At 41.4% G+C, this 120,897-nt stretch overlaps 1 protein-coding gene across 1 annotated transcript; it reads right to left on the bottom strand.

Moving 5' to 3' along the window:
• Nucleotides 1-17,203: 17,203 nt before the first annotated feature.
• On the bottom strand, nucleotides 17,204-107,042 carry LOC117490670 (protocadherin-16-like). The gene is made up of 28 exons (XM_034140445.1): nucleotides 106,567-107,042; nucleotides 92,591-93,430; nucleotides 92,276-92,473; nucleotides 91,363-92,136; nucleotides 39,643-39,831; nucleotides 37,834-38,065; nucleotides 37,476-37,712; nucleotides 35,076-36,134; nucleotides 34,672-34,859; nucleotides 34,371-34,467; nucleotides 34,106-34,263; nucleotides 31,229-31,669; nucleotides 30,561-30,856; nucleotides 30,306-30,421; nucleotides 28,112-28,351; nucleotides 27,664-27,789; nucleotides 27,307-27,516; nucleotides 26,527-26,783; nucleotides 25,975-26,181; nucleotides 25,471-25,867; nucleotides 25,230-25,343; nucleotides 24,721-25,084; nucleotides 24,205-24,335; nucleotides 22,882-23,168; nucleotides 22,183-22,324; nucleotides 21,875-22,046; nucleotides 21,379-21,788; nucleotides 17,204-21,269 (listed from the first exon to the last, which is right to left on the bottom strand). Exons 2-28 carry the CDS (start codon nucleotides 93,410-93,412, stop codon nucleotides 19,222-19,224), a joined length of 9,912 nt encoding a protein of 3,303 aa, XP_033996336.1. The 5' UTR covers nucleotides 93,413-93,430; nucleotides 106,567-107,042; the 3' UTR covers nucleotides 17,204-19,221.
• Between the last annotated feature and the right edge of the window lie 13,855 nt (nucleotides 107,043-120,897).

The following is a 120,897-nucleotide window of genomic DNA, read 5'->3' as shown; positions in this document are numbered from 1 at the left end:
CTAACGTTCATATCGTGTTAGCTACCAAGGTAAACAAAGCTAGGTTAGCATATTAGCAGGCAAGCTGTTCATTACACAACTACTACTAACGAATCTAAAACAACTAAGTTTCTCTAATATTTTGTGATTTGCATTTGATTTCGTCCAGCCAGATCCTGGCGGACAATCCATGACGTGCTAAAAGGCACTTCTACTACTACTGAGGCGTCGTGCTAAAAGGCACCGCACCGGCTGTGCGCAGGCAAGATGCAAGGAGGAGGAATGGATGATATACCGTGTATATATGTATATTTATGTTCATTTTGTACATTTCTAAAAATAAAGTTTAATGGAAATACTTAGTAGGCCTATCCTTTCTTCCCTGAATTCATATATAGCAAACCATGATTTGATTTCTCATCAAACAGTAGTAGTTTATAACGGGTAAAAATAACTTACTCTTTGTTATGAGCGGCTCGTAGGCCACAAAGACAAGGAGACATACACGAGTTTACAAAACCACGGCACATTTATTGTGGTAAATGCAGAGATAGGTGGTTGAGAGGATCGCAGAGTTAGTCTTCCTGCAGCCGCTTTGGAGAGAGACTGGGGCCGTAGTGTCCGGAGGTGTCCGTGATCGTGCTGATTAGCCTCTTCAGCTCCACCCCATCGTAAGACAAAGGCCCTGGGGCCGTCACACTCTTCTATAACAACAGTTAAAAATATATATGTATATAAAATATACGGCTGTGCCGACGCCATGATAAGACTGATGTTACGCTGAGAGCAGCCGGGAAAAGCACTGTTAGACATGGGCGCAGCCTCTCTGGTGGTTGACTAATCAGAACGAGTGGCCGAGCTGACCAATCGGAGCACACTAGGCTCACAGGGAGGGGGGGGCAAGAGCTCCAACGAGTCGTTTAGTGGAGAAAGTGAATACTGCTGAATACACATGCTTGACAGAGATGCTGTATGCGAAACCAATGTGAGTTTGGAAAATTGCACAGTATAAATCTATTTTAGTATACCTCAACAATGTAATTATGATCAGTGGAAATGGCCATGACATGGGCCCTTTAACACATAATTAGCATTAGCATTTTTTTCACCTTTTGACACTAGTGTTGGATACCCCCAGTTTGAGTTAGAGCTTTGGGCAATGTCTTAATCCATCCAACAATCCACTTCCACCTGCCAACATTTTTTCACTATACCCCGAATTGTGGTTACACAGTGGTGGTACACTTTTCTGTGGATGTCTTTTAATAAATGAGTTCATTGTTTTTTTCATCATCTTCCTTGCTTTTTTCTGCAAATTCCTCCCTCTTTTGAAACCCCTCGAAGACGGTATGTTCACTGGATCAGCTGTACAGATTAAACCAATCAAAACTAGCCATAAAACCAGAGTGATCCCCACATTCTCTCCCAAATCCTTATGCTACTGAAGGAAAGAGAAAGTTTAAGAAAACAGCCTCAACTTTATTCTGGGCGAGTGCAGCTTATAACGCTGCGCATCGTGGCGTCTCCAAACCTTTCATTGTGGCTTACTGTAAAAGTAAGCCACTGATAATACTGAGACAACTGTCGCTCACAGTGATATATTCAGCTCAGTGTTTATTGTTCCCCAAGTCACATCCACTTCATCTAAAAGTATAGCTATCTAGGGTAGAGCACAAACGGGTCTTACCATACTGTATATCCATCTGTGGAAGCTTAAGAGCCATTTTAATACCTCTGGCTGCTTTAAGCTCAGCTAGGTTTATACTGCCAGATACAGCAAAGAGGCTCTTTAAATCCTGAATTATAACCAGGAAGTGAAAAGTAAACTTTAATGTCCTCTTTTCAAACCCCCTCTATGAACTCCTTCTCTCTAATTTACTATCACTTATGTTTACAGAAATGGGTCAAATGGCAAATAGGACATATCTTTAACTGACTTTAAATAGGAACAATCTGCATGAGTTGTATCAGTTGACAAGCTTGTTGAATTTGAATGGAGCCATGTTTCTTGGTAGATCAAACGATGCATCATCCATCAGTTTATATTTGTGAGTTGGAAACTTTGAAATCATACATTTTCCTTTTTTTTCGATATCCTGTTTTGGAGTTTGATACACACATCATGAGAGCCCAGGCGGAGAATGACGTATTTGTTAGTGATAGAGACAGCATTTGTGATGAACAAATAACAGCCAGTGCAAATGTTCCTTTCCCAGCTGCCTATCATAAATATGAAAAACAGACTGTGTTTTGAGTCACACTTGGCAAAACATGCACCCAAAATAGATGCACCAGATTCAAACTCCACGTTTTACTATAACCCTGATTTATTACCTCCTGTCTGTGTGATTGTATATTTCATTTCTGTCTCTCCCTGCAAAGCCTCTTGCTTGCTCTAAAATTCTTTTTCTGAAATTGTGTTTTGCTGCTTGTTGGTATACACATAGTTTGTCACTTGTCAAACATAAAGGAAGAAGGTATAATGGGATCAAAGTAAAAATGCAGGATAAATAAATACAATCCTTTTTTCCCCTCGATATTGTGGATCAGGCGTTGACAATGTAACAGCTAATACTATAATATGTCACATGACACAAGAAGGACAATTGCTGTTTTCTTGCATGTGGGTTCTATGTTTGACAAAATGGCTTTAAAGATATCACAGACATGTAAAAGCCAACATTTGAATAACAAACTCTTCGTTGTTCAACCTTTTGCTAGTTGGATAACAAATAAACGGTATAATCCTGCTTTATTTGTGATGGGAAAAGTCAGGTGTGTGAGGCCATTTCTGGTTTGTGCCGTGAAAATCACAGAGGCAGTATTTCTTCTTTTCAGTCATGCTGCATTCTGACCTTCTGCACATTTTATGCATACATTAGTTCCAAGTAGCATCAGGTTACCATTAGTTTGTTTTCTTTTCCCTCATAGTCAAAATCATAACCATCCTTCAAGCCTTTCTCACCCCTCTTAACCCCTTTGTATTTTGACCTTTGACCTCTCTACCCACATCATGCAGATCTTGTTCCCAGAGGGTTGGTCACAATCTGTATTGGAAAAAAACTGAATAGAATTGAACAATTCAACGAGACAGCAAATTTAATAAACAAAAGGACAAAAATGGACAAGTGATGTGATTTGATATTCTTAGCTTGCTCTATTGATGCACATTCATCATTTTTCACTTTGATCGTACTGGGTTGGCCAAATCCAGCCTCACTGTAGCCCACCGACATAGAGCCCACAGTGAAAGGCTCTTCCTCACATGGGATTTACATGTAAACAAGTAAATCAATAGATGAATAAATTGTACTCTTCACCACAAGAGGACCCAAAGGACACATTGAGTAGATGGAAGAAGGGCCAGTTAGCATTTCGTACAAAAAAACGTCCCCCACTAAAGATGTCAAAGGTTAGTTTTTCTTTATTATAAATAGATAATGGATATCTTTCTGAATTTAAGTAAGCCAGAAGCAGAGAGAAAGAAAGGGATAGCAATGAGAAAAAGGAGCGTCACCTCAGATGAAAAGACGTCTGTACTTCATGATTAATTCATACTCCCAGTGTGGCCGGTGAGAGTCCCAAGGGAAGAATTAGATGGGTCCTGTCAATGTCTCCAACACCAGGAGGTCACATGTGACCCAGCCAGTAGGCAGAAGCACTCTGAGCCAAGACTGCCCTCCATGACCTGTAATACCAAGCCTCAGACAGCCTGTTAGACTGCACATCAGCAAACAGAATTACCTCACCATAAATATACAGTAAATGTCTCTTTGGGATATGCGGTCAGCCACACATTCATCATCATCTCTTTGTTCAGCAGATGTCTCTCCAGATCTGTGTGGACTTACATAGCATTTCATTCATTTATGAATTATTTGTATGGATGAAGAAGTCTTTGTTCAATGCCCAACATCTCCAGTCCCTCCTTTCGTTGTCTGTTATTTGAAACTCAAACATGCCCCACGTAAAAAATGGACTGAGTTTTTTTCGACAAACAAAAACATGGCCTCTGTCGGCTAGGGGTTAGCCGGGAGTTAGCCGAGTGATTGCATTGGCTGCAGTGTGACAATCCAAAACATACCATGCAAGGGGAAGCTAGGCAGCATGCTGGAATGACATTAGCAGATGAATGTAATTCACTGTGTAGGAGCTCCCTTGGTTGACGTTGAAAACACAGACACTTAAACATGTATTTAGACAGACCTCGGTCTACCTCCAGCAGCACCAAGGCTGTAGTACTTTTAAGCCCAGTGAGAGATTAATGGGACTTTCAATTGTGGTGTAGACTCAATCGCATTGTCTTGGTTTAGCGTGGTAACTATTCATTATGGTAGGGCCCTGTGAGGGCAGACTGCACTCAGCAATTCTGTTTGTTGAATTGATTGGAATATTTAATGCTGTGGTTGTTTGCACTGCTGGGAAGAGCATTGACTTAAAACATGTCTTTGATAAATGTCTTCTTGGCCTCAGACACAAGCATTTATGTGATGTAACCTCTGTAAAAGTGAAGAGAATCGTAGTTTACTATATCAAATGATGATCTTCCAGCCACTTAAAAAAAGGGACGATAAATCATGCCTTTGTCCCACAAAACATGTTCTCTTTTTTCCATGGGTCTCAAACATCATAAACAAAAAAACTTTAGGCACATCACTTTATTGTCCCCGTTCTTTTCCCATATCACAGTTTTGAAAGAAAGAGCAAGTGGCCATGACCACTGATGTAAAACACACATGCACAAATGCTCACTGTGTAAACACATGAAAATATGCAATAAATAAAAATGTGAGCCACTAATCTTTTAATAAGCAGCAAGCCCCTTCTTTTGGACAGATAAAAATGGCAGCAAGATGAAAGGGTAAAAATATAAATGTGCTGAAAAGCGAATAACACAGGACATCTTTTATAGTTCTTTCTTTGACCTGCCAAGATCCAGTTTCCTCTCAAGTTGTTTTATTTGAACTATTTGTACCTCGTAATTTCTTTCCTCAAAAGTGGAACATTCAATTCCAATTGGAGTTGCAACAATCGAGTTATATAACATTTTTAGGAACAGACACCGGTTATCAGATATGCACCATTACCAACAAGAAGACCTTTTTAGATGCGAAGAAGGTCAACGTTATTTCTGTACACATCGGAACAAAATAAACTCAATTGTTGAAGAGAAGGATGAGGTCTGGCCTTTATTTGGGAAATTTTGACTCATATTGTAACACCATGGAACAGCTTTTATTTGCTACCAGAGGGAGAGATAGGGGAATACATACTGTATAGTCTGCTCACATTCAACACTCCGAATTGGACGAGAGAGAAAGATGGACAGAAAGAAAGAAAAAGGCAATAAAAGTGTTCAGGAGGGATCTTTATTTAGTTTAGGATTCAGACTCTGAAGTAAAAGCAGATGGTTCTATAGTCTGGAATAGTTTCCACTTGAAGTCTTGGACTCGTTTGTTCTGCTCCCTGATCTTGAGCCCATTCCAGTTTTCTTCAACCTGTGTTTCTGGGCCTTCAACAAGAGACTTTGAATCACAGCTAGGAACACAAACCCTGCCTGCACAAGAATAAAGAAATGCGCACTCATTTGAGCAATCCCTGCCATGTGTACAAAGATGTTCAGGGAGTATAATGCTTCATAACAAAGCCAGAGTTCGTTGTGTGAGGTCAGCCGGTTTGTGGAAAGACCCTCCACAGGGTGAGCGTGAGAGAAACCCCAAAAGCCAAAACAATAAGATGCCTGGCTCGATGCTGCGGCTAAACAATGCCGAGCTGGGTTCAAGGGAGGTCAGTTGACAGTGTTGCTGAACTGGCACACAATAATTTACAGTAACAGCTTACAATACTGAGACAGTTTATTTTGTTCCCCCTTCAGATGACAAGAATGATGTACATGCAACATGCACGTCTGTAATGTGACCCTGAGAAGCAAAGTCAGGCAAATAACCAACCATTGTATTTATTTGTGCGTAAATGCACAAGACACTTCAAGTACATCAAGCGCTACAAAGCGTGCGTGATTTCAGCTCAGAGTAGAGAAAACAAGTATCTAGGATGTGTCCTCCGCCTGTATCCTCCATTTGACCGACAAGCCGCACTCCCATCCATTAACAGACCTGAGAGTGAACAGTCTGCGTGTCTCTTTCCTTCAGTTTTGAATTAAATGTAAAAAGAACTGTATATTGAATTTATAGCCATCTATAAATACGTACAATCTGCGCCATCTTGGGTTTTCCTATAACACACACAGGTCTGGCCATGAGTGATTGTTTTGCTTAGCAATTTAAAACACATTTACTGTGTGCACGTTGTATAGCAGCATGTACACACTGGCAGACAAACACATACATTGTAGGGAATGATTAAGCTGTTTTCTACATCTCCAGCTGTACTCTCAAGAGAGACACAATTTCGGAGTGTAAGTTTTATTTTTAGCTAATGATTAATGGCACGAGCTATTCTTTTGTGACCAGTCTACCATATGACCATTTTTCATTGGAAAACAACAGCACGGGAATCAAGTAATTCTGCTGCTGTGGGTCTGAATTCAACTCTTTTCACACACTATACCATTCACGAGGTAGACAACTTGGATCTAGTTCAAGCATCAATCTCATTATATGCATTTTTCACAAATCGCAGGGTCTGCTGCCCCGAGGATTACATTGTTTTCCCTCAATCTTGAAAGCTCACAAAGAATTTGTGTAATGCCAACCTAAGTCCTACCAAAAAGTAATTAAGAAGAAAATAGGGATTGTTAGCAAAGGGAAGCAAAACATAAAAAATACTTATATATTATAATTTGTAACCAAGTAGTTCAAACGTCCTACATTATAACTATAAGTATAGCCCTTATGTATTGAATAAACAAATATTATGGTGCATTTATTCCATTTATACTACTACTACTACCACTTGTACTTTTATCTTCATTTTCCTGAATACAGTACATCTCAGTGGCAGTAGTTTTAAACTCTGGAATTGCCTGGTATTGCAACATAGCCACTCATTTTGACATTCAACATCCTGCAGATGTGGAAAAGAATTCAAAGTAAGCAGAAAATACTTGATGTCCAAACAGTAGAACAACTTTTTTGTCCGTCTCCTATAATGAAATGGAATTCTCACCTCATCCATCTTATTCCAAGACACAATCTCATGGGCTTTTCCCCCACTCTCTCTTTCTCCCTCCTTCATTCATAGCTTGTTGGCCTTGACATCTTACTGTTCCTCGGAGTGATATGCCACGCTGCCAGGAATTCAGTTCATCTGAACTATGTACAACCACAACCTGTATCCCATACAACCTGAACGGCTCACACAGCAGGAGCAAAGAGAAAAAGGCAGACTGAGGTTCGGAGAGTGGAAGAGCTGTGGCAAAACTCACCTCCTGTCAGAATCCCCCCCTGTAGTTCTTGTGAAATGTGAGGGACAGTGTTTTGTGTATACTGGTATGTCTACAAATAGCAACCGCAGTGCTGAGTGCTGGTTTTCTGACTGCTGCTCAACAGAGAGCTGGATGAAATGCCACAAGGCTGGATGTTCCTCTGTGGTATGAGGCAGGTCAACATTGAGGGTCAGTGAATGTCATGCTGTAATTCACATTCAAATCAATGAACAAATCAGAACATGAACCAGGTCTCACCTACTGTAGTTAACAACCAATTTCTGACATTTTTCAAAGGTTATTGTTGTATTTACAAATCTTTTCAATGTCCATCAGTATTTTAACATACCAAGTCCTACTTCAATCTGTCAACACAAGACTGCAGGACTGTGACTATAAATCAATACCATAAATAAGCCTTTAAACAACTGGAAGGTCTCTTAAAGAGTGCAGACAGAAGTCATGCTCCCTATATTTTGGAATATTTATGAGAGTGAAAAATTATTTGTGTATCTTTCCCGTGACACCCACTCCAAATGTTATCCGCCTATTGGATGTGTAGTGGTTATCAGCCACATAAATATGGGTTTGGGTTAGAAGGAGCCTGTTCCTTCTTCTAAAAGACTTGTTTTAAGAGACATTACACACTTACTTAATAACACAATATATTATCTGTTTTTCAATGTTGTCCCATCTGAACTTTGGAATGGTATTGATAAAAACTAATACAATTATTTTTATTGGATTTGAAACAGGTGCCTGGGATTAGGATCCACTTTTAAATGTATTGGGTCCTTTCTTGGCCCATCATGCTACACCATTCAACATCTTGTAAAAATTGGGCCAAAACTTTTTGTGTAATGCATCAAATTTAAACGCCAAAATAACCCTATTCGAGCTATAGGATGGAAGTATGGAAATCAGTACAAAGTATGAAAATAATTGTTGACAGGAGTGATGTTTCTTGTATGAGAATTGTGTTTGTCAACCTGACCTACAGTTCTGTTTAATCAATAGATACTGTTCTCTGTGTTTCCACTCCCCTGGGACTGAAGCCATTTGTCTACCTTACTATTAAAGATTAAGCCAACCAAACATCGTCCAAATATTTCCTGTATTTGCAGGGGTAAGAGTTGCAGAGCAGCCATCCTTCACACTGCTGGAATACAAACTTTGATGGACTGACAATGTTTTACTGTGTTTAGACTTAACAATATGGGTGAAAAGAAACAAGCCAGAATCAAAAGACTGCGGTGAATCAGAAGCACATAAAAGCGGATCCAAATGTCAGCAGCAATGTAACAGCAACAGTGACTGGCATAAACATCTACATTTTTCTTTGCAATATTGTTTTCCTGTCCTTTCCTTACACCAGACACAGCCTAATCCTGTTCCTCATCAGTCAGCAAAGGTTTAAGGTTACATTTGTCCACATTAGATATAATTCAAAATGACAGTGCATTGTATAAGTATGAAAGAAAAGGTGCAGTAACCTGATGCATCTATCTACATTTCTAAAAGAGTTATGGAAAGGGGAGGTAAAGGGGGTGCGCAGCAGAGGACCCGGTAGGCGGAGGTGGCGCTGATGAGAATGAACTCGCATGCTGAGGTTATGGAGGGAGTCTTTTTCCTGGACATGACAGGAAACGTGGGAGCCATGGGGGACACATCGAAGATATCCACTACGCCCCTATAAATCTTCATCATTCACAGCTCACCATGCCTGATATCTGTGGTCTGTGGCTGTCATCAGTTAAGAAGCCATACCAATTATTCCAGAGTTCAACCATATATTATGAGAGCAAACAATGTTGTTTAAATGCGACTCATTTAATCTGCAGCTACACCACCCACTTCGACTGGGACAATTCCGTTTCCGATCTTTGACCTTTCAAGCACATAAGTGGCTGCGGAATGAGTATCACGCGAAGCTTAACTCTGTAATGAATCAGTGAAAGTAATCCAGGTTTCTATCAGCCAAAAAGCAACATTTTTGGAAGCAGAAAACCCAAAGCCGTCCATTTTTATGATTTTAAGTCCCTGCAGTGCCGCAATCTCTGTCTCTCTTGCTACTTTCCGTGCAAGAGGGAAGAAATGTGGTTTCATTACTCATGCGGGCCAAAACACGTTGTTCTTTTTCACTTATTTTCTTCACAAAAAAACAGCCTGTGAGAGACACCCTGGGAGACTTGAGAAGCCTTGAGACTCTGGGCAATAATCAAACACAGGAGCCTTTTCTGAATCAGCTACTACTACTACTGGCAGCTGCAGTGACTCAGACCTTTCAAAGGAACACTTAGCTTCCATTTACAGTAATGATTTATTATGTAATGAGCAACTTGGACCACTGACTTTTCCTGCTGATTTTTTTAAAGGTGGTGTCAGCTTTCCGTGGGTCATCAGTCTTACCTGCATCAATAAAGCAGTCACTTAAAAACACCACGTTCACAGATCTTTCTGCTTTAATAAAAGTCAGCAGATCAAGCCTGGGTTCAATACACATCATGAGCACACACACTGGATGTGGATCAGACATTCAGATATCAACAATCAAGTTGCCAACGATGATAAGAAGAAGTCCACAAATGCAAGCAACAATACAATTATGTGATTTTACTCAATTATGAGTATTTAGCCAGATTTAACATGTTTGTTAACGTTTAAGGATGTGTTTCAATGTTAAGGAGGACTTTGCTAAGTGTCACTCACTGTCATTATGACCTATGGACTTTTCAATAGTGCAATATCGCTCACTAAAGTATAATTTTGCTCATAAATAGCTGTTCATTTATTGTAGTGCTAGTCTTAGTTTCCTTAGATGTCATCTCAGTCATTCTGCAACAAGCATGATGCTGCTGCTTGTATAGTCAGTGTTTCCCACCTCGGAGTAAATGTATTTAAGTGCAAATATCATGGACATAAGCCATTCTGCTTAGCAACACTTTTCACCAAAACTTAATCTAAACAAGTGTTGAGCAAATTTCTCAGTGCCTATAGTACTTAGACAGTCCAAGGCTTTAAGCTGAAGCGACAAGAAGTTGGCTTGTCTCAGTGATAAGCCTGATCCACGTCTCTTCTCGGCCAAAAAGCTCCGTACAACGGATCTCCCTCTTACTGTAATACTCCCTAATTCCCCGTTTTACATCTCCACTTTGGGCAGGCTCATCAGAAGCTATGTAGAACAGCGTGAGAAGGTGAGAAAGTTAGGAAACACATTCTGTAAAGTGTGTCAAAGCAGCAAATATTCATTCTGTTAAATAAAATATGTGCTAAGTTTCTACACATTGCACACAGGTTTCAGTTGTTGTTATGATGTTAAATGGGACACTTGGGAGCAGTATATAACCTGTTATTGAAAAAAAAAAAAAAGGACATTATGTCTTTGTATTGTAAACCAATTTCAAATGACCCAGGTTTCCTTTTTGTATAACCACAAAGAAATCAGAATGTGTGAATTTTACCTGAACCTTGGTTAAAGTATATTTGGCTTATGGTAAGACAACTTAAACCACCCTGATTTCTTTACTGTGGTACTTTACTCCTCCAAATCATAAAATGTCATCCGAGCTTACTAACCTTCTCACTCTTGCTTTACATATATCACACTATATTCTGCACTAACAATAAAAGCTGCCATTAAATGTAAATTAGTGCTGGAGAAAAGTTTTTATTGGACACAGTTCGGAGGAAGACAGAATCCGGGGAAGAAATCCTGAATAAAGTGCCAGAAACATCAGCTGTAGCAAAGACCTAGAGAAAATCATCAACATGCAAACACCCACTGCCCGAGCTTCAATCACTGTCCTCTTCCTGTTTGGGTTGGATAACGGCTATCACACTTTCTTTGGGCCAAAAATACGAGTTATCAGTTTCACAGGAGATCATACCCGATGGCAAACAGATAACATAGTGGAAGCTGGATGGTGCCATTATTCTAGAGCCATCACATTTGTGCAATCAACATTGACTTCACAATGATAAACAACAATCAGGTCTGTTTCCACTTTAATTAACTGTGCCTTTGGAAAGCAGCTATACTTCCTGCTGGTGTTTTTATTGTGTATTGCCAAGTGAATGCTCTGAGATCAGACGTCTCCACCGATTTGTTCTGCTCTTATTGAATCCATTAGAACGGTTTATATGCATGGGTTGCTTGGGAATGAGCAGCAGAAGAATAGTCAAGAAGGAATCCTGCTTGTAACCCCACAGGTACGGCTTGCCATCATTGCTTTTATCTGAAAAACCTGTAGAGGATATAATGCCTGAAGTTTCCTTGACAGTGAGGGGTCAGTGACCTTTTGGAGCTTTGGGATATGCTCCACATATGGTGGAAAACATCAGATGTGCAGAGCCATTGGGAAACGGTGGTGTTTTTAAATGCTGAAAAAGCAAATGTGCGGCATTATTGATAACATGTTTCCATCTGAGAAAAAGCTTCACTTGCAGTTTAGCCATCTATCATCCATGAATCACCATAATGGCTTCTAATGTGAAACATGTCTCGCCTCCTCCATAATCAATGTGTCCTTCTAAAAGCACCATGTAGCACAATTTTCTGTTTGCAGTACAAAAAAGAGGGTGTTTTGTTGTCCTGTTGCTTTTCCTCACATCCTTTGGGGTTGGTGTAGCCTCCTTTAGGGTCAAAAGTGTTTTCTTAAATGTATTATCTCAATCAGACCTTTGGCTCACATCTTGAATACAAACAAAGACGGCAACGAAGAACTCAGACTGGGAGTATAGGAAGATGGTGTGGCAGTGAATAGAGGGGAACTAGATGTAAAAATAGTACGGTTTCATAACACACAGAGACAAAGAAGGACACATTAAATAAATACAAATGGCAAGTCAGGACTTTTTTGTGAACTCAGACTAAGCTGCTGCTGACATTTTGACAATTCTCACATTCTCACAGTCTGACAGGCAGTCGGACCACGAACAGCTCTCCTGCCGCAGTGGCCTACACCGAGCGAGGGAGAGAGAAAAACAGAAGAGAGTTAACAGAGAGAGGAATGGAGTCCATTAGGACTTCTGCAGAGCACAGGGAAGATTAAATAATACTGGCAAACGCTCCCTTAGCTTCCCTCCCTTTCCTGTGTACTTTCCAACTGGGTGCCATCCACATGACCTCTGAACACCGTCTTAGTTACCGTGGCCCATCATTTATAAAAATAAAGAAATACTAACTAGAAAGGGACCCCACCCTTAAATGTGTTGGCTAGCAGCTCGCAATCTGTGCAGGGTTGAATGGCCCATTCAGGCTCTGAAAATGAGATCATGGATAAATGGGTGACTGCTCTTCATTCTTCACAATCAGTCAAAGTGATGGACGGCTTCAACACAGGATTGTGTTGTCAGAAGGCTGATCTATTTGGAGTTCAGCTGTCTGAATTTTTGTTTTCCAGTGGCTAGTCAATATTTATCACACACAAAGGGAAAAACCTCTGTCAGTAAAAAGCTAGTAATCAACAACCTTGTCAGATTGTCAGCTAAACATGGATGCTGGAAACGACTGTGACAGATAGAAATATATGTACGTAATATATTTCAAGATCACCATGATACAGTAAATCTTGTCATCTTATGTGGTAGGGCCGTTGGAATCATAATGTCTTTTATCAAAGTGTGTTACCTACAAGAGTTTATTGAGCATTAGATGGCTTGGTTGTGTACAATTTCCAAACACAAATGTCCAAAATGTTAGGAGATTTGTCATTGTTGATAAGTTTATTAGATATTCTCGATATTAAAACACCAACATTATTATGCTGTTCTGAAAGCTAACGTCAATGCTATAGAGTTTTAGCATTTGTACAATTTTAAAGAGTTCCTGGAAAAATGTAGTTTATATTTCATGCCTAGCCGGAGGTACTTCCAGCCTTCTTAACGCCAACAGATTGATTGACTGACCATACACTGAGATGTTTTTGCTCTCACAAAAGTATTTGACACCTGCACACATTTGGGAGCTGTGGGGAAATGAGATTTTTTTTAAAGCACATTATATTTTTCATGCATTTATATATTGCTTTTCTGACTGATTGCGCTGCACTTTTAGCATTTAAATATTTGATTAATTATGCGATTGTTTAAATAACATACAAACAATGTGGAGTCAAAATTGCAATTAGACAGGGTTAAACCGCCCAAAACTCTCATTGGAATGTTTTGCTCCAATTCTTGTAATTACTCACTAATAAACATCGAGCAGAGGTCAAACACTAGCATGTTGTTTGGGCTCGGTAACACACTTTGATTACATCCCAACAAGTACTGTGGTAATTAGAGTTTTGTTTTTCCTTTTCACATCTCCACTCCCCTCCCCTCCAGCTCACCCTGCTCCTCCTGCAGAGTGAAGTGTGAGTGACACTAGTGAGGGATTCCTGTAAAGCAAGGTCAGCACAAATGAGAACCAGGCTCACACTGAGTCAGCTGGCTCCTTTCTCCTGTCACTTTTTTCTAAGCTTGACGCCACAGAAAAAAAAGTGAAAACTCACTAAAAATAGCAAACCAGAGGCCAGGAGCCAAAGAGCCTCGGCAACTGTTTTTCCTCTATGAATCATGTTGGTCACGCAAGTGGAAGAGAACAAAAGGTAGGCAGAAATTAAACTCGCTTTTTGTGAATTCACAGTTTACCTTCGCACTGTGGTTTTAGAGAGTTCTGCAACTTTAAACACATTGTAAGTTTTGAAGTCATAATTCAAGGCTTATTTGTGGAGGTTTACTACATGCCAGTATGAACATAAAAACACACCAAAAACAAGAAAGCATACAACTTGTGCGAAAACATGAAACCATCCTAACACACATGCGTACTGGACAAGCGTGCACACACTCCCTAGGGACTCAGCAAGGGGAAGGAGCAAGAAGATTTTCCTTTGCCAGCAGAGATAACAACTGACAAACAGCGAGAAACTGGATCTTGGCACCAGAGGGACGGCTGAGAGCCGTTGAGTGTCAGTGTGTAGGGATGTATGTGTTCATGGTAATTTCCTTGGGGGGGGATACCAGATTCCAGATTCACTGCAGGGGCCAGCCTGACCTTGGAGCATAAGTTACCTTAGCCAACTTCCACAGGACCTGTTTGTAGCCCTGGGAATTTGTTCAAAGGGATTTCTAAGTAGAGAGCACATAATGAATACCTTATTGAGACTCTTATCTTACCTCACATGGAATTTTTACATTTGATTCAAATGAAGTTAAATGCAACATTTCATTAACAATCACCTGACTAACAATTGAAACTTGTGATTTCATGAACGTATTAGTACATTTTATGTGGGAAAGACTGACTATTTCATACTGCACTTCAATAAATGTGTAAAAATTAATACAGATAAAATGTGTCAGCTTTTGTCCTATTATGGGAGTCCCGTACCTTCAGTTTTAATATAGTCTTCAGTCTCACAGTGCACGAAAAATACATTAAACAACTATTTTCACAGACACACGACTCCTTGTGACAAGTAAACTGAAACATTGGTAGCATGCCCTGCTAAATATTTAGTTACCAAATAAGTTGTGTGAACGCTATGAGGAGATAAGAAAAGATTATGTTAGTGCAACCATGTCTTCAAGCATGCCAGATTTAGTCAGTTTCTACTGAGGTATGTGAAAAACAACGTTTGAAGGTAAGATAAAGAAAGCACTTGGCTGTGCATGAAAAGATGGGATCAGTTTGACTTACTAACATAAATCATTTATATACATTTTCCATTCACTTTATGAATTTACATGGCTAAGGTCACGAAAGGCTACAACAGAATATTGAACAAACACTCATCTTGGGGCTTATCTTATCTTAAGCTTTTCTTAAAATAAACACCTACTGTATAAACCAACTACAAAACATGTCTTCTTTCATCAGTATTTAATAAGAATTACTTCAATTGAACTACAACAACTAATGCAGTGCATCAACATTTGTCTCGAACATACACCAATGTTACTTTGTACTTAAGAGCTGCATGCTTGGTGTTTAGGAAGCTGCATATTAATGTGAGTGTAGTGATTCATTATTATTAAAGTAGAACTGATCAAAGTCAGAATGAAAGAGCAGCTGGATACTAACTACAGCGAAGGCCACGTCTAACATGATGTTTACAGGCTTGGTTCCCAGAGAGCGCAGCTGCAGGTTACACAGAAAGAAAACAAGGTCTTTAGCAGATGGAAAGTAAAAAAAAAAAAAGGGACATTTGTTGAAAAAATATATTCATTAAATTACATAATTCAGTTTCTTAATAGCCTTCCTTCCCCTTCTCCAAAACACGACTTTTGTGGCTTTTGATATTTTTTGCATAATCTAAAACAGTCAAACAGATGCCTCTAACAAATTGAAGGTTACATTGCTTTTGTAATAAAATCCAATCTGTTGTACAGTATGTCTTCAGGAGAAAATAGTGAATAGCTAAATGGGATACATGACACTCAATTGGGTATTGCAGTTGGTTACCATTGTCTCACAGATTAACATGAAACTACTTCATAATAACACACAAATACTATAGCGTACCTACAATTTTCATATTTGTCTTCAGCATCTCCAGGGGACAGACGTCTGCTCCAGAGAGATTTCTCACAGATTTACCTAAATAACCTACCAAGTATGTGCCTGTAGCAGCTGGAAATGGGCCAATATCAGCTGGGGAAATTGTTATGGGCCATGTGTGTCACTAGTCGCCTCTAGTTTTGTGTGTGTGTGTGTGATTATTACAAAATGTGAGGAGTTAGTGAAGGAGTACGGTGCAAAAGTAGTCTTGAGACAGCAGGCTGTAAACACAGCTGTGTGTTGAGGTGGATGCGCAAGTGAGGGCGTTCTTCTTCTCTCTTTTTTCTAGCAGAATCAACATTCAAATGTGTAATTAATCATCACCTTTCATTTCACATGACGTCCTGTGCCTTTCTCACTGGTTCCGCAGGAGCTTCTGGATCTGGCTCCTTCTCCACCATCTTGTCAAAAATCCATGTCCAGCTCCTTCTGTACATAACAATAACACAGAAACACTGCACGGCTGTGTGTGATGACCAAATGAGGCAGAAATCCCCAGCAGCTATGCAAACATGTCTGTGCTCCATATGAAATAAACAATTTGCAATTATTCAGCTACGTCAACATCATATGCCTTTATATGAGCTGGGAGAACTGAATCCACTGCTGACTGGATCTTGGCTGGACCTCAGTTTTCTCCAATACCTCTAAAGGCTAACTTTGAATGTATCTTATGATAGAAAATTAATAGATGCCTTTGTAAGGAACAAATGTAAGAAATTGTTTGTGGTTTGCAATTTTCAAGATGTACACATTTTGTCAATTTAGGGTTTACATGTGCAGATAATCTCAGTCAATTTGATGTCATTTAATGTGCATCATGATTGATCAAAAACATACTTTTAAGATACACTTAAATGTTATGTTGTAACAAGTAACATGTAATGTTTTTTTTTGTCAGTATTGGTTGTTAACATCTTGGAACAATGTAGGAAATCAGTCCTTTAAATGTAATTCCTTGGATTGAATTTAAACAAATAAAACCAAATTCAATATCATAATGATAATAAACTAGATTAGTTTATTGAACATGTAGTACTTTTCCAGAAGCCAGATGGTGACCATACTGGATGTATGTCTCTTGTCTGTTGCTGCTGTCATCATTTGGGCTGTGATTCTGCCCAAAGCCAAGTCTTCCCTTCATTTTAGTAAAAGCTCTCACAGTTAAATACAGCGCTTCAAAGTTACCATTCCCAGCTAAGATAAGACTTTTAAACTTAAATTAATTTTCAGTTCTTCCCTGAAAGCCTTGATATGAGTTCTGAAAAAGATGAGGCTGACTCTAGTTTGTCAAAAGAGATCAGTAGGAATTTATTATTTGCTTTAAATACATGTACAGCTTTTTTTTTTCTGCCATTGCTTCACTGATCAGTCCCCGACAGTCTTCTCAAACTGAAGTCCAAATGGAGGTCCTCCAATACAGAAAATGTCCTTACAGCATGATTATGAGTTGGATAGATGATGTGCTAGAGTTAGGCTTTTTGGATGTGAAGTTTTTGATTAAACCAATGCCAAATTTGCATGAGGGGTTTTGCAGCGTTTTGTTGAACACAGAACAGAGGTAGAAGAAACCAAAAGTCTTCCCATCTCTGCAAATACCCAAAAATATTAAATAGGATAAATACGCATGAGATAATGAAAAGACACATTTGAAGCCTGTTGCCTCGTGCTCGGCAATCAGATCTGTAAAACTCGATCTGAACAATGAGAGCAGAAGAAAGGGTGCAGATGATGAGTTAAACACATGGAACCAGAAAACACCTCATCATGTTGGTGACAATACAGAAGAGTGAATCATACCAATAAAAATGCACAGAACTGAGAGTTAACATGGAAAATAAATACTGCACTGGTTGCTTAATCTTTGTACATTCATCAGGGCTAATGAGTTCAGGGATTTGCTTCCCACTTGTCTGTATCACGTGCTACTCCGTAATCACGTATTTCTCCAAGTTATTCCACTTTCCTATGAAAAGCCCAGCCCATGCATTGCATGTTATTTATGTTGTGCTGAGATGAACAACTTCACAGTAAAATGCATTTAAGTTAATGACTGGTGTACATTTCAGGAAGCACTTTTTCTGTCAAAGACACAGAGGTGAACAGCAAGTTGAGTTGCCCTTGAATAACAAAGGGAATGTGCCGCCGTGCAAAACTGCACACCACAATAGAGTGCTGAACTACTGGAGAAGCAGGCATTAAGATCAATCACAGGTTTCCATACAGTTTCTGTTTTGGATTTTGGATGATCTACAATTTTGACAAAAAAAGAAAAATTCTTAAGGTAACAACACAGCATAGTGTGAGCTGTGCTTAGTTTCCTACTGTCAAAATGTGGCAGCAAGTCCTGTTTTTATATAAATAATGCTAAAAACACAACATCCCCCTCTCACTCACATCAGAACCATCACAAGAGTCTCTAAAACCTAGGAGACACATACAGTACATAGGGTAGCCTGCATACATACAAATATACACATATGCAAATACACAATAACAATAACCTCCCATGTGGAATAATGGCATTTCTGGATCTGAAATAATAATTTTATATAAAAATATATAAAAATAAAAGTAAAATCAAAACAACTGTCATCTGAATTGGTGTGAAAAACCATAATCACCAGTGCTGCTCCACTGTGTAATGCATTGTCAGTTCAATGAATCAGTGTTTTTGTGAACACACATTGTTTGTATGTCCATGGGATTCACACACACTTGTCCAGAGGCCATTTTAAAAGCAGCCACTAGATGAGATTAATACTGGAGTGTAAAAATGTCCACAGACACAAAGAGAGGAGCAAGGTCCTTAGCTCCCTGGCCAGCCAGCGAGGGACATGAAAACTACACATGTATCTATCTACACACTAAGGGATCTCTGACTGCAGGGCATAGTAAGAGCACATTCCCATGAAGAGGTCAGTTTAGCCCTTAACCCCGATCAGTTCATGGAGACCTGCGTCACTGTTGTGAGGGTGGGCCATCCTGTCAACCCAGGCACATGTTCCCATTTTGTATATTCCTGTGACACTGCGGATCAATGGAAATACTTCAAAGTATGCACATATTCTACCATGAGAAGGTTAAGTATGTTTTTGTGGATGTGTTTATTGTCCAAAATTCATTTTGGTCAGACACTTGAAACATACCTCAAAATCTAGAACAATTTTTAAGCTCCTTTCTCAGGCTGAAACTTTGTTTCTGAGAATGAGAGTACAACTGCCCCCTCCATTGGCTTTTTTTCATTCCATCAAAAGAACAGCCAAAAGGATTCAGTTTGTCTGACTTAAATATTTCTTTAGTTTCTAGATCATATTCTCATCTCACGATCTGGACTCTGGTCCAGCGAGGGCTCCCTGGTGCTGATCATGGATGCTGACGGCCCCTGGTTGACTCCAAAGGGAGAAACAGCAGGAGATCGAGCTGCCAGAGGGGACAGCGAAGGGGAGAAGCTCGGGGACATCGCTGCTGATGAAATGGATCCCTCATGACTGATAGGGGACCTGCGGAGTGAGGCCAAGTGGGGGAATGTCCGTCCAATCCCAGGGACCTTGGGGGGAACTGACATGGCCCCTGGATGAGCCACTGATGTGATGAGTGGCGGAGGATCAATTCTAGGTTTGGGATCCATTTTGTGCTTTGGCTGGAAAGGTTGACGAGGATTCTGGGTCTGCTGTGCAGTTTCATCTTTCAGCCTGGCGATCTCTGTGAAGACATTAGCCAGAGGCTGGAACTGAGGGCACCAGTTGAGTAGGTAATCCCAGTTATAGCTACCACGTAGCTCCTCATCACTGGCAACAATAGCCGTGAGGGAACCATCCACTCTAGGTTTACCATCCTCTGGGAAGGCGTAATCCTTGGGGAGTGTAATATTGAGGCCTCGTCCTGCTCCTAGGTACCCACCTCCCTCATCCCTATAGACTGGTAGTTGACCAGAGAGCAGGGTCCCACTGATACTGCCTCCCAGTTTCTTTCCTTTGAACCAAGTGCTGCCCTCCAAAGCTGCCGGCTCACAGGAGATATCAGAGAGCTGATCGGCGTCCTGCTGAATTCCAGAGTCTGGTCCTCTGGCAGAGATGTGCTCCTGCATGGACGAGGTGATGGAGGCAACGCGGGGATACTCGTTTATCATCCTGATCTCATCGTCCTCCGCTGCCTCTGCTGATCCTCTTCCACTGGAGTGAGAGGGATCCAGGGAGCCCCCTCTAGTGTAGGGTCCACCTCCAGCCCCACCCTGATCTCCAGCATAGCCCGGCAAGGCTTGGTGGTAAATCCTCTCCCCTCCTGACCTCGAGTTGCAATCATCTAGTTTCTGCAGAGCTGTTCCTGATGCAACAGTCCTGTTTCCTGCATCTTGGGCTTTTTTCTTTCTGCGTGACTTGACAAGGAAGATCACCACAGCCATGATCACAAGCAATACGATAAAACCGAGGGACACAGCAATGATGCAAATCAGCAGGATGTTGACATCTTGGGCCAGGCCGAAGTTGGTGTTTGAGACGTCGATGGAGACGTGGGCTGTAGTGGTGCGAGATGCATCTAGAGGACTGTGAGCTTTCACATCTACGGTCATCAGCCTGGTTTCCCGTTTGCCCCGACCTGAGCCGCTGCTACCACTGCTGCCTGAACCGTCCAACTTTAAGAAAAGGACCCCAGTGGTTTTGTTTACATCAAAGTACTGAGAGCTGGTGGGAAGAGAATAGAGAACAATACCATCCACCCCCTCATCCTCATCATTTGCCTGGATCTGCCCAATGCTTTGGCCTTTCTGAGCTCCTTCTGGGACTTCAAAGGAGAATTCAGAGGATGTGAAGAGTGGGTCATACTCATCTTCACCTGTGACAAACACTTGTACAGTAACAGTGGCCGAGTGGTTTCCTGAATCTACTGCCACTGCTACAAAGTTATAGGAGTTGACCTTCTCAAAGTCAAAGGGAATTTTGCTTTTGATTTCTCCGGTGTTCTGGTCCACAGTGAAACTGTCTCTTCCCGCCGCAGACCGCTCCACAATGTGGTACTTCAGTTGACCGAAAACACCTGTGTCGTGGTCAATGGCATGAAGAACAGTCACAGCTGAGTTTGCTGGCCGGTTTTCTTTGATACTGGCTGTGAGGACTTCCACAGGGAAGAACGGATGATTGTCATTCACATCTTTGACCTCAACAATGACTGGAACGAGCGCAAAGTGACCCTGTCCATCTGTGGCCTGGATGATGACAACATGTGTGGGTTGGTGCTCACGATCGAGTGCTCGCTGAAGTCGCAAGGCTCCAGTCCACTGGTCAATGGTAAATAAGTTCACTTCATCTCCAGAACTGATAGTATACTGGACCTCAGCATTGGGAGTTGAGTCCGGGTCTGGCAAAAACACAACAACAGAGTATGATTAATTAACTGGAGGACAAAGTAAGCGGGGATTATTGAAAATACGAGATTATTGGGTATATAATAGTAGACGTTTGCCCACCTGTAGCGGTCAGTCGTATGATCTCAGTCCCAGCGGCAGCTCCCTCACTCAGAGACACAGTATATTCTGCTCGGCTAAACACGGGAGGGTTATCATTCACATCACCAATGGTTATCACCGCAGCAACATTAGAGCTCCTCTGGGGCACACCACGGTCCGACACCACCACAGTGAGGTTGTAAAGGGGCTTGGTTTCAAAGTCGAGCCCCTCGGCCAACAGCAGAGTCCCGACGGTCTGAAAGCCCCGCCCCTCCAGGAACCGCACGCTGCTTTCAATCTGGAATGCATTTCCCTCATTGCCATTGGCTATAGCAAAATCAAAGCCGCAGTTTTCTCGGGAAAGGTCACTGTCAAAGGCTTCGAAAGTCAGAACTGTTGACCCTGGGATGGTATCCTCGGAAACTGTAGCCCTGCAGGCAGAGAAAAACATTTATTTGTAAAAAGCTGTTGAGGTTACATCATAACACATCCAGAATGTAAAAGAGAGTACACTGACCTGTACTCTGATTGGTGAAACACAGGAGCATTGTCATTGACGTCAGATATTTGGACCTGTACAGTGGTGAGGGAGGACAGTGAAGGAGAGCCTCCATCACTAGCTTCAATAACAATACTGACTGACGGACGTTCAGGGTCGAACTCCGCTCTGTGATTGATGAACAGTGTTCCTGGATACAGAGGATGACAGAAAGTAAGATTTTGTGCTGGGGAAGTTATCTTTAAAATGTAATGAATAACATATGACCTTTTTAAAAACCTATTTATGGTGCTAAATGATATCATTGAGGAAGCAAGGTTGTATACCGTTATTAGGGTCAATGTAGAATCCCTCCTGGGTTGATGACGTCACTCTGTATGTGATCTTTCCGTTTTCTCCAGAGTCCCTGTCAGTTGCTGTTACTGTGATAACGACACTACCTGGTGGTGTGTGCTCAGGAAGAGTTACCTGTGGTGCAAAGATATTAATAACAACATATGAACATCAGAGAAAATGACCTAAATAAATAAACAAATAACTTAAAAGTGGACCGCATAGGCACATAAAATTCCCGAAGGGCAATAAACTCACAGAGGGAAAAATTGAATTTGATAATGTAATTCCTGTTTTTTCTGATTGTGTGGTAATGTTGAGGTCATTTCATTAGACAAAGAAGGAACAAGCTGATCTCTGCAACGTTTCCCTAGGCAACATTCTGCAGTTAACTTTTATCACCATCACTGTGTGCACCTTGGGAATGTGCATGAGGGATTTTTACCGTGTGTGTAAAATTGCAGTTTTCTTCTTTAAGATAACAAAAAAAAAAGATTTCTTTGGGAGTTTAATTGCCTATCAAACTTTATAAGGTGTGAAGAAATCAGAAATATAAACACAATTATTCTGGGCATTTCCTCAGTTTCCTCAGGCAGCAAGTAGTAAACAATGGAAACTAATCTAATTTTGTACCATGAATACATGTACCGGGGCAAAAACAGAACATCGTCTTGATTTAAAAGCCTTCCTACCTGATAAAGATCGTTGGTGAATGCAGGTGCATTGTCATTAATATCCTCCACCAGTATTGTTATGTTGGCCTCAGTTTGGTGCTGGCTATCCGTGGCTCTGACAGTCAGGGTGTACCATGTCTTCTCCTCGAAGTCCAGAGGGGCAGTGAGTGACACGCCTCCACTGTAGCGGTGAATCCCAAACTTGCCTAATGCTGTCGGGTCCAGCTGTAAGGAGTAGGAGAGGGCAGGACTGGAGTCGACGTCGTTACCCGTCACAAGAGTGATCTCTGTGCCAATCAACATATCTGGTAGAGAAAGGGATTGAACAAAAACATGTAAGTTGTATTTTACCAACTGTGGCTTAAAGTATGCTCTTCCTTGTTTTTGAACCAATGCACAGTTGTGATGCACAAGTACAGATTCTCGCACAGGGCTTGTCTGTTTTTAAAATGGTAAGATTTTGCTGTAAACTGACCTACATAAAATGGACTACAAATTAAAGGTCCCATGACATGGCCATTTCTACTGATCATAATTCCATTGTTGAGGTCTACTAGAATAGATTTACATTGTTCAATGTTCCAAAATCACATTGGTTTCTCATACAGCATCTCTGTATAGTATGTGTATTCACTCTCTGTCCTACACGCCTTGTTGGAGCTCCTGCCCCCCCCCCTCCCTATGAGCCCACTGTGCTCTGATTGGTCAGCTCGTCCACTCTGTTCTGATTAGTCAACCACCGTTACAGCTGGACATCAGTGTTTATGTGTTACAATGGCGTTTGTTAGCAACCAGAAAATGACACCAGTAATGACAAACAGATGAGAATGCTGCGTGGGCTCTGGGTGCCGTGTTGGCGGGACGTTGCGGGGCTCGCTGCTCCGCCCTTTGAGGCTCGAGGAGCGGACAGTGTGAGCTGGATTACTGGTGTCGTTTCCTGGTTGCTGCGTGGGGTCTGCGAGACAGCGAGACACTGCGGAGCTCAGCCTGAGCACACACACACACACTCACAGCCTGAGCTCCAAGTGTGTGTGTGTACGGAGCTCCGCGCAGCACCACGGCTGAGAAAAGATAAGGTTGAGTGAGTGTGTGTGTGCGGAGCTCCGCAGCGTTACGTCACTAACTGACCAGGAAGAAAAAATTGGAAAAATAAAAATCTCCAACGAGGCGTTCTGGGGCAGCATAGACAGGTATTTTCTGTGTTAGAGTTGTACTCGCTACAGGGTGTACTTTGAGGGTTTGTGACTTTGCAGAACGTTTACATGCATAAAAAGCTACATAATACACAAGGGGACGGGTAATAACCGGAAAAGCATGTCATGGGACCTTTAAAGCACTTACTCTCTGGGATGCGGACTTCCTTGGGCAGAGGGATAGTGGGACTGTTGTCATTCTGGTCAACAATTATCACTGTCAATGTGGCCGAACCAGCCAACCCTGGACTTCCTCTATCAGTTGCTGTAACTACAAGCCTGTGGAGGGGGGTGAAAAAAAGGTTGTCCAAAATTATGTTATGTCTCTTACAAGTTTAATTCAAATGATGGTGATTTACAGTTAGAAATTGCAGCTTTGATCCATATGGCATGAAAATATAGCTTGTACTGACTCTCTTTCTAAACACAAGACACCAGAGCGATTATGATGTGATATGAAATGTCTTCTTTTTTTTTCTTCAGTACATATTTAGCTCTGTGTATAGATACTTTTATTGTAATAATAATAATAATAATTCATTTATTTGATATAGGCGCCTTTCAAGGCTTTCAAGGTCGCCGTACACTCAAGCAGCAGCTCAAACATTGGTTACAGATATATATCCATCAACAAAATGTGCAAAGAGAGTGGATCTGTACTCACTTGGTCTGGGTAAAGATCTCACGATCCATGATGGCTGCTGTGGTGATGCTTCCCGTCATCGGGTCAATCTTGAACAGGCCGCTCACGCCTGAAGACTGGATGGAGTAGGTCACCTGACCATTTTGGCCCTGATCTACATCCTCAGCCATCACCTGTATGATGGGCATTTCATATCCCTGTGCTTCTCTCATGTAGGCCACGTAATTCTGCAGCTGAAAGCGAGGAAGGTTGTCATTGACATCCTGCAGGATCAGGTTTATAGCCATGAAAGACGTGGAGGACAAGGTTTCGGCCTTCACAACTAGACGGAGCCTGGGGGTATCTTCAAAGTCCAGCCCATTGGGACTTTTCACCATGATTTCACCTGAAGATTCGAGTGCAAAATGAGGATCAGAAAACCATCAAAAGATATAACAAACTAATATGTTTTGTCTTTTAAATCTACACTTTATTAAAATGTAAAAGGACATAACACTTTGAATAATGATTGTGTTTTATGTGAGTTGTACCTGTTGCAGAGGTGATGCTGAAGGCCTGCCTTCTGTTTCCACTGAAAAGGGTGTAGCTGATATCATTACCTGTGCCATCTGGGTGTTGAGCCTGAGCTTGAGCCACAGTTGTGCCTGAATTTATGAAGTACAGCAGAGAAAAAGTTAGTGAAATGTGATCGCAGAGAGTTTTTCTCAGTATAAAGGAGGACATATTAACCTAGATGATGAATTTATCTTTAATGATACATTAATTTCAGACCTTTCACAGCGTTTTCCTGTAGGCTGACGTCTCTGGCATTCCTAGAGAAGCGAATTCCGTTGTATTCCACCTCCTTCACGTAAATCACCACCACTCCCTGTGCAGACTGAGCTGGACTGCCCTGGTCCATGGCCTCCACTATCAGGGTCCTCTGAGCCTGGGTCAGATCCCCCAGTGGCTCAGTGGCCTGGATCTCCCCAGTCAGGGAGTTGATGCTGAAGCCTTTGACTGGCATGGCGAAACGGTAAAACACAGAACCGTTGGCTCCAAAGTCTTTATCCTCGGCCTTCATGGTGGCAAGCACTCGCTGGGAAGGCCTGCTGGACACCTCGATGACCAGCGGATCCTGGAGGAAGAAGGGAGTGTTGTCGTTGACATCTAGGATGGTGACTGTTACCTACAAGGAAGAAATCACATCTGGGTTAAGTTTATTGAAAATGTAATTAACATAAATAAATACTCACAAATCACACATTTGTAAAAAAATTCCACCCCTTTATTTACCTGAGCAGAGGTGTTTCTGGGTTCAGCGGGTGAAAGGTCAACTGCAAACACCTGGAAGCTGTATGACGCCCTCTTTTCACGGTCCAGAGGTGCTGCCGTGGTGATAACACCGGTGCTTTCATCCACACTGAATGCTCCGTGCGCCTCTGGGCTAAGGAAGTACAAAACCTTCCCATTGAGGTTATCGTCTGCATCTGTGGCTGACACCTGGAGATAGAAGAATACATTTTTAGGATTAAATGAGTACTATTAAGATTATGCACATATTTAGTTTTGGCATGTCCACGATATAAAAGTATAGACCATAACTGTGATATTTAAAAATGTTAAATAAATATTGTGTTAGTAAAATACTAAGTTTAATGAGCCGGTTTTCTCCAAATGTTCTTTTAAAAACACAATAATATGGTTATTATGGATTATTTTGGCCATGTTAACCTTGTAGTGAAATATGATACCGTAACGGCCCTACTTTTGTAAGCACAGTGAGATATCCAGTTTGTTTGTGCAATGTTTGGACATAGTATTATCTAAATTCCCCTTTCCACTTACCTCCAGAACTTTGAACCCCTCTGCAGCGTCCTCTGACACTTCAACAGAGTAGCTACTTCTGCTGAAGACAGGGTTGTTGTCATTGACATCCATCACTTTCACTTCCACTGTGACAGTAGCGCTGAGAGCAGGGCTGCCTCGGTCCGTGGCCATCACCTCCAGAATATATTCAGTCTTGGTTTCCCTGTCTAGGCCGCGTGACGTGGACAGGGCTCCAGTGCTTGTTTCGAGGTGGAAATCTCCATCAGGGTCCCCAGCTGGATGGAGAATTTTTTGGGAAAAGAAAGAAAAACTTTCAGAATCCAAGAATTTCTGTGGTCATAATGTTAAAAACATCTGTGCCAACACTGCACTTAAGTTTGAATGTGCTCCAAACCGTATATATGAAACATACTTTGTTTGAAATAAGACAAAAGAAAGTCATGAGCAAGATCGGATTTTGGATATGGGAGGGACAGAGAACTGTCAAAATCAAAACATTAGTTTGAATGCTCCATGTATAGCCTCTCAATCGAATCCTGCACACTCAGTATAACTATATCACCAACAACACACAGGGCCAACTGTAATAATCTGTCAACAATCTCTTAATTTAAACTCCACAGTTTTAAGACTGTAAACACCAAAAATGACAGAAATGGACTGACTATCCCAGGATATTGTTATTTCCCCATCCGACACACCCTCAAACAGCAATTACAGCAATTATGGTGAACTAAATTGCCCTTTAAATCAATTATAATAAAATACTCTGGTTACACACACAACGCTGTTCCTCACCAGTGATCCTGTACTCCAGCTCTCCTCCAGGACCTGAGTCAGGGTCTGTGGCCTTGAGGAAGCAAAGCTCAACGGGCGCCTGGTTCTCTGGCACCTCCAGTCCGTACCATGACTTTGCAAAGACTGGAGTGTTGTCGTTTACATCCTGCACCGCCACACGGACTACAGCCTTGGCAAAGTTAGAAGGCAGACCTCCATCCCTGGCATAAACTGAAAAGAGATGCACATTGTTTAGCTGATGAGAAGTTGGAACCAATACAACATTTTAATATAAGGTACTTTAATGAGCTTGAACTCTATTAGTACAGTATATAACTGGTTGAATGTATTTGTTTGAGACGATAAATATAATAATACCAGTGAGTGTGTAGTGATCCTGGAGCTCTGCATCTAGTTCCCTCGTAGTGGTGATGACTCCTGTCATAGGGTTGATGATGAAGCCTTCCTCTGTCACACCTCCATACGTCACTTGGCCATTAGAACCTGCATTGAAACACAAATCAGACAAAAATGAGAAAAAAAGGCAGGGCAAACTTGAAGCAAATTCCAATGCAGAAATATGAGGCTGTGAACGTGTGTGACCACACATTTTCATTAGCATGAGCATGTGGTTTGGTTTAAAGTCATTATGTTCACAGAACCATTTATGTGCCTCTATTGTTTCATTCTGTGGCCTTCTGGGCAAACTGGAGGCATATGTAGATCATATGAATCAGCTGTAACGTTTTAATCATTCAATGCTACAGTGAATTTTAGTAGTAAGTGAACAGAGCCTGGTTCTTTCTTTTTTCCTTTGCAAACCAACCTTGGTCCCGGTCAGTGGCAGTAACTTTCAGCACGGTTGTTCCTGGTCCTTGGTTTTCCATCACCTGGGCCTCAAACTCTGCCCGCTGGAATATTGGAGCTTCATCGTTCACATCGATCACCTGCACACTCAGCACCTGAGCTGTGGAAAGCTGAGGCATCCCATGATCCTCTGCTACAATGGTCAGATTAAACACCTCCTGCTCTTCTCGGTCTAGTGCTTTAAGGATGGAGAGAGAACCTACAAAAGAGAAAAGAGGATTTATTTTAAACCCCATTTCCTGGATTACTTCACTTTAAATACATATTCTCAAGTGGAATGCCTTGGTCTTGAATTGTGTGTGTAGGTGTGTTCGGGTCTGAATGTGTGTCCGATTATTTTTGTGAACGTGAAATTGTGTGTACCTGAGAGAGGCCGTTTTTGTATGCCTGGAAGGACTAGTAAAAACAAAACCTTTACAGCTTTACTTTATGAGAGTTTCCACAGTAAGTGAGAGACCACAGCCAAGCTTATAAATTCTTGAACTTTGAAAATGCATACAAATGTGAATCAGAGCTTTTTATCCGTGAACATGTAGGATTATTGTGTGTGCAGGCACTCAGGCAACCACACGCAGAGTCCAGACTACAACCTGAAAGTACATAGTAGCCAACTATAATCAACCTTTGACCTCTATTAAAATGTACTTCTTTTGTTTTGCTCTGTACTAAATGACAGTATCTGTTAGCCCTTCAAACTGTTAGGCATTACTAATGTAACTCGTTCACATAGATTATTGAGAAAGACCACCACTACTCAGACTCTGGCTTCAGTTACTCCCCTGCCTTTAATGCCAACAGCTCACAACTGTCACCCCCCCTGCATACAATGAGGGTCAGTCAAAGTGAAAGGAAATATAAAAGTGTGTGTACAATACACAACATTGTATAATGTAGCTGAAAAGATGTGTGTATTTTATTAATGCTGCAGCATGCCAAACCTATTCATTGTGTGTTTACTGGTGTGTTAAGCTGAGGCTCTGATGTTCCTGTGAGGCTTTGCTAGCTCCATTGGTTTTTAGCCAAATGCAAACAGATGTAAAACATTTACGGTTTCATTCTCTTCTGTAGCCAATTCTTTGTTACTGATACAGCATTCACCACACGATAAAGGTGTTATTACTCTCTGGAGTAAATATGCTCAATCTCACACAAAACCCTTATTTAGTCCTGCAGTAGTTCTCAAGGTTTTCTAGAGATACTAATTATATCAGACTGAATTTCACAGAAATACAGACATATTATTTCAATCTAATGCAGTCCTGCACACATGTCGTGTCTGTCCATGCAGGTCTGACGTGGCTTCAATGATGGAACAAACTGATTTAGAATCAAATATAGAGCAAACACACAATTTATAGGCAGTATTCATACTATTGATCCTCTCATATAAGCCAAGAAGTTTGGTAAATGTCTGTGCAAGACAATGCTAATCCGCTATTATTAACAATAAGCTTAAGAACACACAGCCTGAGAAACAAACCAGAGGTGAAATCAACCCGCTAATGCAGCAGACACTTGACAGTAATGAACTAAAGACTTTCTTCCATCTGGAAGTTGCATTAAGTGTCTGTCTCATGGTTCTTAATCCCATCTCAGCCTGTGCTTAGTACGCCTCCATCAGCTCTGATGATGAAGAGATTGCACATACACATATATAACATATCAAAGGGTGTCCACATCCACAGCCCAAATTAAGATCAGTTCCCATGAAGAAACCTGTCAAGTAAAAAACCCTGAAGTATTACTCAAGTGAAATATTGCTCTCAGGCCTTGACAGATCATTTAGTAAAGAGTGTTAAAGGGGTTATGAGTGTTTTAACAGTTGAAAACCTGTAGAAACAGCACTTCATTGGGTAATTACGATCTTGTGGAAAGTTTTGTTCATCCAGGGGGCTTCCACGGGTGGGATGCTGATTATCTATCAATCATAAAACCCTTACAGCAGAGGGCCACATACTACTCCCATTGTGTTCAATCATTCAAAGCAGGATTGTTAATGCACAAAATGATGTGGTGAATTTTACCCTAATCATCGCTTGATGGAGTGTAAATTGGGTATTTATGAAAGATCCACAGTTTCCACAGACCTTTATATATTATTGGAACATTATGATATTTTTAAATGTCAACTCTCACGCTAAAAATAAGCTTACCAGTGTTGGGGTTCAGACTAAAGCGGCCAGCGCTGTTCCCTGTCTGGATTCTGTATGATATTCGGCCATTTTCTCCTTCATCTTTGTCTCGAGCCATCACGTACAATATCACAAACCTGGCAGTAGAAATACCAACGTTAGATTAACACGACCACTTTTAGCTCGGGGCCATAAAAGTGGAGACTTTTCAGCACAATTATTGGGTGTTCTTGTCCTTGAATGACAGATGAAGAATCAGTTAGACATGTCTCTCACCCTACAGGCTGATCCTCCATGACGCTGACCGCAGACGGAGAGCTGAAGATCGGAGCGTTGTCGTTTTCGTCCGTCACAAACACTCGAGCAGTGACTGAACCCCAGCGCCTCTGAGAAGGATCCACTGCCTGATCTGTGGCACGCACCACCAGGTAGAGGGAGGGTGTTGACTCACGATCTACCTTCTGCCCCAGGGTCAGGACCCCGCTGGAGGGGTCGAGGGTCAAGAGGTCTGGAGTGTCAGGCCAGTGGTGCTCAATTGAGTAATGCAACTCACTATTGGGTCCACTACCATCCTGTAAAAAAGAAAACTAATTAATCAGACAGTGAGAGGAAATGTTGATACAGCAAAGAAATTGACTTAAAATCTCAAGTGATAAATGTGTTTTTGGTCTTGAAGAAAATATTTTCCTTTTCTATTTTGTCCCTAAAATACTCCATCCTTATCTCAGAATTTGATCAAATCAAATCAAACTTTATTTGTATAGCCCAATATCACAAAACACGATAATTGTATATGATTTTGAGTTACAGCAAAATGATGAATCAGTGGAAGAACATGATGACATCTAAGAAAATTCCTTCCGAATAACTTGTAAGTAGAGTTTAAACTATAAATCCATGGTTATCACACTTCTTCTTTAACATGTAACATATTTGGTTCCCACCTGATCCAAAGCCTGGAATGTATATATGGAAGCCCCTGTGTCTAAGTTCTCTGGGATCACAATGGTAACGGGGTCCTCTGTGAACTGGGGGGAATGGTCATTGCTGTCCTGCACGATGATGTCCAGCTGCACCAGGTGGCTGCTGGGAAACGCCTTGGAGAAGTCAGACACCTCGATGTGCAGCGTGTACCTCGAACCCTTCTCGTAGTCCAGCTCCCGCACCAGATACACATCGCCCTTTAATCGGTCCACCATGAAAGTCCCATCTTGGTCTGTCCCCCCCACAACCAGGTAGGTCACCTGACCTTCCAACACATTAGATTCATGGTGGTCATGAGGGCGGACCGAGCCAATGATGGAGCCCGGAGCAGTTCCTTCCACTGTGTTCAGGGTCATGGAGAGCATGTTGTGCTTTGTGTTGGACCGAGAGGAGCTAAGAACCTGAACAAAAGAAAACAACTACAATCAACACATTTGATTTAAAGGTCTCCTATTATGCTATTTTTAGGCATATACTGTATTATGGGTCTCAGATATATACAAATATATAAAAAACATGTCTATGATCTGTTTTGCTCAAAATACCAAACAGATCATGCATTTTAGACATCCCTCATATCCCTCTATTCCAGCCCTGTTAGAGAAACGCTGATTTTGGGTCCTTAGCTTAAAGCTTAGCTTGTGCCTGCTCAGAATACTACGAGATACAGCTAAATTCTGCCGTGATTAAACGCCATATCATGTTCCAAACCACATCACAGATTATTTCTGAAACAGTATGGAGCTCAAATGCTTTTTCTTTCGCAGGTTTACCACAAGGTGAGTTCCTTTTTTTATTTCCTGCTTTTTTACACATACTCTCTCCAGTACAGGTTAGCTCTGAGTGTTAGCGATGCTTGCTAATATAAACACAGTCCATATTACTTCCAGTAAATGTCCGGTATTGTTTCTGATACAACTCATAAAAAAGTGCATTTTGCATGATAGGTCCCCCTTTAATATCCATACATGTAGTAGAGAGAGCTGTACTGGATCTGGTTTCCTTTGGTATTCTGCAGACAATGTAGCATATACAGTATGGCTCTCACCCAAGCCCATCCCTAAACATAGCCTTGGGCTGTAATCTGTTTCTGTTTTGTTGCTTATTACTATAATAATCCTCACAGGCATTCTCATTGTGCATGAAGACATTATCTTCAATTTTTCCAGTAAATATCCTGACACTGTGGCATTCTGGCTGCAAGATGAGAGTCAGGGTTTGTGACCTGTGACAACATAATGAAGGGTGCTCCAGTTCAAATGGTACAGAGCAAATAAGTGCAGCCTCCATAAGGCACCGTCCGGTCAGATGGGAAACAAGTACGTGCCAGAGGGCTTTCGGCACTCTGAGCAACAGCCTCAGGGTTTGAAATAGTTCTGGGACAGATCAAAGAGCCCTGGAGACAGCAAAAATAAGCTGATTTTAACAGGCTCTCGTTTCATCATCTTTCACCACCAGGATCTGTTGCAATTAAAGGCATCTTTCTGGAGTCATGGTTCAAGGTTTTTTATTTGTCATGCGAACATAGCTACAGTGTAGTTATGACGATGAAAATCTTAGGTCACAGGCTCCTCCAACAGTGCAACACAATAAAACAGATAAACAGAACAATATAGTGCAAGTAAATAGTAAATACAAAAAGAAAAATAGTTTAATAGTGAAATATAAGAGTCTATATGCAAGTTATTGGTCTTCATCAAACATAAAATGCAAGGAGGGGGGGAAGTGACGGGGATATGAAAAAAAGACTGACTATATTTGAGACATTATCATCTAAAATGCCCTATAAACCGCTTGCCAAAGGGCTAACATAATTTCAAATTAGATGATTTACTAGACAGTGTCAGAAACTGCATTGTACTATTTGCACATCTTTTGATTTTACGTATATAGTACAAGTACGCTAGCTAGTGTGTGTTCTGTAGTACCTGTGGTATACAACAACATCCCAGTGGCTGCTTTACCCACAGCTATGTGAAATGTTATCTCAAAATCATTACCTGGAAATGTTACCTCATGAGAGTGTTTGAATGTATCGTTACAGCTATAGTGGGCCTGAGTGCATGTACGTATCACTGCCTGCTACCGTACAATGGAGTATTCCCTTTCTCTCTCAGTGTGTGATTTGATGCAGCTGGCTCTCATCAAATCTCATCTGGGAGCATTTGATTCCAAGGTGCCTGTTTCCCCTCTGTCTAATCTCAGTGTCGCACAAGCACGGAGCAGGAACAATCTAAGGCAAGCTCTCCCGCTGTAATTAGCATCCTTTTCCTTTCTGAAATCACATCACATGAAAACACTGAGCTCAAAGCAAACCACCACCCTTTTCTGGCTAAATGCCTCACTGGCAGGCCATTCTTTCCCCGCTGCTGTAGAATTCCTGATATTGAAGGCTGATATGCAGGATTGACCCTCATACAGAAAGTTCAGAACAATAACTCAGACCAGAACAGCTCCCTCCTGCAGCTCAGGGTTTCTCACCTTGGGTTTTGGTTACCCCGCTAACCTTTGCAGCAGGAAGCACACACTAGATTGAATAGATGATTCTGTTTGTATAGGCACAGCTTCAGCTTCTCTCCTTCTCCTATTTATCTCCTTTTAAAATTCCTTTGACAGTTATACTGTTCACATTGTGCACAGTTTGAGGAAATTACTCGCAGCAAGGAATGCAAAATGACTGAGGTAATGTAAGGAAGAGAATTTTTTTTGTTTTGGCCACCAGATTGACCATTGTTTCTGATAGCCCAATGCCTTAGAAATGAAAAGACACTTACAATGTTTTGTTCTTGCAGCTGTAGGGTGGATGAAGATATTTTACATTTACAGATTATATGTACCTGTATTCTAAGCTGGCAGGTGGAGCTGAGGCCGGGGGTGCCGTGGTCAGCAGCGGTCACAGTAAACTCGTACTCGGCTCGCTCGGCCCATCTCAGAGGGGAAGCGCTTTTAAGCTCGCCACTATTCGGGTTGAGGGAGAACCGCTCTGCTCTGGAGCCTGCAGAGGATGCAACAGGTATGGATTTCAGCTCACGGTTAAAGTCATAATGATGAAACACTGTGAACGTACAGAGGGAAGTGATTGAAGAGGATTAAGACACTCACCTGATAAAGAGTAATATATGGTCCCATTCTCTCCCTCGTCTGGGTCTTTAGCCGTCACTGTCCCAATGAAAGTCCCGGATGGAAGCCCCTCCTTCACCTACAATGAGAAAGGATTGTTATTCACAGGAATGTCTCTCTCCAACGCCTTCTACGTATCAACGTAATAGGAAGATAGTGCTCATAGGAGCACTATCTTCCTATTACGTTGATCCGTATTTCTAATCTAGTTTATGATTGTGATAGGAAAGGTAGACACATAGAATAGGTTAATTTCTCTTATCAAATCTCCCTTTCTTCTCACCTGATGGAGCAGCTCCCTGTCTGGCCTTGCGTGATTGAAACTGGGGGCGTGGTCGTTTTCGTCCAGCACAGAGATGTGAGCGGTGCCGGTGGCACTGCGAGGCGGAGTTCCTCCGTCCTGTACGACTACAATGAGCTGGTAGCTGGACTGCTGTTCTCTGTCCAGGGCGAGGCGGGTGCTTATCTCACCTAAAGAAGAGAGGGAAGGAGACAGAGCCCTTAGCTTGCATTGAGTTAGGCCTGATTACTATTTTCATGAAAAGACAAACAGCAAAGTAATTAGTTCCTTAAGGGAAATCACGCAATGTTGTAACTACATTGCAGCCGGTGTGACACAATTACTACAAACTGAGTTAAGTGAACTATTAGCATTCTTCCATTTCAATGATTAGGATTTATCTTCACCTGTTTGTGAATTGATCTGAAAGTGCCTGTCGGTGTGCAGCAGCCTGTAGGTGAGTCGAGCGTTTAGTCCTGCATCTCTGTCCGTTGCAGACACCCTGCCAAAGCCGGTCCCTGCGAGCAGGTTCTCTCTGACAGCCAGGAACACCCTCTCCTGGCTCAGTCTTGGTGAATTGTCGTTCTCGTCTGTTACAGACACCCTGACTGTTGCACTGCCGGTTCTCCCCACTCCTCCGGGGCCTGACGTGGCCAGGACAGTCAACAGGTACATGTCTTTGACCTCTCTGTCCAGAGAGCTGCGAACAAACAGCCACCCACTGTCTGGCATGATGCCAAAACCGGCAGCATCACCGTCAGGCCTCAGACGGTAGGAAATAGAGGAGGAAGAAGATGAAGAGGAGCTTTTACCATTCCCAGATGCCTCTCTGTTGAGCGCTCGAACCTGGAGGAAGCGTGTGTTGAGAGCTGTGTTTTCCCTTAACTCCACACGGTATGTCAGCGTGTCGAAATTTGGGCCTTGTGCATCCTGCGCTTGGATGTGGACCACGAGGGTGAAGGTGGAGCTAAGCTGAGGCGCTCCGCCATCCTTGGCAACCACCTGAAGGTCATAGCGTGGCACACTTTCGTATGACAGACTACCAATCAGACGCACCTCTCCGCTGCCTCGGTCAATACCGAACGTCCTCTGTCCGCTGCTGCCTGCAGACCCAGCAGAGACCAGGTCGAAGCTCAGCTGACCGTTATGACCCGAGTCCTTGTCGGTGGCCTGAATGCTGTAGATAACAGTTCCCATTTTGGTGATCTCAGGTAAACTCAGGGACTCTGATGAGGAGGGGAGGAAGGTCGGGGCGTTGTCATTGACGTCTGAAATGGTTATTCGTACCCGACTGGTTCCATACGCTGGAGGAGAGCCGGAGCGGGCCTGGATCTCCAGGTCGAGGCTGGAGCAGGTCTCATGGTCCAGAGGAAGAGCAGAGCGGATGGTACCAGAGGCACGGTCCACTGTGAAGTAACCATCAGGGTCCCCAGAGGAGATGGAGTAGAAGATATCCTTTGAAACACCTGCATGGAGGACAAAGGGAGACAGCAAGAGAAACAAAAAACTGTGAGAAAATGAAAATGACAAAGAGACAAGAACTGTAATCATAGATAAGTGAACAAGCATGTCATAATGTTAAAAAAACTCTAGCAGAAGAATATTCTTTTTGACAAACTGAAAGCAGCAAATACTACTATTTCATTACTAGAAGGGAGGACAGCATTTCAAAAATAATGTATAGGGCTGTTGATATGCACTGTCTTTAGCTTAATGAAAACATACACGGCACATTTAAAATTCATATGACAGATCCATATCCGCTTTAAGAAGACATGGAAGTGGTGTGTTTATTATTTTTCCAAGTCTTCACAAAGTGCTGGATTCACTCCGAGTGGGTGAGAGGATAGAATCATGGAAAGCTTTGTACATTTACACAGACAGAGACAAGTGTTTCTCTGTCTGCTGCAGCACGGAGAACACTTCATTATGACTCCCACTCACAATTACACCCCCATCCAAATTCATTTCTCCATCAATAATACTGAGAGAAAATAAAAGTCTGGCCGGAGTAAAAAATAATCCTCAGTAAAGCCCACACTCTGTGATGGATGTGATTTGTTAATGGAGTGTATGCTCTTGTTGCTTGCGTATTTGCACAACTGCTGGACTGAGAGGTTAGACATCATGCACTCTGCAGCCCATTAGAGCATTTTTGTCCTGGTATTCATCAGGAAGATGGAACCAGGAACAGAAAAGCACATACAATAACTTCCCTATGGCATTCGGGGTAAATTGATAAAAACAAGCCTGGTATACAGACATAGGTAACACTTTATATTAAGGTACACATATTCACTATCAACTAGTTGTTAATTAACATGCATATTAGCAGTATATTGGCTCTTTATTAGTCAGTATTAAACACTTATTAATGCTTTATTCTATATGACCATATTCTACAAGTACTAGGGCATTAGTTAAGAGTTTTTCCTCAATAACCGTCTAATTAGTGCTTATTTAAGTATGCTCAATATGGGCCTAATAAGGCAGCAGTACCACAAGAATAGTAATTCTCCCATAATAACACCAAACAAATATGGTCTATTCTTATGTAACAAGACATGAGACAAGGGTTAATTGTTAATTGTTAATTGTGTCAAAATAACAAAAAATGTGGTATAACTCAGAATTCCCTATTTTAAAGTGAAGTCTTGTTCATAACAAATAAGCTAGTAGTTTGACTCGAATATGTTAATTAACAACTAGTTGATGGTGAATAAGTGTACCTTAATATAAAGTGTTACACAGACATATATTGACATAGAGCGAAGGGGAAAATGATCGTCCAACACAAGCGTCCTCACCTGTCTTTGTTGCAGCTCGGACCACTCCCACCGCTGTCCCCCTGAGAACGTCCTCTGACACGGTGAAGAAATACTGGGCCTGGTCAAACACGGGAGACGCCACGGAGCCTCCCACCACACTCACGTTCACCCTGGCATTTACCGGTGCCGTCAAACCACCGCCGTCCTCAGCTGATATCACCAGGGAGATCACCGTGTTGGCTTTACCGTGGAGCGAGCGTGAAAGAGAAATCACACCTGTAGAAGAAAAGAGAATCAAAGATTGATGGTTGTGGTTTTTAAAAACTCCAAAGGAAGTTTCACAATAGGTCATTCCTGTTTGCTATCATGTGTTGTTGATAGTATCACACACACATACCTGTATCCTTGTTGAGAGTGAAGAAATTAGAGCCTCCTCCAGGTACCGTGCGATAGGTCACCCGGCCATTTTCCCTAGCATCTGGGTCATTTGCTGTCACCTTGACGACAGATGTTCCAGGGGCGCTATGGGTGCTGAGACTGACCGTGTAGAGGACTGGATAGAAAGTGGGCCGGTTGTCATTGATGTCCAACACCGTGACCTGCACACGTGCAACCGAGCTCAACCCACCCTGAAAAATAAATGCTTCAGATTAGATTTAAGATGTTTGCATTAAAATAAGATCCAAGCAGAGCACACAAGGTCAGACTAGACAAAGGGAGGCTAAACAATAAGAATAGCTATTTGGTTAAACAACATTCCTCCCTCCCTCCCTTCCTGGACTATATATCCCTGAAGACAACATTCAATTTGTTTTTATCCCTCGGTGAAAAGCGACAATCCAGGACATTCATGTTTTGAAACTTCCACAATAGATTTATGTCCAAGTGTAAAGATGAAGCAGCTGTATAGGGAAACAGAAATATTAGTCCTCTGTTGAAAATCCCTGAAATATGGAGCCAATTAACCATTGTGTGCATTTGTCAGCGAGGAGAAGAGTTTGCAGTCATTACACTATATCTGCTGGCTTGGTTTTTATGAGAGCATTAAAAAACAGGGATAGTGGAGTCAGAGCGAACAGACAGAGGAACGGGGAATGTGCCGGGCGGGGGGGAAAGATGCATTCTGGGGGTTGGTAAATTATAGACCCGATATTTACCCGAGCCAAATAAAGGGAATTCAAAGAACGAACACTGCCTCCTCTATGACTAATGAAGATACATTTAAAACAATGGTAGTGCATTATATTCTTCATGTAACCTTAACACACACAATTTATTATTCTTAACGAAAGTTTTAATGGCTATGTAAGGGCGCCCAGGGTGATTCATTGATACTTCAAATGTGTCCTTTAGAAAGAGGCTATTGAAAAGACTGTGTAATCGTGGTGAAATGAGGCATCATATTTATCTTAAATTGTATATCGTACATAAGGTTAATTTAAGTTGTGTGTGTAAATGGATCTGTTTGACTTCTTTACCTTTTCCATCCCCACACTCCCTCTCTGTTTGCTCTGATTGCTTTGCCATGCTGTTGTGGTTCCCCTTGATTGTTTTTGAAGACACACAGTTAGAGTCAGGATGCTGTCTTCTTCAAACATGTCCCCAATGTCTCTTTGATCAGATTTATTCGAGAGCTGCGCTACACATCTTTAATTTGCCTTCTGCTTGCAGCTTTGATCAGAAGGAGCATTACACACTGCGTTTGGTCATGGAGCAACACAAAGAAAAGTGCTTTGTCTGTAGTTTATTTTGATGTTATGGTCTTTTCCATAGTTTATGTAATCAAAGTAAATTAGGCTTTGATTGTACAGAAGACTTCAAAAGTCAAATTACTTGTTGGTGGGGTATGCTTATTTGAATTGGGTGATACAATTGATCTATGAAGCTGCCACGTAGTTCAGTTTAGCACAACGACTTGAAACAGGGTCCCCCTTAGCTGGATCTGTAAAAAAAATACACTTACCAGAAACTCTAAAGATCACCAATTACCAATCTATAATTCTTCTGGTTTTAACGGGTGTTTTGTTCCTTTACTTGACTTTTTTTTCTCACCTCCAGTCGTTGTGCTAAACTAAGCTTATCTGCCCTGTTGGTGAGTTATAACAATATAATTTCCCAAATGACAAACTATTCCTTAAAAGGTTTTTAGAGATTACGTCTACTTGTTACTATTCCTTATAGTTTCAAAAGGTAAGAATGGTCTTACTCCATCCGTTGCAGTGACGGTCAGGTCAAACTTTTCCAGTCCCTCATCACGATCCAGAGCTGTGCTGGTGCAAATCTGGCCAGTCTCCTTGTTGATGGTAAAGTGGGTTGGTGTTGCACTTCCAGAGCCAGAACCCAGGACGTAAGATATCGCGCCAAAGGAACCACGGTCCTCATCTGTGGCCGACACCTGAGGGAAAAGACACGCAAGGTTAAGACATGGACGGTCTACCGGTGCCAAACTGCCCGTGAGACATAAAGATTTCAAAACGCGTCGCATCAACACACACAGCAGGTTCTGAAATCTGCATGAAAGAACCCTACATGCGTCATCATTATTATATACGAGCTAAGGGCCTTTCTGTTATCACAATAATGTCCAATAATGCAGCCACCTCACAGGCTCCCATACATCTGCAGTTGTCAAAATATCACACACCATAGCACTACTTGTTATGATTTCCAGAGTACTATAAAAACCAAGCATCTGTGAGAGTGATTCACCTTTATAAATCACTGATGTGATGTATGTGAAAAACGGACAGTTGGTGTGGTTACCATGGATACAGATAAAGGGAACTGACAGCGAGGAAGAGAGTTTAGTTCAGGGGTCAAAAGAGGCCCTAAAAAAGGCATTTAAATAAGATACAGACTGCCACTTAAATGTACACCTCAAACATACATTCTTTCTCCGTTCTTTCTCCTACAAAAGGGCTTTAACATGTTAACACCAGACATGTAACAGACACAGGTCTTGACATAACCTTTGACTTTTTTGTCTCATTTACTTAAAATCCTTCTTTCTACTGCACACACTTGTATGCTCCAATAAAACATCGAAAAATCCCATAATACAAGAAAGGTTTCCTTGCAAAACACAAAAAGGAAATGCCCTCTGTGCTCCATGGGGTCCTGCCTCTGACTGAAGTTTTACACAGGTCCATAACATTGTTTGGTGGCGTTTATGGCGCTTGTTAAAGAAGCATTCTCCCTCTGATCTAGAAGTCTTGAAGGCGAGCCAAGATCCAGGAGGCCTCATGACATCACTTCCTCTCTGTTATTGACATCTATAATACAGCAACAGTAAGATATGTTTAGTGATGTCCCAGAAACCTTTAGTTTCCATCATTTTAAGGGGCAAAGACAGGTTAGTTATCTGAAGGAAAAGGATAATATACTTGGTCTAAAAAATGATGAAAATTATATACTGTAAGAATAGAAAAATAGAATATTGAAAGATTATTACAATTACAAAGAAAGACAAAAATAAAGACAACAAAGTATCTTGTATCTTATGAATAAACGTTATATTTCATGAATTAGTGAGTATAAGAAAACTAGTCTTAAAGGTGGGGTAGGTAAGTTTGAGAAACCGGCTCGAGATACACTTTTTGTTATATTCCATGGAATGCTCTTAACATCCCGATAACAATGAATATCTTAAGTACTTTGACAAAAAATCCATACAAAAATGTCATCTGTGGAAGCCGTAGTACTGTAAAAAGCACGACCAATCATTTTAGCCGGCCCGGCTAAAATAACTGGATGGCCTACCTGCCTGTCAGCCTTCCATCTGTGCACAAACTTATCTCGTGCCCTCATTGGTCATGTGCGCGTTCGTGTGTGTTGGAGGAGGGGCTCTTTAAGGAAGTGGCAGATTTTTTCCGGCTGTGTATTTTCAAATTCTAGCGCACTCGAGCTGGTTTAATGTGAGGAGAATAAGTTGAGAAAAATATTTGTTTTCTTATATATCGATATTCTCAACCACCATTTTGTTTTCTATTCCAATACTGGCCCAAATATAGTGTTGTTATATATTTAAACAGTTTAAAGTTCATATAAGTCTACTTGTCGTTCAATAGTGTTTTCCAACCGAATCTAATTTACAAAAAGGGCTAAATTGGAAAAAGACAGACGTAAAGAAGTCAGATCTCTTTTGCCTGTGCTTTTTGTTATATGATTTTATCAAACGTCTGTATCCTATGTGTGAACTTGCCCTGGGCCTGAACCCCACCGAACACAGGACCACCGCAGCAGACATCCGGCAATGACCTTTCTTCCCCCCCCCCCCCAACACATGTCTTCACCATTACACCTACCTACTACTGGCTATAGACAGATGGCAGAAACACAACCACCTTGACTCATGCTGTTGATCCTATAGGATATTAAAAGACGGGAATATTAGAAAAGCTCCTCCAGAGTTTTAGGTCATAGTGTTACCGCGGCTAGACGTGTTTTGTTTCCGAGGGGTCATACTGTACCTCTGCCTTTGGTCAGTGTTTACAGCTGGGGATTTTAGATCATTGCTGGGACTTCCTTCAGAGTACAGTGTTGAGACTAATACAATCTTTTGGGATCTATGCACATGTCTGGGTGTTCGTCATATCTTTCTGACGGTCTGTGATGGATTAGCCACCTGTGGTGATGAGAACTGGACAATCGTGTACATGCTCACACACACATACACATGCTTGCATACTGTGTGATGACCCCATCTTTTCACTTAATCTAATTAAAGAGCCTTTAAGCCCCATGACCGCCCACCTGGTCGTAGAGTGACTTCATCGACACCTCTATCTTTACCCCACAAAGTCTGTTGTAGATCACAAACAAAGACGAAGTTATTGGTGTTCTAGCTTGGAGCAAAGGAGACATGACTGTAATTTATAGGTTTATATGAAAATAAATGGGTTGGGTACATGAATTTTCTTGGATGTAGTTTTTATATAGATGCTTGGACTGGTGAACCCATATATGCTGCGAACAAGAAGGAGAGCACGACATTGATTCTCCACACACTCTAAAATGTTGAAAGCCACAGCAGTATGGTATGGATTCTTCATGCTGGAAAAAATATGGAAGACAAATAAAGGTTGCACATTTTCATGGAAACCTTGGGAGCTATAAAATAAAAATATATAAGGATTTGGGGTTTTTCTGCTCCAACATACAACTAGAGGTTTCATACTTTGTGACTGTTGAAGCAGAACACAAAAAGAACAACGAACGCAGAGGGACAGAAAAAGACACGGAGAAATCCCCCAAAGCTGGAATACATGACTGTTTTTGTCACAGCACAACATTTTGAAAATGTATAGCAGGAGAAAGTCCTGTCAGCCCTCTTTGTAAGAAGTCAGTCATCGGTACATTTCCTTCCTGTCAATCCATCTGACATGACATGCCGATCCATTACTAAAAAACTCCTTTCCCAAGGTTTAGTATCCTGCATTTACAGCACTTATCTCAAATAAAAAAGTAGCCGAGTGTTGAGCCAATAAGATTATCTAGTAAACACACACTGCAACATGTCTTCTTAAATCAAGCGATCTGGTGAGCCAGACGACGGTGTTTGCCAAGGAGGAACTACTCCCACGCCAGAGCCTGCTCTCAGAGGCATGAGCAGCCAGCCAGTCTCCACTCTGTACACCTATTCCTCATCGTACTCTCCAGAGGTTTCCTGCTGTGATAAACACACAACTTCATCGCAATACATACAGACAGCCGCTCATGCCTTTCAACATCTAAATCTCCCCTGCCCTTAAGTATCCATGCTTACTTGTCTGCTTGATATTTGTGGGATCTTCTGCATTTACACAGATTTTTGGATGCGAACGTCAATGGCAGGGTGGTCTAGTCGTTAAAAAGGCCCGGTTTAAACTGCAAGGTCAAAAGTTTGGTCCCAGCATGCCACTGAACCTCTAAAGTTATTTCTGGCTGTGTTTTATTTTGGATGATGCAGGATTTACTTATATGTAGTCAAGAAAAAAATAACATTCACATCCTATGGTGGTCATTATTATATTAAAGGGTCATGATGGTGGTTTTGCAAGTTGACTTTCATACATTATTGGCCTTAACTGAAACTGATGGTTGCCTGGAAGGTGGTGAATGCCTGGAGTGTGGTTTCACTTTGGAAAATGGTCTACAGTAATGCTAAGTATACACAATTTGAAGTTAATGGGCTTAGACGTGCAATACTGCGAATGTGGTTCTTTTCTGTGGAGGCTCTGATATCACACCTGATGTTAAAAAATGTTATAAATATCCTATGACAGGAACATGGCTTAAACATGTCTCTTAACAATAGCTGACCTACGACAAAATTATAATTTAAAGTTTAAAATCACTTCTAACATGCATTATATGACGCACCAGATGTGGAGTTCACTTTGAGGTATTGGCCTTTCAAAACATTTATCAATGGAAAAATCATGGAAACTCAAACCATTTCAAGAAAATACTTCTGTTAAGCATCTGCCAACCATCTGAACTTGTAATACATGAAACATAAATTCAACCAGCGTGCTTTCAGTTTAAGATTTTTCAGCTGTACTTTGATTTACCTATCGTGTAGTTCATTGAGCGACCACTCTGTTAAAAGCCACACTCTAGCTCTGCACAAGTCATCCGCTATGTGAAAAACAGTCAGGAAGAGCGTGCCGAGTATCGGATTCTGCCAGGACTCCTGACTGAAGGCTTTTGTCCTAAGAGAGCCATTCATCTCCAGCTGGGACCCGAGATAGAGGAGCAATCACTCACTGGAGCATTAGCAAAGATCCCTTCCTCATCATTCATTTGCCCCAGTCGGCTTTACAAGCATTCTTTCTTTCCCTTTCTTTGTCTCTCTACCGTTCCACTTAGCCTTCGTATAGTCTCCGCTCCACAGTCACAATCATTCTCTTTCTGCAGAAACACGGACAGGCTTCTATACGAGAGAACACTCAAATCTGAGATACACATCTCAACCTCTTAACGCTCATACACATCCCCCAAAGTCAGTGTCAGTCACTCGAAGTATTTCATCCTGAAGAGAAGTGGTTTTCTGTCTGAGATGTGGTGCGGATTAGCAGGTAGCGTCTAATGCCATATTTCCTTATACAACAGTTGGCATGATATATTACAAAAAGGTTATTATTTTCCAACTAATGTCCAGGAATCTTAAGGAACAATGCTACTTGTTTAGGTCTGGGAAAAACTACAATTAAAATAAAACAACTACATACGTTGCATTACTTACATACAGTTATGTTACAAATAAGTCAACATTGTCGTTGCTGCTACTTGTGGCTTGTATGCTGCTCATGCTCTTTCTGCATATCATGTATTTCTGTTTGCCATGTATATAAATGTTATGTTCATAAATGTTGTATGTGACGGGACTATGGATGGAAACTAGCTCAAAGCTAAAATCCGGCTCAATTACATTTGGAAACATTATTTTGTTTAAAATGTTCATTAATGTGCACTGTCCCGGTTCAAATAAAGAATTAAATGAAAATGATTTCTAGTTTTAGAAGAGACAAGAAAAGCAGCCTCTATGGGTAAAAGTCAGTTGTTTTCGGACAAAAATATACCCCTGGTTTCCTCTAAAATCCGCCTGAAACCAGTCGGCATCCGACCCAAACCTTCTAAACTGTAACGTCCACATCTTATCAAACGTCAGTGAATGACAGACTGAATTGTTCCAGGTTTTATTTGGCTTTTACTTCTATACTGGATTATGTTTTTCCTCCTTCACATCCATGACTTTATCCATTTTGCTGTGTTGCACCTCCTCTCTCCCTTCCTCTCCTCTATTCCCAGCTTCTCCAGATGTGGGCGCTGGTCCAGGTGGATCCCTGCTGTTCTCCGCAGTTTGTCTCTGTAAAACATCAGTTAATGTCGGAGGGAGTCTGCGCGCGGCTCCTTGGACGCAGCTGTGGCTCTGGACTTTTATAGCTTCTCATGATAGAGAGGGGGAGAGTGAGAGGGCTTCTATAGGCTTTAATAGTAAAACCTGTAAAACACAGACAGTCGTCCCAATCTAAACTACTCTTCCACTGACTGGTGCCAGGCCCGCATGTTTATGAAGCAATCATCATCTAAGAGGTCCAATAGGCCAAGACGAAGCCTTTTATTAATACAAATGTTTTTCCATGAAGCAGAATTAAAGGATAATTCAATTTTATTGCAGCTTGTGTCTTACTTATTAGTATTGGCAATCATTTCTATCGTTTATGCAGCTATGGGCCCTCCTACTATAATATACTCTGGCTTCAGATATTTCCCATTTAAATAATAATGTTTTAAGTTGTTTGTCATTTGTCTTAATTTTATGTTTCAAGTTTGGTTCCTAGCTGTTCGTTTACCATGACTGCTCACTTTTCCTACCTATCTGAATTCATATTAGGGGATGTCACTGCATTACCAGATCTTGGAAGTTAAAGGTAGGGTAGGTAAGTTTGAGAAACCGGCTCGAGATACACTTTTTGTTATATTCCATGGAATGCTCTTAACATCCCGATAGCAATGAATATCTTAAGTGCTTTGACAAAAAATCCATAAAAAAATGTCATCTGTGGAAGCCGTAATACTGTAAAAAGTACGACCAATCATTTTAGCCGGCCCTGTTAAAATAACTTACCTACCCTACCTTTAACTTGATGATCCCAATATTTTTTATTACTGATGAGAAATGGCAGAAACCATGAAAATTAGTCCCGAATTTGTTTTTCTAATAAACTTGAATAATCCTTTAAAGCAGCAGCAATGACCATACAAGAGCATGATAGACTGGAATGCATCATTGTTAGATAATTGCACACAAGCTGAAGTTATTAACAACAAACTGTAATAGGAGTCTGAGTTTGAAGGCAATAATGTGTGTGAGAGACATAAAGCAAACTTCTTACTCTTTTTGCTGACACATTCCTTTGCTCTCCAGTGAGCTGCATTCCTTATATTAGACATTCTTAAGTCTTCAAATCAATTTCTGCCTTTCTGTGGCCAATGAGTTGAGACTCTACGGGTACAATTAAGATATATGGTAGGGAAGAAAAGAAGGGAGGGGAAGGTCGGAGAGAGGGGGAAATAGTTTGGCAAAGGAACAAAAGGCAAGGCTAATGATAACATAAGACCTTGAAATGGGAACGAGGAGGACCGGGGCTTCATCTCCCTTCTCATTCAATCTCCATTCCTCCCTTGACCTCCCCTTTCTCTTCTAGCTTCTCCCCTCTTCTCTGTCCTCTCCCTCGCTCGTTCTTTCACCACCCTATTACGGCAAGTGCTTGTTGTCTTTCATGTGGAGTTCACGGCTGGAAATGATTAGGAACATCAAACCACCGAAGGGTAGAGAAGGGGAGGGAGGCGAAAAAGACAGGGCAAGAGAGAATGATTTCTATATTTGGAAGAAGGAATGCTAATAATATTAATGAACATAACAAAGCATGATGACCGCTAAAAAGTCTCTCTCTTCAAATACTTTCTCTTTCTGTCTCCATACATTTCTCGCGTACACACCGACAGAGCAGGACATATTTGATGTTCAACACTCAAAGTAGTAAACAGTCAACTATACCATTACAGCTTCAGGCAATGGAGTCAAACACGCAGACATGTGGTGTGTGTTAGGACGTTGTTTTCATGTTAAAGGACACAGGAGCTGTTGTTCAGAAATATACAAACAAGTCGAGTCATCTCACATTCATGTTTGAAGATTGTTTCTCATCCCTGTATCTAGAATGGTTCTAGTATTATTTTCGACTTATAAGATTTACCACACAGGCAAAACCTACTGGATAAACATGTGTAACTGGAAAAGGGAATTATCAGAGGTGCAAACCATTTTTATCTAGACAATCCCAAGCCCTGCTTACCCATTGATTTGACCAAGGTTGTCTTTATAACATCTATAGATCAACAACAAGCAGTCATTTCTTTTGTGAAAACAGGTAGATGAATAAAAAGAGAGCGAGTCGATGGTGAATGGAGGTTTAAAGTGATGTCTGAGGGAGATAAAAAGCTAGTTACAGGGCTGGACAGAGGGCTAGAGGGAACACAATGAGGGATGACATCACCAAACTGGACTCTGGAGGAGTGATAAGAGACGCAGGGGGGATTTAGATGGTAGCGATCATATCTTGTGCAAAGCCCTGCAATGTGGCAACCCTTAACCTGAGTGTAACACTGTGTGTGTGCTGTCCACTATGTGTGTGTGTCCGGGCACCCACCCTTTATAGATTGTTTTCAAAGTAAATCCCCTGGGCCCTGAGTGACAGCTGGCCTTATCAGCGCAGAAATCAACCCTATTTTTTTACTTACTGTTAATATTTATAGCCGTTTAAACCCTGTCGCTGTCTGTGTCCATGGCCTCAGCGAGACTCACTCTGGTTGGTGCAGCAGCTGCCAGCATCAGACGTGCATATGTGTGAAATACCATACATTTTATTGTCGCTATCCGCTAACAGAGAAGCTAATGAGGAGCTTGAGGTCAGATGTCGAAGTCGATGGGTAAATGTGCCTGCTGCCCACCCATGGAGAGAAATCAAAGAAATTGTAACTGCATATTCATGGTTGTGGTCATTAAATGGTCTGCACGCGATAGAGGCAATACAGCTCGCAATTATTAAGACTCTTGTTTTCATAAAGCATAATTAGGTAAGTCAACATTGCACCGTTGTAACTGAACATGCATCAGCAATCAAATTCAGACATCTGTGTGCTTAATGAGGCTCAACCATGTTCAATGTTTGACGATCAGCACAACCGTTCTGTTTTATGTATTCAGAAATATCAAAATGCTGCAAAAGTGAAGCAAAAGCACAAACGTTTTCTCTCCGCCATCAACTTTGATTTACAAAGTGAGGTCTGTGATATAAAGTGAGCGATGATTACCACTTATTGTCTTCCAGTTGCAATTTAGCTCCAGAGGTGAAGAGAAAACAGTAATTAAGGAGTGAGAGAAAGCACACAGGCTGACTCGCCTTGGACCTCAGACAGCTGTGTGACACTGTCTGAGCTATTGGGCGTTTCGGATGAATGAGAGCAGTGATGATTGACAGCCCACCGTTGCCTCTGGGACACCGCTCGGGGTAATTTTGAATCCTCTAACTAGCTAAAATAGCAGTATGTGTTTAGGAGGATGCATCTGTGTTTCTGCTGCAGCATTTCTTCCAGAATGGGAGCAGCTATGTTTTATATATAAATGTCGGGCATTTCAGTGGTTTAACTTTAGCCAATAAAAACATGACAAAGAGACTGAGAGTGTGGAATCTGTTCCTCTACTGGGACACCACAGGATTTTATTTACGCTTTGACAAGTGTGTGGGACTCTCAGACCACTTAAGAATATATCATTGGGAGCAGGCACTTGGAATTTGGGGCTGAGCGTCCCGTTGATGATTATTGTTACCAATTTGTGTTTCTTCAAAAGATGTCAAGGGAAAAGGATAAAAGACTAGAAGATGGTTTGTTCTAAAGCACATGATCCATCTGTCGGCCATTATTCAGTTTGTGGGCTTTGTAAATTGGAAAATGTGTGTGTGTGTGTGTGTGTGTGTGCGTGTGCGTGTGTGTGCGTGTGTGTGTGTGTGTTTCGTGGGCAGTCACAGTGAGCAGTTATGGGTATTGATTAGTCCATCTGTTAGAGCAAAAAACTCAAATCAATAGGTGTGATTTTAACAATCTATCATGAACACAGCTGCTGAAGCCAATGTCATAAATCATGTCACAAGTACGTTTCTGTCATCGGCAAATATTATAAAAATAAAAAACAAAATCTTACAAAATCTTTGAACTAGTAGCATAGCAGGGGTTTTATGTTATCTTTCATGTTTACATTTAGTTGGTGAGCATTTTCTGATGAAGCTGATATTTTACAGTCTCAAATAAACACGATTACCCACTTTGCAATAATAGCTGGAGATGATTAAACAAAGTGTTTTAATCTGTGGCCAACAGCAAAACTCCTTCCTGCTCAACAACCAGGTGAAAGTTGATTAGCAAATAGAGATACCCATAAGACCTTCTAAACATGCTGCACAAAGGTTCATGCTTATCCCTGTTGATTGCACGGCTGCGCTCCACTAAAACAAAATCATGTCTCTAAGCCTTTGCAACCCTCCGCCCATTTAGGCATGCTTCCTGGATGTGGGCCCTGAGGCCATGGGACAGTTTCATCATAGTCCCGTCAGTCCCCATGTCAACAGTGATCTGTAACACTAGGACAATGGGTGTAAGTTAATTAACACCAGAAGCCAGCCAAATAATGCAGAGTTACGAGTATACAGTAGCTACATTTTTCTAAAAGCCAACCATTATGCATTTCCATCTGTATACTAATTTGGGCTGGGGAACAACACAAAGTGAGGTTTAGCTTACATATTTGAAAATTGTTTTCCTATGTTAAAACATTTTTTTTCTTGAATGTGCTATTTTGAAAATGTAATTTGCTAGTATAACCTCAAGAAACTTGGGGATTTTTGGATCTATCAATTGACTGTAGCTACTAGGCATTTTTCTTCTGAGGTTCAGACTTGTTTGAGCAGAGAACCTAAACACAACTCACTAAAAAGCCACAAATGTCTCTCTACCTCTCCCCACTCTCCACCAAAAACTCAAAACATGGCAGAAAAAAATGGCTAAGCTCATACAAACACAGAGGTAAACTCCCAAAATAATTTGTCACCACCGCAACGACTCCTTGTACTCTACGCCTACGGCACTCCATGGTTAGGGCATTGTCATGCGTTGCCAGATGGAAGCCTTTAACTCAAAGACTTATTACATTATTTATCTATTACTTTCACTGCCTAGGGGCTCAGAATATAAAACATCTAGCCAAACTTGAGTTAAAGGATTCTACACTGACATGTTTCCAATTCAAACTAAATCATAGCTTTATAAAGTGAGTCTGATTGAAACCCCCTCTGTGGAGCAGCGGGCTTCTTTTCAAGATGCATACAAGCTTCCACGCTAGTTGAAGGCTGACTTTCTCCATATAAACATTTACGTTTCAGTGTAATTTTATTGCTCTATCTGTAAACCAACACGCAGATATGTGGGAGGTTCACACTAATAAGGTAGAGTGTGTTTATCATTATGAGTTAGCTAGGCTTTATTGGGGACAGACTAAACCACCTTTCTGTCTTCCAGATATGATACAAAGAGACACAACTCATCTGTCAAGATTAGGTACAAGGATACCAACTGCAAGTCTGTGCCCATGAGTGTGACATCTGTATGATCAAATCAATGTGGGTCTAAAGGGTCAAAGGTGAACCGAACTTACAGCTGTGCCTTTCTCTTCTTGACCCCTAGAGTGTGTGTGTGTTTGTGTGTGTGTAGCATGTCACAATGAATGGTGCACGAATGTGTGACTGAAACAAATTGGAGAAAGCAACACCCCGTTACTTTGTACACAAAGGGAAAGTGTGGCAGCCTGGAGTACAATGAGTCAAATCCTGCATGATGTGGCACACTTCAGCAGGGTTCATCTAATTTATTTCTAAGTTTTGTAGAAAGGCACACCAGCACACAGAACACACTTATGTAGCTCTGTCTTCTCTCATCTTGGTGTATTTCTGATTTTCACACATAAATAACTTGACTATTTATGTTGTTTTTCCATGTCTCTCCCTCCTTCCCTTGTTTTGCCTGAGGTCAGGCAGTTAGTGACCCCCGCCTCAGTGAAGTGACAATAGTAAAGGATAGCAGGAGCACCCCCTCTAAGCTTTGAGCTGACATCTGGAGTTGGGTTTCTCTGGTAGTTCTTGACTGCAGAGAGGCACAGCAGCTCCAAATCAATCAGCGGTCCATGTGATTTATACTGAATTGGCACAATTCAAACGTTAAAATAAAACATAAGAGTTTATCAGTGATCCACTTCAGTAAGAATATATAGAGAACATAGCATTATTAAAGAAACTTAAACAAGGGTGAAACTCAGGTCAGGATAAAGATAAACCCTTAACAGGCCTGTGTGTGATAATACAATCCATTTCCATGTGACATTATTAGTCAAACTCTTCTTTGCACAATACAAGCATTGTCGGCAAGGTGTTCTTGCCTGATGCGTTTTATGCCTCAGTATCTTTGCTTATCTGTTATTCTGAATGAATGCAGACATCTGTTAAGATCTTCCCCAGCTCACAGTAATGTTGTGTAACCAAAACTCATGTGCATTCATGCATATCTGATCCTTTCTGTTCAGGCTGTATGTAACTGTACGTGACTCTGAACTTGTGCATTTTCCGCGGTCATGTGCACGACAAGGGTCAAACAACAAGCAGCAAAGCTTAACGGCAGCTAACACCGGACCTTAGACTGACAATGGAGTTAAGTTGATTGTGCAGTTAGGAGTAACAGGCAGCTATGAATGATAACTGGATTAGCCTCTCATTGACCCAGGCCTGAACCACAGCCAGAGTCAAAGATGGGTCACCTGCTCGATGGCCGTTGAGAGAAACAAATAGAGGATCCTCTGTCTGCGTTAATGCTCCTTACCGTGAGGGTCGAAGGCAAGATGAAACTAAACACAGTTAGCACATGTAATGTTGAGTCCCATGAAAGGTCACAAACTCTAGCTGCTATACGCTTTAGAGATTCAAAGGCCACTAGGTACTTTTAAAGCAGATAAATGTCATTATCCCACACACGCAAAGACACACTCGTGCAAAGTATGCACTCATACTGAGCCACAAACTGCCGCTACTTGCAGTCAAAGCAATTACATCTTAATGAATTCTATTGATTCACTTTATTCTGCTGAAGGTCCACTATCCAAACCCTTGTGACACACACACACACACACACACACACACACACACACACACACACACACACACACACACACACACACACACACACACACACACACACACACACACACACACACACACACACACACACACACACACACACACACACACACACACACACACACACACACACACACACACACACACACACACACACACACACACACACACACACACACACACACACACACAAATAAATTGACCCACAGAGACTTAAAAAGCCTCCATGTGTATTTGTGGGGGGAGATATTAGACATTTCCTTTTCATACACAGCCTGAGGGGGTGAAAAACTAGCTTATCCTTATTAAATAAATGTCCTGACTCTGCATATGTAAGGAGAATATGAGGAAGTGGCGGGAAACACAGTCCTGATTCTTAAAGCACCTGTTAAATCAAAGTTTCTGTGGGCCAAAAGCCTGATACCCAGCATTTTGACAGTGCTTATTTAGCCAGCCAAGTTATTCTCTGGATAAACTGTTCTGTCTGAAGCTACTTTAGTTACTTTTTTGTTTTTCCTTTATTAGGTCCTCACACTTCTCGTATCTCGTCTCAACAATTTTGCTGCGGGAGAATTGAAGTGAATTGTTCCTTTGGGTCTGCGATTTTCATTCGCTTTTGTTTCTCCGTCCCTCTGATTTCAGCACAAAGAAAAGACAGGCATTTTGGACAGTGATGGCTCGGCAAAATAGCAGGGAATCTATCAGATTAAAGCAAGCACCGTGATAGCTTAAAACCCTAAAACACACTTGGTAAACCAGGTTGTCAGTGATGGAGAACACCCATTAAAAGGGACATCGATGAGTGATAGAAGTACAGCACATGTGCACAGTCTGCCTCCACATTATCATCCCATCCTCCACAGCTAGCTCAGCCAACTGGAATTTCCAAGAAAAACAGGTTGGCTAGGCATGATGCAGCCCTGGGGTCAGAAACACAGCCAACTCCTGCCGTGAGCGAATCAGGCGGGATGAAGAAAAGGGGAAAGAGACAGAATGTGAAAGAAAAAAAAAAGAAGGGGGTTAGTGTTGCACACCTACAGACGTGTGGAAAGAAGCCCTAAATCAGCTGCACGTCCGCACTTCATCAGTCAGCTCCCTGGGAAATGACTTCTCAGCACAAAGACCCTCTAAGCACTGTACAGCACAGTAGTACCCCCGAATACAAACATGCAGACATGAACTGTGCAGACAAGGCCTGAGCCACAGATTGCTCCATTGTCTCCAATAAAAAACTTGAAAAGCACACCACAGGTATTCAAAGGAATGTTGAATGCTTAGACAGTTGCTTTGTCCGAGTGTTGGGAAACTGGAAATCTTAATTGCTTTAACAGAGGGGAAGAAGCAGAAGATAAGCTGGAATGAAGATTCATTTAACGCTGAATGGTCTCCACATAGAGAGACTTTATAGTTTCAAAGAAATAAATAATGAGACTCCAGTGACTCTGATTAATTGGGGGACTTTTCTATCTTCATCAGTCCATCTTTCATGTTATCTGTGTCTCTGATGCGTTCATTTGCTGTGCTGAATTATTACCACAGCGTCTATGACATCATTTCAGCAAAGAAAACAATTAAAGCTCTAAACTGATTACCTCATGCTGAACGTTTCTGCCAATTTGTCTTCTTAGAACATACGAAAAACATGTTTCTAGAAATGTTTAGAAAAGATTAGGTCAGATTTACTTTATTGAACCCAAATTGGAAAATGTAATGTCAATGGTACTTGTTAAAAGGTGCAAATGTGTTTTGAAGAGTACAAATCTAAGAAAAAGGGGAGACCAGTGGCAACACAGATGCTATTTCCACTTTCCAATGCATGCAGTCCACATCTCAGTGGACAGGTTCAGCTGCACTCTGCTGTGTAAATCACGATGCACCTGTCATTGCCTTTCCAGAGAGCCAAAAAGAAGGAGGTGTAAACAGAAGTCATGACTGTAAGGGATGATAGAAAGATTCCACTAATGGGTTTGATACTGAAAGATGAGGTGAACATGTCGGGTACAATATGCGTCGGGGAGGGAGTGGAAATTGTTAGGATAAGAAGTGTGCGTGAGGAAAGGTGGATAGCAAGGGAGGGAGAAAGTGAGCTGAACTAATGTGCTGTTTAGGAGATGTGTATAGGAAGTTACAGCATAGGGGATAGACAGAAAGTCAAAGAGAATACAGATGAATTAGCAATAAACCAAAAGAAAGTTGATGACGGAATGTGATTTATCGTGTGCACTGTAGAAAATAGGAATTGTATTTGTTTGACTAAGATGTTAGTGGTTAATTTAGCATAGTTTTCATTCATAAAAGATCTAAGGACAGGCGATGGAGGTTGAGGGGTTTAGCTGTGAGTTAGAGGCGAGATTATCTAGAAGTCACGGGGTATACAGACCTCCAACACAGTAAGCCAAGGGGGTCAAGGTAGGAGGCTCTGACTAAGATGCACTAAGCCACACGGTAATGGGAAATGATGGGGTCCCAGATATCACATGGCTGGTCACACCAAGGCTGCCTGGGAGACGGGTGAAAGGGGGCGGTGGACTGGGGTTGGCGCAGATTATTACCCAGATCAAAGCAACGTTTGAGTGGATTTGGATTTCAGAAGTGGGAGGAGAGCAGGGGCAGAGTGTAAGATGAAGGGAGGGCGGAGATCTAAAGATTCAGTAAACAGTGTTTCAAAGAAGTCATTGGGCACCTCCAACACATATTATTAAGTCAAAATAAGCTTGGATGGAATACTTTGCCTCTGTAATTAAACCCCTAATATAGCTTTCACCATTTCTTTCAACATGCACCTGCTATGACAGATTTGCATCCCGTAGCCCCCCCCCCCTCCCTTTTTTTACCCCAACCCCCACTTTAATGCACTGCTGCCAAAAACAGCTTCTGTCCATGCTTCCTCTCCATTTGCTTACCCTTTAATGTATTTAGTTGACCTCCAAGAGGCATCCACAGGATGGTGTTTTTCTCACCCCCAAACCCCCCCCCTCAGCTTAGATAGCAGCTTCGTACCTTAGCCAGCAGGCAGAGCTCCCCATCACCAGGGTCACATTTAGCTCAGCTCAGCACTTACAAAGGAGAATGAGAGAGGGACAACTGATACAACTGCAACAACAAAAGAGGGATAAGACACAATGGCAGAAAGAGAAAGATAGGGATGGAGGGATGAAAATAAGGGAGGGTAAGAAGGAAAACCAAGCTTGGGGGAAGGAGAGGAAGAGGAGGTCCCTCTTGTCTTTAAAATCGTATTGGTTTTGTCTTTCATTACAGATACTGTGTTGACTCTGCACACTGCTTTCCCCCTGTGGATTAACTACACTGCCTTGACACGTGCATACACCCCCAATGAAGTGCTCATTTTGACTGAATACATACAGGAACATGCACTGTATATGCTTCTGTCGTGGCATCTCATTCAGCAGCGATTTAGCTTTCTTTAATTCATAATTAAGAAAAAACGTCCATGGACCGACTTGATGTCACACTTGGTAGCAAACCCCCAGCAAGCAAACATTTGCACTCTCTGGGATAAAAAGATAAATATCCCTCCTGCGTCTCTCCTGAGTGAAGCATGAAAAGCGATTGCACTGAAGGAAAAGACAGCAACTTCTTGGATGATGTAGAAACAAAATGCCACTGTATTTCTATCTCAAACACATTGTTCCCCCAGGGGCAAGTAAAAACAAGCCTGTCAAACCCAGTTAGCAAGCCACTATAGACGTACAATGGTGCCTTGTATGTGGGGGCCAACTAAAACTTTACCAAGGTTCCTCCATGTTGGCCCATCTCTGCACTGAAAGGGTATTTTCCTTTAAAAGTGTTTCCTTATTTTAGCCACTCATTTCCCTTAACACTTCCTCAACTCTTCCTTGAGTCTCTTTATTGATCCTTGTCCATTCAATCTCATCTCCTTGGCCTCTCTGTCTGCTCCCATCCAGTCTCCTGACTCAGTTTTTATTGACATGTGTTCCCACTGGTTTAAACTCCTAATGCCACATGTGCAATTCTCCTTGCAAAGAGTTAAAGTTTAGTTTAACTGCAATGATTTGTTTTCCCTTTCCCCTTTTCTCTTTTATTAAATTCATTGCAATTCATTTGCTCTTTAAACTTTATACTTCTGCATTATAAGTATGTACATTTTAAATTTGCATTTGTTTCCTTTTTCAGTTTTGGTTACAGTTTGCTGTCCATTTCTTCAAAGATGGGGTGTGTCACATTCATTTCTGAAGGTTTTTTGGTACGGTCAACTCTCATTTTGGTTTTGACCAAGGAATAGAACCTAACAAATATTTTAATTTTATTTGAGTTACTTTAGGATGCCTTGCGTTTCCTCGGCTACATCCATTTAGCAGTGGTGGAACCGCCCAGCTGGGAAATAACCGAACCACAGCTTCATTGGCCTCCCAGGAACACACGCAAAAACACTGTTTTGTTAACTTGTGTGTGTATCTTAATCTTAATCCAAGCATTTAAGAGTGTTAGGTTTTTGAACTGCACCCAGCTCTGAGAGACGGGATGGTGATGTGGTTTGCAAATTAACCACAAACCAAAATTGTCTTCAGCTCCTGTTGTTGCAAAAAGAGAAAACACATATGCAGCACGCATACTGTAATTGATGAACAGCTGGAAATGATCAGCTTTGTTCAAGATTTTCCACAAAATCCAGCTTTGTTTTGATATCTTCTTCACATAATTCTGGTTAGACACACATTCAGCAGTAGCTAGCCCCAGTATCAAAGTTGCTACAACTGTTGTTCCTCCGGGCTAAAGATTGAAAGTGTTGAAACATTTGAGCCTTTTATTTCATTTGAATGGTGACATTGACCTTTTACTTCAATCTATATGACATTAACAAGGCTGTGAAATGTCTTGAATCTACCTTTCTAAAGCACACTACCCAACACTGGGGCAGCGTATGCCGTTACTAATATGAACGTTTACGAGTGACATCATCTGGCTCTAGCGGACAAAAGAACAGCCAAAAATCCCTTTCAAAGCAGGAAAAACCCTGTAATAAGTCTTCATTTCGTTCTCACTCCTATCCCTGCCAGGTCTTTTTTATCCCAAGTGTTTTCAATCTTTTGTCTTTTGCTTCCCACTCTCCTCCCTCGTTTCTCCATACTCCAGTCAGTGCCAGCCTCCGCTCCCTTTGTTCTCCACTAGGTGTGGCCGATGACAGAAGGCTAGGGGGCAGTACACTCAGCCATTGCTCTGACACTGCTTCACTGATTTGCGCTTTGATGCTCTTGCTAATCTTCAGCACTCACTGTGGCACATACTGGCACAGAGCTACACAAGCTGTGACTATGCACATGCACACAGGACTGCACACACACAACTGTTAGGAACAAAGGAGAAGAATACAAACAGATCCAGGCTTCAGTGTGTACAGTATAAGATTATAACAATCACAACAAAATACATATAGTTCTAAAATGACACAGGCAAACTTACACAAGTCAGAACAATTTAGGGACAAAACAATAAGGCAAAATCTGATCCTTCCATCAGCATAATGCATATGGGCAACTCATATTAAGGCTTACACCAGCAGATCGCCAGCTGCAATGCGCCTCCCATTAAAGAACTGGCTCCATCAGTGGGTACTGTGTTTCCCCTCGCTCAGTCTTTCGCCAGAAAAGCCAACTGAGCAGTGTCAGGTTCAGAAAAAGAAGAATGAAGAAAGGCTGAGTGGAGCTAGACACACACACCCAGACGAAGTTGATTACTTTGCTTAAAGTTCGTCATCGCCATTGTCTCTGATTGCACACAATTATACAAGACTGAAAGAGTTGATGTTGTCTCCTTTTACACCTCCTGCACTGACAGTAAACAAATGCCAAAGAATTAAACGTACTTAAAGATTTCTTTTGCAAGAATATTATCCACCACTCTCACAAATGTATGACAATTATTTGAATGAATGGAATAATTGCAATGGTGCTACAGTATGACTGCACAGGTTTTAATGGGTTATGAGGAAATGCATTTTTCTGAAACTTGAACTATGAACACACTATGAGTCACTAATTCGGTGCCAATGGGCGCAAACAGTTTTACCTAATGACATCCTCAATAAAAGTCTCTACGCTCTAATTTAGCCTTTCATAGACAGGCTGTTGTAGGTTTTGAATTCTCTGCCCAAAATCATTGCAACAGCAGAATGTAATTCCTATCAGGTGGATTTTGATTTTAAATTGAGTCATTGTAAAAGTCAAGACAGTTTAAAAGCCCAGCTAACAAAAATGTCCTATTCTATAGATATACACAAACAGCTCTATTCCATCTCCTTTTTGGCGTACAGTATAATCCATGTTGGTATCAAGCCCTTCACTTGATGCTGATGAGCCCATACATGGCCAAACCAAATGTTCTAAGATTTTCTACATTTACTTTATGCCAAACTTGATATGATTACATATGATGGAAGCTGAAATCAGCCAGGAAGATTACAAACAATCAGTGAATCATTGCTACATGGCACTATAAGAAGGTTTTCATTAGACGGGGTCCCCAGGCAAGATGTAATGTATGAGAGAGTTTAAAGGCAACAATAAGCCACATGTAAGTCTTTGTCATCACCCTTGGGTTCAGTTTTCTCCACATCACTGGCATGGGCGCGAGTGTTGGATGAAGAGCAGAGACTAGATTAACTTGTCAGCAGTGTGTTAGCTCGGCCTGTCCCATTCTGACTTGCCTGCATCATGTCCCGAAGCACACAGCTAGTCCTCGCAGCCTTCATCACACTCGGCAGCTGCTGTAAACAAGGCTCTGGGCCAGGTGTATCAGCAACTTCCCAGTCCAGACCCTACGGAGGGATTCAGCCCTGCTGGCATGACTCTATTCAACAATGAAGAAACACAACTAAGTAGAGCGCCATAGTTTTGTCATTGTTGAGTTTTTTTGAATGCACGCCTAACATGGGATTTGAAATAAAACCATAGATGAGAGAGAGAGGAGCAAGCTGTTAAAAGTTGGACTAGAAGATTCATTTGTTCTTCTGGACGCGCTAGACCACCCAAGCCTTTGATCCGCAAAAACATGAAGATGGCAGATAATCCCTGTGAAAGCCCTTCTTGAGATCCTTCCTTTGTGCACAATAACACAAACACACACACCCCCATACACACCCACATACACATGTAAGCAAGCACATCAATATTGATTGTACAGCTTGCATATGTTAGTGTAAATTAAAATGTTATTATTTTATTCCAATCTACACATCCTAAAATCCTGTCAAGTCACATATTAAATATATGATAGCCCACTCACTTGGCAACTCTAAATGTGTCTCTATGAAAGAAAAGATCATTACATCCTTCCTATCAAACCATTTTCCATAAATAGCTGACCTAGACCACTGAATGGAAACACAATTTGACATTGCTGCATGGCATTTAAATGTGAGAAAAATGGGAAATTGCTGTTGTATAAATGTAGCATTTGAGTTTATTATGAAATGACGATGACAAGATATGATCCTCGGGCTAAATGCAATGTAAAGGACAAGAGTTCACGTGTTTTTCAGTTATAGGGTAAAAAACACTGAAATCACAGCGTTAATTTCATGAAATCAGATTAGCTTTGCCGGATCCTTCAACTTTTACCCTGTCCTTGATTTCTTTGTGGGTCATGGGTGGATTTCCCAGTCTCTCTTCCAGCGGACACAGTGGTGTGAGACGGTATTAGAACTGAGACAGGAAATGATGCGATAAACCAGGAAGTTGCCTCTATTGTTAAGAATGGAAACGGAAGTTCTGCTTAGAACGATATGCTCAGGAACTGGACTTCTATGCAGAAATCACACAAGAAAGCAAATGGGGACACAAACACTAACTTTCACACACTATCTCAACATAACCCTAAGCTTTAGGTAGTATATACTCCAAAAAATGCCTACTCCAAGAACTTCAACATGTTATTTTGAATGTGAATATCCATCTACAAATTCTATAGTTGCTTTTTTGTAGAAGTTGAGTGATGGAGAAATGACTATTAACTGACCTACACCCACTTTGCACAAGGTGGAAACACTGAGGTCATAACTTAACAAACAAGACCACCATGAGTTCATCACCACAATGCAGAGGTGGGGACTCGAGTCACATGACTTGACTCGAGTCAGACTCGAGTCGCGTATTTTTGGACTTGAGACTTGCTTGACTAACATTGATAAAAGACTTGACTTGACTTTGACTTGGTATTCATGACTTGAGACTTGACTTAAGCTTGAGACGGATGACTTGAAAGGACTTGTCTGTTTAAAATTAAATATTTGCGTTTGTTTTTGTAGTGAGATATTACGTTTAGTTTTTTCGAAAAATGTGATTGGGTGATTATAGCGCCGTGCGCGCAAACCTGGCAACCCACTAGACGGCAGGAGCGTCAGTTAATTTGGCAGCGGCAAGCGTTACTCCAAAAATAGTGAAGTTTGGATTCAAGGATTATGTTGTTGATTACGCTAATAAGAAGAGAACAGCGGTATGCAGGGTCTGCAGCATAAAGATCAGTGACACGACCACCACAACATCCAACTTCATTCGTCACTACAAAAAAACCCACAGAGAAAGGTGCGTGAATGTGTTGTGTTAGCTAGAAAGCTAACGTTAAGTTTAAGCTACGTTAGACTTGGTTTCAAATCGATTAAGCATTGCAAAGAGAAGACAAAACGGTAAATGAACACTAGAACCGCCAAGGGATTCATTTGTACTAACCCCGATACTGACGGGCTGTCAGGAGAGGGAGAGAGAGAGAGAGAGGAAAAGAGATGCCTCGTTTATTTCCCCTGTGTTATTATCAGAAGTTACTGTAAACTGGTGAATAATGTAGTTCATCTACTTTTAGTAGTTTGTTTAAATGTTTTAATTATGTTGTTTTTGTTTGTAGAAGTGCATCATTCCTTGATTTATTGTAAAATGAATCTGAACTTTTTGATCTGTTTTGATGATAAACTGAAGCAATTTCTAAATTAACCCAACTAACTGAGTTTTAAATCGTCCTACTTAGTTTATAAGGAAATTATGAAGAGGAACAAATTAAATGATTTGAAAATGATATCTATGTAGGTGCTGACGCTGTTGGCGGTTCTAGTGTTAACAGAAATTTAAATTAAATATGTGTAATGGCAAATGCCATATATGATTTTCTTACCTGGAATTCTGCCTTTTTGAACAGACTTTTTGACTGAGTCCTAGCTATATTGTCTGCAGTTCTAGGGTTAATATTAATCTAATATGATTGTCATCGGTCTAAATTAGATTTCAAATGATTAACTGTGTATGTAATGAAGATCATAGTGTGGGTTGAATCCATTTTCATAACCACTGTCTTTTAACTGATTTAAATGCGTTAACTGGGCTTATTCATCAGAATTTCGTATGACTTGACTTGACTTGACTTGACCTGAGCAATGACTTGACTTGACTTGCTTGACTCTCACCACAGTGACTTGAGACTTGCTTGATACTTGTAGGTCAAGACTTGAGACTTGCTCATGACTTGCACATGTAGGACTTACTCCCACCTCTGCTGTATATAATGGAATTGAATGTGTACAGTGAGACAAATATAAAAACACAATTTTATATTTCATACCATAGGTTGTTTTATTTATGAAAGTGTTGAATAAACATACAATGAATAAATAGAAGTACTTTAGTAACCAAAATGTGATACAGTAAATAATGTATACTGTATATGTTTACACAGTGAGGCACACACGTAAAAAGATAGATTTGAATTTATATTTTATTTTTAAATCAAATCTAATCCAAATTTTAATCCTAATTGTATTAGGAAAATTTGGAGTTTGGGGTGGAGTGAGGGTACAGTGGCCCTGAAGTGCAAATCAAAACAACATTCACAAAACACTACTACTATTTCACAAAACACTTCAACATTTCATAAAACACAACGACATTTAAAAAAACACTACAGCATTTCAGAAAACGCCGCTACAGCATTTCACAAAACACTTCAACATTTCACATTTTACGGAAAGGGTATTCCTTTAGGGTGAACAATTCTTGTTTGTGATTGGACAGAGCCAGCCAGAGAAGCACTGCTGTGATTGGTTGTTTTTGCTGCCAGTCAAGAAATTACGCTTCGTGATTGGTCAGCACCCGGCCGACAGCACCACGTATTTCCTGTTTGGTACTGTTCAGCTGTTTCTTCACACATTCTAAACTGAGTTGGAAAGAATGGAAGAAGAGATTGAAATCTTAAGGGAATATTCTACCGAAGGATATACATACGATGTTATCCTCGACATGCTGTCAACCCATCACGACATCAACATGTCCCTTAGAACCAGGGGTGTAGTGCAGCTGTGACTACCCGATTTGCATCTCTGCCCAATTTGCATTGCGCAAGCGCGAAATGTTCCGCCATATTGGACAGCTACATACGGCAACCCAAATAGGACACTTGACGTCTAAACGTCTGCCCGATTTGCATTGCGTGTCATAAACGTCTCAAATATCTATACAAAGATCTTTTATGTAATTGTATTTAATTTGAAATAAAATGAAAGACATTAACAGTTAATGTAATTATATATGAATTAGTAGTAGGGTGGGTAGAACCAGGGGTGTAGTGCTGCCGGAGCGCCACTCCGGTTGTTAGCATCTGCTAACTATGCTAACGTACATTAGGAGTTGTTTCTACAACAAGGTGGAGGAGAGTCCTCTCCTGTCAGACTGAGAGGATCTTATAACTACAGCTCAGTAATAATAATAATAATAATACATTTGATTTATATAGCACACTTTAAACATAAAAGGTTAAAATAAAATAAATAAATAAAGTGAGTCAGTGAGGTCTCCTCAGTCTAACTCTTTAAACCGCGCTTTCAGGGTTCTAAGCAGGGGTGTAGTGCTATTTTTATAAATGCAGGAGCGCACCTATGACCAACAAAACAGCAACATATGGTCATAAGTTACTATATCAAAAGTGTGCAAATGTATTTCGAATCCTATCCATGTGACCCTTTTTTTTTGTGGGTGGTGGACCTAACATCCTCTAGGGGGGTCCGGGGGCATGCTCCCCCGGGAAGATGATTTTTAAAAAAAGCGGCGCTCCGGCAGCTGTGACTACCCGATTTGCATCTCTGCCCAATTTGCATTGTGCAAGCGCGAGATGGTCCGCCATATTGGACAGCTACAACATTAATCTGAACGAGAGAGATGAGTTATTGTTATTACAACTTGACTTCACTATTAACTAACAAATCCTTTTATTGGGTTAAGTACATTCTCAGAATAAGTGAGAAATAGATTTTACTTCTGTTAGACAGCTATCATACTGAAGAAATATTTACTGTGAATTAGGGCTGTGCAATTAATCGTATTTTAATCTCGATTACGATTTTGGCTTGCAACGATTATGAAAACAACGTATTTTTTTTTTGCTGCATTCCCTTTCGCAATGATGCTCTCAATTTGTCTTGCGTTATACATCCTGCCCGTGCGTGCGCTGCCCCCCCCCCTCCCTAAAAGCCCTCTCGGCCAGGTTGTGTTGTGACTTGCAGTTGCAGTCTGTTTAATAAATCCATATAAACACGTTACAAGGGAAGCTTTAGTTGCCGTGTCTTTATTCTCCGTCAACTTTTACTAACTCGTCAAGCCGGGTTTTTTTATTGCTTTTTCAGTTGAATTAAACTTAAAGTTCAGGGTATTCAACTGTTAAAAACATACTGTTCAAATTATTATTTTACAACATTTTAAAGTTCAATAAATGGATGTTTTCAAAGTCAATGAATAATCGTATTTAATAATTGTGATATCAATATTGACCAAAAATAATCGTGATTATGATTTTTTCCCATAATCGAGCAGCCCTACTACTAATTCATATATAATTACATTAACTGTTAATGTCTTTCATTTTATTTCAAATTAAATACAATTACATAAAAGATCTTTGTATAGATATTTGAGACGTTTATGACACGCAATGCAAATCGGGCAGACGTTTAGACGTCAAGTGTCCTATTTGGGTTGCCGTATGTAGCTGTCCAATATGGCGGAACATTTCGCGCTTGCGCAATGCAAATCGGGCAGAGATGCAAATCGGGTAGTCACAGCTGCACTACACCCCTGGTTCTAAGGGACATGTTGATGTCGTGATGGGTTGACAGCATGTCAAAGATAACATCGTATGTATATCCTTCGTTAAAATATTCCCTTAAGATTTCCATCTCTTCTTCCATTCTTTCCAACTCAGTTTAAAATGTGTGAAGAAACAGCTGAACAGTACCAAACAGGAAATACGTGGTGCTGTCGGCCGGGTGCTGACCAATCACGAAGCGTAATTTCTTGACTGGCAGCAAAAACAACCAATCACAGCAGTGCTTCTCTGGCTGGCTCTGTCCAATCACAAACAAGAAGTGTTCTCCCTAAAAGAATACCCTTTCCATAAAATGTGAAATGCTGTGGCGTTTTCTGAAATGCTGTAGCAGCGTTTTGTGAAATGCTGTAGTGTTTTTTTAAATGTCGTTGTGTTTTATGAAATGTTGAAGTGTTTTGTGAAATGCTGTAGTGTTTTGTGAAATGCTGTTTTGACTTGCCACCGTATGGGCCACCGTATGAGGGGGAAGATACAGCAATGGAGGGGTGGAGTGAGGTGAGGTAAATGGAGGAAGGACTTAGTGTTGATGTTTTTTTGAATCCTTATTCATATGGATTTCTGGAAAACCTGAGCTCCAGGAGAAAACCTTATCTGAGCAAAAAGTGAAGGAGGGAGGGGGTGAGGTAGGAGGAAGGAGGTGAGGGAAATGGAGGAGGGACTTAGTGTTGGTGTTTTTTTTAATCCTTATTCATATGGATTTCTGGAAAACCTGAGCTCCAGGAGAAAACCTTATCTGAGCAAAAAGTGAAGGAGGGAGGGGGTGAGGTAGGAGGAAGGAGGTGAGGGAAATGGAGGGAGAGAGTTACTGTTGTCCAGCTGGAGCTGAATCATCAGAAGCTTCCTCCATCTTCTCCATCTTCTCTGAGGAGGTGTTTCTCGCGTCTTTGGCTTTCTTCCTCATCTCCTTCTCTTGCATCTTGCTTATCATTTTCTGCAAGGCAACGTCTCTATCCTCAGTCTCCCCCCTCCTGCGAGAGAAGAAACCTCTGCTCTTATTCTTCATGTGAAGACAGAGGTCTTCCAGAAGTTTATTTTCCTCCTCCATCTTTTTCTCAGTCGTTGCCCAGCTCAATCTTCTCTGAGCCATGTCGTCCCTCTGCTCCTCCACCTGTTTCAGTTGTGTCTCCGTCAGGTGAAGCTTGGTCTCCATACTCTGGTGTTTCTGGTCCAGGTCGTCCTTCTCCTGAGTTACCTCGTTTAATTTGGTCTCCACCAAATTAGCCTTAGACTCCCAGCTCTCTTGGTTCTGGGCCAGGTCTTTGGAGAACTTCTTCTTCTGCTCTTCCAAATGGTTTTCCAACTGCTTGACATCCGTCTCCTTGCGTTGGACAAACTGCTCCCAGTTCAGCTGTTTTTCAGCCAGGTCTTTGGAGAACATCTTCTTCTGCTCTTCCAAATGGTTTTCCAACTGCTTGACATCCGTCTCCTTGCATTGGACAAACTGCTCCCAGTTCAGCTGTTTTTCAGCCAGGTCTTTGGAGAACATCTTCTTCTGCTCTACCAAATCGTTCTCCAACTGCTTGACTAGCTTCTTCTTCAGTTTGAGATCCAACTCCATGCTCTGGTTCTTCTTGGCTGAGTCCTTTTTCTCATCCCTAACCATTTTTATCTTTGCCTGTACCTCTTTCATTTCACTCTGGTGTTTCTTGGCGAGGTCGTCCTTCTTCTGAGTTACCTCCTTTAATTTGGTCTCCACCAAATTAACCCTGGACTCCCAGCTCTCCTGGTTCTGGGCCAGGTCTTTGGAGAACTTCTCCTCCTGCTCTCTCATCTGTTCTTTCAGCTGATTGACGTCCGTCTCACAGCTCAGATTATTCTCGGCCAGGAGATCTTTCTCCTCTTCCACCTGCTTTAATTTAGCCTCCACCTGTTTGAACTCAGTCTCCAAGGTCAGGGTGTCCTTGGTCATGTCGTTCTTTTCCTGAGTCACCTCATTTAGTGTTGTCTCCATCTTTTGCTTCTCACTCTCCCAGGTGAGAGTATTTTCGGCCAGGCTCTTGGTGAACTTTTCCTCGCATTGAAGGAGTTGTTCCTCTCTTCTCTGCAGTAGGTTTAAAGTCACCAGGTTGGCCTCGTTGTGTTGGTCTGAGAGCTTCTGTTGCTGTGTCTCAAAGCATGCCACTGTGTCTTCCAGCTGCTCTTTGTGTTGAAGCTCTGCAGCTTCCATCTTCTCCTCCAGATCGCTGTTTCTATCCTCCAAGATTGTCACACACTCAAGGAGTTCTTCCCCTTTTCTTATCAGCTCTTTCATGGTCTCCCCTTTTCTCATCCTCAGTTTGATGATCTCTGGGTCACACTGCAGGGGAACATCATTGTTCTCACTGTCAGATGTCGCCTGGTCCTTCTCGTCTGAGACATTTCCTTTCTCTGCCTCATGCCTTGCCACAATTTGGTCCATCTGCCTCTTGTGTTGGCATTCTGCATCTTCAATATTCCCATTCAGACGGGAGATTTCTGCCTCATGCTCCATGATGGTGTCAACCAGCCTTTTGTTCTCTTTGTGGAGCCCTGAGTCCCTGTAGTTCAGGAGCTCCTCAAGACGTTTGACCTTGTCTTTTTGTTTGCGCATACTGTGGCAAAAGTTCGTCCTCTCCTCCTGAAATGCCCCACGATACTCATCCAGGCCATTTATCTGGCCATTTCTGCAGTGGACCTGCCTGTAAGCTCGATCTGCTTCTGCTCCATGGTCGAATGGCCTGGGGTTTCCCCTGTTGTTCTGGGGGCTTCTTCTATCCATGGCACCGTCTGTAGACTTGTGTTGTGCGTAGGTAGAATAATCTATTTCTCTTTGGAAGAAGGGTTCTGTCTGAAGACTGTGAAGGTTGTGAAGGTTGTCTGAATGCGTCTCAGCTCTGGAGTGAAGGGTGACGAGTGAATGCACATGAATGCCCTTGCAAACTTCCTACAGACTCCTGTGACATCATTATGGCATCACAGATGTCTTTGATGTTCTATGACGGAACACTCATCAAAGCCAATGATCTCATCGCTTCAGTGTGTGAGGATGTCATAAGTAATGTCACTGAAATAGTTTGGTTTAGACTTTTGCTGTTGCCATGGAAACACAAACTCGCAATAATAATTTAAAAAAAAATACATTTAATTTTTATGGCGCTTTTTCTAGTGCTGTTGCCATGGAAACACGAACTCGTCATAAAACACGATGTCAACGTAACTCAATGGTAAATGGTCGAAAAATCACCAAACTTCAGATGACCGTTAATGGTAGAGCCCTCAACTCGTCGCTGATAACGAGGTAGCCCTCAAGACTTCTGAGCCTATTGTGAGTCTTCACCGCACGCCGTAGTCGTGATGTGGCGCCCATTTGGAGGCTCGCTTGATGGCTATGTGATGAAACTGGACTGTGTGTTGTTTTGTGTACAGTACATTATTTTCCTTTAGGTTGCCAGATGTGTCGCATGCTTGAACATGTTTCTCATACCTTATAGGTAGTTGTTTTCTGCCTTAAAGGAAATGAGATGGACTCGATAACAGTGCAATGAGGAACAGTAGAGTATTCACTTTGGTGTCTATCTTGTTCTCTATTATTTTCCTCCTTCAACTTGTTACCAGTAACCAGAGGTGGGGACTCGAGTCACATGACTTGACTCGAGTCAGACTCGAGTTGCATATTTTTTGACTTGAGACTTGCTTGACTAACATTGATAAAAGACTTGACTTGACTTTGACTTGGTATTCATGACTTGAGACTTGACTTAAGCTTGAGACAGATGACTTGAAAGGACTTGACTGTTTAAAATTAAATATTTGCGTTTGTTTTTGTAGTGAGATATTACGTTTAGTTTTTTCGAAAAACGTGATTGGGTGATTATAGCGCCGTGCGCGCAAACCTGGCAACCCACTAGACGGCAGGAGCGTCAGTTAACGTGGCAGCGGCTAGCGTTACTCCACAAATAGTGAAGTTTGGATTCAAGGATTATGTTGTTGATTACGCTAATAAGAAGAGAACAGCGGTATGCAGGGTCTGCAGCATAAAGATCAGTGACACGACCACCACAACATCCAACTTCATTCGTCACTACACAAAAACCCACAGAGAAAGGTGCGTGAATGTGTTGTGTTAGCTAGAAAGCTAACGTTACGTTTAAGCTACGTTAGACTTGGTTTCAAATCGATTAAGCATTGCAAAGAGAAGACAAAACGGTAAATGAACACTAGAACCGCCAAGGGATTCATTTGTACTAACCCCGATACTGACGGGCTGTCAGGAGAGGGAGAGAGAGAGAGAGGAAAAGAGATGCCTCGTTTATTTCCCCTGTGTTATTATCAGAAGTTACTGTAAACTTTTGAATAATGTAGTTCATCTACTTTTAGTAGTTTGTTTAAATGTTTTAATTATGTTGTTTTTGTTTGTAGAAGTGCATCATTCCTTGATTTATTGTAAAATGAATCTGAACTTTTTGATCTGTTTTGATGATAAACTGAAGCCATTTCAAAATTAACCCAATTAAGTGAGTTTTAAATCGTCCTACTTAGTTTATAAGGAAATGATGAAGAGGAACAAATTAAATGATTTGAAAATGATATCTATGTAGGTGCTGACGCTGTTGGCGGTTCTAGTGTTAACAGAAATTTAAATTAAATATGTGTAATGGCAAATGCCATATATGATTTTCTTACCTGGAATTCTGCCTCTTTGAACAGACTGTTTGAGTCCTAGCTATATTGAGTCCTAGCTATATTGAGTCCTAGCTATATTGTCTGCAGTTCTGGGGTTAATATTGATCTAATATGATTGTCATCGGTCTAAATTAGATTTCAAATGATTAACTGTGTATGTAATGAAGATCATAGTGTGGGTTAAATCCATGTTCATAACCACTGTCTTTTAACTGATTTAAATGCGGAAACTGGGCTTATTCATCAGAATTTTGTATGACTTGACTTGACTTGACTTGACCTGAGCAATGACTTGACTTGACTTGCTTGACTCTCACCACAGTGACTTGGGACTTGCTTGATACTTGTAGGTCAAGACTTGAGACTTGCTCATGACTTGCACATGTAGGACTTACTCCCACCTCTGCCACAATGACAACGTTTAAAGAACAATGAATGTATTAATCACATAAAAAGTACAAAAAGCATAAACAAATACTTACATTACTGGCTAAGGAATTACATTACGTCTTTTAAATGTTATGGTAATAAACATTATTTAACAGTGATAGTAAAGCAAACTGTTGCTGCGGATGGTAGACTTTTGTTTTGTTAATAATGAAGGGCTCCTTGTCGTGAGCAGGTATATTGACAAATTGGATTTCTCATTTTCTCACACCATATGTTAATTCTAAAAGCACACATGCAGACAAACAATAATGTCCTTGTTCACATTTTTTAAACCTCCACATTCAGGATGACAACCCGGCAGTTATTCTGGTCTGATTCAACAACTGCTACAGCTTGCTGACATGCATTTGACACCTCTTCTCCGCAGATTCAATTAGACCTTTTTACAATATCGCCCCAGGAGTAACACACGCACACACACACACCCTACTCTGCTTTTCAACACACCCCTCCTCTTCTCTTCCCACACATGAAACGATCGGTGACAGAAATGTTTTTTTCTCTTACATTCAAGTCTGTGTTGCACATCATTGATTTACACATCTGAGCCATGCTTAAAATCTAGAAATCCTCCACACAGGCAGACTAGTAGAAAAAATGGCTTCGAGCTAGCCAATGTTTAGCTGCGTAGAGCATGTTCCCTTTGTGTGTCGTTCGCTTTGGTTTTCTTTTGCTCCAACTGTTCTGCCATTTCTATTCACCAGGCAAACCTCATTATGAACAAGGACAAAAAGGATGCTCATCAATGAGAACATGATTAAATGGAATTTTAGCATGCTACCCACAGAGACAAATTGTGTGTGTGTGTGTGTGTGTGTGTGCGTGCGTGCGTGCGTGCGTGCGTGCGTGCGTGCGTGCGTGCGTGCGTGCGTGCGTGCGTGCGTGCGTGCGTGCGTGCGTGCGTGCGTGCGTGCGTGCGTGCGTGCGTGCGTGCGTGCGTGCGTGCGTGCGTGCGTGCGTGCGTGTATGAGTATGTGTGAGCGCCCGGCAGTGACAGCCAGACTGTACAAGGCGTCAGGGATTAGGATGGAAAACTGATCTCAACCAGCCATGACCAAAGCTGGGTGAAATAATAAAGAAGAAAAGCTTTGCAGACAGAGGCTGAGTCGAAATAGGTTTCATTTGTTCATTATGGGAGCCGAGTCACTTGAGAACACATCTGGATTCCTCATTCAGCGTTAATCAGACAGCTGGCCACTCGGAGAGGTTCAGAGGAGAATTCAAGGTTAATGTGTGTCCGCTTGTATCTGCATCTTGTTTACAGTTACTTTCATAATGTAATGAGGCTAACTGTATGAAAACGGTTGCTTCAATGATGGTGAAAGTCAATCCGCTGTCTCCTTGTTTGTTACTAAGGCAACATGAGGTCACACAGAGAGAGGTCTGACTCACAAAAGCCACAGGAGAGAACTGGATCAGATATTATTGGTAAATATATGTCCTTTGGTTGTTTGTCTTACGTCCCTTAGGTGCCTCATGGTTTAAAACACTAATTGGAAATGTGGGTGTATGATTCATTCAGAAAAAATAAAGGTGAAAATGAAATTTGACACAATTTAAAAAGTGTTATTGTAACAAACCTAGCTGGTGTTTGAATGGAGCTCTTGTTCCTGATCAATACAGATTTGTTCTACCCCCTTTTTACCCCTTTGTGTTGTTATTCATGTACACAGTTGAGGAAGTGGGTAATATAAATCAAACCTTGTATAATTACCTCTCTATGCTCCACCTCCCCTTGGGGAAATGCTTCGATTGCTCTGTTGATAATGCATAGCACAATATATACAACATCTTGTCACTGCTTGGAGTATTCTCGAACTCATCAGCCGTTTATTCGGAGGAACTACAATGTTCCCACAGTTTTTTAAACTTTCAAATCAAAGGGCCTCTCTCAGCATGGGTCCAACAAGAGAAGGAATAAGATACAAAGCAGAAACACAACTTTCATCGCATCAGCAGATTTTAACTTTGGAATAAACAACACTTCCCGGAGTTAAATATTTAGCTCTGTTTTTCCTGCTATTGAATTTTCAGGGCAAAACAAATGCTTAACTTTCCTGACAGAAAACACTCTCCACAAACACAAAAAGTCTACGGCCTTCTATCAGCCCAGGCCACGGGGAGCTGAACGGGTGGATTTATCATCAGAGTTTAGGAGTGAGAAATGTCTTTGAAGCAAAAGCAATTCCAGGTAATGATTTCCAGAGTGGTTAAGTTCAGAGAGATGGGGAATAATCCCGGTGCTTGACTCGCCAAGGTTACAGCTACACACGCGTTGCAGATGCACTGTATTACACAGACAGATGCTACAGCAAGTGGAGACATAAACATTCAGGGGCGGTGCTTTCATGACTTGTGTCTGGTTTTGGTAAGGTGGTCTCCTAAACTGCCCCCTTCATTCCTGCATGATCAATAGGCCTGTAAATGTTTTAGCACTGGCGCTACAAGGGGTATAAAATATTGAAGCGACAGGCTGAAACACAATCTTGTGCAATGAGGGAGGGATCGTGTGTGTGTGTGTGTGTGTGTGTGTGTGTGTGTGTGTGGGGGTAGCACTAGAGAGCCAGTCAGCATTATAAACTACCCTATCAGTCACTCTACACCAGTGTTTGTAAGAAGAGAGAAAGAGAAACAAGGAAGAGAGATTGTAAATGTCAAAGCAATTTAGCCTAAAACTCTTTTACGATTAGTTTACATGGATCTTTTTAAGATGGCAAGTGATTAGTATTTTTGATAAGCTGACAAACTGCACTTCATTTTCACCATCTCATTAATAATACTTTCCTTTGTCATAGGCAATACAATAAAAACATGCTATCCGTCCGCACAGGCTATACAGAAATACACACAAACAGAAGAGATTTTGTATTATTTGGTTACATATAAACCATTACATTGCTCAAACTCTGGCTTCCCTTTCAACAACTGCTGACATGAGAGATTACCTTTAACCACTGTTTCACCTCCCACACACAAACACTCCACTCAGCCCAGGCTCCACATGATTTACTTGAATGTATATACACAAGATGAACTCAAACCCAAACATGGCGGTGCTCATTCACTGACTGTTTGCCCTGCACACACACACACACACACACACACACACACACACACACACACACACGTTTACATCAGGTAACTTCAAATGCAACCATTTGTGCGGAAGTAGAGCTGACCTGAGGTTACTATGGGTGTTAAATGACAACTGGGCACTGGGCGTTGGGTCTGGATGTGAGTCAAACTTTATGACTGGAGTAACATGATAGGATGTGTTTATGACTACGTAAACTGATCTATGTTCAATAGGAAGTTTAGCATAGGGTGACTTGAAGAGTTTAAATGTTTATGATAGCATTTCACTAAAGCAGTAGCTCAGAAATGCCAACAGCTGACATCACTAGAAATATAATACCAAGTTGTAATCAACCAGATTTAGAGGAAGTAGGAGAAACCCCTCTCACTGCTCATGTCCAAGTCCACATTCCACAATTCCCAATCTCTGCCCCAACCCTCTTAACCTACATGACCCTGTGTCGCCCTCCAGCAGGGACACAGAAACACAAGCACATGTTCATCTTCTCAAAGCATGCGAGTACTTCATCTTAGGTGTCAAAATCCCAGTCCTAATTGTGAATTTCCTCCATCTCCATCTTTTTAATTGTTGTTATTCCTCTGTTAACACCAGAGGAGCCCTAAATGTGATGCATGTTCACCTCAAGCCTGCTGACCAATGAAAGCCAACATCTTTACTACTTGAGAGGGTTAGATTTCATCAGTGCCGATGCATGACATCCTCGACAAAATGGGTTTACACAGGCCTTATGGCCATGAAACCTAATCAGCACACACATTACTGTCAAATGTTGCAATCCAAGAAAAAGACCAAACGGAAGTTTAACCTTTTCCAGTGAATGGCTGCATTATTGTCTCGCAGTTCAGAGTCAACCTCAGTCGTATGTGTACATTATGTGTGATCGACGGGGCTGACAGATGGCTTAGGGTCCCAAATCACCACCTCGCGTGAGTAGTGGGCCTCAGACCCAACTCTCACCCCAGTCTTTGACCTGGACACAGGCCTTAACCCAATCAGAGCGATGGATAAACCAGACACACATATGTGGATATTTACATACATCTGGTAAATCTATCCCTAAGGGTTGAGAGGATTTAGAGGTTTGAAACCGACGGAGAACAAGATTGACATGAGTAGTGGGACAAAGCTTGACCTAAGAAACTGGGAACATCTTAATTCATAAGAACACGTTTTCTACCGTCTCTAAACCAGATCAAAGTCCTCTCAACCCCTCTTCGTATCCCCTCCTCAATCTCCATGTCCCTGCAGCAGTTACTTGCAGCAAACTCAGACCAGTAATTAGACTAATTTCCTCGTAGATGACTCACCCTAGAGGTGGTCAGTATTAAACCATATGCCAGATGGAGAATACACTGCAAAAGCACTGAGATCATTGTTGATAATTCACTTTTTCCCACCATTCAATACACGAACACACTGAGTGATGGAACATGTGGGAGTGTTCGCGTGGCTATGTGATTGCTTCCAAGTGTGCGATTGAAAAAGCAAAAAAGAGAAAATGGGACAAAGATGACCAAAATATTCAGCTACTTATCGCAAATTAGTTTCTTCACTTGAAAGGGAATTGTTCCCATTAACAAATACCACTAGTGACTAATTTAAAACTTAAAGATATGTGCCAAAATGGATGTCATGTATTGAAATGATTAGCAGAACAGTGATGTACCAACAATACAAATAACAGTGCCAATCCAGATATGCAGCACTCTCAGTTGATATGCAGCCAACATTCATGCTTCACTTCCCCAAGACCAAAATGATCTGAGGGGATAGAGTGAGAAGGGAAAGTGGTGGGGGTGAGGAAGGGGGGGGGGTTCCTCAAGTGATTATCGAGGCTGTAATTGATCAGGACATCGAAGTGAGGTCGAGGGGGTCACTGAAGTTAAAAACAGGGAGGGGTGGGTTACATGAGACCTAACCTCAGAGACCCTGCTGGGAAATACAACACAGACTCAAGTGTGTACACAGAGTCTCTGAGGTTTACTGCATGTATAAACACACCACATACTGTACTGTAAATGGTGGTTTCATTATCAAACTGAATGCATGTGTGTGTCAGGGCTCATAGGAACGGTACGATAAGACAGACTAAGTAAGGGTGGTGAGGAAAAAGAACAGAGACTATTTGAGAAATGACCACAGTAAATCACAGTTATAGCTCCCTTTGAAATGTCCAATAAGAGGACCAGAAGAGACGCCACTGGCCAGCTTAATAGCACAGATTAAATCGCTATAGCTGGACTATAAACGGACGTCTCTCTCTTTCCATAGGTCTGCTATAGTCTGCATCTCACATTACCTCTGCGCTGGCTCTGTGGTCTGTTGGCTAACCAAACCTGACTTCTACCTCTTATGTCTCAAAGGTGGCGTTCAACCTAAAGCAGTCGTTCCCAAACTGGGGTGCGGACACCAAATAGAGGGGCCACCACCATTAGAGGAGAAAAATGGTGTCACTTGTATTGAAGTCCATAGAGGTTAGAACAATTACATAATGTGCTGGGGCCTCAGTTGAAAAGGTTTAAGTAGTTGCTGTTATCTCCTCATCTGATCCCATAGAGAATTTACTCTTTGTACTTTTCAAATTTGAGCTATTAGGTTCAAGAACAACGAAAGTTCTAATTATATAACAGTCATTCATGTGCAAATATTAAATCCGCTCACTTTTAAAAGACTTATGCGCATGTGCTTTGATCCAAAATGGGCAAAAGCCTGAAAAACATTTTATGCACCAAAAAGCCACTTTCATTGGTATGACTATGGCGCCATAGTGGGCACTGTATCACAATCTCTTAGTACTCTATAAAGGACCAAGCCAAGGACCAAAACAAAGAATGGGAAAACATTACAACATAATTAGTCAACTTCCACGAGGAGTTCAGTTCAGTTTCACTAATTATTCATAGTGAAATCAGTTCCATGTGTGATTACAAGGATTTAAAAGCTACTGTGTAACAATGAATCTATCCAAATGTCGAGGTCTGCTTAATGCATTTACCTCGCCAATTTGTGCATAGTCTTCCATTTTCCATAGCATTCCATTAATGCAAACTGCAATGTCTGAGAGATGTCAAGAAGACTATCTGATATCAGCCTGGCATCGTATTCCCTACATCCTATGTCATAACCAATACAAGATTTAAGTTGACACTAAACCTGGCAACTCCTGCATGTCAGTCAAACCTTTGCCCTGCTGCATTCTTTCAATTATACTGTAGGGTGTCCCTGTTTGGCGAACATGAATATGAATTTGTGGGGAATGTTGCGGGTAAGCCTCGAGGATGGAGCTGTCAGCTGTAATTCTGTCACAGGTGTTGGGATGTAAATGTACCTTTGTCTCTCACACCTGAGAAAACGGCAGTACATTTGACACAGTCATCCTGTTTTGCCCAGCTAGGCCCAATCCCTCGCTTAGTGCGGGACACAGGGAGGAACCCCAACCCTCGTCTTATAGGTTTCCAAAAGTGGGAGAGACTGATGGCTAAAACAGGCTATATGTTTACGCCCCTGATCCAGGTCTCACATACATCGCTCCACCCAACAATGGAATCCAAAGGAGCCTGTCTCGGTCTCGGTTCAACCCTCCAACAAACGAAAGTAGTGTCCACTGTGGCATTCTTGGAACCACAGTCAAGTCAATTCATAATCCAGCTGTCAGCTATGAAATATTTGTTTTTTTTGTGTGTGTAAAATGAACAAAATCCTGCCAAGATGACCTCCGGATGAATGTTATTATAAAATTCTCTATTTGTGAGCCTGCATGCATATGAGTTTCTATATGTGTATGAACATGTGTATGTGTAAAGGTCAGCAGTGTCTAGAAACAAATAGGCACTCATCCAAAACTGAGTGAATGACTGATTTATTAGGTGTATAATTGCCACAGCTCTCTTCTATCTTGGCCAAAGATCTCTGCTGTGCGTTGTGTGTGTGTGCTTGTGAGTGTGTTGCAGTAGGCAACGTGAAACACAGCAGGATTAATGGAACACTCAGCACGCTAACTCAATGCAGACCACCAGCATTGCGATTACCTCGTATACTGGGACACTGAGACAGAAAGACCATGAAATCGTGCACATAGCTGAATATGAGCCTGTTAGCAGGTCCACCTGCACGCCTGTCCATCTCATTTTCGTCTCTCAATCCTCTTCTCTTTCTCTCTTTCTGTGTGTATGCTTTTTTTTTTAGATCTTGGTTGTATATTTTAAACACTCAAAGTAAGAATAAAAAAAAACTCAGGCATCATTTGATCTGTTTCCCTGGCGACTCAATGTATCTCATTTAGGATTTCAGCCAAATGCTCTCTGGTGTACATCATGCCGTGGTGATGTAAGTCGAGGCACACACACACACACAACACAACACACACACAACACACACACACACACACACACACACAACACACACACACACACACAACACACACACACACACACACACACACACACACACACACACACACACACACACACACACACACACACACACACACACACACACACACACACACACACACACACACACACACACACACCACACACACACACACACACACACACACACACACACACACACACACACACACACACACACACACACACACACACACACACACACACACACACACACACACACACACACACACACACACACACACACACACACACACACACACACACACAATCTCTCAGACGCCCAGAGAGCTGTGCCAGAAGAAGTCTTATTCATCAAAACTAACCTTTTGAAAATGTGGACCTGACTACAGTCCTTTAAATCACCGGGATGAATTGGCAGGGGAAAGAAGAAGCCAAATCGCTTTATTACACAGTGCACAGGGTGAGTGGCATTGGAGCCAACCAAAAAAGATGATGTGACAAAAGGTGGTTAGGAAAGTAAAAAGCTTTCCTTCAAAAATCTGAGAAACTGTTTTTTTTTTCCTGGGGATAAATGTAAATCTAACTGAAGGATATGGATTAAAATGTTACATATTACCTTTGCAGCAATTCTATGATTTATAAGTCTTTTTTTTTTTAATAAGATTTTCTTTAACTCCCTGAAAAACCGTTCCCATGGAGAACCTACACCTGTTTCAGAAATACTAAATGAGCCACTGATTGCACACAAAGCCAAGGTTCAAGTCCCCGCTCTATTGAATCCTAAACCAATAAAGACGGCTCTGAATTCGAAGCCTTAATTATGTGTCTTCGGGGGCCGTGCAGCAGGAGGACATTAATTAAGCTAAATGATCCTTCCTATACAAAACATCTCGCAGCATTCATCAGGGAAAAACCAGGAGTATTGGTCTCGCAGTGTGAAATATAGGTGAACATTGTATGGAGCTGCGGGCAGCCTGGACAGCACTACAGGGTCCACTTTATTTCACTATGAGCGAGAGGCAGCTGGAGGAAAGGCCAGACTAATGTGCAAAATGGAGGATGTCTGATTGGACTGTGAACAGAATATCCACTGAGCAAAGTAATATAAAAGCATAATCACCCACATAAGAAGGAAACATATATAGAAGAAACTAAGAAAGTGCCTGTTCTATTACATGTTGTGAGTTTTCCGTTTTGAAAGCTGACCCCTCGTTTCTCCTTCTTCATATTTAACAGACAGGAGTAGGATAGATGGGGCTTTCGAGTGGCACTGTGGGATTAGAAACCCACACATAAACACACACATATACTTGAATGCATGCTCATGGGCACTACACAAGCTGAAATACACACACACACAAGCAACAGACTGAGGCTGAGGCGGCCTGTGAGGTGATTGTTACCAGATGAGGGGGTCGTCCATCCTGCCTCACTCTGTGACAGACAAAAGATTGCACCGCATTCTCCCCATACTCTCCTCATTGTGTGTGTGTGTGTGAATGCATATATGTGTATGTGAAAGAAAGATATTTCAAGGATGTACAAGTAGTTTTTCTTTTTTTGAGGGGGAAGGGGATTGAGCCTTAATTGAATACGGGCCAAACCCCCCATTTCTCCATTTGGTGAGCTGGCAGCTGGCGTATGTGTGTCCTATTCAAATAGTGACATGTTTAATTTGACAATTAGGAAAACAAAGGATTCCATTTAGAGCCACGGTTGGAGGCTGAGTAAACTGTGTGCGTAAGTGTGTGCGCTTGTCAACATTCTCTGCTGAATTGAAAGAGACAGAAGGGGAAGTATTGTGGATGGAGGAGACAAAAAAGCTGGAGCAAACCTGAACCGTCAGTTTAGATAAGCAAGAAAGAAAAGACGCAGCGAGAAAAAGCAGAGAATGAACTTAATCAAGAATGTACTTTTCTGCTAATTCAAACCACTATGTCTAACCTACTGCTGTGCCAGTGGAGCTGGCTCATGCATGGAGTATTTACAGTTGAGGACAAAGCATTACCTCAGTTTACCTCAAAGCAGCGGCGGACCGCAGGGATTTAAAGGTGTTGCAAATAAAACCCGCACATGGTGTCTCTTTTCAGCTGGCTGAGAATTGTTAACCTCACATTAAGTCACACTTTAGGCTTTGGAATAGCAGGCTGAGCGCTTACGCACATACACACACACACACACCCACACACACACTTATCTGTCCGCGCAGTATTGGGGTCTGTTTCCTTAGAGGTATATAAAGAAGTTTATATGTTTTTTGGCCTCAAGAATTCACTTCTTACCCAAAGGGGACTATGGGAGCTGTTATAAAAGGTAAAGTTGCATATAATTCTGTAGCACACATATTTGTACAACTTGAATGTGGAGTTATTGCCTTATTTTTATGTATCTTACATATAACCTGGGCAGCATCAATTTCGGGCTGTATATTTTGTTTTCATTGTGTATTTCTGACACCTTTTATGTAATTCGGTATACATTTTAAATGTGACTATATTTTGTGATGTGGCTAGATAAACTGCATTCCATTTTTGCTCTATGGAGGTGCAGATTTACATCATCGCTTATCATAAGATTCAGACAGACGCTGACACAACTCCCCATTATTCACTCTGTCTCCCCGTCTTCCCCCCCTTTCTTCCCTCCATGTGGTCCTGAGAGTCCTGTTACCATGGCTACGGCTGAACGATGGCTCCAACCCTTTGAAAAACCATCAAGCTTCCCCCACCACACACATGCACGCATACACATGCTATCTGTATGAAGTAATGGCGATCATCCTTCACAAAGGTGAGTGTTCATATGAAGACTGTATGCCTGCTCCTCTCTGTGCCCAGTTACAATAACATGACCCCGCTCTCCCCCTAACAGCAATGCAAAATACCTCAAGATGGAAGATTCCTCCCCTGAACACACACACATGCACACACAGAGTCCAATCTGCACTCATCTGCCCGTTTTAATTTGCAAAGACAAAAAGGGACCCTACATTGCAGCCATTATCATCTAATCAGTAGCACTTTGGCCTTTTGTGATACCACTCTCACTGTGTATGTCCTTAAAGATAATGTGTTTTAAACAATGTAGTGAATGGCCGGCTGTTTAAAAGGACCGAAGACTGAAAGGAATAATTTGTCTTCTTTTACTCTCCCTGGAAAATACTGTAGTAGACTTCCTGCTTGGCTGGTCTGCCCTCTACCTCTCTGCTTCCCATTCAATTCTCCACTGCACTGCTCTACTTTTTTCATTACTGAATGTGTAAACGTGTGTGCAAGCAAGGTATGAGAGCGAGAAATAGCCTGTTTCAAGGGCGTACCCAGACGGATAGAGGTGAAGCCACACAACACACACACAAGAGTAAACGGTGATGAATTGGCTCGGCCCCACCTCCTCTGACCCCCCTTCTACTCATCTCATTGTCATGGTAACCATCAGCACCTCCGCTGCATCCTGCATTCATGCTTTCACACCACATGCAGCCAGGCTTTTCATCACTCTCTTCTATTTCATGTTTGTACCCTCACTTGCTGACTGAAATCTGTCCTTCTCTTCATGTCTGAATCATCCATATATTCAGCTCATCATAATGAAATATGTATGTTCATGCTTAAAACATTAGACATTATTTTGTATATAATTATGAGTATACATATTTTGTGACTGTGACTGGCTTGTGTGTGTCAGAGCGTGAGCAAAGAAACTACCGAGCAACCTCTGTAAGCAGGCTGCATTTAAATGTATGTTTTCCCATTTATTTATAATTTCTATGCATCTTACTTTCTGATCAGTTGAGTAGATAAAAGAAAAAGGAAGAATTGTTTGTGAAAAAATGTTTAGTCTGCTATATAGAAAAAGATAACGGTTAAAAGCTGAATATATTTGATGAAAATATCCTTTTGACATTTCAATAAATGATTTTGATCATCCAAGATCAGACTTTGGCACTTCCTTATAGCCAATGCAAGCCTCATTACAACATGGGTGTATTGTTGTGCACATGGCATTACACATCATTCACAAACTAAGCAGTATCATCTGTTCTGCACTTACTGTGATCTCAGTTTATCCGTGTGCATGACTACTTGAAAGAACAAGTCTTTAGATAAGAAACAAACCCTTCAGAGGAGAAAATACCCTTCTATGGATTCACATTAGCCCTTGTATCCGGTATTAGAGCGGCAGATCCGGCACTCCAAGATTCTTGCAATCAAGCAGATCTTGTTTAATCGTCCCCTGGAGCGACGCACGAAACTCTCAACAGCCCGCCAGTGTTGTGAGTGTTTAACAATGTGCACGTGTCTGAGTGTCTGTGTGGAACATGGTATGTGTGTGTGTGTGTTTGGGTATATTTCCTGGGTGTGTGAACAAGAGAGGCTGTATTGCCTTAATGTCTGCCTCTACTACAGCTACACTGAGTCTGTGCATCACCAATAGAACAGGGTTTCTCCATTTACAATCCAGGCTGACAGTCCTGAGAGGATGGTTTGTACAATCATTAGCAGACACTGTTTACACTCTCTTCCACACACCTTACAAAACATACAGCCCTTCATTTTCCTGTGGGCATGAAGCTACCACAACTACCATTTAAAACAATGACTAACCTAGTAAGATGATTCACATAAAGTCTAAAAGGTGTTGTGTATGTTTGCATGCATACTGTTTAAAGCAAGAGCTATTTTATTGATCTTCTTTGAGATGTATTTCTTGTGATTTGTGGCTGAATGTATTTCTTTTTATGAAGTTGAGTTGGCATTGAGAAGAATATTTCATATCCCCGTCTTCAAAACATTCTTTGTCAAGACATGGAAAAGACCCAAAAGATGTATTTCTTCCCGTTGTGTGAAAATGAATGAATACTACATCAGATTCAATGAAAAATGTATCTCTTTTCATCTTCCAACCAACCATCTGCTGTCACTTTCCGCAACAGTCCCGCTCTGCTGAGCCATGATGTGAAAACATTAAGCTGTGGTGAGTGACAGCAGCTAGGGCACCAGACGTTGACATTTAAAGATGGCTGGTGTACTCCCTGCTGTATTCAGTTCCTCTGATGCCTGCAGTAGGAGTACAGCAACATCTTCAAGCAAATGGAGCTGAGTGTGTCCAAAAAAATCCTGAATTTGCGACAGCAGTTTCCAGTAAAGTAGATGTCGTCTGCCTTTTTGACGTCTTTGCACTTTGATTTGAGAACATCTTCTAGTAGCACTTGGACTGCGACATTATGCGGGATGGATATGTTATTAAAAACTAAGAGATTTATTCCAAGGAGTATAAAGAACTTCCTAAACAGCATACTGCACTCTCAGGTGTGTAGGCCGCTGTAAATCTGGTCCAAAACCACGGAGCTGAATTTGGGCCACATGCACCAGAAATGTTGCTTCTCCTAAATTGACATTAAATCTGACACATCCTTAGTCTAAAAGTTAAATCACTTGCAACAGCGACACAGGACACAGGCCAAATCAGATGATTTACCCAACCTCAGGCAACACCTATTGCTCAGGCCAAATGCCTGCAAATGTACTCAGTGTGAGGTTGAAAAAATACAAAGCGAGTACTGTTTCATGTCAGATAGATTCATCTTAGAGTCCTGACACAACTCCAACATAAACATTGTGTGCATGATCTGACTGCAAGACATGATCCTATGAAAGTTTTTTTTTTAAACGTCCTTATAAGAGCGGTGTCCTAATTGTAGGGTGGGAATACTGAAAGGCACGGTAAGGGAAAGATGGAGAGTCCCTTTTCTTACTAAAGAGTTACAGTATGGTTGGACAGAAGAAGATAGACCACCCTGAAAGCAACATTTTCAATGACCAGAGTACAGTATGAAAGCCACACGCCTTGTCAAGAATGTTTAAACTCAAGATCTTAGAGAAATAAACAAAGCCTTTATTGATGAATAGCAAACTCAGAGGCATGTATTTATAGTTATATTAATGGTGTTAATGTCATTGGACCTTACACATATTACAGCGAGTGGATATTAGGAAATATGACAGCTTTTTGTGCTGAATTGATTGACCTTGGCCCAATACATTGAAAGAATGTCGAAGACTCGATAAACAGAGTATACTTTTCTAAGAACTCCAAGCCACACTTAGGTTTATTACTCATCTTAAAGCTTCTTATTAAATTCATATTCTGCTCATCCTGCATGGGTTCATTGAGTCCAGAAGGCTGCAGTTCAGAGGAACCTCCAGAGGGATTAAGAGAAGGTTAATAATCAAGCTCTAATCAATGTTTCTTGTGTGTATTGATTTTCTCTTCCAACATTTTCCTTCTCTTTCTGATCACCTCTCCATTTACTGTCATCACTCTTTCATACATCGTCGTGCGGTCGCCCTTACAGCAGTTGCCCATGCACACAGTAAAGTTATTTCCACTTCTTTAGGTCTTCCAACCCTGTCGGACACACCGCAGCCAGCCACCACAAACACACATGCACGCTCGCATGTATGGAGACCCACAGTGGAAATGTCTCTTCTGTGGTTTGTATCCATAAAGCTTATGGGCCTCGGTTTCATCCTGTGCTTCTGTGCTGCACTGTATATGCTTTTATTTAGATGTATACTACTAAATCCTATGTTTCATCATCAGAAATGTGCATAATATATATTTACAGTGAAATGCCACACTTCAGCTCATGCATAGTACAGCTCGGTAAAACCAGGCAGCAATCCAAAAAAAGAGGGAAAATGGGGGTTAGCGGAGGGTATAGTAGGCAGGTGGGAAGTAGTAAAATATTCCACTCTAGGGTAGTGGAAACTTTTTTTTCACTCTCTCTGGTTTTGCTCTAACCTTTAATAGACAACTTATGGTGAGAACTATCCTTATAAAAGATCAAATCCAAGGAAAGACAATATGAGGTGCACGCATGAAATGCCTCTGGGAGATGTAAAGAAAGCGAGGGACGTGATATGGACCATATTGAATATAAAATCCTTTTTGTCAGTCCCGTGCCATTTCTGTGATCTCATATAGACCAGCGGTATTGTTTAATACTGTGTATTTTGGCACCACGAACGCAACACTAGATCTGCAATACAAACATTTCCCTCTCCGCTTCTCTCAGCATCTCTTCGCGTTTGAGTTCCTGAGGTGAAAAGGATGTCAAAAGTACAAGTGAGATGATTAAATTAATGATTCATTTGAGAAAACAAATATCTGTAGCTGCACAGTCTTTGACCCCTGAGAGGAAAATATAAATTGTGTGAAGAGTGCTGGGACAGACACAACACCAGAGGAACAATAGCAGCCAGACAATAGCTTCAGGGCAGCTGCTTCAACTTTGAAGCACACCCACACACGCAGACGCAAAAACAAAGTCATGCCCTAGAGGAGCGCAAAAAATAACAACAAAGGCAAGTGACTTTCATTCATATCATTTTAGCAGGCTATGACACAAAACTCTTGGTTACACCCAATTGCGACTTCAAATCTATCATCCATCTCTCTGTAAAGCCGAAATGACAGAATCTGATACACTGGGAAACAAGCACTTGTACCGCCCTTCACCCCTAACTTATCGACCACCTGCTGTCCCAAACTGCAGGAACCTTCCCAAAGCAAATACAATTTAGAGAAACACAGGAAGCATACTAATTTACACCAACTTAACTCAACGTGTCATGAAATTAGATTAGTGTGACCAAATGAACTCTGAAGGGCCTCAAGATCACCTGCCGCTCGCGTGTGGCGTGTGTGTGTGTGTGTGTGTGTAAGGTCTGTGAGTTTATTCCTCTCACTCGGTGAAGGAGTGAGAGGCAATAAGAGATGAGACACGGACAGAATGGAGGCCCAGACAGAGATAGAGAGGGACGTCTGGATGGCAGATACGTTTGAAAAGAAACACAATGCAAAAGCTGGAACAGAAAGATAGGATGGGGAGAAGAGACAGATAGAAAATGCGTGTGTGAATGGCTACAGATTTGTCTGTGTTTTGTATGGAGGATCCTGTGCCTGCAGCTGTTTAATATCGGTGTGTCACTAAGATTAGGGGAGTTTCAGTATTTTGACTGCACCTTGTAAGAACTTGCCGCACATATTGATTCATACAATTCTTTTCCATACACCTTTTTGCCATTAGAAGAGAGTATAATTGTTGATTCTCAGGAAGTGTTGCATCATCTTGAACCCAAAACCGCGAATCACTTTGTTCGATTATTCATTTGATTATAAATGTAACATATTTGAGTTCTGAATATTTGGTCAGACAAAAGAAACAATGTGTATATACAACTAGATGCTATGGGAAATTGTGTATGAATAATCAGGATGATTCTGTGGCATTTCCTAGACTTACAGTAACACCCCAATAATAATAAAAAGTAAAATAGGTTAAAGAACGTTGAGAAGTAAAACTGATGCAATAAAACATTTATTTGTGTAGGTCCACGGATGCAGAGAAAGACAAAGAAATTAATTATTTCCATGATAGTGTTAGTCACTGATGGGAGATTGATTGCTTTAAAATAGCAAAGGAAAGGATAAAGTTGAGACCAGTACAGAAGCCATAAGGTTAAATGCCCATGAGACGTGACGTGAGGTATAAAGTTAAGGGGAAAAAAGAAAGAATGGAAATTGAGATACTCACTAACAGATGAGATGAAGAACTGGAATAGAAACCAGTCAGACTGGAGAAAGAAGGAAAGAGTGAGAGAAGAAAACCCTTCACTGCCATATGGTAGAGAGTATTGGGCTTAATGAGGCGTGAGGCCATCCTCTCCACAGAGCATCAGCCAGTCAGATCACACATGAATGAACACGCTGATAGGGTTAAAACACAGCATATGCCAACAGCTAGTGATATGGAACCAAACTACTGCTGCTAGGAGGCAAAAGAAAGAAAAAAGGATGATTGAACCAACTCGGGCCACAATCCAACAGCCCCCCAAAGAGCTGAAAAATACTCAGGCAGAAAAAGGAATCTGTCAGCATAAGAGTTCAACATTTTGAAGCTCATTGCTACTGAAAATATTCTAGCAAAAAGAGGGATCATGGTCAGCAGGGATCCAGACTCTGAACTGGTGGTTATGCCAAAAAAACGAAATGTAAGAAAAAGTATAAAGACCATTCAGTTTCAGTGTCGTTCATTGGTTACTTCAGTTTGAACCAGGTGCATTTTGCTCATACAGATCTCTCAGTTTCTTTCAAATAGACGTTTTTATCAAACCCCTTGGAGAAGCAAAAGGAGCTACTCAGTAAGAAATAGAGAAGAAGAGCTGCTTGTGTATCAATTTGAAGCCAACCAAACGAAAGGCATACTACACAAAATCTAAAAACTACTAAATAAAGATACAGTTCCAGACAAGGCATAATAAAACTTGGACGTGATGATGCTGCTAGTTGTAAAAAGGAAGAGATCGCCAGAATTACTACATTCATTCGGAGGGGGGCATATTCTCAAAACAACGAATGTCAACCTTATGGTGGCACCAGATTAAATGTCAGTATATTGCTAAAGTCAGTTTGCATTTATCCTCCCAGCACAATGAACGTCTGGAAAAAACGTCATGGAAATCCATCCAGTAGTGGTAGTGAGATACTACAGTCTGTATCAAAATGGTGGACCGACAAACTACGTAGCTGACTGATAGACCAGACCAGCGTTGCCATCTTTACAGCTTTTAATGTATTTCTTTGAAGAAAAACATTACCACTATGATATAAATAAGTTAAGCCCACTTCATTATGTAGGTGTTTTAAGACATCTGTGTAAAACCAAGATGGATTTTATTAGCGATATCTGAGCTTCCAGCAGAAAACAGGTGATGAGCTCACAGTAAGTGATGATGGATGTTATGAGAATAGTTTGCATTGCAGAGACACCATCATCACACACATGCTGTCAACATGGCTGACAGCTGAGAGATGTGTGAGTCGGTGGGAGAAAGAGATAGAAACACAGAACCGGAGAGAACGTAGGCGTAACAGAACAGGGTCCAGCTGTTAACAGCATGAAACAATTCACTACATTTGTTATCTCGCTGATGTCCGTTAGTGTGAAAACCCAAACATTAGTCAAGGCTGATCACCTGTTAGATGCAACCGAGGCATGTGGTGACAAGTGATCGCTTCGACCTGCAGTCTTTCTTCACTCATCGATTGATCCTCCCATTTCAAACACACTGACAGATTAATTAAAACACACAAGATAAAGTTTCAACAGAGCGGGGCCTTATTAAAGCACAGCTGCCACTGTTCGAGAACAAGCATTGAGGGAAGACATCAAGCAGACAATAAATTACATCTTTCCCCCACATTTTCAAGCTTAATAAAAACTGGAGTGTGTGTTTAGGCTGCAAGAGAGTGCGCAAGCTCCAAGCAGAAGCTATGGTTTCGTTCTGGCTCTGGTTTCAGTGCGACACCAGCAGGAGACTGGAACGGTGTTACAGGAAGCTCAAGCAGAACAGCTTCCTGTTTTCAATTAATCGCAATGTCTCTAGCTCTACTAGTTTATCAAATGTGATTAGTCTCAGTGTGCAGGCATGTGTGTGTATGTTATAAATATGATTAGACTTTTTTTATAGAACTATATAGACTTCAGCCACATGTTTTCAAACTTTGGACTTCACACCAAAAGGGGCTGATTGCTTTGACAGGCAGACCCCGCTGTGTTTATTTGGGTTTTGAGGGAAGTACAGGCAGACTAACTCCACCTGTCAAAAGAAACCAGTCTCCTTTCCGATGTGTTTGCTCTATTTGAGTCACCTTAACACCACCCTCACATGTTCTTGTGTGTAGACTGTCGGTCAAAATATGTAGTCCATAGGGAGATACAGTATCACCACATTTGACTGGTGAGATTAAATCCCTTACCATCAGCTTTACATTTCCCTTGACCAGATGTTTGGTGCAAAATGAGCTGTGGAGATTCATTGTCTATATATGGGCGTCTCTCATTTTAATGGGAAGATTGTAATTGTATTCGGTGAGCATATTGATGCTCCCTTAAGGATGCATAATTTCCATTTTCCCTACTCCTCAAACCACTTTTGCAAGTCTCAAGTCAGAATGTCAGATTTGCTTGCAAGCTTTTTTTATAATATATTCTGGGGCGCATTCGTGTTCCTTTGCGGACAGTCTCTCTGAGTTTATGGCTCCTTTCTGCTATTGCCACCTTCACAATTGTATCCCTAGTGCAAGCCAAGATGTACACATAGAATAATTATGAGTGTGTCTCTCATATACTGTCCACCATCTTGGACTGTGTAGGGCATGAAAATAATAATAACAAAACATGTATAACACTCAGTTATTTGTTATGTTTTCTGATTTTTTCTTTTTAAAGTGTGGTGTCAAAATGTATTCTACTAAGAGACAGTGCACTACCACGACTCTTAGACGGTAATGCCAGAAAGCTATTCTCTACATTTTTGGACATCTCCCATTTGAGAACATCTGTACATCTGTTCAGATGATTGAGTGTTGTATAACAGGCTTGACCAAGAAACCACATGCTGACATCACAGGGGAGATGCATCACCTGCTGAAAGATAGTTCTTGGCTTCAATAGTGTACACAAGTACACATACGTATATGACATACAGGCATGCACATGTGCGTACACAACACACACACGCATGGTCATCTTTTGCTTCCGTTTTGCTGTCTTGTTCTCAGCTATCTTTAAAAGGTAATTCTCCATTTTGTTTGCATTGTTTTATTTAATTTGTGCTATTATTCCACTTGTATTTTTATTTTATTATATAATGTGTCTTCTAGCAGGCAGCTCATCAATGTGTCTGTCGGTTCTACATTTGTGGCTGGGCAAGAGCGGAGCTTCCCAGCGGTCAGGTCATGCTGGAAGTGAGCATGTCCTTGGATTTGACAAAAACTGCAAGGTACAACCCACACAGGAAGGAAATACGCTTAGTCTCAGAAAAACACCTAATTCAATCAGTCCATACACAGATCAGATTATTTCAGCTATTTTTGCATGCAAATAAGAGTTTTTAAACAATCAAAGTGCATCATTCTAAAATATGCTTGTCACTTATCATCATCAGCCGCAATTCGCGCTGTTCTCATGACCCTTACCTTCTCAGGATATGAACCCAAATAAGATGAATGTGCATGCCGGCACACACACAAACACACACACACACACACACACACACACACACACACACACACATATAAACTGAGTGAAGCAGCCTAACATCTCCTGCCTGGGAAATACTTTAAGGAAGTGGGGGAAGAGGAAAGCAGGGAAACCAAGAAATAAATAACTCCTTTGTGTCGCGACCGTATAAACAGCGCAGCACATTACAGATTACTATAGTAGCCCAACTGATAAGAAACTTCCTGAAACTGTTGATGCATGTATAAATGTGTGTATGCATGAGTGGAGTGAAATAAAATTAGACATCATGAGAAAGATAAAGAGAAACAAAGAAAATAAAGAAGAACAACAGAGACAGAGCGTAAGGATTGAAAAACTACTATGTGTGTCCCAGTTATTCAAAAACATCATCTGATAACATATTTCCTTGTTTGGATATTAAACATTTGCTGAGTTTCCACAATTTTTACACAAAGTGTCCAAAAGTCTTACCGAGCCAGCCAAAAGAGTATAATGTGATTGTTATCTATTGTAAATATTAGCACAATTCTGAGAACATTGTGCCTTCAACTTGACTCTATAAGGAACGTGATGAAACTTCACAACCTGAATGCAGCTGCCAAATAACGTCACAGAAAAATGTAAACTAGGCTTACTAGACTAGCGGACCCAATTCTTCACTTTGTCACTATCTTGACAGAATAAAATTCCAAATGCTCCACAATCTCGACAGTTGGTTGGCAGGCAAAAGGAGAAACTACAGAACAAAACTGAAGCGAAAAGGTCTAGCATAAGTGTGTGTGTCCTATCTGAATGGCAATATATTCCATTAGCCCAGGAAAAAAAGTGTACTCCAAATACCATTATCCTGTAAATGGCCGGCCCTGTGGGAGACTCTTGTCCAGGGAATCTTGGCTCTGTTTAAACGAGCCTTGAGGAACGTGCCGGAATGAGCAATTCAAGCCGTATTCACTCACTCTGGCATCAGAACCACCCGTAGTGTGTTGCATGGGATTACGCATGTACCTACTGCCAGAATCACTGCTGGCTAGGATTAGAAAATGTTGATTATAACAACGGTGGCAACAGCTGTAATTGACATTATGGGGTACTTGATTGAGGGACATAATAATTCAACAGAGCCTCATTATGACCAATTTAAAAGGGTTCAATAATTCAGCAATGGTGAGTCAGTGGTGGTAAAGACACCTCAGAAATATACCATGTTGAGGCCGTTTTTTTTATCCACATCCCTTTTTTTCTTTTCGCTTTCCTTTCAAAGGTCAATCCACCTCTCATAATCTTATTTAAATCATCTTCATTCCTCTTGATTACATTGTTTTATTTCCCTCATCTCCAATCCTCCCTAAGGAGTAAGCCCATATGCCATTTTCCACTGAATACCAACCATCCTTTCCAAATACATGCTTAATGAACTTGCAAGAATGTGAAATTCAACCACCATTATTTATCAAATTCCAGTTGGTATGATTGGGGGTTTAAAGACATGTATTAGAGCTATTGCACTTTTAAGTTCAGGCAGCAGTCTTTCTTGAAAATGCTGTGAAACAGAAATGCTTCTTTTTCCTCCCAGCCGCGTCACGGCAGAGGGGTTTAGCCAACCTGTAAAAACAGTTGGTCACTCTAAACGGTGCATGATACCAAGTTAAGACCTTGCTGGAAGACAAACAGCCAGTCATCCTTTTTCATTTCTCAAGAGAGGTCCTCCTTATATATTAGAGCTGCTGGAATCAAGATAAAAGCAATACAGCCGAGCTGCCGCGAGATACCAAGGGCTCACTCTACGCTGATGGCTTGGTTACCACGGCAACCGTACGAGGTGAGAGAGAGGACATACGTGCACAGAGTAAATCTCCTCAAAGTAGATTCAGGAATGCAGGTATAGACTGCCTCCTTTTCTCTGTTTCTTCTTTCTCGTACCTTTACAATTATTTTTACCCCTAAATGAACATGTTGAATGGCTTCTCATCTCACACCCTAGTTTTTATGAATCACATGCTTCCAAGTGCACCAATCTTTCCTGAAAGAGGACTCTGAGACAGATTTTCACTTCAGACAAAACGTTGACTTCAATACTCTTTTATATTGATGTATAAATCAGGCTGTTGCCAGGGGAGTAATCAGAGAGAGCTTAAGGGGAGTGTGTGAGACAAAAGAAAGTGAATAAAGAGATGAGAGTACAGGAGAGGCAGAGAATACTTGGTTTTGGCTGCATAAGTAGGACAATAGTGTTGTGGCCAACACGGTGCGCCCCATGAGAATTATAAATGCCAGGTTTCCTTCAAAATAAAGAAGAGTAAAAGAAATTTTTTTTAGAAGAAGAATGAGAGAGAAAGAACGAATGATAAAAAAACGTATTTATGGTTTCTCTTACCTCCAAGAAACAGGTCCCAGCTGGCGTGTTCTCCTTTATGGAGGCATTGTAGAAGTTGCTGGAGAACACAGGTGTGTTATCGTTAACATCCTGGAGCACAATGTCCACCTTGGCTGTGGAAGACAATGGCGGGCGGCCTCCATCCATTGCTACCACAGTTACGCTAGGTGCTGGCTCTGATTCGAAATCTAGGGCTGTCGCTGTGGTAATGATCCCTGTGACCGGGTCAATGGAAAACCAATCAGAGTGAGAGTTTTTGCCCTTGAGGAGGCTATATCGTACGTCCCCATTGGGGCCCTGGTCCTTGTCCCTGGCAGTAACTTGGAGAACAAAGGAGCCAGGATAGACAACCTCAGGAATAGTCTGTCTGTAGGCCTGCTGGTCAAAGAGAGGGGGGTTGTCATTCACATCAATCACCTGAATGGTGAAAGATGACTCTGCTCTGAGGGGAGGCGTGCCGGAGTCTGTGGCCATAACCCTCAGGTCATACGAATCCCGTTCCTCTCTGTCCAAGACCTGGTCAACATATATCAGGTAGATGATGCTGTCCTTGGTTGTGAGGGCAAACTTCCCATCACCCCCCTCAAGAGATACATTCACATTAGCGTACTCTCCATAGTCGGGGTCTGTGACAGAAATCCGAGCTACGTACTGGCCTGGTTGGGCCCCTTCAGAGATCCTTGGTGAGCCGTCCTCACTCAGAAAGATGATGGTCATGGTTGGCTGGTTGTCATTGAAGTCACGGACATGAATGGTCACAAATGCATTGGTAACCTGAGAAAATGCACATGGTTCATGTTAGTGAGTACTGAAATGAATCTACTTTGCATTATTGTAGAGGACAAATACGGTTAATTATTTTCTGTTTTCTTTTTTCTTTTAGGACTCTTAGGAATAACCATAATGCAATTACCTCAGGTTGGCTGGCGTTATCCCTGGCCTGGACCACCAGTTCATGAACCCTCTTCAGTTCATAATCCAGGGGCCTATTCAAAGTGATGACCCCTGACTTGATATCCATGACAAAGGAGCGATCAGGGTCACTCTGACGCCGGTTGATTTCATAAAGGACAAGACCATTATCACCTTCGTCCTCATCTGTTGCAAACACCTGGAAAGATAAGAAACTGAAATGAGAAAATACCCTGAAACATTTGGATTTACGGGCGCAGGAACTGTTATTGAAGTAACAAATCACTGTCTAAACCCTGATAAGACTTGAGCTAACCTGTAGGATGCTGCTTCCTTGTGGGAGACTTTCAGAGATAATAGCATGGTATCTGCTCTGATTGAAGAGCGGCGCGTGATCGTTGATGTCCGTCACAGTGACGTCTAGGGTCATGGATCCCATCCTTTTTGGTGAGCCCCCATCAAAGGCCTCAACGACTAAGGTGTATAATGAGCGCTTCTCCCTGTCCAGAAGACCATTGACTACGAGATCCAGATACAACACCTTGTTAGCAGCTCTCTTGGTCTCCAGTCTAAAGGCTTGGCCTACATTACCCTCTCGTATAGCGTAGCCTTGAGTGGTCAGCTGGTCCTTATCGGCATCTGTTGCAGGCTCCAGGGAAAACCTTGTGCCAACTGCTGTGTGCTCGGGAATTTTAAGAACGGCTTTCTTTTTGGGGAACACAGGTGCATGGTCGTTGATGTCGTTAACGGTGATCGACACCTCAATAGTGACTCCTGTCATTGTGACAGCGATAAAGCTATAGTGGTCTCTCTGCTCACGGTCCAGACGTTGTGCAGTGGTAATGATGCCTGTGTTTTCATCGATGTTGAGATCATTGCTGACGCCTGTGCTCTCATGGTCCGAGATGAAGTAAAGACCTCCGATTTCACCAGGTGGTAACCCAGCGCTGATATCACCAACGATGGTCCCTGCCGGCTGCTCTTCATCCAGCTGGAGCTCCAGTGCTCCGAAGACAGTTGCAGACTGAACAAGAACAAGGACCATGCATAAATAAAAGACTTGCGTTCCTCGCCAGGAACACAAACAGGGTCCGCTGACCCAAACCCTCCGTCTTGACCCTTTACTGGTTATCGTCATGGCTGGGTTCTGCTACACCTGTAAGGAAACAAGAGAGAAAGAAAAAAACACATTAGAGAAAATATTAGTACAGACATATTTTATGATGTGTAAATTGAGAAAGGAAATACTTTCCTTATCCTCTATTTAAATACATTTTGAAAATGATCTTGCTCCCTTAGCACAAAATGAAAACAAATTGTTATTTTTGTGTAGTATGTATTTGTAATCCTTGAATAACAATGTGCTAACACTTAAATAATCCACAACCTATATAAAATACACTGTGTGATGTATTTGAGCTTTTTTACCAATGAAAATTATATATATATATAAATATATATATATGTATATAAATAAGAGTTTGGAAAGAACTCTTCAGCAGGATTGGGAATATTTGAAAGAGCACAAAAATGGAAGGCTAAATCTGTCCAGGATCCACATTTGCTTGGACCACATTGAGGACAGAGTCATAAACTATATTTATCTGAAGGACAACACATTTTATTCACTGGATGAAAACATTTTAAAGTGTCCAGAGTGGTCATAAACTGAAATCCAAAGGGAAAACACATTAAAAGACACTGAAATGGGCATCAAGATCCTTAGTAATATTTAGATTTGATGATTGCATATCCTTAAAACACACACACACAAAAACACAGACATACTTAAAAAATACATGGAATGCATGGGAACTTAAGTATATGGCTGCTTCAGAAGAGCTCTATGGGTAAAAGCAGTCATTTAAGACTGTAAGCTTAGCCTCTATGTTCCCCAAACTCTAAATCTTGCACAAATCCATAAAGATAATCTCCTCCTCATGCTAATGCTATATCAATCTTATCAGTCATAGGCTGGTCCTAATCATGAACAGATTCACATGCTGTAAGTATCCACAAAGGCATGCATCAATCTAGGGTCAAACTCTTTTGCAAGACGTTCTTTATGTTCCTGGTGTGTCAGAAGCGTGGATTTGCCTCATCAGTTGGCACATTGACTGCAAGAAAGGCATTCGCAAGAGTTTAAAGGGCTATCTAAAACTCACTTGACACTGTGAACATTATCCTGCAGCTAACCCACCATCTGGTACTTCCAGCAAGTTAAAACAAACACCAATAATTATTTTCAAATGGTATTTGACCCAGGTTTGACGCACATACTTTAGCTCACTGTAATATCATTCTGGAAATGCAAATGTAACCTGTATGGCAGCTCCCAACTCTCACAAAATAGAGGCTCATTTTACCCCTTGATGAGGTCTACAAATATTTACATTATGCTCAAAATGAGACCAATTGTTTATGCATGTTCCTCTCCTATTTACAAGGAAAGATTTATTGAGCGTGTAACTCTTGAAAACATCCTGCAATGTGGAGGACCATCCAGCCCTAACAAAACTCATTCATCACACTTGGAGTCCAGAGGGATGCTGCTTTAACAATCTTCAACACTGAACACCTAAACCCTCTGGAATGTGAAAGAGTCCTGCTTAGATTAGCTCATGTTTGGTGCGCATCATCAACACTATGGATGTGTGATGCAGGCAAAGGGCCAGTAGCAGACAGGAGGTTAGTTATCAATGGAGGTTATTGGCCTTTGCTGGCCAGCCACATTCACCCAGACAATCACTCCCCTAATGCATGTATAGTCTGGACAGTTAACTTTAGGAATGTCTTTCACCTCTAGAGGGAAAGCCATGCCTGGTGTCAGCTGCAGTGTCTGACTGCACATACGTTGAGTTAAAGCGTAGCACACTCATACACACAAAGGACCATAGACTTCCCTTTCTGCAGGTTGATGGAAAAACTGAGTGCTACTCCAAAGAGATCTAATAAAGCATCAGAGTAAGGTTGCACTCCGCAGTCAAAGAACATTCATTGAATTAGTTACTATATATTGTGACACGCATACAAAAGCTGAAATATTTTTCTCATCTTCCAGATAAATGTAATTATTTCATTCAAGTATTCTCAAGTCTGTAGTGCAAAAACAACCATGTATGTTTGCACGAGTACCTCAAACATCATTATTCACATGCATTGGCAATATTGAGTGAAACCTATTTAGTTGTTAAGGTTCTAAATGTACAAGACTCCTGAAAGAATATTTAAATTCTTTATATATGAGCAGAATATAAAAGCAAATGAAAAACATTATTTTATATATTATGAATCTTCCTCCAATCATCCTTTCCACAAGTCCTTCTCCTGACCCTGACCTTCTGCGGTAGTTTATGAGCCCTCCAAGGAGAAGGGATTAATAAAGTCTATAGCTCCACTGGGACAGAGAGAGGGACACTGAGGCTGGCCCCTCTGGTCGCTGACCTCTACATCTGGTCCAGACGGCTGCAGCGGACAGTTGCTGAACTCCTACGCAAAGAGGGAAGCTGAGCTGAGCCTGAGCACGTAACACCTCTCTTTTGTTGTTTTTTGCTGTGTGTCAGAGTAGTTGTGTGTGTTTGAGTCTATGTGACTGTCTTTCTGAAATAAGCACAGGAGAAAAAGTGAATGAAAAAAGTTGAAAAAGGAAAAGTCTCAGAGGTAATTAGGGGTGTAATGATGTTAAGAAAGACTTATTGCTGCCTTTGGAGACCCTGCTGTGACAAAACGAATACCCTACCTACAGTATCATATTGCAACCATTGAGAACAACAGGGAGGACAAAGATTGTAGGGAAAAAGTGGATTTGGACAAGTTACATTTTGACGAGTGATTATGGCTTTGTCTCGACTGCCTTATTGTCATTAGGGACCAATGAGCTGATTAAAAAAGAAAGTAAGAAAGGGTGTATTCAAAGGAGAGACATGTGTGTCTCTTTACATCTTCTTTCCCTCATTGCTTCAGTTGAGTGTCAGTGAGAGGTTATATTGATGAACACATCGCACGGCTGCAATCTGTCATTAAGCAGTCGGTGCATGACATCATCTCCCTTTTGACGTGTGCTGTAATACTCTTGTGCTTACATTGGAAAACACTAACTGACGATGAATGGATAGAGCAATGCCTCAAATATAGCTTGTGCTGAAAGGAAACTGGCAGAAGAGAAGGGAAGTTGAAAAGACAGCCACCTGATTCACTCCCTCTAGTGGCACTCTCCATAACATTCTGCTTATAATGACAGATGATGTTAAAGTTTACATTACAATTAATTTCAATAAAAAGTTATAAACTACAAATAAGCTTTAACCTGTATTGTCTGCTTGAATGGGGTTTTGCACATCCATGTCTTTGTACGGCTGCACAACACATGTGCAAGCGAGCAGTGACATCATCTCTGTGCGACCACATTGACAGGCAGGTCAGACCCGGAGGGCTCCATGCAGTCTCAGCCACATTATATCTGGCATTGCACCCCCATAATCTCCTTCTGCTGTGCGCAAGCCTCAAAGCCTCAAATGCACGGGCCTCCACTCCTAAGTGCTGTAACCATATAATAGAAAACCATAGTGTTTTTTCTATAGGATGTGACTATTTGAAAGAGTATGTGTACGAGGATGTGTGTGAATGTGTTCATTTTGTCGTATCTCAGTTGTGGGGAATAGCTTTTCCTCACGTAGTGCCAATTCTGAGCAGGACCCTCTATCTCCGTATCCCTCCCATGTCTGTCCCTCCTCCTTCCCTCCGTCAGTCCCCTCTAATGGACTTCGCAGATATAGTAGGGCACGCTATAGCTACCCGTGGGCCAAGCTAAACAGGACCAAAAGTCACGTAGTTCCAAGGAAGAAACGGCCACTCGCTACCGCCTCTATCTCAACCATGTTTTTGTGCTTTGATGGAACAGCATTGCATTCAGCTAGTTCCTCAGCGGTTGAGAGGTCTGGCATTGGCTGTAGATAGCTGGCAGCCACTCATTTAGCCCTGCAACTGCTTCTGTGTAACCCAGAACAAACATTGGCCAAGTCTTATGATTGACAGTAAAGTCAGACAGGGGAAAGAAGTGAAGGAAAAGGCTGAGAAATTCAAAAGAATACAGCCAGACATTGGATTCAACGTTATCTTCACACATTGAAAACCCCAACAGCAAAAAGGATAAGGTTTAAAGAACAAATGTTCTCATATTGCAACAGCTTTCTTGCAAACCATTGCAAGCCTGTGCCCTATATGGTGTTAGGATTGGAGATGGTTGTAGTTTTAGTGCCATTTGATAGCGTAACAAAACAAAAAGTTTTATGACAGTTCTCAGCAAGTGTACAATTACAGGGTGGCTAGAGCGACACCAACTCATTAAATGACTGAGAATAAAAGGTTAGGCCAGGCTGTGGTGAAGCAGGCTTTGTGAGATGAGGGAGGGAGGGCTGAGAGGCTGGTGGGGGGTAAAGGATGGAGGAATGCTTAGCATCTCAGTTTTCATGTCGTTTGGGTTGTGTGTGTGTTTAGGGGGACGACAACTATATGACCCCTGTCCCCCCCCTTGAGTCGCCTTATCCCGGATCTCTGGATATAGACGTCCCGTTTGAAAACCAGCTGTCACTAGAACTGTGACCATATGCATGTGTGTCTTGTGTGTGTGCGTTGGTATTTAAATCCCGTTCAATTCACCTATAACTACCTTTCCTCTATTCAACTTTTGCCTTTTCCTTCCTCCCAGACTTCATCCAGACTACACTAAAGTTGGATATCAGTTTCAATTTATTTCCATAGCTGACTCAATCAAAATGAAATCTTAAAGTATCGTAACACCAGCCCCTCACTCAGCCAGACGTCCACTGTCTGGACACTTATACACACACTGAAATATACGTGCTGCACTAAAGCACAATCAATAATTCAATAATAATACTACTATGTGCCAAGAGAGTTCATGACTGTGTCATACAATTGGGTTACCTCACCCAGGGGATCCCTGCGGCCGTAAAGGCTCTCACAACTTGAGAAACCCAACCTATGTATCTGGTTTGTGGAGAAGGGTAGAATACAAGTAAGCACTTTTGAATTAATTATGATGAAGTGAGTTCCTTGGTTACGCTGGAGGTCAATTGGTTGATCTGATAGAAAGTGAAAACTAACCCAGCCACAAATGCATACTGTAAAGGGGAACGTGAAAGAAACATTGGTAAAACTCCACTGACATGAGGTACAAATTGTATCTGGTTCGCCCTTGTATAACCAAGAGTCCTATGATACTTTGATCTTGTATCATAATATCTAATTCCAACGTTTACCAGTAACTAAAATCTCTTGTACCAGGGAACCAAACTGGAACATTCCCAGTTTACCATAACTCTGTGAAAGTCTTTGTTTAATTCTGTCCCTGAAGTTGTGCTCTAGAGTTTTATTTTATTACTTATTTCCTACATAAATGTCCATGTCAGTGACATCAGTGGACACGTAGGTGTGGGGGGGGGGGGGCCACGTCATCTCAGAGACTAGTCAGTTCACATTGAGAGCGTGCCTCTGTGCCAGGAGCCTACTGAGACTGAACACTTTAGTTTCATATTGCAGTTTTTGTTCTATTCTGAAGAGCAGAGTAGAAAGAATAAACTAGAAGACACATGTCCTATTCTCTGGAGTAAGGAAGTGAATGTTGCGTGCATGTGAAATGTTTTGTTCCAATTCAAAAAGGTATCAGGGAAGTGAGATATGTTCTAATTGTTTGGCTTTATACTCTCCTTTGGATGTGAAATGATGATGGGAAAGTGATGTACAGTATAAGTGCAGACTTTTTTTCAAATCTTTGTTTCATCCTCGGCCATAAAGAAACATCCCTTGAGAGTCCACATGTTGGAAATCTGTGATTCATCTGTTGCATCTCATTTTTAACCTGCAAGAAAATCATCAAAATGCTCTTCACAGCCGTTGTACATTTTAAATCATGACTCCTTTAAGTTATCAAATCTGTCACAATTCGCTGTGCTGCTCCTACTTAAGATCAACTTGTGTCTCTGAAAGATTTGCATCTCTTCACTAAAGTTCTTACCGAACTCCATGTGGATATGAGTTTGGGAAAAACAACCGCATAAGAATCCGAGACTGTGTAGCAGAGACAAGACAATTCAAAGCTGTTGCGATGACTCAGATTTGTTTATTTACTCTCACTGTGGATGTCAGGCTGGAATACAGTCACATAATGCTTACAAACTGCATCAGGTCCCCTGTGACAAAACGTCCTAGATTTTGCCCAACAGGCTGGAGGAAGAAAGAAAGTGACAGTCAGAGATGGAAGGAACAGAGGAAGAAGTGGAACTAGAGATGCAGAAGAGAAGTATGATTCTGAATGAGGTTTCCTAAAAGAAACACTGCCACGGTGTCAGAGACGGAAATATAAATAAGTTAACCATAAGCTGAGTGAGTGCTGAATCTCACACACACACACACACACACACACACACATGCAGACTCACACGCACCCACATAAATAATGTACCCTCTGGACCGTCAGTGAAGCCATGCAGCAAGTGAAAACACAGCCGGAGGTGATTCACTAACTCCCCTCAACCTTCAAGGCCACACTGCCAAGTGAATGTGCAGCGGGTTTGGCTTCTACAATGAGTGAGTCTTTGTGTGTTTGACTGTATATTTGAAGAGAAACATTTAGAAACTGGCTGAAAATTAAGGAAAAATATGAAAAGATAATAATATAAAAGAAAAGAGTACAAGGTCAGCAGGGTAGAAAAAAAGATTGGTGAGGCAAGATATCCCTGAAGGTGAAGCAACAGCTGCCATCGACCATCACTCCTCACCCCTCCCCATCAGAGAATGTTTAATATCCCACAAGGGCAAATGTTGAGCTGAACCAAGTCCCTGACTCCAACTCTATTACCTCACTGGTGAAATGAGATAAATACGCTTTTTTGGCTCAAACAAATGCCTTTATGAAATTGATTACATTTGGATGTAATTTGATGTGAATAACCCCTAACCACTCTAGAGTTGTTGTTCTTTTCATTTCGATTGCAATGAATACTAAATTACTTATTTTCCTGTTTGTGATTGTGTAGTAGTTTTGAGAGTCAGCTAATTGGCTAACTTTAATTACCTGTGGGGTTATCCTTATCGTAAATGTATAGCTCAAAACTTTAACATAGACTTAACCCAGTCTTGATTTGAACCCTCAAACTCATATTGAATGCTTAACTTTGCGGGGACTGCTGTGGGGACATATGGGAAGTAAGTCCCCAATTTGGAAATAAGAACTTAAGTCCCCACTAGTGATGAATACAATAACACACACACACACATACAGTATTATATCAGAAGAATAACAGCATTTGTTACTGAACAAACAGAGGATAAGTGAACAGACAAAACACTCAGCTAATAGCCAAAACAGGATCAAGAGAGGGGAAACCGTAGATCCATCTTGTAACTCATACACACACTAACACGGGGCAAGCACACACAAAAAAATCTTTTTCCACATTCCAGCAAACTTTATAATTAGTGGCACAGCCAATAGCAAACCGGGCAGAACGTTTTCTCAGGTCATGGTTTTATAGCAGAAAAAACATAAACATTAATCAGAGCGATAAAACATTTTTTTGAACAGCCTGCCAGTTAACAGAGCAAAGTTTTCTTAGGGTGAAAAGAGGTCAGTATCCTCCGAACAGAAATGCTACAGTATGTGTTTTTTTTGGAAAGACAAGGTATTCCGTTCTTCTATGCTTAACAAATGTGGAAAACTATCAAAATCTGTAGTCCAATCCAATCCAACCTTATTGATATAGCACATTTAAAAACAACTGTTGACCAAAGTGCAGTCATCTCGAGCTCAGATTATGGGATGGCGACTTAGCTTATTAGTAATAAAATTATCCGTCAACCCTCGAGTTAGTGGCGCGCCGGCAGCTGTTCTCTAAGAGAAAGCCTTTGTATCATGTTACTCCATTATATTTCTTGTGCTAAGCCTGGGAATTAAGTCTGTCTGTCTTTGTTTTAATTTGCTTTTCAAAGTCAAACAGACATCAATAAACATCAGATGCAAATCATGACTAAATACAGAGATATGATAGATGGTGTGAGGCTTCAAATCAACAATTAACTTCAGTACTGATCAATGGCGCTTTGATTCTCTGACAGTAATATCAATGGCAAACTAATTACATGTTTGATCCTATTAAAGGCCACTGTTCCCAATCTCTAAGATGCCATGAAACAAAAAACATTTCTCAATAGCCAACTTTTTCTTTGTATTGCTTTTGTCTCACACCACCCACCCACACCCATCCAGGATCTGAATCCTTTAACTTGCATAACACGCTGTAGTACCTGAGCCGCGGTGCCCTACATGCAGCTCGCAGCTCTGTGCAACTGTTTGAAGCCACCAGAAGCTCAGATCATCTCACTTACTTCATTAAAAACACATGAGACTCTACACACACACACAGGCTCTCTCTTCCTCTCGTTGCTTGCCTCAGAACTTAGAAGTTTATCATCCGCCATGCACCCAGAAGGACAGCGGTTACATTTCATTCATCTTCACTCAAAACCATTCCCACATTCATATATTCATGAGACTGATGAAAATAATACAACAGCTCATTCAAAAACATGTTTGCATATATTGCACACAGATAACAAAATCGATTATGAGAACCGATTAGATTTAACATTATTTCTAATTATTTAATTTGTTGATAATGAGAAACAACATTTAAGAGACTAATCAAGCAAACATTTTAAACATCTGCTGTTTTTGGACATTTTATAGCCTAAACAATTCTATTAGTCAACAAAGTCATTGATAGATTTACTGTTAATGATATGAATCATTGGTTGCACCACAAATGAGATTTACACAAGTATATTCAGAGGCCACACACTTCCTTGCGTGCAAAATACATGCACAGAAGCCAACTCACTGCTTTCATCCATCTATAGCAACAATGAGAAACCCAGAGTTCCTCAGATTAAGCCACACTTTGGCAACCGGGAGCCAATGTCACGGGTCCAACCCACGGTGGAGAAGCACAGGATGGGAAACTCGAGACAACACCACACTTTAGAGAACTTCCATCTGCAGCTTCCTCCAGGAATATTACAACCCATTTCCAACGGTCATTATCCCAGAGCCGAATCTGAAGGTGTGGTCGGGGCCAGTTAATTTGATCCAAATTTGAAGATTACACTGTAGTAAGTCAAAACGTTGGAGACTTGGTTTATCTGACGGAAAGTGGAACTATTCCAAAAGTAGTCTCCCTATAGACAGACAGCATCTACTGCCTTCCACTGGAAAGATATATGTTTTTGAATATTTAGCCAGTGTCTGTAGTCTTTCCCATTACACTAACAGGATCCATTCCTTACTGCCTGGAGAAAGACCATGAATAAGGATGAAGGCGGTTACTTCAGAACTGGGCATCAGAACAAACAAAAGTCGAATTTCACCATCTAAAAACTCCAGCTAGTCAATCACTTTGCATCTGACAGGGGAGTGCAGTCATTTCCTTTGATTGGTTGAGGCAGTCATACAGTAATATCTTCTCCAGAACAGCAGATAGATGGGTCTTCATATTGTAAGTATAAAGGTAACATCTGTATTCCCTCTTGGGAAGGCTACAGTACACTGTCAGGAAAAGAAAAAGCTGCAGTCTGAAAATATGAGGTATGACTCAGGATGATTAGGTATCGGGGTTTGATTCATTCTGCCAGAGTTGATTTATTATTAACACGTTTCTTTGATAACACATTGCAAAGTATGAACCTCATAATTCAAACTTTTTCTCCCTTCTGTTGCAGCAGCGAGAATGAAAAGTGAAAGAAGCCGGAAAGGTTACTGCTAAAAGAGGATAAGAGAGACATTAAAAATTATGAAACCACAACCTGATGCTTTTATCTTTGTTAATTTGTGTAATACATATTAAGAAATTCTGCTAATGCACCACTATGCCTAAAGGTCTGATACATAGGTAATTAAAACCAACCCGATACAGGGACATTATAATTGTAAAATGATTTTGGGAACTACTTTCTCCGCATGTAAGCACACACACAGCTCAAATGTAACAATGGTGTAATTAAATTTCATGATGATAATCACAGCAAGATGGTAGACTTAGTGATTGTAGCTGCCATGGCAACCAACAGGCCCTGAAGGGGTGAAGTTAATGAAATGTGGAGCAATCAGCACTGGGGATTTCTTATCAATGGGAATCTTATTTTCCGACTCTACTACTAAAGCTATTAATAACTGCCTGGCCCTCATGTGGATGGATGATGCAAACAAAAGTGGCTTTCCAGGAAATCAAAACTACTCCATCACGCCATATTGAGGCTTAACACTGGTTATAGTTTACATGCTGCCTAATAAACAGACATTTCATGAAATCCCCTCAATATTGAGTCTTGGGTTTATGTAATGGCTTAGACGGTGGTCCGAGAGGTAAATAAAGACACCAACACAAACCCCAGGCATCAGCAAAGTGCAGTTAGTGAAAGATGGAGCGTAAATAATTCCACTAGCTACTTGTGGAGCCGGGCAAGAGGAAAACAATCTTTAGTTGCTCGGTTTGCTGTCATCTGCTACCCATTTAACACTGTCAGGAGTGTGTGTTCCATTTCTTTAAAAACAAAAAGGTTATTTTGACTCTTCTTGTTTGTAATTGTGCCAATTTAGCATTTGTATAGGTTAGGGATTGGGTAAGGGCAAAGAAAGAAATATAATTGGGTGAAATAAGGTCAGTTCTGAGTATGCTTACATGTGTGTTTGTGTGAGAGAGGAAGTGTCTGAGTCACTTTCCGATAGTTGTACTGATTTCCCTTGCACAAAAAAACAATTCTAGGATACAATAAGACAGATTTTTGATTGAGCTGCAACATTTGGGTGGGAAGATGCTTTGGGTTTTTTCCCCTCACTCTTTTTTTCTCTGCTGGCAGTGCTCCATGATTCGATGAGCTGAAGCAGATATTACAACAAATCCTTCACTCTCTACAGTTTTCTCTGCAATATTGTTTGTGTGGTGTGGTGTCTTTGTATTTTTAATTAAAAAGTCAGACATTCGACTGTGAGAAAGGAGTTATAGAGAAATCCATGCACATAATTAAACTTGATTTAAAAATACAAAATTCCCTTGTTATGGGTTGGGTTTTTTGGAAGACAAAAAGAGGACAACAGTGTGTACATTACAGGCATGACTTCAGTGTCAATGTGGGTGGTGAAGGTGCAGTTTGATTACACTGTATATCGCCAGAGTTTAAAGTAAACTCTCACAATTGCTTGAGATTTGGAGAAGAATAAAGCCTCAACTTGGACATCCCCTGGAGAAATACCATTAAAGTAAACAAAAAAAGGCCCTTTAAGGCTGTGGACGGCAGTATTATATTTCTTCTTAACCAAAAGCCAAAATGTATTCAAGCTTGAAACAGAGATTTAACAATGTTTGCCAGCATGATTCATAGTAGCATCTGTTTTTTTTAGAAAAAGATGAAGAAACCAAGCCAAGTCTGATGCCACGTTGCTGCCAACATGAACCCCAAATAATCCGATAAACAATGAAGGGATGGGGGTTGTAGGGTAGTGGGGACTCTGCAGTCACCTCCCCCAAAAGTAATTGTAATATTTTGTCTTACAGTGGATGCTGTTGTCTAAGAAGAGCATGTATTTGGAACAAAGCCCTGATGAGAATACACTGACAGTGGCAATCAGTATAATGCTCATCCATTCAGCTGCACTGAACCAAATGGAGAGCAAGCTGACTGTTTACTTTGTTGATAAGCGCCTCCAAAAAGACTTGACACTAACTGAATGAATTGACCTCTCTGCCTTGACACACTTGGTATAGATAGTGTTAAACCCAGTTTGTAATGTGAATGACATGACCTATCAGTTCTATGCTGTGTTATTGTATGAGGATAAGTCTATCAGAAGGAGGTCAGGGGTCAAGGTGGACACCTCACCTGCCATACCACCATTTAATGTACAATATATTTAAGAATCAATCCCAGACAGAAAATAGCCTATCCAGAGTTTGTTACAATCCTGCTTTTGTAAAGGAGACCCACTAAGCAGCTGATGTGAGTAATTATGAGTTGTTTGTACAAACATGAGCTCTACTCAGTTGCAGCCGCACCAACAGATATCCGTATGGTTTCTATTAGAACATGTCTTGCTGCACGCCTCATAACTCTGCAAGAAACCAAACTCTGACTGGTTGTACGCAGACCAGAGGCTGAGGCTGAGAATACTACAGAGCCAGAGCACATGAGAAACATGTAAGTGGATAGTGTAATAATGCAAAGATCCGTATCCTTCTTTACAGCAGAAAACTACGAGCTGTGGATGCCAGCGGACACAAGATATGACTGGAATAACTATTGTGGTTAGGCACTTAAATATGCCCTGGGTTCCCTTGTTTAGCTTTTGGCCATGTAAACATATATAGACAGTACTAGCTGCCATAAATACACTTGGTGATTAAAATAAGTACAACTGTGTCAGAATGTATTTGCTGGATATTAAAACTACTTAAAATCCTCCTGGACTTCTTATTTGTATGTTTCAGGTACATGATCTTTAAAGTCTACTGAGATAGTCCCTCTGCGATTTTTGGTTCTGTTTTCATAATCATACAGAAAAATGGTAACCTACACCAACAGCAGAGTGTAACCTGCTGTAGTTAATGGTCTCAGTGCCTTGCTCAAATGTGAATAGCAGTATTTAAAATTCTCTCCACTAGTGATGCCTCACAGTCTTCTTAAGTGGTCTCACCAGGAAATATTAAGTAGATTGGTCCACTATAGCTGTTTCCCTTAAAGTGGTACGGACCTCAATCCATATTTAAGTCTATTCACACAAACTAGGAATCCCTGAGGAGGAAACCACTTACTTACAGTCAACATATAGTTCCATAAGACATAATAAGACGCAATATATACAGGCCTACTGACTAACCTTCCTTTCATGTTCAGCATATATTTTGAAAAGGGATTTTTCTTCTTTTTTAATCTGGATGTTTAGCCAGGTTGTCTGTGAAAATGGATCAATAATCAATACCAGGCGATGCTGCATCATCAGGATCCATTGATCTAATACTAGTGTTGCCCCTGTAGTATGGTTTCCCTACATCTCAGTACCCGGACAAGCTACCAGCTCAAGCATGCAAGGTGCAGATGCAGGGTGCACCCATCTATAGGGAGAGCCAGAAGCTCCCACCCAAAAAGAGCAAATATCTCTACCTTTCCCCCTTATTGATCAGAAGCATCAGTGCACATGATGAAAATAAAGCAGCTGTCACTTACATGCATCTGACCCACTCCACAGCTCTGGATGTTTGCTCTGGATCTCCTCTCCAAAACTGATTAGTATGCAAACGGGTTTCCAATTCCCCCTTTCGACACACAATCCACCAGGACAACAATCTTGAATGGAGCCTCTCTGGCCAGCTGGACTGGGCTTATTTTTTCTTTTTACATAATATCCACACAAAAAATGACAGTTCCACAGATGTTCTAATCCAATAGACGGGTAGGTTGTGTTATTCCTCCAGTGAAGGGTCTTTTTTTGGTCCCCGTGTCAGGTGAGCGCGTTCAGATCAGCTGTGAATCTCTCCGGTTCCTTCGCTGTCTGCAGAAGAAAGGATCCGTCTGTGGCTCCGCAGTGCTCTGCCGGCTCTTTCGCTTATCTTAAACGTTTCTCTCCTCTTTTTTCCCCCCTCAGCATCCAGTCACTCAGACTCGGCGTGTGTTAGTATGCGCTGAGACAGAGCCGCTTCAGGGCACCGTGCACCTCACCGACTGAAAGCCGACTCCTCCGCCACAAGGCCCAGCCCCCCTACTCTCCTCCCCCTCCTCCTCCCTTCAGCGACTTGGGTTGCTAATTTATTCGGGTAGCTACACAAAAGGGGGGACAGATGAGAGGGAGGCTGTGGAATACAGTGGGGAGAGAGAGGAGAGAGGAGATTGGAGAGCAGACTTTGGTGCCCCCCAGCTCCGTGCAGTGGAAGTAGTCTTTGAAACAAAGGGGTGCACCATGCAGCATCAAAAGAGCAGTTTAGCTCAACATGGCACATTATGTATGGAAATTAGTCATTAAAAGCATCATTCTTATTTACCCTCTTTGTTGGGACTTACTCTTATTATATTATTCAGAAGGATAACCATACACATTTCAATGTAGGTCCCTGTATGAACATTTAAGGACATTTTGTAATTTATCTTATGATTTTATATTTTTCTGAAGAATCAATATTTTAAGTAATGCAAATCCTCTTTTTCTTATCGTTCTTATAAGTATGGATTGGTGTGCCTATTATGTACATGCATTTGTAAGTGGTTGCTTTTAGAAAAAAAAAATTGTATAAGGTGTATACAGTATATCTCTATCTAAATGTGTACATAATCATGTGAGAAAAAATAACACAGTTTTTTGTTGTATTTATTTTATTTTTAACCTTCGTCAACTGCACATTTGACAACATAGGCCTATACATTTTTGTTCAGATGGGATTTAATACTACAATATTTATTTTTAATTAAATACAGAACTAAATGAATCATTTAAAGTAGGCTTACTATTAAAGTTGATTTCAAGGTGCAATATACGTGGATCTAAAAGCTAATGGCTACAATCTGAGAAACGAAGCAGCAAAGCAGGCTGGGGTGAGATTGAGACACACACACACACACACACACACACACACACACACACACACACACACACACACACACACACACACACACCACACACACACACACACACACACACACACACACACACACACACTCACACACACACACACACACACACACACACACACACACACACACCCCTTTGGACTGCTAGCATCCGCAAGATGGTAGTCATTTATCACCCCAGATTTTAGGTCAAGCCTCCACCTGCATCACTGAAGCAGAGCGAGGGAGGCAGGCGGTGTGGAGGTGGGAGGTGGGAGGTGTGAACATGGGGAGGGGTGTTGGAGGCTGTGGCCAAGGACAGCAATCAATCCTTCCCCTCCTGCTTTGGGAGAGCTCATGCCCGATGAATGTGTGTATGTTTCAGTCAGTGGAGGGAAATGGCACATTTACACGTTCACGAGTAAGTGTCTTTACCCACATTGACCATGACATAATGACCAGACTCCATGGATACAGGTTCATTTGCCTCTGCAGGAGACCCATTAGCAGGGAATGCAAAAAGCAATGGTCTATGAAAGATAAACAAACACAATATCCCTGTTTCCTCATATTGTGACAGTGGTCACTTGGGGATCAAACCTTCTGTCTTGGCAGTATTAGTGTCTTGTGGTGCCTCCTAAAAACACAAAGTATGAAATCTAATCCCAGAGGAGCAACAAGCAAGAGGAAGCAGTTACGTACGGTTTCCCCAAAATTAAATGGGTCAACACACAGTAAAGCTCTTCCTGTAATTGAGTACCTTTTTGTGCCTGGATAGTTCTTCACTCCAGCATAATTTATTTTCACACTCTGTACCAATTAGAATAGGCTTTGTTGGCTATGAATCAATCAGTGACAGCTGGAGATGAGAATAGCCATTTGAGAAAGTGTGTTGGTCTTCTTTATTTTGACATCTCCACGTTTTACACTTTAAACAAAAGATATTCAAAGCTTTAAACATGCTATTATTGATGGGTTAAGGGAGGCCAACTACACGATCCTCAACAATATTAAACATGTAATTAATTATTCCTGCCCTTTGTTGTTATTATAGCAGGTTGAGCTTTATTTTGTTTAGGATGATGGCTTGTGTTAGATAACAATACCAAAGGATAACATGTGTAATCCAACTCCTATTCTCACCCTTTGGTTCTCACCTCCCGTCTGAACCCCCCGGCCTCACGATAAGCTTGCATTTCTAAGAAAACATACCAAAGGGTTAACATGAAAGATGTAATTTATAGTTGAGATAGAAAATAATCCACCAGTTGATTGTGCCTTTGCCCCTGTTAGCTGTGAGTTATGAGGGCTGTCCTATACATGTCCTGGGAAATATTATCTTCTTGTGAAAAAGTCAGGTTTGTTGGAAACACCTGAAATCTCACAACTCTTGATTAAGGGCTTTTTTTATAAACACATGTCAATCAGACTGCAACTTCTCTCTCATATCGCCAGAATTAATACTGTAAATAAAATAAATGTTCCAGTTGAAACAAGCCTTCAGATTACTTCTAGAGATAAATACTCTTTCTAACATCTAATGTCTGTTTTATTAGAATCTGCATTTGTCCTTGAGTTTGCATGTGTCTAACTCGGCTCTCTGTGTATGTGTGTGTGCGAGTGAATTTATTCTGCATCGATCTGGTTGTGTGAAAACTTGCCACAGAGTTGCAATTACACAGCTTTAACCAATAGCAGCTGGCTGAGGACTGACACTTTTGGAGGGGCTCCCCACGAAGGAGGAGACCAACGGAAGATTTATATTGTCGCCGCACACATTCGTAGATATCAAATCTCTCTCTGCCTCTCTGTCAAATACACACGCAAAAACACACACAAATATGTACAAATACGAACATATATCATGAACATGGAGTACTGTCAAAGGATTTATTTGGCTCCTGTGTCTATCCTGTTTGTCAGTTCCTCCCTCTAACCCCAAAATCCACAGCACAACCATGATAACCTCGGTCCACATTTCAAACCTTTAGCACGCCTCCCAGATTTATCGTCTGTCAAGTAGATGACCCTTGTATTTCTTCCAACCCCATGCATTCAAAACGGAAATTATTTAACCAGCGGTCACATGGCTCTAAATTACCAGAGACCCTTCAGGAATAACTTAATCTGGCCTTTCAAGCATCATCTGATGTTCAATATATATTTTAATTACTTTGGACCTACTGTATGGTCACCGTGAACACGCCATATAAATGAGTGTGACATGGAGGTTAGCTAACAACTCAAGTCTGTGGGGTTCATTGGAAATGCATAGTTAGTGGCTAATGGAGGGTCCTGTCTATATTGGCTGTATGATCGGACTTGTTGGCTAGGTATCTCTCTAGCTCCTTTGCAAACACACACAGTTGACCGCATGATTGTGATTTGAATCAAAGAAGCAAGTTAACCAAATTGGCATGTTTTCATGAGCAGTGGACTAAAACACATTTTCAGATGCCATTGCTCAGAAAAGAAAAAGCTAGTGAAAAATGCAACATAACAAGAATTCTTCCACTCTGCAAAATCGTCTGGAAAAGATGTCTGAATAAATTCTTTAACTGGCAAGCAACGCAAAATCCGAGCTCTGTATATCCTGGCAGCTCGTTCCCAAAGGCGGCTTAATGTGTCTCCTTCGACCATGTCTTATTACATTCAATTGTTATCACTTCATCTCTCTGGATTCCATCGTTTTCCTTACACAAAAAAGTTCTACAGTACTGCAAATACATCAACTTTCTTATTTTTGTCACTTGACTCTGTCTCTTTCTCCCTCGACGACTCTGTGTCCGTGCAGGTGTCGGCTCTGCTATCTGATCCACCTTTCCTGTGCGGCAGGATGGGATGAGGTCACAGCTCCACTCAGTGAGTCTTTGCCAAGAGAGGAAAGAGCGACGGCTCAATCAGACCTTCCTTTCCCATGACCATAATATCACTGACTCGCCTTCCTGAGGATTTCAGTCTAAACAAATATTCTGTAACTCTTGTGAGCAAAGACAACTTGTCATTCAGAGTTCACTGTTTTAAAGTATATGTCTGGCAATATTGCCAATATGCTATATATTTCCAGACAATTTAGGACAATTCCCTAAATGAAATGACTGTTGTCTGTGCAGCCATAACCTGATACTGTGTGTTCCTAGGTGCTGTAGACGCCCATTATTGTCCAAAATCTATTAAAAACACATTCATTAGCAACACCTTTGCACTGAGTTACATGTTAATTCAGTACAATGCAAGTGGACACTATAATCCATTTTGGAACAATGGAACATATGCGGTCCTGCTGCTGAAAAATGACAAGCACAAATATGTCAAAACAGGCCAAAAGTGGTCTCCTTCTAAAGCATTATTTACTGTTTGAGGAAATTATTAGCATTTTTTTAAAGTGGAGCCATGTCCTTTTGGGGCTGAATGCCATAGAAAAGTGTTGTGTCTCGTCAAATGTGTTAGTTATGTTTATGTATTTTGTCTGTCATTTCCTGTTTTATTTTGTACTTACCTCTTGTCTTTCATTTCAGGCCCTGTTACTTCCCTTGTGTGTTTTTCCCGCCATCATCAGTGTCTGCCCCGCCCCTGATTGTTTCCACCTGTTCCCACTCACCTCATGTTTAAATAGTCCTGTCTCTCCCCTGTCCTGTGTCAGTTCGTCTTGTTTGTTTCCCCGAATGGTCGTGCCAAGCCTCAGCTCTGAAAGGATCGCTTTTCACTCATGTCAGGTTTTGTTATGTTTGTTTATTTTGTTAGGCTTAAGTTTTTATTAAGTCCTCTTTTTGTTACGCTAGTTTTTTCCTCCTTGTGAGCGCTTTTTGTTATTTCCACTACCTACTCTGTTGAGAGGGATTACCTGATCTGTTAAAATAAATACACTTTTTTATTACATTCAAGACTTTGTCTCTGGGTCGTGCATTTGGGTTCATCAGTTTGTGACGAGGTCCAGAAAGTGGTGAGAGGACGAGAGACTCTGTTTTGAATATTTTCATTCTTTGAAATAAAGAAAAATATAAAATAATGACACACTTGTTCAACAGCAAGTTTAATCTTCATGCTAGAAGGGAGCCTGTTACATTATTCATGTCCTGGATATTATAAAACCTAATTGAAAATGTGTTATAGCCTCACCTCTACTCAGCACACTGTAAAGCTATGGGCATGGCAAATGTTTTATTTTTTTCTGAAGTGCCTTCTTTTGCCACAGGCAACAAATAGAGTTGTATTTGTCTTCATCTGTGCCTGAAGGGTATTCTTAGGGAGATTATTATAGTTTACTTTGCTCTGAGGCCAGCCTTCCTACCATGCAACCACACCGGGCCCATGACTTTGGCTCTGCTTCAAAGCTACTACATTGTGCATTTCTGCAGATGTCACCAACATTTGAACCAAGAGTTAGAAATGAAATGTATAAATCTGAAGAGAATTGATTTTGTTCTGCCAACAGAAGGGGAAAAAGGCTCTTTCTGTTTCCATTTTGTCCGGGTGTTGGCACCACATTTCCTGCTGGTTGTGTGGTTTCCTCCAGACCTTTTTAGTCATTTCAGTGTTTTTTGCACGTGCATTGTTTATGCGACTTGTCTGTATGTACGTGTGCAGCTTTTGGACTATTTTAGGGAGGGACTGAGGATAAATAGACCCAGGGTTGACAGAGCAGGAAAAGGGCATTGTTATTAGGAGCCCAGGGCTAGTACTTCCCCGGAGCAGAAGGAGATCCCACAAAGTGTTCCACATCCAAGTGGAAATTATGTTGGACATAAAAAATGTAAAGTTATGATATCATCATAGCAGCCACTCACACATAAAAGAAGTACTTTCCAAAATCCATCATTAAACACCCTTTTCCCTCAGTGAAGATTTCTGCTAATTCTGAGCTTCATATCTCAGCCTTATCTTGAGTTACGTCATCTCTGTAATATTCTCAGGGTAAGAAAATATGTTAAAACCCATCTTTCTCTGACTTAACTTTTATAACTTCAGAGGCTGGCCTGTTTCCACTTGGCAAGCTCCGCCTGAACAAGGCCTCCCAGCATTAGCTGAACATTTGCTGAAAATCTTATCTTATACATTAAAGCATGAAAGTTGTAACTTCTCTAGCAGTGATCTTGAGGTAAAGATTGAAAACAGGAAAGCAGCAGTCCAGGTTTTACAGGTTGTATTTCCCCTGACTCTCTCTGTATCTATGCAGGCTGATACAGTATGGGAGAGGGAGATTAAACAGTTCCTCTGACGAGCTTCCAGGTTTTGTACGATGGAGGAAATATATGCGTCAGATCTGAGGTTTTTTCCCTTCCTTGGTTCAGTCCTCCTATATTTCTCTTATGAATATAACCTTGAAGGTATCAGCCTGGTTTATATTAATTTGTTCTGTTTCATGTTGAAAACAAGACAATGGGTGTTTCTCAATCGCGAGTACGCTTGCTTGGTAGCACATGTCTGCCGAGCATCTTGCTTCAGAAGCGAGGCAAGAATACTTCCTGCCATTCGGAAAACAAAGAGTAGAACAGGCTAGCAAGTGTGTAGGTGTGCGTCATATGAGAGGCCCCGCCTTACATCTTCCGCCACAGATTTGGGGAAATTGGTCCGTGCGCAAAGCATTGTGGGGATTTTAAGACCGCGGAGTCAACTCATGTTCAGCCTCGATATTTCTCCAAACGGAGTACGCCGGGCTCGGTAGATTTCCAAGTATGCTGGAGATTGGAACAGTACTTCGGCGGCACTCGATGACGTAGTATGCTTGAAATAGTGGCTCTGAAGCAGCTTTACTCGCGATTGAGAAACACCCACTATCATCAATTCTGTATGGATCAGTAACGCCACTTGGTAAACCACAAGATTCATATTATTTTCCTTCCAAGGAAATAATTTGGACGCCATGGAGGCTGGTTTTAATGTCAATGTCTCTCATCTATGTAGTCTATGTTTTGGGTCGTATCACTTCCCTTGGGCCTTTTTTTATGATGACACCTTTTATAATTCTCCTCTTCCTTCCATTTCCATTTGCTTGGACATCACATTAACACAATACCTGCAGACTGCATCCTCCTCTCCTGCAATGTCTTCAGACTCATTTCCCTCCCCGCTTATTTATCTCGCAATGAGACATCCCTTCCTCCCTCTATCCGAATGTTTTATTGTAACAAAGCAAATAACCTCAGCAGGCAGATCCACTAAATCAGGGCGACCTCGGCATTAGATTATTTCTTTTTTTTCAGGCTGTGCGGAAACTATTTAGCTGTTGGCTGACTGGCTTCTATAAAACCTTGGTGACCATGAAAAATGGGAAACAAAAATGACTCTTTTCCCGAATTATTTTGTAATTGCGAAAGGATTTTGTGCAGATGTTTCACTGGTGAGAATATAAAAGCTATTAAACACCCGAGTATAATCCATAAGGAAAAAATGAGGGAAAGCTGAAGTGATTGTTACAAACGATTCTTAAATGTCTGTAGAAAGTGGACAATCACAAAGATCAGCTATAGAATACTCAAATACTCTCAAACTGGTTCATTACACTTAGTCAATAGCTGCTGAAAGGCTTTCCTATACCCCACAATGTTCTTCTAATACGAGCATCTAGCAAACAGGAAGTAGCCAAAGCTGAGAACTTCCTGTGTGTGTGTGTGTGTGTGTGCGTGTGTGTGTTCCATCCCCTTTGCTTCCTTCCCTACCCCTGGCCCGCTGATGCACGGCATCGTGGGAAAGAGCGAGTCGCACCTCTGCACACCACCCCTCGCTCACTCACCACACACATAAAGCCTCAGAGACGGGGGGGGGGGCAGATTTAGTGAGTGTTGCGAGCCAGATGTTTGGCTGTGTGGAACTGTTGTGAAATTGTGCCATTAATGTGCCATCGTGATTCCCAATTTAGAGTTAATCAAGTGTGTGTCTGTGGGGGGACTGTAAAAGAGACATGGACAAATTAGTTATTTTACTCAAAGCTTTTTTGTTAAATTGTATGATTTGAACTAATCTGATCTTTCTTTGCATGCCGAACGTTAATATTATGATTCAGATTCATACCCCGAGAGCAAATAAATTATACACACACTGCCTTCCATTCATTTACAGTTCGCCTGAAGAAACGTTGCAGCTTCATGTGACAACAGTTGCTCTTTTGTTTATGTGTGTACGTGTGTGTTATGAGACGTCATGCCTCAGGCTGTAAAGTGTGTGTCAGAGACTTCAGAGGAAGAGGAAGATGAGAGGGTCAAGTGCGTCGAGAGAGATCAGTCCTTCCTCACGTTGCCTTTCTGGATCAGCCACTTCCTGTTTATTGTTGCCCTGAAGTGTTGTGCCATGAAGATAACAGGGCTGTGACCTCTGACTCCGACGGAACAGAAGCACATCCTGCGACGGATGCCATATTGTTCGGTATCTCGTCACACCTCGTCACATGACCAGCTTGACCTGCAACCGACTCACATTTGTACAGTTTGTACGTCATTCTGGTTCATAGTGCAGTATTTTCATTGAACGGCTGTTTTTGTTTTATCTTGTAAGTACGTTTACTAAATCCATTAATTACAAAAAGAAATATGAAGTTAATTACGACTCCCATTTCATTTCTCAAAAGCAGCCATCCAGAAATCCAGTTTATTTCACTGATTATTGAAGTAACTTTATATATTAAATCCCTTAACATTGTGTTATAAATTACCACAATTATTTGAATTGTTGCTTGTATTTTCCACAGAGGCCTTCAAATACCTCTCATGCACTGAATAAACCTTAACAGAAACTGGCTTCAAGAGTACAAAACGATTCCCAAAGCAAAATCTGTTATTTTTTCGATAAAGTTGAGGGTATAAGTTTACACTCATTCAGAAGGGGTTTATAGATCATATTCAATGTTTTATGATACAGTGTTCTCAAGACTTTGCCTATCTCCCTGGAATCAGAGAGAAGAAACTTAAGGCCAATCTTTGTCTGGGAAATGATCAAGAAAAACCCCAAAGATCTGTTCTGTAACTCTCACAGCTGTGGAGCCAGGGCAGGAGCTGGAGATATTTCCGAGTCCCTCCTGGAGTGTGATTTATTTCCAGACCACTCTCCTCCCACTGCTCCGGCTTTGTTTTGTTGTTTGTTTTTTGGGAAGAGTTTAGGATTTCTTTTCCAATAAATCTCTTGCTGTACGACAATAATCAAGATAAGTTAATGCAGGTTTCCCAACTGCCACACACAGCACAGGTCCCAATATGTTTACATTATGGAAGGCAGTGTTAGCTTTTAGAGGGATTAAGGCCAGGAGATGGAAGGGCTCCAACAAAGCACATCTTATTATTGTTCATAAGGACGTTTGAGCTAGTTTGGCAAATTGACAAGTATACACAGACTTGGAGAAAGATATAGAGAACAACAGTGAAGTCAAGTTGAGGCCACAGTTGGAAAACCAGGACAAACCTAAGTGGCTTAGGTTCTGTACAGGGGGCTTGTTTATGAAAACTGATCACTGGAGGCCTGTTCAAAAGCATATTTTATATGTTATGGACTGCAGAAAGGACTCTCTTTTCTCAACTGCCACTAACAAAGCATGGATGAGCGAAATATATGACAAATAAAAACACAGAAAAGTGTGTTCCAGCAGTATAAATAACAAGCTGAGATTGATTTACTTTGGTTTCTGAAGCCCCCTCAGCACTGCATAGTGTTGGTATTACAGTAGATCTACTTTGGAGCATTCAAGGCATGTCGAGCACTAAACAGGGGATTATTCATCTCCTCTTCATCAAGTACATTTCAAGCGATTTAAAGTTGTGACCTGTGCGTATCCCTGGGCATGTGACCGGCTGAACCGTTTAGTCTGCATCATTCAAGGTCTCCGTTTACTAAATGGTTCGTGAAGGGAGAGACGAACATAATTTTGTAAGCACATTTAGTCCAGTCTTGTGTGCATAGTAAACATGGCTAACAAGGTTAAGTCCAGACTCCACACTGATAAAAGCTGGAGACGGACAGGAGCCACTGATGATGCGGTGTGTGTTTTTCAAATGTCTACTGCCACTTGTGACTCTTCACTAGACCAACACTCTTGTTCATGCCTCGGATATACAGTAAGAGTAAGAAATACTCTAATAATGGGCCACATAGCTTCACATCAACTCTTATTTAATGAATGTATAGTCTTGCTTTATGATATCATGACTAAACTGCACCAAGCTTGTGTCGTGCTTTGCCCGGTGAGTTCGTCCTCAGAGGTTTTAATTCACTCGTCCACTCGCAGCTTGGCAGTCGGCAAGAGCCAAATATTTACGGTGCCTGTCTGCCATCTAAACACCCTTTCCACATGACATATTTATTCAATTATGCTTTATTTCACAGAGACCAAAAAAAGACTGCAAAATCTTGAGCCGAGTTGTGAGTGTTTTCCACCAACAACTGTGTAGTCCCCTTTGGCTTTGATTCAAAACAGACGGAGAGACATATTGGATGCATGTCTGACATTTGTTGAATATACTCTGTAAACGATTTTGACTGGTGAGGAAATCATAAACACTACTTATGCACGATTCAAGGTTCAGGTAGGCCGCTTGGAGTCGACAGTGTGGTGAGGTGGTTTTTGGAATAAGGCCGTAGGCTTCACAAAGAGCACTGTGTGAGCTACCAGTGATTACCTACCACAGGGGAGATATTCTCTAATTTACAGCTGTATTTCTCATTTATAGAACATTTGGTTTTTCAGCATGCATACCACCATGTTTATGAACAGTTAAGCGTAACACAAAGTATGGAGCTTGTAGATATTTGCAAAGGACAAAAATCGTATTCTGCAGTGTGGTAAATACACATACAATACATTTCCAACAGCTATTATTTCTCTCGCATTTCTTTTGAAAAATAGCAAACGATTGCGATCAATATGAATGTCCAAAGAAGCCAGGACTGGCAGCTAATTTTTCATTTTTTTCCCCCAGCATGCCTTCTTCCATATGAGCGTGGAATATAATACGTGTGGTTACATGGTTCAGCAAATTTGAAAAAGTGATTGAAAAGATTACTCTGACATCTTGGCAGAGGAGTCGTTTGATCGCATTTTTGTTGTTGGACAAGAATAGTGGTTTTAGTTTCACCTCTGTGTGTCTAGTATCTTTTTACATCACACAACACTGCATTATCATTCTTAGTTAAACTGCAGTGGAGGGTTCAGCATAACTCACACAGGGACGACTGGGCACAATGCCAGCTCTGGTGTTTGCACACAATACAAAGTTGCTGTAGAAATTGTGCTAGAATAAAACTGTAGAATAGTTCCTCCTTTGTGTGCTTTTGATCCACTGCAACATTTTACTTATTTTAAGTGCTTCAGGAGAATTCCCCCCATTTCGAAGTCCCTTTCATGAAAATGTACGTGGCATTCTTCAATTCCCTGTTCTCTGTAGTGCAGTAATGGTGCCTGTAAGGTAGACAGTGAGCTGCCAGTCACCCTTGAGCATGACGTTGACATCCTCATGACTTCATTTGGCCTGTTCTCTGGTTTTCAAAGTCACAGTCAGCAAGCTCTTTAAACCTGAGTGTGCTGACATTTGTTGTACAACCCATGTGGCCCCAGCAAGAACCCTTATGCTTTTTGTTTTCATATCGTCTTTCCCCTCTCTTACGCTCCCTTTTCTCAACCTAATTGTTGCTTTGCTTTCTGAGTGTGCCTCAGAGGCACGACTTAATGCTTTCTTCTAAAATATCACAGTGCCTTGCAGAGGCAGTCTGTTTCATGTCTGCGAAGTGAGTCGGGTGCAGGGATTTGGGGATACTGAGGTTGTGGCAAAGGAGGGGGGGGTTCGCTCGTCTCTCTTTCAGGCAACCACTCTTTTATTCCCACATTTTCCACGCATTAGGCAGTTATTATTGAACTACTGAAGCTTTCGTTCACACACTGACTCAGACACACACCGTACTGTACACATGCACACCATCGTGCCCGTGCCATAGGGAGGTTGTGCTCAGGGCTGACATGAGGACAGAGTGGTCACTGTGTTTCCCATCATTCTCTGTACACACAGATAGCCCTGAATGGAAAATCAAGGTGGTGTGTGTGGTGTGTGTGGTGTGTGTTGTGTGTGTGTGTGTGTGTGTGTGTGTGTGTGTGTGTGTGTGTGTGTGTGTGTGTGTGTGTGTGTGTGTGTGTGTGTGTGTGTGTGTGTGTGTGTGTGTGTGTGTGTGTGTGTGTGTGTGTGTGTGTGTGTGTGTGTGTGTGTGTGTGTGTGTGTGTGTGTGTGTGTGTGTGTGTGTGTGTGTGTGTGTGTGTGTGTGTGTGTGTGTGCGCGTGTGCGCGCCACTGCAACCAGAAAATCTGCTGCACCGCTTAGGATACCCACCGGTTGTCCACATCACAGTGACCACTGATTTCTGAGCTCTGTAATCACCGTACACAGGACTATTTTAGTGGAATCTGACTCTGGATTAGACAGCAAATTGCCAGGGATAGCGAGTGTTTCCATGGAGAGGGTGGAAGTTGCTTGTAGGGAATAATAAACAGAGTTAGATTAAGATTAGACGTGATGATCTGAGAGCGGTGGCAGCTGGAGGACTGTATGAATGTGTGTGTACAGTATCGACGATGTCCAAGAATTTTTTTTAAGTACACGATCGAGAACGTTATATATGGGACAGAACATTAAAAATCTTTAGCCCCACACTTAATCACCTCCATTTGTGTCCAACTGATGACTTCTTCCTCATCCACTATTAATCAGATGGGTGTAATGACAAGCTGACATAGCCATAAATGTTTATACTCCGTCAAGCTCGCACATATGTGTTGGAGACCCACAAAATTGTCCCAAGTCTTCCCAAAGCTGAACTCATCACAGAGTTTGCGGTTAGAACTGTCGTAAAAGTCGGCTAAACCCAACAATTAGCTCCTTTAATGAACGAAAATATATCAGAATGCCTCCAGTCTTCAACGCTACATCGTGTTTTTATTAAATATGACTCTCATCATCTGGAAAACTGCTGAAGGACTGGCGTACACACACAGCATGTGTCACCCACATAAGCATACACAAACAACAGGAATATATAGATTAGCAAATAAGGAGTTATTTCATTAAATCAGGAAATCCAACAAATAAACTCTCCAATGAATTTAATTGGTGATCTCTACATTCCATGACACTGTCCCATTGCTTTATTGACACAACACACCAAGCTCTTCTCTTCAACAATAACAATTGAAGAAGACACACATCTTTGTCTAGTTTTGTGAGGAATGTTTTCTTTGGTTGGGAAGAAATTGAACTACACGATGGGTTTATTGAGTATGAGATGTTGCCCTGATATTATACGAAGTTATGTCATTTATAAGACAAGGAATCTATTATGCTGATAAACTTGGTAAAGACTGAATGCAGATGCTATGTAAATCATGCCAAAGAGAAAGAATCTGCTCTGGCTCTATCAATGATAGTGCCGTAAATTATTGAAGAAATAACATGACCGTGCAATGAATCATCTCAGAGCAAGCAACCGGGTCAGTGTAGAAAGAGTCGATGCATTAAGTTGCCTTCATGAGGTCATCTGCAGAGTTTGTTTTTGTTACTGATCAGCTTCCAGGAAACATATCTAATACTAAGATGTTATTTAAAAAAAAAACGTTTTCTTTCCTTTTTTTAAATATAAGACACTGAACACGTAATTGAAAAGCCTGCAGTTTGGCTGAGGACATCCCGTCATCCACCTTTCCTCTGCCTTCATTTCCTGTCTCTTCTCTAATGTCACTATCAAATAAAGGTTCAAACTGAATGAAATTGATAAGAGAAAAACTAAATGCACAGGACAGAAGTCATTCAGTATTCAAACCTGTACACGTCCTTTAATCAGGTTTACAGTCAACATGGTTGAAATGTCATTTTCTGAGATTTATCAAGTGAGTGGTTTAGTCCTTCATCCTAAATGCCATAAATATTCTTAACTCAACAAAGGGACTGAGAGCTAAGCCACAGACTTTAAAAAAAACAAAACGGTTTGAATGCG

The sequence above is a fragment of the Trematomus bernacchii genome, unplaced genomic scaffold, assembly GCF_902827165.1.
Source record: "Trematomus bernacchii unplaced genomic scaffold, fTreBer1.1, whole genome shotgun sequence".
In the NCBI taxonomy this organism is placed as follows: Eukaryota; Metazoa; Chordata; class Actinopteri; order Perciformes; family Nototheniidae; genus Trematomus; species Trematomus bernacchii.
The sequence above is the reverse complement of the archived record's forward strand: the minus strand, read 5'-3'. Positions and strand labels throughout refer to the sequence as shown.

Coding starts and splice junctions, on each gene's coding strand:
- LOC117490670 (XM_034140445.1), bottom strand. CDS start 93,412: ATGACGATAACCAGTAAAGGGTCAAGACGGAGGGTTTGGGTCAGCGGA. Junction 34,468..34,671: donor ACAGGGAGCTGCTCCATCAG/GTGAGAAGAAAG, acceptor TTCTCATTGTAG/GTGAAGGAGGGGCTTCCATC. Junction 23,169..24,204: donor GGAAGTCCGCATCCCAGAGA/GTAAGTGCTTTA, acceptor TTTCTCTACCAG/ATATGTTGATTGGCACAGAG.